The sequence below is a fragment of the Eptatretus burgeri genome, chromosome 5 (assembly GCF_056783735.1).
Source record: "Eptatretus burgeri isolate ZD-2024b chromosome 5, Ebu_testis_v1, whole genome shotgun sequence".
Lineage (NCBI taxonomy): Eukaryota > Metazoa > Chordata > Myxini > Myxiniformes > Myxinidae > Eptatretus > Eptatretus burgeri.
In genome coordinates this window covers 104,725,139-104,869,317 of record NC_140965.1, presented here as the reverse complement: position 1 = coordinate 104,869,317, position 144,179 = coordinate 104,725,139, and the positions used below count along the sequence as shown (strand labels likewise).

The window sequence follows — 144,179 nt, the reverse complement described above, 5'->3', positions numbered from 1 at the left end:
CACCACATTCACCTGACTTGACACCTTGTGATTTTTTTTTCTATGGGGCTATGTGAAAGGACTGGTCTGTATCCCCCCTCTTCCTACAAGCCTCGAGGAACTTAAGCAGAGAATCATGAGGCGCTGGAAAATGTTACGCAAGACATGCTACAGCATGTTTGGCAGGAGCTGGACCACCAACTTCACGTGTGTCATGTCACACGCGGTGCGCATATTGAACATTTGTGAAGTTTTGAGAAAACGGTTATCAAATCGACATCCCTCTGAATCTCTTGTTCGAATTTTGATAAATAAATCTTTTATTGTTCAACATGAAGCCTATTTACTCTCGTTTGCCTGGGACATGCAGTTACTTAGATATTCAAGTTTCAAATGATGTCATTTTTTTTAGGGACACCCTGTATATTGTTGTGGTTACCAGATTCGCAAACCACCATTCAGGTCCCTTAGGTGAGGTATCTCGGTAAGTGCATGTGTAGTTAGGCCCAAACCCGTTGTCTAGTGGGAATACATGTCATTTATACGTGCTGCGACTCTTCAGGATAGCCGTTTTTCTTTTACTATCTTTATTTTGGACCAACCGCCATGATCACAACCACAACATCAACCACCAACCACAACGCCGCTTCACCACAACCGCCACGACCTTCCCGTCACACCTCGCAACCGCAGCATCGCCACCGTTCTTGCCCCGCTGTGGGTACCGGTGTTGGACTCATGCAGAACGCGCGTCGAACAGCGTGTACAAAATCACGGATTTTGTGCTTCAAAAACGGATCAAAAACGACACACGCCCACTTTTTGCCGTCCAATCGGTGAGCGAGGGGCGGGTGGCCCCGCCCCAGGGCGATCGATATATGCAAATTTGTGGATCAAAAAGCCTTCACGCCCACTTTTTCTCGGGCCAATGGGGAGCGAGGTGAAAGGTCAAAGGGAGGGGGTCAAAGGCGAAGTTACGGGGGGATAAAAGGACGGTGTTCGTCAGTCAGAAAAAGGAGAACGAGAACGAGAAGGAGTCGGAACGGAGGGGACGAGTGTGGAAGTCTGGAGCCCGAAGCCTGCAGTGGCTGGAGAAGCTGAAGAGAGTCGGACGAGGGGGTGCTCGCGTCAGTGCCGGGAGCTGCACGCCCGAGGGAGGCCGGCAGCGCGACCTGGCCGAGGTGGAGACGCACACCAGGGATAATAAAGATCCTCTATACCCCGAGCATCAGCAACCCCCTCCTGTTTCCCCCGCGCTGAGATAGTGCGACCAAGGGGGCCCCGTTCCCACCCCCTACCAGACACCGTCCACGAGGCCCGCGGGTTGCGGGGCCATCGCCGCTCCGCGTCTCATCACCAGACGGGTAGGCGCGACCCGGTCTCGGCCTCAGGCCCGCCTCATTCTTGGGGATATTCTTTCCTTGGTTTTGGGTATGTGTTGTCGGCGCCGTCTGTGAAGTAGAATTGTATAAGTGTTGCCGTGTGCTCGGTAGTCGGTATTAGCTCTGCACTGTGTTTTCACTTTTATATTTGCTTTTTGTGTAAATGGAATTGTGTTTTCTTTTTTTTGTGTGCTTTTGGTGGAATTGTATTTGTGTGCTTCCCGTGTGCCGCGAATAAATGTGCTTTATTGTTGAACTGTTCTCCCGCTTCGCTTCGTCTTTTCCTCCATTGAATCCTCATCTTGCTTCACGTAAAGGGTTGGTAGTGGGCTGAATACGCCCGATAATTAATCGAACCGTCGAGGTCGACGATAACACCGCTCGGTTATTCTGATAGTACGGAACGGGTCGCTTAAGTGGCCCGTGTCCGAAGTCGACCTGCGGCGAGGTGCGATCGCCCGGTCTACCCTCCGCGTGGGTACTTAGGTAGTTCGAATTTGGCGAGCAACCCTATCCCACGCGGGGGCTGATTGGCTCGATCGCGGTGAGACCGAAAGGTCCACCCGTGACTGGTTCCCGGCGTTAGTCCGAGAGGGTCACGACTGGATTGTCCGTCCGGTGGGCGACGTGCCGCGATTCGAGTTACGTGGCCGTCGCACGCCGGCGGGCGCGAAGACCGCAACACTGGTGTCAGGTCGTGCGATACAAATTCATCGCCCTCTCGGCACTGGTATCGGAGAACAGGAAAACGGGCTCTCCTGTCTCCGGCTAAATTCACGGGAATCGGTCCAGGGGTGAGAGAAGCGACCCCCGATTCCCTCCAAATTACGAGCGAGCAAATTAACCCTTCACGAGAAGCAAGATGGCGTCTCAAGGCGAGCGGGAGCCGGGGGTATTAGAAATGTATATGTGTAATAATGTAGAATCCATGGTCCAGGATGGAATCCCCGTGCAGGAAATGTTGATTGTGCAGGAACACGGACTCGCCCAACTGAACCCAGGGCCCGAGGTGGGTGCGGCAGCGGCCGCGGTGTATGACACCTCCCCCCCCCCCTCTCCACCAAAACCCTTCCCCAACCCTTGCCGAAACGGCTCAGCTGAGTGCATCCAACATGGCCCAGCTATGCGCCATGCTGGCGGCAATGAACGAAAAGATGAATGCGAAAATGATCGAAAAAATGGATGCAAACACAAATGAAATGAAAAACGAAATGAAAGGCATGAACGAAAAAATGGATACAAATACAAATGAAGTGAAAACGACGATGGATGCGAATACACAGCAAATGAGGGAAGAGATGAAAAAGTTCCGGGGTGAGACGCAGAACATGGGCCGATGCCTGCAGGCGGGCATGAAGGCCGTGAGCAGGGAACTTAAAATGGCGACTCCACGTGTCGGAACAAACGAGCTGGAAGGGGGTGCAACGGCTGACAGGCCCGCGGTGGAGGCGGGTAAGGAAAAAGTAATTCGGGAGACAAGAGACGAGGTGAAAGTAATTGCGAGGGAGAGAAAAGAACAATTAATACGGAGAGCAAGGATGAGGTACGCGGAGATCGTGAAAGAGCAAGGAGTGAAAAACAGGGAAGGACGGGAGCGACTTAAAGAGAAAGCAAGGTTGACCTACAAAAAGATAAGGGAAAGACGCCAGAAAGAAGCGGAGACCAATAAACACGATGAAGACGGGGTAAGTGACGCGCACACACACACGGAGGTAGTGGAGGATAGTGAGGTTGAGCTCGCGGAGCGTGTGGGGACCCGGTGTGAGCAGCTGGATGACCTCCTCCAGGAACGAGGGGAGGGAGTATGCCCCCTTGAGGCGAGTCACGACCAGGTGAGTTCGGTCGTGCTTTGCGAGGTTGAGAGGAGGAGTGCTGTGGACGGGTGCACGGAGAGCTTGGGGGGTATAGAGGCCCCGGAGACCCTTGTGGGGACACGAATCCCCAGGGTGGTTGTCCCTGTGTGTGTGGTGCAAGGTGTGAGTGCGGCACCGTGTGTGGAAGCGACCCCGTGTGTGAGTGGTGTGGTGGCGATGGTGCCAGAGTGCGTGCTTCCCAGCACGCCGGGTGTGGATGGGGCACCGTGTGTGGGTGAGGCCGTGTGTGTGAGTGAAACGGCCAGTATGAGTGAGGCACCACGTGTGAGTGGTGTGGTGGCGATGGTGCCGGAGTACGTGCTTCCCAGCACGCCGTGTGTGGATGAGGCACGGAGTGTGAGTGAGGCACCGCGGGTTAGTGCCCCCGCGTGTGTGGGTGAGGCACCGTGTGTGGAAGAGACCGCGTGTGTGAGTGTCGCCGTGTGTATGAGTGAGGTACCGCGGGTGAGCGCCCCCGCGTGTGTGAGTGAGGCATGGTGTGTGGATGAGGAGCCGCGAGTGAATGGAGCACCACGTGTGAGTGGTATGGGTTATGCAAGGGAGACCGTGTGTGTGAGAGAGCGGTATGTGAGGGAGATGTCGGTTGGCATGCGGGAGCACGCAGCCGCGTCTCCCGGTGTGAGTTTAATGGTGTGGACTGTGTGCGTCGTAACACGCAGGTATGCGTGTGTGGAATGGCGACGACGGCGACATGTAAAGAAAGAAAGCCGAGTAGCGGCTGTAGCTATTTCGGGGACCGTGCCGGGTTCACCCAGCCGCGAGCACGAGGTTCGTGCTGTGCAACGCACGAGACCACCACGTGCTCGCTTGCGAGAGTGAAGTCCCGGTCCGGAAACGCACGCGGTGGATTTGCCGATCCCGCGGACGGACAAAGTTTAGGCAGGCAAACGGATTTGGACCGGACGGGTTCTCCACGCGATCGTGTGTGTTAAGCTCCAACGGGCAAAGCACATGTGTTCGCGTGGGGAACCCCTCGAGACGTGGGGCTTGTGTTTTTTTTTTATGCGCACGGTGACGCCATGGCTGCACGTGGGGTTGGAATCCGGCAGGAGGGATATCTCTGCCGGATGGTACCGTCCAAGGAGGGACGAGGAACACGTGCAGCTGCATGACGGCACAGGCAGGTGTAAAGTGCGCGAGTTGCCGCGCAGGTGCTGCGCATGAAAAAAAAAAAAAACAGCAAGCTTCACTTTCGGGTGCACAGGATTCCTGGGCAAGGGGTGAAAGACCCCCTTACCCTGGGCACAGGATGGAAAACTAGTTAGGGGGAAGGGTTAGCTTAGTTAGACCGACTTCATGGGGCAGGGGTAAGTCCTCATGGAGTCCGTGGAATGGATTAGTTAGAGGGATTATAGCGAGATTTAGGTTGGGAAATTGATTTTTGGGATATTTTGGAGACAGAGACAGACTTGTGGATGTGTAGTGGGGACGTAGCTTAGCTACGTAGTGTTAAAAGGAACGTGCTGTAGTTTAAGGGACGACGTGGGAGCACGAGTTAGTTAGGGGAGGTAGTTAGAAGGATGGCAGAGTTCAGCGGTGTGTGTGTTGAAGAGTTGTTGGTGAGTTGTGAGGTGAGTACTTGTTGAGTGAGTGAGGCCAGCGGGTCTGTGTGTGTGGAGTGAATGGGGAATGCATGGTGCGATGAGTGATTGGGGGGAGGAGTGACTCCCGCCCAAGGGACCCCGGGGTCAGAGTAAAGTGAGTTAGCGGGGTTAGTCAAATTGAAAAATTGAGGTTGTTTTGTTGTTGGTGGGAAAGTAGGCTCGAGACCCATTTGGAGGGGTGCAGGAGCCCTGTTGACGGGCTTGGGAGCGTGGCTCCGAAAGGTGAGTATCGCTGAGTGGGTACCCCGGGCACCAGGCTAGTCGGCCGCGGTAGGCCATGGGCCCATGGGGGGCCGGGATAGAGTAGTGGGCACGGGTGCGCCTGCTTGGTGCGGGGGCCCGGGGCGCCATTAGCCGCGTGGGCAGTGTTGTGGGCACGGGTGACCCTCGGAAAGGGGCCCGGGAGGCCGGCCTGCCACGTGTGCGTTTCAGGGGAGGTGCCATGGGGGGCACTCCCCGGTGTTAGGGAGCTGGTAGGCTCGGAGGCAGTGTAGTACCCGGGGGTGCCATAGCGGGAGAATCGGCAGAGGGTCGTGCCTGCCAAAGGGAGCCACGTGTCCCAGCCAGGAGACCGTGTGAGGGCACGGAGAGAAAATTGGGGGGCGAGGCCCGAAATTGTAAGGACACCAACACAGGCGACGGGAATCTGGGTTGTTAGAACCAATAGTTTAAGCGAGAGGCGCTTGTTGAAAGCCCCGGGGTAGTTTAACGGTTAAATGGATAGGGTAGATTAGGAAGTGTACCCCTCCGCACCATCCATCCCCTCGCTGTCGTTGTGGGCCGCTGGACCCACTTTGGTGTTAAGATCGCCGAACTCTGGGGAGGCCATTCTGAGGCTTCGTTGGGCCTCGGCACAGGACATTAGCTCTCCCTTATTCCCCTCCGGGAAGGGAACGTAGGGGTTGGGAGTAGGCTAGGTGACAGTATAGGTTAGCCGAACAAGGACGATAAAGGGGGTTAGGGGACGATTTATAGCGGGGAAGTAAAAAATAAAAAAAACAAAAAAATTAAGGGGGCTAAATTGGTTTTTCACAAATTAAGGGAGTGGGTATGTACAGTGACAGGCAAAGGCGATAGGTTGGGAGGGAGACAGGTAGGTAGGTCCGAGCCCACCTTCCAAGTGGCCAGCACCACCGCACTCCCTCCACCAACCTCCACTGAACGGCAAAGGCTGGCCAGCTTCATCTGCTGGCTGTGTTACTTCAAGGCCTGTGCCGGCCCACTTGATCGGCAGCTGTTGTGTTGCTGCAAGGCCTGTGCCGGCCACTTCGTCTGCAGCTGTGGTACTTCAAGGCCTGTGCCGGCCAGTTCATCTGCCCGCTATGTTTGCCTGCAGCGGCCTTCTTCTGCGGGCTGTGTTTGCCTGCTGCCTTTGCCATGCCATGCCCACTGCCCACGTTCACCAGCCCCGTTCAATTTTTGCTTTGCCCCCCCTGTTCATTTCCATGTGCGCCAGGATCCGCAAGGCAACAGTTTGCAAGCTGCAAGAACTGCCCTGTTGGCAGCTACAACACGGGCCTGCAGTGGCGGCCCGTGCACCGTGTTTGCGTTCATGCATCCATTCGTTGTGCTCATTGCGTGTGCCACTTGAGCTGGCACGGAGACTGCGTTGTGCAGCCCATGCACCGTTGTGGTTCACTGCGTTCAGTTCAAAAGGGAAGGCCTTGGACTGCGTGTGAGCAGCCAGCCACGTTCCCTGTCACCTGCATTGTTTTGAGCCAGAGACTGCATGCGGGCAGCCTGGCTCCCTGTTAACTGCTTTTCTTTTTGCAGAGCTCATTGATCCTGGGCCATGGTTTAGTGTAAAATTTGTAAGTTAAGGTAAGATGTACTGTACATATGAGTGCGCCCCCGGCATGTATGTCTTAGCGCCGGCAATTTTATTTAAGTTGTCCGTATGAGTGAGTTTGTTTAGATAGTTACGCAGCCCTCAGGTTATTTATTTTGGGGACACGAATACCATGAATGTCGCACTCAGGGATCCGTAGGTAAAATGTACTAGGGGAAAACTACACATGATGGCACACGAAAATTTGACGACTCGGGACGAGTCTGTAAAAAGGGAAGGGGGTAGTGTTGTGGTTACCAGATTCGCAAACCACCATTCAGGTCCCTTAGGTGAGGTATCTCGGTAAGTGCATGTGTAGTTAGGCCCAGACCCGTTGTCTAGTGGGAATACATGTCATTTATACGTGCTGCGACTCTTCAGGATAGCCGTTTTTCTTTTACTATCTTTATTTTGGACCAACCGCCATGATCACAACCACAACATCAACCACCAACCACAACGCCGCTTCACCACAACCGCCACGACCTTCCCGTCACACCTCGCAACCGTAGCATCGCCACCGTTCTTGCCCCGCTGTGGGTACCGGTGTTGGACTCATGCAGAACGCGCGTCGAACAGCGTGTACAAAATCACGGATTTTGTGCTTCAAAAACGGATCAAAAACGACACACGCCCACTTTTTGCCGTCCAATCGGTGAGCGAGGGCGGGTGGCCCCGCCCCCAGGGCGATCGATATATGCAAATTTGTGGATCAAAAGCCTTCACGCCCACTTTTTCTCGGGCCAATGGGGAGCGAGGTGAAAGGTCAAAGGGAGGGGTCAAAGGCGAAGTTACGGGGGGATAAAAGGACGGTGTTCGTCAGTCAGAAAAAGGAGAACGAGAACGAGAAGGAGTCGGAACGGAGGGGACGAGTGTGGAAGTCTGGAGCCCGAAGCCTGCAGTGGCTGGAGAAGCTGAAGAGAGTCGGACGAGGGGGTGCTCGCGTCGGTGCCGGGAGCTGCACGCCCGAGGGAGGCCGGCAGCGCGACCTGGCCGAGGTGGAGACGCACACCAGGGATAATAAAGATCCTCTATACCCCGAGCATCAGCAACCCCCTCCTGTTTCCCCCCGCGCTGAGATAGTGCGACCAAGGGGGCCCCGTTCCCACCCCCTACCAGACACCGTCCACGAGGCCCGCGGGTTGCGGGGCCATCGCCGCTCCGCGTCTCATCACCAGACGGGTAGGCGCGACCCGGTCTCGGCCTCAGGCCCGCCTCATTCTTGGGGATATTCTTTCCTTGGTTTTGGGTATGTGTTGTCGGCGCCGTCTGTGAAGTAGAATTGTATAAGTGTTGCCGTGTGCTCGGTAGTCGGTATTAGCTCTGCACTGTGTTTTCACTTTTATATTTGCTTTTTGTGTAAATGGAATTGTGTTTTCTTTTTTTTGTGTGCTTTTGGTGGAATTGTATTTGTGTGCTTCCCGTGTGCCACGAATAAATGTGCTTTATTGTTGAACTGTTCTCCCGCTTCGCTTCGTCTTTTCCCCCATTGAACCCTCATCTTGCTTCACGTAAAGGGTTGGTAGTGGGCTGAATACGCCCGATAATTAATCGAACCGTCGAGGTTGACGATAACACCGCTCGGTTATTCTGATAGTACGGAACGGGTCGCTTAAGTGGCCCGTGTCCGAAGTCGACCTGCGGCGAGGTGCGATCGCCCGGTCTACCCTCCGCGTGGGTACTTAGGTAGGTCGAATTTGGCGAGCAACCCTATCCCACGCGGGGGCTGATTGGCTCGATCGCGGTGAGACCGAAAGGTCCACCCGTGACTGGTTCCCGGCGTTAGTCCGAGAGGGTCACGACTGGATTGTCCGTCCGGTGGGCGACGTGCCGCGATTCGAGTTACGTGGCCGTTCGCACGCCGGCGGGCGCGAATCCGCAACAATATATACATATATATTTCTTTCTTTGATGACGCTTGAAACTTTGAAATGTGTATGATTAATGTTTAATTAATTTCACTCCGTCTGCTTACATTTGATAAAAAGATGGTCGATAGATGGTCAGATTAATTTAAGGGATTTGTGTGATCAGAAGGCAGCAAGTCAACGAGCGTAGAAAATCAAGAATTTGCAAGGGTAGACTTGCTGTGTCCACGCCGGCACGAAGTGGGCTTCGTGGTCTGGACTTGCATTGTCCCCCCCACTTTTCAAAAGCAATCGATGCCATGCCTGGAACACACACTCATCGACATAACTGATCTTCTGGGAACCTGAATGGTGTTCTGTGAATTTCCACAACCGTAACAATATATATATATATATATATATATATATATATATATATATATATATATATATATATATATATATATATATATATATATGTATGTATATATATATATATGTCATCATATGTACTGTACATATTCTTACCATATTATTTAACCATTCCACCTTCCTTCTTCGTTTTTCTCTTTCTCTTCAAAACCCCATTTGCCCATTTTGAATGGGCTTTCACATTTACTATCTTCTCTGCATATTATCTTCTGATTTTGAATCATAGGACAACACATATTTATTTACTCTGATTAATCACTAATGTATGCATTCAAAACTCTTGAAGCTTTCTAGTGAAAAAGAATGAAGACTCGAACAGCCATCAATAAAGAGCATTCCTCCACCAGGTTGAACAATTTACGTTTTGTGTCCCACTGATTGGCTGGATCTGGATCTTGACCTGCAAATTCTAATCCGCTTGTTCTTGTCACCTAACCACCTAGTTTTGTCATAACTCATCCACAACTTTTTGAAACATCATGATATATAGATCGTTTTTAGCCACATCTCTCAATGGTGAAAATAATCACTTTCAAAATTAAAAAATATATTGGATCCGGAAGCGGATCTTCACCAAAATCGAATCATTTAGTCCTTGTTACACACCCAACCTGTCCACGAAATTCCGTTCGAATCCGTCCACAAGAAAACATAACCTCCGTCCACCTTTAGTGGCAGAGGTAATAAACTCGAGTACTCATCGGGTGTCTGAAGCAACATTCTCCACACTCCCTGGCCTTTAAACATTCACAAGTATTGTCTGGTTTTTATTTGGCAATGAGTACCATTAAGGAGGCTAGCATAAGATCTAGTCAATACTTACAGATGTCAGGTGACAAGTGGTCTCCATTCTCTAGTGTTTTACCAAATGTAGCTGGCCAGCACTCTGGGGGATAAAAATCCAATGTGGCTGATAAAATGTGAATGCACCATAATCACTTATCGCTGGAGTATAACACTTTTAGAAAATATAGAAAACCTCACATTTCAATCAAATAAATGCAGTTTTTGTTCTGGCTCTGCATTATTTTTGTTGTATGATTTTAGGGATTTGAGCAACACTGCCTTTTCAAAGGTAGCATTTGAGTGGCTATCAAAATTTGCCATGAAGAAATTGGTGTCAACCACAACATGAACTAGCACCAGTCGGAGACAAGACGAGACGAGGCAAGGTGGCAGATAAACCACTTCCTGAATGTCGAGGGTAAACTGTATGTATTTTTAAAATCAACAATCTGGAATAGAAATGGAAAAAAAAAAAATCTAAAACTTGCTCAATTTAGAGATACTTAGAATCTTCAGAAGCATAGAATCAGAGGCAAAATACAGTTGCCCTCAGCCTGATTTTAATGAATCTTTCAGGAAACTATGAGATGCCAGTCCAGGGTCACCACCACGAGGTTACCCAAACACATATCCATTTACACCATGATGGATAACTTATGAGGTAAAGATATTTTGCATCAAATGCTAAGACCAGCATGCAGCGGCAACAGTTCAGAATAATTAATGGCTTCTGTGAAATCAGGGAGCGAGTGAACTCATGGACTAAATGCCATGATGTGAAAGATGATGACCTATAATAACACAATATATATTAAATATCACATTTCAATTTTTAAATTGTTTGGCGAATGATGTAATGTTTGAAGTGAGTCAGATCTGTGTTTGGTCATGATTAAAAAAAACATGAATAAGTACTTGTTTTGGGATATATATATATATATATATATATATATATATATATATATATATATATATATATATATATATATATATATATATATATATATATATATATATATATATATGCCTCCCACACTCCTATAGCTGAAGAAGCTGCATAAAGCAACCCAAGAAGGCCGACAAAAGGTAAGCGTTTTGCTGTTTCAACCCTTTCCCAAAGTTCCTCTGCAACTATAAAGATGTTCATACATAGTGCAGACATGAGAATCTCAATGTTACACATTCTCAGCTGCTAGACTGTGGATACTCATGTGTGTACTATGTGCGAACGTCTTTGATGATTCTGTTTTTGTTTTTTTTTGATGATGCTAATGATGATGATGTTTACACAATGTGCAAGCACACTCTTCTGGTCATACATAAAGCTCTTTCTAACCACTGACTGACTGACTCACTGACTCACTCACTGATATTAAAGATCGGTACCTTCAAGGTAACGTAAAAAGCTATAATTTGGTGTGCCAATGGACATCAAAGCTGGTATACCTGAAAATAAATAAATCGCAGAACGATCAGACAACATCCATAAATGAAAATATAAATGAATGAAAAAAAATGCAGGTGACCGATCCGAGACAATGGGGAACCAAAATAATTTTGTGTGTCGACAGACATCAAAGCCGATACACCGGAAAAAAAAAAGTCACATAATCATCAGACAACATCCGTAAATGAAAATATAAATGAATGAAAATAAATAAATGAAAAATCAAATGCAGTTGAGCAATCTGAGACAATGGGGAAGCACGGTTCGTGTGCTTACACAATTACAAAAAAACACACGATGTGTAAGCACACCCCATGAGTGTATATATATGTATATATACACCAATCGAAGGAAATGTGTGTATCAGTATGTCAGTGTGTGTCTTCTCCATAACTCCAAAACCATAAAACCTAGCAACCTTAAACTTTACATGCATACTAAAAAAACTCCAAGGAAGTGCAGGAGTGAAAATTGGGTGTTTGTGTGAATTAAAACACCCCTTTTGAAGATAATTCAAGGCCTTATTGAATTATATCCTTCATCAGGCGCATCCTCGGCCACCTCGTTGTCTTGGGTATTGAGGTGTTTCCTGGGTGACCTCGCTGGGGTCTGAAGCCGACATGTTTTTTAACCCCCTCAACCATACTTTGACTTGGAACATGCTGCAACCATTTCTTCACGATAAAGTTTTTATTTTCACTTTCCTCACTCATATTATCGGATGCCTATTCATCATAGCTACGAATCCCTGGGTATATTACAATGTTTATAAATGTCGGGAGATGCCATCGTTTGTGGCTTTATTTCATTTGTGCACATGAATAACCAAGATAAACTCTTCAACTGAACAGAACTACGAAATGGAAGCTCCAGATTTGATGGTATCAGCAGTTCCGACTCCGAAAAGAAAGTGTTGATTTGTCCAATTCGGTCATTGCATGCGTGTTTCCGGGTGCATAGTTGTATCGATTGCAATTGGTAATTGCTTGCCAAGGCAGGTGTTCCATTGGAGTGCTTACTTGAGTGCTTAAGCCACTTACCGAGCGGTACAGTTCGTGTCCCGATCGGGATGTACAGTCGACAGTTACGACAAGGTAGAGGTATGTATACAGCACACACGGATGTGGTACATATGGGTAGATTTGCATCTGTGTGGATTATCCATGGATGTGTGGATAGGACATGACATGCCTGTTACAGGTGCCATGGTGGAAAAGTTTCATCCCATATCTTATGGAGGTTCTATCAAGTTTTCCTTTGTCCTCGTGCCTGCTTCTAAAGCATTTAGTTATCGGATTTGCTTTCCAAAGGTGAAATGTTTCTCTTTGTGAGTTTCAAAGCAAAATATATTTGATAACGCCCGATTTTCTGAGCCGTTTGCTATATTAACGTATTTTCTGAATTACCGAGCCAATTTTTTCCACCCATCACACACAGGTCTTTATAAACATTAATGTTTGTGAACATCTCCCTGAAACATCTTTATAAATATAACATTGTTTTTCAATGAAAGCTACTCAAAGTTTCTGGGTTGAATACAGTACACACTGTAGTTGGTAATCACACCGACTGCAACCTGCCGATTCCCGAAAAATTGCTGATATCAGCCAAGCATGTATCTGTGTGTGTGTTGTTCACAAAGCATAACATATTCTCTCTAACAACTCCCCTACCCCATCCTCCCCCCTCCTCTCTGTCTGTCTGTCTGTCTCTCTCCACATATCCGGACGTTCGTTATGTCTAGACGGTGGTTATCTCCATATGTGCCTGGATGGTGGTTATGTCCAGGTGGGGTTTGTCTCCAAACATGTCGTGATGGTATTTCTCTCCAGATGTGTCCAGAGGGGAGTTTGTCTCAGGACGTGTCCAAATGGAAATACAGTATATGTCTCCGGACGTGTCCGGGCGGTGTTTATATCTAGACGGGAGTTTGTCTCTGGATGTGTCCATGCAGTGTTTGTCTCCGGACAGCTTGGCTCTGGACAAATCCAGGCAGTGTTTCTCTCCAAACGTGTCTGGGCGGTGTTTATGTTTGGACGGATTTTGTCTCTGAATGTGTCTGGGAAATTTTTATGTCTGGAGGGGAGTTTGTCTCCGAACATATCCAGGTGGTGTTTATGGCTGGACAGGAGATTGTCTCTGGACATATATCTCCATATGTGTCTGGTCAGGTCCAGACAGGATTTGTCTCCAGATGTTTCTGGATGGGAGTTTATCTCTGCACATGTCCACATGGTATTTATCTCCAAACGTGTCCGGATGGGAGTTTGTCTCCAGACGTGTCCAGGTGGTGTTTGTCTCTGGATGTGTTTGGGCGGTGTTTCTGTCCAGATGGGGGTTTATCTCCGGACACGTCCGGGTGGTGTTTTTCTCCGGACGTGTCAGGGCGGTGTTTATATCTGGACGGGAGTTTGTCTCCAGACGCGTCCAGATGGGAGTTTGTCTTAAATGCATCCGGATGTGAGTTTGTCTCCAGACGTGTCCAGATGGGAGTTTGTCTCCAGACGCATCGGGGCGGTATTTGTCTCTGGACAGCTTGGTTCCAGATGCGTCCGGGCGGTGTTTATGTTTGGACGGATTTTGTCTCTGAATGTGTCTGGGCAATTTTTATGTCTGGAGGGGAGTTTGTCTCCGAACATATCCAGGTGGTGTTTATGGCTGGACAGGAGATTGTCTCTGGACGTATATCTCCATATGTGTCTGGTCATGTCCAGACAGGATTTGTCTTCAGATGTTTCTGGATGGGAGTTTATCTCTGCACATGTCCACATGGTATTTATCTCCAAACGTGTCCGGATGGGAGTTTGTCTCCAGACGTGTCCAGGTGGTGTTTGTCTCTGGATGTGTTTGGGCGGTGTTTCTGTCCAGATGGGGGTTTATCTCCGGACACGTCCGGGTGGTGTTTTTCTCCGGACGTGTCAGGGCGGTGTTTATATCTGGACGGGAGTTTGTCTCCAGACGCGTCCAGATGGGAGTTTGTCTTAAATGCATCCGGATGTGAGTTTGTCTCCAGACGTGTCCAGATGGGAGTTTGTCTCCAGACGCATCGGGGCGGTATTTGTCTCTGGACAGCTTGGTTCCAGATGCGTCCGGGCGGTGTTTATGTTTGGACGGATTTTGTCTCTGAATGTGTCTGGGAAATTTTTATGTCTGGAGGGGAGTTTGTCTCCGAACATATCCAGGTGGTGTTTATGGCTGGACAGGAGATTGTCTCTGGACGTATATCTCCATATGTGTCTGGTCATGTCCAGACAGGATTTGTCTTCAGATGTTTCTGGATGGGAGTTTATCTCTGCACATGTCCACATGGTATTTATCTCCAAACGTGTCCGGATGTGAGTTTGTCTCCAGACGTGTCCAGATGTGAGTTTGTCTCCAGACGCATCGGGGCGGTATTTATCTCTGGACAGCTTGGTTCCAGATGCGTCCGGGCGGTGTTTATGTCCGGAAGGGAGTTTGTCTCTGGACGGTATTTTTCTCCAGACCCGTAAAGGAGGTGTTTGTCTCTGGGTGGTATTTGTAGTATGACCAGTAGAAAATGGATTTCAGACATTATTTTGTTTCCATATTCACTGTTATTCTATGCAGAATAATTTTGATTAAACAGTATGGATCGCAATTGATGCTCCACCACCCATCTGCCTTCCCTTCCTCTCACTTCACACTGTCTTTCCTCCCCCCCCCTTGCTCACTCTCCCTCCTCTCTCTTTTCCACTCCTCTCTCTTTCCTGCTCCCTCCTCTCTCTTTCCCCCTCCATCTCCTCTCACTCTCCCCCACCCCTCTCCCTCCCCCTTCCTCACTCTCCCTCCTGTCTTTTCCCCTCCTTCCTCTTTCCCCCACCCCTCTCCCTTCCCCTTCCTCACTCTCCCTCCTGTCTTTTCCCCTCCTTCCTCTCTTTCCCCCTCCCTCCCTCCTCTCTCTCTCTTTCCCCCTCCCTCCTCTCTCTATCCGGCACCCTCCTCTCTCTTTCCCTCTCTTTCCCCCACATCTCCCCCCCCATCTCATCCGGAATAATAATAATAATAAAGCAAATACCACCTGTCTCCGAAGCGACAGTTTATTATTTGCTCGTAATATATAAAGCTCTTTCTAACCACTGACTGACTGACTGACTCACTGACTGACTGATATTAAAGATAGGTACCTTCTGGATGACATAGGAAGCTGAAAATTTGCGTGCCGATGGACAACGAAGCCGATACACCGGAAAAAAAAATGGAATTGTCAGACAACATCCATAAATGAAAATAAGTAAATTTTTAAAAACAAGAAAATAAACAAATGAAAAATCAAATGCAGGTGAGCGACCCGAGACAATGGAGAAGCACGGTTGGTGTGTTTGCACAATGTGTAAGCACACCCTGCCAGTATATACAGTATATATACACTCTGGAGCAAAGAAATGAGTCAAGTCAATTTTTTAAGATTCGTTGTCAGAACTATTTTATTATACATTAAAAAAAATACACCAGAACATGCAGAAATAACTGTAGAAATCACAATGGAACAGCTTGTCCCTCAGCTTTCTTTGAATAATCCAGTCTTTCGGTCAAACTTTCAGAAAGATTCTTGCACCGAGAGATGTCAATATTGTCCCAATCATCTTTGACAGCTTCTCAAAGTTGATCAGAATTAAAAAAAATTCCTTCCAATAAGTTTGTGCTGAATTTCGGTCCAAAGAATATCTGTGGCTCTGTTCATCCTCGGGGCCCTCGAGCCACTGGCGACCCCTGGTGGCCTAAAGTGCAGCCCCTGATCGGTGGTCGATAATACACAAATGTGAAACCAGCCCATCTTAATCCACCACCAATGTCATCGAATTGACCCAATGGTTTCGAATGAGTGTTCCAACGTGAAGCATAAAAGTCACATAACTATATCGGGATATGGTTGCGGGATACAAACAGTAAAGCTTGCAGCCCAGTTCACCACAACAAAGAAGAGTATGTGGAGGCGGGGCCTAATAGCAGCCATTATGGAGTCCTGCAGGCCATTTGGTGGCTCTCGCACTCATATCTTATCAGTACCCTATCTCAACCTGAGTGCATTTCAACAACTGTGAAGCAGATATGTATACAATGTCAACATCGCCCACAAACCACAATCATCCTTACGAGCACAGCTCAAGGTCGGAAGGAATGACAAAGTAGGAATGACACCACAATACAAGACAATCCCTTACGGGTTGCTATCACGACTTGTTTTGACATTTTTACGTCTAAATCCCACAACAAATAAAGTACACAATTACACCAACCACAATGCAAATCCACAACTACCTCGACCATAGGTATCATCATACAATTGTTACAAATGCCATCTATAACGAAAATGTCAAAATATGTCATCATGACAAAGTGTAAAAAGGATTGTGGTGTTGTCTTGTCATGCCATTCCTACTTTATTATTCCGTGTCATTTCTTCCGACCTTGTTTGGTTGCTTTTTGGGGATTCCATCTCTACATGTTTTTTTCTTCTTTGTTATAACATGTTTTTTTTCTGACATGTATATATTAATATGATGCATGTATTTTCGCTTCTTCCTTTGCAAAAGGCATATTTTGTATGGCAAAAGGCATATTGATGCTTGGAGAATAGAATGAAAGAGTCTTCACAGATAGTGTGTTTGTGTATGTATGTTTTGTCCATGCCACTTCATCGATAATAGTGTGGCACTCGCAATAAGTCTTGCATTTCTGTAGCTGAGATGCGTGGATAGGTTGCCACTGTGTATTGCTGGATGCAGTATCCATCCATTTTGACCATACTCTGTGCACAGCGTTGGTGCTGCCTAAGCAGTCTCCTTGACTATTGGGCACAATCCTGGACAGGTCGCCACTCTGACACAGGATACCAGCAAGGTGGCTGTCATTTTTATGACCTCCGAAGGATGGCAGGCAGGGTCAACCCCACCTGGTATTGATTCAACAGTGAAGTGGGATTTGAACTCAGGATCCTGGGATCCCAAACCCACCACCCTAACCATCAAGCCAACACCAGGTAAATGGATGCAGTTTGGTTGTGTAGGAATTTATTAGGCCAGGATACCAGCGAACAATGGCTTATTCGTTTTAATTAGCATTGTGGGATCTTAAACATCCACCAGGAAATCAAATGCAGACTTGCCAGCACAAAAGTATGGACGTCACCTCTCAGCTTTGCTTTCAGCTCTGTAAATGTACTGGAACGACTTTTTGCATGGATACCCCCAAGTCTGAGAGAAGGAGGGAAAAAGTATCCTGCAGGTACTATTAACACTTATAACCTGATTAGACTTTGATGAGACTCCCTTGTGCTGAAAGACGAGACCACATTTCTTCTGCTCACTCCCTTAGGTGCAGACCATGTGTGTGCATTGTATGCATGGGCCGAGAGAACCAGTTAAAAGGTCTTGCCAGCACAGTTAACCTCAAGAGTGTATTATTTTTTCGACAGTTAATTTGCCATCTGAGTCCTCTAACCTGATTTATGGGAAAGTTTTCTCCCTGGGGCAGACAGGAAATTATGGTGGTGCCCTCCTGTTAAATAAGCCACCTGTTCAGAGGCCACATGGGTTGACATTGGCAAGAAACCTGTGAAAGGAACACAGGATATGTGGAAGATTTCAATTCCCAAGACGAATATATCGTAAGTGGCAGGAAGGGTGCATTTGCAAGTCTAATACTAACTACTTTCCATCCAACTGTCATGTCTGATTTGAGTCTGAAACATACTATGAAGCACAATCAGAGAGTATGCCAGTTTAGGTCTGTCTGAATTTCCTTACCTGTCTGTGCACAATGAAGAACAACATTGGCTCAGAGCAGCGAAATTAAAATCGTGAAATTCCACTGTGTTTGGCCAGGAAGCCGGTCGAGAGATCAGGGCTTTGTGGAAAATCTGGCCGAGAACCTGATTTGAAGCACCTTCAAAGGCAATGCCAGTGCACTGCCATTCAAGCACAGAAGCAACATGGTCTTTCAGATCCGAATCATCAAAAAAAATCACTTGGAGGTTAGAGAAAAGGGATCCATATTGAAATTATGTTGTGATCCCATCTGATTGCATTCACACCGATATTCAAGAAAAGTAGTTTCAAGTTCAAATATTTAATGCTGACCACAAGTCCACAACTAAGAAAACCGATTTTCCTTGCCTGTTCTGTTCTCTTCAATCTCATTATCCTGAAAGTCATTCAGTTGTGCGATAACAGTGGGTAGAAATGGCCCACTTGAGTTGGCCTGTGTGTACCGAATGCTGTGCCTGTCTGAGGCTGACAACTTTTAATCAAATTCAGACAGCTAATGCGGCACAGACTGAAACAAAAATTGAGCACCTTTAACCCAATCTAACTTCATCACACTCAATATTCTTGGAGCAACATTCTACATTTAGATATCTGCCAAACAATTCAGTGCCCGATGAGAAAATCACAAACAGAGATTGAGACATCAGATGGTTAATTCCTCATCATCCACTGTTGAATGAGATAAAATTGGACAAATTCAAGTGCTGTACATCTTGTTTTAATCGCAGTACTCCATCATAGAATGAGGTAGGTGGAAAGTGATGCACAAAAAAAAGAAGAAAATCAACATTGCTGTTGCAGAAATCAGTGCTGGAAGTACTAGTAATATATACATTATACATATATATTTATTCATTCATATCCATGATGGCCATACTCTCTTTAGAGTGTCTGTGCTGCCGAAGCAATCTCCTGAGCTATTGGGCGCAATACTGGATGGGTCACCACTCTGGCACAGCATACCAGCAAGCTGATACTCATTTTGCCAACCTCAGAAGGATGACAGGCTGAGTCAACCCATCCATCCATTGGGATCATACTCTGTGCAGAGCGTTGGTACTGCTGAAGCAGTCTCCACTTGGCTATTTGGCATAATCTTGGATGGGTCGCCATTCCGACACAGGATACCAGTAAGCTGGCACTCATTTTGCCGACCTCAGAAGGATGACAGGAAGAGTCAACCCCACCTGGTATTAATTCAACAGCCGAGTGGGATTTGAACTCAAGATCCGAGGATCCCAAGCCCACCACCCGAACCATGAAGCCAACACCAGGCATTTATTCATTCATACATATGTGCGTACGTACGTACCTTACTCACCATTCTCCTGCGGTGTGCAGTATTAAGTTTCGTTCAAATCGGGCAATGAAAAAAAATTATTAAAAAATCAATTCCCAATTCAGTCAAGTACTCTTCGGGAATATTTGATCAATGCAAACAACCTCAGCAGTATAGTTCGCTGAAGCAATCATTTATTTATTTTTTTGAAATGATTTATTTAAAAATCTCAAACATCTTAGTGTCGACAAAGAACGATTTATTTTTAAGCATAAAATAAACATCGCCATTTTGATCTCATACTTCGGTGTCCATTAATAAATAAAATTGTGTTTCGAAGATTACGCACAATAATTTCTTCGACAAAGAAAAAAATTATTTAAAAAATCAATTCCTGATTCAGTCAAATACTCTTCGGGATTATTTGATCAATCCAAACAACCTCAGCGGTATAGTTTGCTGGAACTATCTCTTTCTCTTTTTTTGAAATGATTTTTTTCATCAACCACTGCCACAACGGGAACCCAACTGGTTTACGGTTCGTCTGTATGTATGTATATATAAAAACCTTCCCTTCCTTTCCACTATAAAATGCTGTAGATTCGTGTTTAAAAACGAGTCCTGAGCTTGAACCAATTTTTACTTTGTCTCGAAAGAACATAAGAATAAGAATGACAAAACTGCAATTTTGCGTCGGTCATTTATGTATTTTAATGATGTTTTCCAAAAGTTGAATTAATGTTGTTGTATGTGAAATCCTCCACAGATGACTGATCAGTACTTTTCGGTTTTTAAAGTTTTTTTGAGGATTTTTGTTGTATTATATAAACCTATGGCGTGGCCGGGTGATCCCCATATACGAAGTTTTCCGACTTCCTGATAGGTATTCATGGCTTAAATAAACATGCTGAATAATCTGATTTAATTAAGCTTTGAACTCTAATAACTATTAAGGAATGGTTGAACATAGCACTGTTTCAGTCTACAGAAATTACTTCCTGTTTTCACAACAAGTATCATTTTAAAGGTCTTTCAGTAGTTTTTTGGCAAGTGTAAAAAGGATAATGAGAGTTGTCAAAAGGTTTTGCACATGTACTTGTGCAATATTGTGATAATCATTTGATGTTATATCCCACTCGTAAAAATGGGTACAAAATAAAAATTCCCAACGAGAACAGCCACTCAGTAGAGGGCAGACCTCTGGCAGGCTGATTCGTTTACGTTTTGTAACCCACTGATGGGTCGGATCTGGATTCGGACCTGAACTAAAATTGAATCAGCTTCTTCTCATCCACCAAGTTTCGGCGAAATCTGCCCCGAACTTTTTGAGATATTGTGCTAAATATCGTTTTTGCATTCTCACTCAATGGTGATTCGGATCTTCATCAAAATTGAACCAATTCTTCCTTATTGCATACCCAACCTGCACACCAGCTTTGGTCCAAACCCGTCCACAACTTTATGAGATATCCTGTTCACCAACAAATAACAAAAAGATGCCATGTAGAGCAGGATACTTGCAGAATCCACACCCCCACCCCTCCCCCCCGCCGCTCCAAAGGTTGTCATGGAAACATAAAATAATCCATTTTGTTAAGTTTAAAATTGACAATCTTAAACAAAGCTCAGGTCAATCAAATGAAAATTGATTATTTTTCAGATTGACATTGATTATTTTTGAAGTTTGACCTTGAGTTGACCTTTGACTTCAAAAATAGTTGGTTTCCAAATTCAGTGATGCACTCTGCAATTTCTGTTTAATTTTCACGTAAATCGGATGAAAATTGACTTTTTCAGATGAAATTTGATGATTTTAGAAGTTTGACCTTGAGTTTACCTTTGAGCTTTTGACCTCAAAAATAGTTGTTTTCCCAATGCAGTGATGGACTCCAAGATTGCTGTTTAATTTTTAACTCAATCGGATGAAAATTTATGATTTTTCAGATAAAAATTGATGACTTTCGAAGTTTGATGTTGAGTTGACCTTTGACATTTTGACCTCAAATATAGTTGGTTTCCCCATTCAGTGACACAACATGCAAATCGTGTTCAAATTTCAAGTCAATCGAATGAAAAATGACGATTTTAGAAACTTGACCTCAAGATGACCTTTGACCTTTGACCTCAAAATCTACCTGAGACTACCTTTGAGACTATCTACCTTTGAGACTACCTCTACAACATGGTAAAGTTTCATGACGATCGGTTTGGAATTGTGACCTGTCGGCAATTGACAGACAAGCAGACAATAACAAAATCGACTCCCCAACATACTTTAAAAATCCTAGATTTTGCAAATAACAAACAGACAGACAAACATAGAGACACACGTGAAAACATCTCCTCCATCCACCTTGGGTGGCAGAGGTAAATACAGTTAAATGTACCTGTGATTGGCTTAAAACACTCCATAGCAATTATGACAGGTCGACAGATTTAGCCTTTACTGCATGTTTTTCTTTGCATTAATATTTGTATTTATGAGTTTTTTTTTTCTCTGAAATTTGTCTATGTAAAGATCAAGGGTTTATCAGGATTTACAAGCAACGACGATGCACGAGGAGGCCATTAGGCCCATCAAGCCTGCATAAATCATGACAGTATGTCTTCAGTATGACACCACTTCAGATACCTGTCCAACTCAATTTTAAAATAATATACACTGACTCTACTGTCACCACCCATCCAGGGAGACCATTCCATGCATTCACCACTCCGAGTGAAAGAGCCATGCCTTACTAACTCTCCTCTTCTTCTTTACTCTGAAACTGTGGCCCCTGGTCCTGTCATTTATCCATTCTGCAAACAGATTAGTCTGCAATTATTTTAAGTGCCAAAAACGATATTACTTATAACCTCTGCCACCAGATGTGGAATGCGGTTATGTTTTCACCCATGTCTGTTTCTGTTTGTGTTACTTGTACAAATTGAAGATTTTTCAAGTATATTCGTTGGTGTTGTGCATTATTCTGTCTGTCTGTTTGTTTGTATGTCAATCACCTACAGGTCACAATTTTAAAGCGAACTTCATGAAACCACCACATGGTCGAGTTCGTCAAAGCAAAAAACCTATTGTTTTTGTGGTCAAACGGTCAACAACTTTGGAATTTCTAAAATCCTCAATTTTCATCCCATTGACTTGAAATTTGAAGAAGATTTGCATACTTAGTCATTGAATTCAACTACTAATTATTTTTAAGGTTAAATTTGTTTAGTGGATTTTGCAAGTATCGTGCTCTGCATGACGTCTTTCTTTCTTGTTTGTTTGTCTGTGAGAAACTATCTTAAAACGTTGTGGATGGATTTGGATGAAATTTGGTGGAGGGTTTGGGTATGTGACACCAACGAAATGATTAGATTTTGGTGAAGATCCGAATATGGTTCCAGATCCGACATTTTATGATGCGATAGGGCTGAAACGATATACAATACGATATTTCAAAAAAGTATGGACGGATTGGATGTGTTGGTTAGGTGACAAGAAGAAGCCGATGAAATTTTAGTTCAGGTCCGAATCCAGATCCGGCCTGTCAATGGGATACAAAACATAACCAAATCATCCTGGTGGAGATTTGCGCTCTACCGAGTGCTGTTCTAGTATTGTATCTGTACTTATTCTATGCATGTACATATGGTATTTTCATTTTTGTATCCTCGTGGAGAGATTGATCAAAATATTTGCATGACATAAAATAGCTGGCAGCACCGAGCCATTGTCAACAGTCGGATGAAAACTAAATAGTGATGATGAAAAGGATTCACGGAGGAGCATTCAAACCCCAGGAGAGCAGTAAAAGAGAGCAAAAACACAACAATAATAATACTGCTTGTAAAGATGTCTTGGCTAAATGAAAGGAAATTGAAGGTGCTTCATTCCAAACATGAATTTCCCGAGGCGCATTTACACATTCGAAAAGTGAATTATCTCCACTTGCTTTGGCATGTCTGCAGAATACTGAACACAGCATCATCATAGCTATGTATATGTACATGCGTACGCAAACAAGATTAATGCTGTTCATAAAAGAGCTCGTCGACATGTTAGCTACGCAACATGATGAAATTTTGACCCCTCAACTGCCTTCTTCACATGTCTCATACAGACCGTAGCACGATCCTCCTCTTAATGCTTCATTGTACAAATCTATGCAATTGTTATCGCAAAAACGAAATCATGATTAGTAAGGAAAAATATTTCATGTATTTGTGTTCACCCGTTAAAGATATATTATATGGCTTGGAGTTGTGCACAGGTGAAGGATCCAATGCTGCCCTGAAGATAGTGGGTGAGACATAATTCAATAACCTGGGCAGTCAAGCAACAGGTAAATCTATAACGCACGTTCCCATCCATTATCATCTGCCAGCAAACATGCCATCAACACTCGAATGGCTAGTGTATATGCCGAGAAAAACGGATTGTACTAATAGACGGCAGAGGCAAGATGAGCTCATCATTCATGGATAACCCCGGTGGTATTTTTCAGAAGGGGTTCGCACGATGGTTGCCCACAAGACACATCGGCAAATTAGCAAGTTCACGCCAGCACTTGAGGGATGGGGGTCATGGCCTGCAAGAATGCATTACGGTGTACCATCCAAAGGACTTTCCACTGCAGGCTCGGTAATGTCTGTCGAACATAAATCCCAGGACAACCACAACTAGTATGTCTGGTTTTCAAACCCTTCCCCAGATCTCCATTAATTTTAGTAATCATGGACAATGAACATTGTGTAGTGGCCATCTTTTGTCGTTTAAATCCTTTTAATCTGAAAGATTAACTACTCAGGTCGACAAATATGTTCAAAGCATTTGGCAAATGCCACGTGAACATTTGGCAAATGGCATGCATGGTTATTTGTTTGATGAAATTTGCAAAAAAAAAAACATTTTAATTTGTATAAAATAATAAAGAGCGACCTAGTCACCTGCATGTACACGCCGTTAGTTCAGTGCAGTGTCTTTTTCAAATGACTAATTAGTTACGCAGACATGAACTAGAACAGGCACTCATAGAGCGCATACCTTCGCCGCCACTACTTTTTTTGTTCTTGGTATGAGTGTGGGGAACTGGTTTCATATGAATGGTCTTATGACACAAACCACATATCTATAATGTCATGACCCCCCCGACTTTCGGGGGCTACGGACTAAACAACAATCAACTCACGTCGTTTTGGCGAGTCTTCACTCGCAAGCTCGGTGAATACAACGTTTCAACAAGAGAAGGTAATCTCGTTTGATGCTGGTTTCATGCAAATCGAATAAGAATTGACTGAGTTATGCCGAAAACCGCATATTTTTCAAGGGCGTGACCCCCCCCCGACATTTTACCCCAACCGGTGACATGTGTTATGACGTCATTGTGTCACAAGATTGGGCATTAAATTCTGAACATTTTGGTGCTGGGTTCATGTAAAGCGGACAAGAATTGACCGCGTTATGACAAAAACCGCATATTTTTCAAGGTCGTGACCCCCCTGACCTTTGACCCCTAACCGGTAACAAGAGTATGGGCGTCATTGTGTCATATTGTATATCACAAGATGAGGCGTTGAATTCTGAACATTTTGGCATTAGTTGCATGCAAATTGAATAAAAATTGACCGTGTTATTGTAAAAAGACGATTTTGACCTTTTCGTGACCTTCACCTTTGACCCGAATGACCCCAAAATCTAATCGAATGTTTCCTGGCTAATAACTAATCATCACACCAAATTTCATGCAATTCGGTTTAATACTTTTTGAGTTATACGAATCACAAGATTACAAATAAATAAATAAATAAATACATGCCGACCAAAATTGGCCCGATCTCTCAATGGTGAAGAATCACTTTAAAAAAAAAACTTAATTAATTTTCGTATCCAGGTCCGGATTTGGATCTTCACAAAAACCGAAGCAATTCTTCCTTGTCACTCACACAATGTGTCCATCAAGTTTCGTCCGAATCCGTCCACAACTTTGAGATATCGTGCTATATCTCATTTCTGGACCCATCTCTAAATGGTGAAAAATCACTTTTAAAAATACTAGTCGTCGATCCGGATCCGGATCTTCACCAAAATCTAATCAGTTCGTCCATGTCACACTCACAACCTGCCCACCAAATTTCATCGGGATACGTCCACAACTTTTTGAGATGTCCTGCACAAAAACAGACAAACAAACAAGAAGACGTCGTACAGAGCACGATACTTGCAAAATCCACAAAACAAATTTGACCTCAAAAATAATTGGAGGTTGAATTCAATGACCAAATATGGAACTCCTCTTCAAATTTCAAGTCAATCGGATGAAAATTGAGGATTTTAGAAATACCACCTTAGTTGTTGACCTTGGGCCTACGCTGAACTTTTGGTCTATGTTGACCTGAAAAACAATTCACAGGTTGAATTCAGTGTTCTGAGATATAAATCCTCTTCAAATTTCAAGTCAATGAGATGAAAATTGAGGATTTTAGAAATCTCACACAAGTTGTTGACCTTTTGACCTCAAAAACAATAGAATTCATTCTTATGATAAACATTTACAATGTAGTGACGTTTTGTGAAGATCGTTTTAAAATTGTGACCTGTAGGCAATAAAAAGACAGACAGACAGAATAACAAAATCGACTCACCAATATACTTGAAAAATCTTCGATTTTGCAAGTAACAAACGAACAGAAAGGGGTAAAAATAACCTCCCTCACCCTCGGTGGTGGATGTAAATATTATTTTTGTAATTGAAATGCATTGGTCCACAAATCCCATGAACCTCTATAAGTTCCACTGATCTTCTCTCTCATCATCTTCAGTTAAAGGTGCAATCATCTGAAGCCAACTACTCTGCTGTGTTTGGGAGGGGCTTTTTCCATAATCTGTATTATTGTCCAAATGTCCTGATCGCAGCAGTATTTTTCCCTGTTCTGTGTTTCATCGCTCGAAAGAGACTGTTACAACAGCTGTCTCATCTTCAGTCATAGATGGGAATGCTTTCCTGTCTGCAAATTATGCAGACATTAAATTACAGTATGAACTAGAAGGGCACTCGGTAGAGCACATACCTCCACCCAGTAATGATTGATCCACGAGAACATATCGGTACAAATACATTTTTGAGATATCGTGCTATATATCATTTTTAGTCCTTGCTCTCAATGGTGAAAAATCACTTTAAAAATTCTAGTAGTCGGATCCGGATCCGGATCCGTATCTTCATCAAAATGGAATCAATTTTTCCTTGTCACACACCCAACTTGGTCCCCAAGTTTCATCCGAATCCGTCCGCAGCTTTTTGAGATATTGTGCTTGATATCATTTTAGCCCCGTCTCTCAATGGTGAAAAATCACCTTTAAAAATTCTAGTAGTCGGATCCAGATCTAGATCTTCACCAAAATCTAATGATTTTCGGCCTCATCTCACACCCAACCTGTCCACAAAATTTCATCCTGATCCATGCACAACTTTTTGAGAAATCCTGTCTGCAAACAGAGAAACAAACAAAGACAGAAAGGGCTGAAAACATAACCTCCTTCACCTTCAGTGGCAGAGGTAATGAAACCTAGAAAAAGCAGAAAGAGTGAAAGAGGAATGTGAGCGAATGTTCTGTGATCACAATTGATCTGATTTTCCCTGAATTGCAATTCGGGCTGTTACTCCAGTCTGGGGTTCAAGAAGTAGTTCCAGAAGAAGTTCAGCCTCATCCTGCAGAAATTGAGATCGGAAAATCATCTGCCAGTGGAACAGGTGCTTTAAGGAGAGACAATAGCTGGGCACACAATAAAATACCAGCATGGATTTCAGAGGTGAAGGCCACAGTATTATCATCTTGCAAAAGAAAATTTGAAGCACGTTCATTATTGACAAAGGAAAGCCTTTGATCACGAGTGCCAGCCATTAGAAACTAAAACACAGGGGCTTTTATTGATTATATTATATTGAACCTTTTGAAGGTGTTCCACCTTCCAACACTTTGCAGCAATACTAACAGAAGGCTGAAATGGACTGTGAAAGATGGAGAGGAAAGTGACTCCAATAACTTATGAGATCTCCGACATAGACGACCTTTCCTTTGTAAGGGTGTTAAGAAAGAGGCAACCTCAGACTCTTCAAACAGGGTTTCACACCGATTTCAGAACTGAGCGTGAAGATGACAGACACCAGTGAGTGAAGGGCTGTGAGGGTTATATGCCCAAGGACTAGAGAGATAACACTTGTTTTAAATGACATTGGAAGGTTTGCACTTCACAGTTCACATAACATGACATAATACAAGAGGGGTGGACGAATGATGTGAATTGATTCATAAGTGCAAGTGTTCTCCAGGTTTAAGAAGGATTCTGAAATATTGTTATTGAAGGGCAGTACTTTAGTTTAAGTTACTGTATGTATATTAAAAAATGACACAAGAGGGCAAAGACTACAACATAAGTAAGTGTGTAGATTTATTTTTCCTTACATTGCAGTGTCATTTAATTGAGTTTGGATTGTTGAATTGATCGGAGAGTTTGAATTGTTCATCCATTCGGAAATGTTGAATTTTTTTGTTGTTGAGAAGTCAAAAAGCAACTTGAAATCCATGAAGTGAAAGTGATGTTGAAAAGTCTTAGTGCAACACATTCATCATTGGCATCACTGGTGCCATGCCGGAACTTTCAAGAGTTGTCCGGTGTTTGTGCTCGCTGTAGTGTTGGAGATGTTCTATGATGGAACTGTGCTATGCTGGATACGTGCTTTCTTGAGCTTGGGTTGTGCTTCGCTAGAGCAAACTAGGTCAGCAAACACATACGACCTAATACACATAGCTTTGCACACGGGTAATGGCACCCTGTTGAAAGACACTTGCATCTTGTAATATGACCAGGTGGACCATGACTAAACTGGGCGTATTTTCCCTAAGATTACCAATTGAACATTTTGGCGAAATTTTAAGGAGAAAGCATGAACAGTCATGTAACCCTCGTTTGTGCCTGGACCAACGGGTTTGTTTTTTTCTACGTTTGAGGGCAGAAACCAGATGGAAACTTCATGCACAAGCAAATAACAAAGAAAATAATTGGAATCAAATACAGGTTTTAATAAATCGCTACGTGCATAGATGACTTCAGGCAGAAAGCCCAACAAGACATAACACCGAACTATTACTTCAAAATAAACTAATCTCTGCAATGGCCATTGATGCATGAATCCAAAGGATAATGGGAAGTAGCAGAGGGGGAAGTATGGGAGGAAAAAGAAAGAACTCTGCGAAGGTGGGGTGATGGCAGCCGCCTGGTGTACCCGTCTGGCTCCCGTACTGCTGATGTGGTCTCACCATGGTTTAACTAAAGCAAGTTCTGACACACCAGGCCCAATGTGAGCTCCAATTTGGCTTGCCAGACTCCAATGCCCCATAATGATTCGGGTTTACTGTAAGATACGTGCTCCAAACCGAGTGTCCCTCTCCTCAACTGAGCCAAACTTAGGCTGAAACCTACTCCATGGCTAAACCACGGAAAACCAACTTCAACTGTTCCTCGTTCTCAGCGGCACTCAACTCCAAGGCTCAGGCGAGGCACTCTTCACCTCGCCAAACATTCCTCCATGGCTTGTAGCATTCGGCATATCCTGGGGGCAGTGGCATGGGCCCACAAGGTGATGCCAAACAGTGGGGAATGGTTATAAAATCATCGAGATAGGTGGGGGAGACCAGATCCATGGGAAGTGTGGTCCTCTAAGCTGAATACATTAAAAATTAATCCCATGTATGATAGTTACAAAATATGTATGTAGACATGCAGAATGTAAATTTGATCAGGAAGACAACAGGTGGGTTCACCGCTCCAATTCCCATGTACCTTTTACTATTGCGTACAGGTTGACAGATTAAGCTATTTCTTCTTCTGTCCTGGTGAATCAGGATTTCCTCTTACCTGTTGTTTTCAAACCTCAGCAGGCCATTTCATTTCATTTCATTTGTTGTTTGCACTTTCCATCACAAGCTGCACAGTCGTATAGTAGTCACACGGACATAGCATGGCACCTCAAGTGTTATAACTCAGGGAAACGATCATTGAGGAAATATTAAAAAAAAAATTATATTCCGTAGTGTGCTGTATGCAGTTTTTAATTTTTTAAAATACAATATTTAATTTGAAGTGTGTGCTTTGATGTTGCAAAAAGAGCAGAGATACATATTTTGTGCACCTTCATGAGCAATTGCTTCAGGATGCTGTGACAACGAGGTTCAAGTCCCTTACACCATGATATAAATTTTTTCACTCTCTACTGATGTCCTTCATAAGGACAGTACCATGGAATGCCTAAAATCATAACAGATTTTCCACTGGAGGATTACAATAAGGTTATTATATCCTGTCTGGGAAATTAGGGGATAATAAGAGAATTCCCATATTTCATTCTGTGGTTCATTGACTAAATGGCTTTCAAGAGAGATGTGTGTAACTAACATGCAAATAGGCTTTCATGGTATGGCTTGTGGGACCAAAGAACAAACAATCGGACACATGCTCACTTTCTGGTAATATGAGGCCGGCTGTGCAACCCACGGTGAAACAGCATGTTATAGAGGTACTGGACATTGACTATTGTGGTATGTGATGAGATCAATGACCGTGCCATTTGGGATTCTAATGCCATTCCACTGTTTCTTAAGAGAGCAAGATGGTAACTACTTTCAATAACAATTAAGGATCGACAGAAACATGACTACACTGCTGTTGATCTGGCAGTTTAAGTTACAAGAGAGTTGTTAAAAACAGTCAACGATTGGAAAATGGTGGACCAAAACAATCAACCAAAACGATATGACATTCCTCGTCTCCTGGAAAAGTATGTATAAGTAAGAAAAGCATTTTAATCCAGAAAGCATCTGAGAATACAAAGCCCATCTGCATCCGCTTTGTATTCAGACATTTTCTTCTTCCATATGATAACCATGATAAAAACAGCTAAAAAACGATTTTAGGTGACCTGGGCCTTTTTGACCTCAAAAGCAATAGGCTTCAGTGACCCAACATGCAAACCCTCATCAAATTTCAAGTCAATCTAATGAAAATTGACGGTTTTAAGCAACCTTGACCTTTGACATTTTGATGTATAAAAAACAATCGGCTCCAAGATTTTGATTGTTGAACTAATTCAGTGACAAACTAGAGGAGGAGCACTCGGTAGAGTGCAAAACCTCCGCCGCCAATACTGCTGGGTCACTCAAGTGAACCTGATACCTATTCATTCAATTTGACGTCAACAGTGCTCACAGAGTTTTAGTTTGCAACTTTCCCTTTTACTTTTAACTTTCACATACTCAATTCATTCGTCATAACTAGATTCCTTGAGACAGAAATTGATTTTACGTGGGTATATCCACCTGAAGTTCCAAAATCAGCCGCAATTATAATTTTGGCATGTTTTTTATAGGAAATCACTTATAACATGTAGAAATGCAAAAAAAAAAAAAAATCCAAATTTTATTGAAAAAAAAGTTGCAAAAGAATTTTTTTTTCTCTAACAATTTTTTTTTTTTGGGGGGGGGGGTGGAAATCACTTAAAACCTGTAGAAATGCAAAAAAAAAAATTCAAATATTTTTTCAAAATGGCCACCATATTGGCGATGTTGGATTTTGGACCAAGTCCAAAATCTAATGGCATGATCCTTGGACCATACCTAATCCCCCCACCAAGTTTCGTCGAAATCCGTCGAGGAGTTTTTCCGTAATACTGTTCACAAACAAACAAACAGAAAGGGGTGAAAACAGTAACCTCCGATCTTCGATGGCGGAGGTTAACTCGAGGTGGAGCACTCAGGAGAGTGCAAAACCTCCGCCGCCAATACTGCTGGGTCACTCAAGTGAACCTTATATCTTATTCATTAAATATGACGTCAACAGTGCTCACAGTTATAGTTCTTTTCTCCAACATTTTTTTTTTGGGGGGGGGGGGGTTGGAAATCACTTAAAACATGTAGAAATGCAAAAAAAAAAATTCGAATATTTTTTCAAATTGGCCGCCATAGCGGCCATATTGGATTTTGGACCAAGTCCAAAATTTAATGGCATGATCCTTGGACCATACCTAACCCTCCCACCAAGTTTCGTCGAAATCCGTCGAGGAGTTTTTCCGTAATACTGTTCACAAACAAACAAACAAACAAGCACACAAACAAACAAAGAAACAAACAGAAAGGGGTGAAAACAGTAACCTCCATCCATCTTCGAAGATGGCGGAGGTTAATTATACAAATTCTTAAAATTTCAGGTCAATTGGATGAAAATTGACGATTTTATGTGACGCTGACATTTGACCTTTTGACCAAATTATTTGTCTTCTCAATATTGTCAAAATAAAGCTTTGTTAAAATCTTTGTTGAAGCAAATTAATATTTTAATAGCGTAGTAAATGTGTGTTTCCCAATCATGCTGTTCATCTTTGAGGAGTGCTATAAATGCGCGTTTCCCAATTGGGCCATTACCGCATTTTTAAAACCAATTTTTGTAACCACAAAACAAAATTGAGGTATCAGATCTAAAGGTGAATCCCCTGTTCAGAATCTATCTAATTTTTATGGATCAAAACACGGATACACCACTGTGCAAGAAAAAAAATACACAACAGTGTTACTGACAAGTAGCAGCATGTGGGGACTAATGTCCAACAAATCACTTCATAGAATGCAGTGTTTAGACTAATGTGTCCAAACTATACTCCCACATGAAAGAGAAACAGACTGGGAGAAAGAGTTTATGGGACACGCTGCTCTGAACCAAGTACAGCCTCCTCTGACGACACAACAGCATGGAGACACCTCAACACCAGGCCTCTGAATGACCTTGTGTGACACCATAAAATAATGGACAGATAATTTAAAAAAAACAATAAAATAATTTTTTTAACTTTCCAAAATGTCGAATACCAGTGCCATGCTCTGCTTCTTACTCCATCATGAACAATCCATTCTTCCTTCTTCTTCTTCTTCTTCTTCTTCCAACAACTTTTGGTTCACAAAAAAATATTTTCACGAAAAAATAAGTGACCACTATATTCGTTATTGGTGTGTGTCTGTCTGTCTGTCTGTCTGTCTGTCCCGAGCATAGCTCCGTGGGTTTTGATCCGATCCAGATAAAATTTTGGTGGGAGGTATCATGATGTAGTTGTGTTTTCCTGAGAATGGGCATGGTGCGCCCATTATGGGTGGAGGCACGCCCAAAAACGTGTTTTTAGGGGGTAGCCGATTTCAATTTGCATCTTCTCCTAGGGGGTTTGTCGAATCTGACAGAGGTTTCGGTATTTGGTTAGCCCAATGGCACCTGCATAGCCCCACGGAGCTCAATTTTTTTCATTTTCGTCCCAAGGTCAAGGTCACAAGGTCACAAACTTAGAAAATTGCGAATTTTGACGAAAAATCCATCTTCTCTGATGGGTTTGTCGAATCTGGCAGGGGTTTTGGTGTTTAGTTAGCCCATGGCACCTGCATAGCCCCATGGAGCTCGATTTTTTTTTTGTCCCAAGGTCAAGGTCACAAGGTCACGAACTTAGAAAATTGCGAATTTTGACATAAAAATCGTACGACCGCCCAAACTTTGAGAGCTGGGATGACAATAATTTTTATGCATAATCTTGAGGTTATTCCCCACCTAAGGTCTTAAAACCATTTTACTCTATCTCGAACACCTTGCCCGTGGCTCAAGTTTGTTTTTATGCTGATTTTATCAATGTATGGACAATCCGAGGAGTGTGAAATGCCACATAGCCTATATGACGTTATATTGTTCCTGGAATGTTCCAGAGGAAGTTTTGCACCAAAGGTCATAATCCTTGACCTTTGACCTTTAAAGTTCACAAAGGTCAAATTTTCAAAGTTGTGGGAATCGAACCGGGTTTTCGACCTTCTTCGACGAACTAACTCCAATAAGCTATAGCACGTATCCTCTTTCCTTATTGTAATGTCCACAACATTGTTTTGTGACCTTTAAAGGTTATGCAAAGGTCAAATTTTGAAAGTTGTTGAACGAAACTGGGTTTTTGACATTTTGCAGCTAATAACCTGTCACTCGTACCACATCATGTTGATCATTTTTATAACTTGGTCAAACATTATCACATTGTCTCATCCTTGACTTCTGAAACAATCTACATCATCAAATACCGCTCGTGAACCATCATCGTCTTCAGACTTGTTAATAACTTAGAATTTTCTCAACTTTTAATAACTCATCCCAACTCTATGCCTGGTGTTGGCTTAATGGTTGGGGAGGTGGGCTTGGGATCCCAGGATCCTGAATTCAAATCCTACTCGGCTGTTGAATTAATACCAGGTGGGGTTGAATCTGCCTGTCATCCTTCCGAGGTCGGAAAAATTAGTGCAAGCTTGCTGTTATCCTGTGTCAGAGTGGGGACCAATCCAGGAGTGTGTCCAATAGCCAACGAGACTGCTTAGGCAGCACCAACGCTCTGCACAGAGTATGGTCCCAACTCTCTCTTCCTCATACATGATAACTTCAATTGTCACCATGCTAATTGGCTGGGTGTTGGTGTATCTCTCAACAGCCATGGCACTTCTGCAAATGACTTCTGTGACTCCATGGGACTGACTCATTCTGTGAATTTTCCCACCTGGATTTCTTCCAATGGAAAATCTTCGCTCCTGGATTTGGTAATTATCAACCTCCCCACCAATGTATCTACCTTGTCCTCTGCCTCAATTGGCTTTTCTGATCATGTGCTAGTGAAGGTCAACATCTCTCTGGCCATTCACAAAGAACAGCCTCTGAGACTACTGGTAGTTCACTCAAGCAACGTGGCAGGGACTGCAAGCAGCCATCACACTTCAAGAATGGTCTCCCATTTCTACTGCCCCTGATATTAACTCAGCCTGGGAATTCTTCCATGGAAACCTGCTGTCTCTTCCGCACAGATTCATCCCATCACGTCTTCAGTTATCTTACCCATCCTCCTGCTCTTGGTACTCTGAATCCTGTGGTGAGGCAGTTGCTCTAAAGCAACTTGCATTCTCCTCCTGGAAGGCAAATCCAACCGAAGGCAACCCCAGCTTGTTCCACAAAGCCTGCAACAAATGTGTCTTCCCTCAGGAAAGCCAGAAAATAACATCTGCCCAAACTAAAGAGTGAACTTTCAAACTTGTCTCCCTCCTCTAAAACCTGGTGGTATCTTGTCAAGTGTCTCCGGTGTATGCTCCTTTCCATTCCTTCCTTCACTTTGAATGGCAACACAGCAGACTCAGTTCGTGAGAAAGCCGAATGCCTGAATTCTGTGTTTGCTTCAAAATGTTGAGTCACTAACCCCTATCTCTCTGTACCCACCCTTCCCAGTCATACCAAACTGCTCCCGAATTATGTGTCTTTTGCATCTGAAAAGGTGGAAAAGTTTTTGGCAACCCTCGACTATGACTCTGCAACCACACTGGATGGCATCAGCTCACATGTCCTAAAAACCTACTCTGCTGCTCTTATGCTTCCTCTCTCTGTCCTTTTCACCTTGTCATTTGCCATACGTCATCTTCCATCTGCTTGGAAATTAGCCAATATCACAGCATTAGATAAAAAGGTCCAAAAACGGATCCGCTTAACGACAGACCAATTAGCTTACTTCAAATCATCAGCAAGGTCATTGTATCCATCATCACATTTGACAAAAAATCATTCCTGTTCTCCAACAACCTCATCTCAGATCATCAATTTGGATTCAGACCTGGTCATTCTACCTAGAACATGCTGCTTCTGTTCTCTCAACAATGGATCGTGGCCCTCAATATCAGACATGAGATCAGGGCCATCTTTTTCGAGATATCTCGAGCTTTTGATATAATCTGGCATCCTGCCTTGCTCTCCAAACTGTCTGCCTATGGAATCCAAGGCCAACTCCACTCTTGGATTACTGACTTAAACTACTCTTGTGGACAATGTGTGGCTCTAAACGGAACCCTTTCATCTCCTCTCCCTGTAAAGGAGTACCCCAAGGCAGTGTTCTCAGCCCCATATTTTTCCTTATCTTCATCAATGATCTCACAGACTCTCTGGAAAATCCTCCTTATCTATTTGCTGATGACTCCACTCTCTGCCATGACATCTCCAATCCTTCTCACAGACAGGCAGCAGCTTCTTCCCTCCCCTCAGACCTTGACAAAATCGCATACTGGTCAAAAACTTGGAGCATGTCTTTCAATCCTGATCTTTCAATCCTGATCTCTCTGTCTCTGTCTCTGTCTCTGTCTCTGTCTCTGTCTCTGTCTCTGTCTCTGTCTCTGTCTCTGTCTCTGTCTCTGTCTCTGTCTCTGTCTCTCTCTTCCTCTCTCAGTCTCTCTCTCTCTCTGTCTCTCTCTCTCCCCCTCTGTCCCTCTCTCCATCTCTCCATCTCTCCCTCTGTCCCTCTCTCCGTCTCTCCCTCTCGTCGCTCTCTCTCTCTCTCTGAAAGGACCATACCACAAACCCTTCCATCTACTTTCTCAATCCCCCTCTCAAAAAAGATCAGCCACACAAACTCTTGGATCTCACTCTCATCCATGATCTCTCTTGGGCAAGCAACATTTCAAAATTGGCCACCAAAGCCAGGTGCCGACTAGGCATCCTCTATCGTGCAAAATCCTTCCTTGGCACACCTGAGCTCCTATCCACCGACAAAGCTTTCATTTGCAGCTTGACAGAGTACTGCTGTCCCCTCTAGGGTGCCTCCCCTGCCTCACATCTTGCTTATCTTGATGCCATGGAAACAAAGGCCTTCAATATCATTGAAATCTCTCACGATTAAGCTGAGTCCATGGGCTTATCACTTCGCCATCACCGACAGGTTGGTGGTCTCTGTCTTCTTCCGCTTCATTTCTGGACTTTCATGCTCTGCCCTCTCCATGCTTTGTCTCTCCACCCCACCCCCCCACCCCAACCAGGTATCTGTAGGTCACACACGGTTCCCCATCAAACCCCTCATAGTGAACAGCCTAAATCCAGAATCACTGGTCACCTCCACTCATTTATTCCTCTATTTTCCCACCTGCAGAACCACCTTCCACACTCTTTTCAATCTCATTCTTCCATCCAGTTCTTCAAGACAGCTGTTCTCCACCATCTCAAGCCATCCCCCATCCTGAACCATGATCTTTTCAACACCCGTTAAACCACCCCACACACTCCCAATTTTTTGCTTATGTATCCATATTGTCCACCCCTTGTGTTCTCCCTTACCCCTCATCATTACCTCCATCCCTTGTTTATCCATCTCCATCTGCCTTGCTGTTGGTGTTTTCCCCTTTCTCCTGCTGTTTCCTTTGTTGTGTTGTGTTCTGATTTTATTGTCATAGCTCTTCTATGAGCCTAGAGCATGTACAGTATATTTTTTAAAAGCAGTTTGAAAAGATTTGACAACCTTACATCATACATTATAAGACATCTACATGCTTTTTGTCTGCCATTTTCATTAGCATAACCTTTTGTACAAAGCACGTCTGTTTGTAGTAAACAAAGCAGTATAAAGACCAAATTTGCATTCTTCATCATCATAAATATAATATGAGAAAGTAAATTAACTCAATTCTCTGTAGCGAATTATAAACCTCACCTTAACCCTTTCAGTGCTTCAACAAATTGTGCTAAGTTGGCATGGACAGACTCAGACACCCACTCCATCAAACAGATATTGAATGACAAAACAATATACTTTCACAAAAGTTTGAATGCATCACAGGTCATTTGGACAAAATGTCTGAGGACTTGTTCATTATCCCGGAAATTATTATTACGATAATTCTGGATTCATTGCAGCCTTGTTGCATCTGTTGATGACCCATTGTGCTGGAGCTGTGTGATTACAGTGATGTTAGCGTTGAAGGCAGCTTTGTCTAAGAGGCAATTGCTTGGCATTCATAAATTGAGGCCTTGCTATGCACTTGGACAAAAAAAAAAGCACCACGAGCTGAGATAACAACACTCATTTGAATACACTTTAAAATTAACTTAGATTACCCAGGATAAACCAAATGAGTAATAAAAACCATGGTCCTGCAATTGGAGCGAAAGTATGGAAAGCTTGCAGTCTATTAGAGCAGATATCCTGAAGAACATTTAAAGGTCACAGTGACATTTATAGCTGTGAAAAACTCAAAGCAACATCCATCTCCAACGAATGGTTATCATCTGTCAGTGACAATTTCCATCACCTGTGGTTAAAACACAAAAGGCTTGTTGAGATTTCCTTAACCGATAAACCACGAGGGGTAACAAATACTAGTTGGTTTTTTGGGAAGATTACCCACAAATTAGTAAAAATTCCCAGCAGTAAGGCTCATGTCCAATAGTTCCACAGCCAGACGGTCTTCATTCAAGACTGTGCAGGCATCATGCGCCTGTAGTTAAGTGCAGTCTCCATATGATGGAGGCAAAAATGGTGGATTCATTGACTGCTCCCCTCCTCACCACACATGTGTCATGTAAGCTTCCTTACCCTTACCGACTATTCTTCCATTCTTCTCTTAATTTTCTTTCCTTTTAAAAATTCAATTGTTTCTCAACTCTTCTACCTTCCCTTTCCTCCTTCCTTCCAATCCCTTTCTCATTTTTTCCTTTTGTAAATCATAGCCAATACTATCTGCTCCATAATATGTTGATACCCCCCCCCCCAAATGATGCTTCAGTTGTGCTCATACCAACTTGTGGTTGCTTGTCCGTGCTCTATCCTTTTTAAATGCTTAACATGAAACAAGGAAGCAGGATGTACTATTTTTAAAGTCTTTGGTTTGACTTGGCCGGTGTTCGAACCACCGACGTCCCAGGCGTTTTTTTGGTGCTTCGTTGTGATGTTGTACTTCTTTGACTTCCAAATTTCCTTGAGTCATGAATGCACCACTTGCCTTTTGTATCCATTGCAGTACATCTGCATCTTCCCCTCTTGTTATGGTAACCATGAACCACAGGTATTTAAACTTGTCAACCCCACAAATGATGCCTTAACTCTAAAGTAGTCTGGTAAAACTGTGCAAAAACACAACCCACAATAACAACAGATAAAGATCCTTCAATTCCCTCCTTGGTTTATTCCAATATCTTCAACTCTATACTGCCCATCAGTTTGCAGGACAGTAAGCAAATGGCCCTTGGCTTGAAGCAATTTGTCATGGAACAGCCAGCCAGCCAGCAAGCAAGCTGCCCTGTCTATGCTGCAGTAATTATTTTAAAAATTCACACCATTGCACTCGTCTTCGAGAGTCCACTGCACATGTCATTGCAGATACATTGCTTGGTGGTCCATGGCAAACTAGAACAAATGTATTCCTCCAAATTGAACTTACCACTGCCCTTGATAAATCTCATAATTAATATACAAAATTAGTGATAGAACTGTCAAAATTCCAAAATTAGCTACGAATGGGTTCTTTCCATGTTTGTTCTTTTTCACACAAAAGATTGGCATGAAGTGATTGGGATACTGCAAGATCTATTGCAATATGGATGGCAAATTCAAGAAATGATGTACATTAATCTATCTATAATTCCAGCAATGTGTGTGTGTGTGTGTGTGTGTGTGTGTGTGTGTGTGTGTGTGTGTGTGTGTGTGTGTGTGTGTGTGTGTGTCAGTCTGTCTATGACCGCTGTTTTTCGACAATCACTGGTCCGATATAATTCAAACTTGCCAGGTATATTGCTGGGGACCTGAGTATGTGCCTTTTCAAGGTTTTATATTAATCGGACAAGTGGTTCCCAAGTTATGGGCATTTAGTTACCAAACCAATGACAGGACACGTTGCTGCGTAGGTGTGGCCGATGGGGGGACGGCGCCATTTAGTTACCAATGACGGGACACGTTGCTGCGTAGGCATGGCCGTTGGGGAAGAGATCCTCAGTTACCAATGACAGGACATGGTGCTTGGCGGTTTGCACCCACAGTATCTTTTTTATCTATAATTCCATCAATCCCTGTTTGTTTGCCTTTTCAAGGTTTGAAATTAATCGGACAAGTGGTTCCCAAGTTATGGCCAAGTTAGAGCATGTTCCCCATTACGGGTTACAACATACGGACTTACGGATAGTGATGACTTACTGTATTCTAATAATTTGTCGATTTCATATGCGCATTTATAGATAAACAAAATGCCCCAATCCAGTCGTCGTTTACGGCCGTTTACGGCCGAAGGAACGGCCTGTGTGGTTGTTTGAATGTTTTTGTATTTTCTTTTTTGCATGTACGGCCATGCACAAACGGCCACGCACATACGGGCATGCAAGAGTGAAGGAACGGCCTGGTGGTTGTTGTTTCTGGCACGCGGTTTGAAAGTTTTTTGTTTGTTTGTTTTTTTGCATGTACGGCCATGCGCGTATGGCCACGCACGTACGGGCAGGCAAGAGCGAAGGAACGGCCTGTGTGGTTGTTGTTTCTGGCACGGTGTTTGAAAGTTTTGCACGTATGGCCATGCACGTACGGGCACGCGAGAGTGAAGGAACGGCCTGTGTGGTTGTTGTTTCTGGCACGCGGTTTGAAAGTTTTTTTTGTTTTTTTTTGCACGTACGGCCACGCACGTACGGGCACGCACTAGTATTTATTCAATGCAGTCATCTGCATTACAGGATTCTTTCAAATATTTAAATGCTGCTGTTATCATTTACCAAACTATCACTTAAAAGTTACTCGTGAAGACCCCTTCTGTAAGGACAGGATAATTCCCTCAGAATTAAAGACGAGATCATTCCTGGAGAATTATTGATGTGATAATTCCTCCCAGAATTGCAGATGGGATTATTATTCCTCCAGAATTCGTTAGTATGACTCTCATACTCTCTCCCACCAGGAGTGACTCTTTGCCATAATATTGTTGCGGCCACGGGTACTGAGACACCAGTTTGTCACTCAGGGGGATTAATCCCCTGTTGTCCTCGGAAGAGCCGGACCTGAGGCCTCTGCTCACAATTAACGTTGTAGTATGGTGGGTTGTTTTAGAACCACAAACGCCACCCAGTTAACCACGAATTCCAGTGTCCACCATCTAATTATGCCGTTTACCTGGAGGTCACGTTGTTACCTGAGTGGGGAGTGCGCCCTTGGCAAAGCACCAATCTTATCTTGATTAGATTTTAATTAGGGCGGCCGAGCGTTTTAACCGCTGGTGCGTGCCGACTATTTTTAGTCAAATCTGTGGTAATTACCTCCCAGTCTATCTTGGTTCGGACAATGCAAGACCAATGGAAGGAAAGGACAACCACGGACAGGTTGGAAGTCAACAAATGATTTATTAATAATAAAATAAATAAATAAAAATAACTTTTTATTTCCTGAGGTAAATAAGTGAATAAATTCCAAAGCAATCGAAATGAATAATTAATCAGGCAAAATCAATCAAAATTCCAGGAAAGAGACAAAGAGCAGATGCTTATCAGGGGTTGACTTATTTACAACTCAACACAGACAAGGGTACCCAGCAGATCATTCAGGGGGGGGAGAAGAGTCATCTCGCTCACCAGAGAGAAGTCATTCGTGAAGTGAAAACATCCTGAAATGTGTGCGTGTCTGGTCCGTCGCCAGCACCCAGCCTTGCCATGCACCCACTTGCCAACAGCCTTGAACGCCAGTCGACATCTGGGGGGGGAACCGAGATCGTCTGTCGCAGGTTTAGACCCTGGTGCTGCGACACGGGCAGCTCCTCACACTTCACGAGTGACCCACACGGTCCGTTGGTGACTGACCCGCGCCTCACTTGCTGCGACCGACCCGTGCCTCATTCATTGGTGACTGACCCGTGCCTCACTCGTCTGTGCAGCTCACACCCACACACGCACCACATGCTCACTTGCTCAAGCACTGGGAAGGACGAACTGACTGACGAATTGTCCCGTTGCTAGCGCTGGTCAGACACCCATACGCTCACTCGCTCGCTTATTCCCCCGTGTGCTTGCCCGCTTCTTGCTCGCCCGTGCTTGCTCGCTCCCTCGCTTACTTTCTCCCTTCTCTCACTTCCTTTCTGGAATGCACCTCCAATTCTTTTTATAAATGTGGCCCGTCCCGGCAGCACAGAGTACCCCCAACTCACCCCGCCCCACCTGTGCACCGTTATCATGACAACCTAGGCTCTCGGAAAAGGGCGGGTCTCGGCGTCCATTAAAAAATGTCTGTCAACGTTGCTGAAGAAAAAAAAGGCAGGCATCAGCGCTCGCGAAATAAATATGTGCATAAATGTGTGTCGTAAAGGAAAAAGCTTCCCATAAGAAATGGGATCTATTCTTTACCCTTCTCGATGCACCACATTTAAAATCCCACTAAACATGGGGATGGGTCTGTGCTGAACATGCATTTAAGGAAATAACTGCCTGAGGACCTGGATGTCTGGATGTATTCATCAGACCGGATTCTGAAATCCATAACAATATTTACATAAAGACAATGTGGGTCCTCCCATCACCACAAGTCCCCCAAGACTATGACTATATAAAACCTTGCCACGCACACCCCAAGTACAACCATCAGTTTTCAACTCATTCCGTCCCGCGGTTTAGGAATGCATAGAAGTCAAACAAACAAACAAACAGACATTTCTCAAAGTATAGTTTGATGTCAATGCAAACTTGGTGTATTTATGGTGAAAGTCTATTATTGATGGCCAGGTTTGAATAATTCCCTCAAGACAAGAATGTTTATTTGTGCATTTATTAAATCCATAGGGTTATGCACGATATGAAGGGAGACTAAATGAAATGTGTCGAGTGAAAGTTCTTTCTTTGTCCCCTCTCAGTTCAGTCCCACATATTGGTATATTAAGCTTGTTACACAAGAAGGAATCATAAAACTAGTGTAAGGATTTGTGTGTTGAATAATTTCAGAAACAGAAGGGATTTCACTTTTCATACTTTTGCGGATTGGAGATTGGCTCTGGATGACAAACCGTTGAATGGTTGAACAACGAGCAACCATTACGGATCTATAGTTTCCCAATCGCCACTCCATTCCAAAGCCTCGGAGCACAAACCATCAATAGTTCAGTATCCATGAAGCCCAATCTGAAGATGTTATTGGTATGCGTGTTGGACATCTTCACTCTTGTGGTAATGTTGCTGATCAACTATGGTCCAAAACAACCAGTAGCATCTGAGGTCTGCAACATGTGGAAGCCGTTCAGCAAGAAATTGTGGTATGTCCCTACAAATCAGTGCTTCATCTTCGACTTCATCTGTTGTATACTGAGAATACTGATGCATCACGTTCTGTTGAATAATTTACATTTCTACCCATATAAAATTCAGCTTGTACAAGAGCTGCAAAACAATAACGATGTTTGGCATATCAGTGGCTTTGTGAACAAAATTGACAAATATTGGCAATGGAGAATCATCGTGTCACCCAGTAATGTACATTGTACAGTGAATGCATCACGATGTAGGCCCTTACCTTTTCAAAAACAATGCTGTAAACTCTGCTCTGTGATATGTGAATTTCATCAGAATATGCTCAAAACTTTGTTGGAGGCAAAGCTGCAGAATCTACCTCAATAAAAGTGCATCCACCAGGATGATGCACGTATCATACAGGAAGAGAAATGACTTATGCACCTCTTCTATTGGTGACACTTCATGTTTCGGTGACATACAATGGCTTGTGAGGTCATCTGACCCCGCAACTCCGGATTTTAAAAAATTTATTTCAAGGTTACCTCAAAAAAATGGGGTGCATGTGGATAAATCATGAACAGTTCAAAAACTGAAGGAAAACATCCAAAGAGCCATCAGTTACATTCCCCTGACATCCTCTGTAAGGTAATGTATGGCATTTTCCTGAGAGCAATAGATTATACAATCTGTCGAGGTGTGTGTTGGCTTGATGTCATGTTCATCACTTATGTTACTGTATGAAACTCCAATCTATGCAAAATAGTAAGTTTGCTTGATTCCTTAACTCTCATTAGTTGTACGAGAATAAAAGTGAAAAATGTTACACCAGTTTTAGGACACTATTAAATAAACAATAAAAGGTAAGGGAATAAAATTTTTCAAATATGTGAATTGCCTGCACAGGTGTATAATTAACCTGACCATGAATATCTGTAAAATAAACCAGAAATAGTTCGATAATTAACCCATTGCTTAATTTCAAACCATAATGTCCCAGAAGAGGGAATTAACAGAGTTCCAACAATGATTTATTATCAGCTGCCATTGATTGAGTTGTACAGAACAGCTGCAGAGAAAGTGATTCGAATTCAGAAGACTAAAAATAATCGATGCATTTCCACCCAAACATGGAATCTGAGTTGAGAAAGAAACTGAAACAGAAACTAGAAAAGTGCAAAACTCAGATGTTGAAGGAATGGACTGAAATAAACATATTAATCAAGACAAAGCCGTAAAGAAATATGCATGGAAGGATAAAATAAGTTACATTGAGAACATGGTAGAAGAAGCAAAGGCAACAGCTGAGAAGGGAGACAAGACAATAGTTATAATAGACAAGACAAGACATAGTTATAATAGACAATAGACAAGACAATAGTTAAAGACATCTAACCACATACAAAAACAGGAGGGGGCAAGCCAGTAAGACAAACAAGGAAATATACCCACTTCAGAGAGGGAGCAGATGGAAAGATGTGCAGAACACGTCAAGGAGATTTAATTAATAGAGTGAACAATGACAGACAAGATGAGATAGAAGAACAGACAGGAAGGGAACTACCTTTTGACACGGAACCAATCAAACAGTCTGAAGTACGAGATGCTATCAGAAGTCTGAAAAACCATCCGGAAGCCACTAGCGACAGATAGCATAAATAAATGCTGAGCTGTACAAATGCAGCTTAGAAGTATCAACATATACCCTACATACTGGAGATTAATATTAAACAAAGATATGTAAGCAATAGAAATTGCCTGAGGAATGGAAATGTGGTCTAATTATATAATCAAACTATCAAAGGAAGGGATGGAACAGAATGTGGGAACTTGGGAGGAGTGACTCTACTGTGCATGGCAAGCAAAGTTCTGTGCAAGGTAATGCAAAACAGAATGGAAAAGGTTGTGAAAGTACCATAAGAAAGGAACAAGCTGGTTTCAGGAGAAACATGGGATACAGGGTTCAGATCCTCACACTAAGAACAAAAATAGAACGATTTCAATGAATGAAATACAAGCCTTTCCCTATCATTCATTGACTTTGAAAAGGCGTTCGACAGTGTGAATATACAGAGAATATGGAAGATACTGAGACTATATGGAGTACCAGATCAATTTGTGTGAATGATAAATAGTACCTGCAATGGATACAAATGCAGCACTTGCAATTTGCAACAAGAAGTTATTACAGGGGTCAGATAAGGTTGCATGTTGTCTCCATTACTGTTATTAGTGATGTTGAATTGGGTGTTGCAGAAAACAACTGAACAAAGAATGGGATACCTTGGAGGAACCAATTCCAAGAGGGAGAAGAATTCTGTTTTGCAGATAACATCCACCTCATGTCACAGTCCTGACAGAGCATAAAGGAGCGAAAAGGCCAAAGGAGTATGTGGTGAAAGTGCGGATGAAAATTAACAAATTCAAAACAGAAAGCATGAACATGCACTCCACACAAACTAACAACAACAACAACAACATCATGTGCAACAATTCACCAATGAGAGAGGTTGACGGTTACCAATAATAGTAGAGGAAGATGCAGGTGCACTATAATGGATATAAAAGGCGAGTGGTGCATTCATGAGACTCAAGGAAATTTGGAAGTCAAAGAAGTACAACACCAAAACTAATCTGAGAATCTTTGACCATAACATGGTGTAATGGTTAGAGCATCATCTTTGAGTCTGGGAGGGTGGTGGCTTGAACCCCAGCTGAGTCGTACCAAAGATTTTTAAAATGGTGCTTGCTGCTTCCTTGTTTGACTCTTAGGATAGAGCACAGACCAGACAAACAATCACAAGTTGGTCATAGCACAAGTTTTGATGTGTCTCGTGGCCTACTCCTGCATCAAACTTCCTTGTAAGGGAATTCATATTTATCTCCACCACCGAAGGTGAAGGAGGTTATGTTTTCACCCCTCTGTTTGTTAATTGCCGGAATCCTTCGGATTTCGGCAATTATGTTGAAACTCTGTGTGTTGAGTCTGTGTGTTGAGAGACTATGTTGAGTCTCTATGTCATTCTGTGTGTCTCTCTGTCTGTTTGTTTGTTTGTGTGTTTGTTTACCCTGTAGTAGCCACACCGTTTCAGCGATCATGACCAAACTCGGTACAGACATCGGCCATGGTCCAACTTAGACACTTGTCGTTTTTGGTGAATCTAGGTCAAAGGTCAAGGTCACGGTCACCGAAAAACCGAAATTTATTTTCGCAATAACGTCCGCTAAAATGGTCGTATCGACTTCAAACCAAATCCAAAATGTGCATCTTCCAATACTGCATCCAACCATATGTCTCATTGGGGTGTCACACCAACACCCTTCTTAGCGGTCGAGGGTCGAATGTCAGGGGGGGTCGGGTCAAAACTTTCAAATTGCGATAAAAATGCCATTTCAAGTCCGATTGACTTCCAAGTTCTGATCATGACCAAACTAAGTGCTATAACTCATTAAACAGTAGCACTATCGACTTATAAGAACCAAATTGATTTCCAGGTTTTTGTTTTTTCAGAGATCATGGAGATATGACAAAGTTATTCCGGCAATTCCTTGCTCAACGAGCAATTTCATTTGTTTGTTTGTGTGCAGGATATCTCAAAAAGTTGTGCACGGATCCGAATGAAATTTTGTGGACAGGTTCGGTGTGTGACAAGGACAAACTGATTGAATTTTGGTGAAGATTCGGTCCGACTACTAGAACTTAATAAGTGATTTTTTTTACCATGGAGAGATTGAGCCAAAAACGATATATAGCACGAGATCTCAAAAAGTTTTGGTCGGATTTGGATGAAACTTGGACGTATTGGGCGTGTTACCATGACACACTGATTCGATTTTGGTGAAGATCCGAATCCGGATCTGGATATGAGAATTATTTAATCTTTAAATTGATTCTTCACCATTGAGAGATTGGGCCAAAAACGATATAGTACTGTATAGCATGATATTTCAAAAATGTATTGGGCCCGATATGTTCTCGTGGATCAGGCATTACATGGCAGAGGTATGCGCTCTACCGAGTGTCCTTCCAGCTTTTATATGTAATGTAAAGTCAGTTCTCCTCTGGATGTGAATCTCAGATGTAGAAAATGACCAAAGAAGTTGCATGCATACTGGAGTCTTTCATCTGAAGCAGCAATTAGAAAATCTTGAGAATTCTCTGGTCTGACATGGCTAGTCAGAAAGAGTGTGAAATGCAAACAGGGAGGGAAAACATTGTGGAAGAGATTGAAATTAGGAGGTGGTGGGGACAAATCGCAGAGAGAGCAGGGGGGGCAAGGCTGGAGAGGAGTCGGTAGAAGACAGAAAGACCACCGACCAACCTGCGGTGATTGAGTGAGAGGCCCAAAGACTCAGCTTCATTGCGGGAGATGCCGATGATCTTAAATGCCCTGGTTTCGACAGCATTAAGCCGAGAAAGGTGGGAGGCAGGAGCACCAGCCCAGAGGGGAGAGCAGTACTCCATCAGGCTACGGACAAAAGCTTTGTAAGTGGTCAGGAGCTCAAGAGGGCCGAGGAAGGACTTAGCACGACGGAGGATTCCCAGTCGGCGACTGGCTTTTGAGGCGAGGTTGGAAATGTGACTTTCCCAGGAAAGGTCATGGCAGATAGTGAGACCTAGAAGCTTGAAAGAAAAGACTTCTTCCAGAGGATTGTTGAGAAAGTGGATGGGGGGTTTTGTAAACGGTCCTTTCGAAGAGACATAGTGAGAGTGTGAGATTTGTCTGGATTGAAAGACATGTTCCACGTGTTGGACCAGTTTGTGATTTTATCCAGATCTGCAGTGAGCGAAGAAGCTGCTGCTTGCCGGTCTGAGGGATGACAGATGGTACGGCAGAGGGTGGAGTCGTCGGCAAAGAGAAATAGAGGATTTTCCAGAGAGTCCGAGAGATCATTGATGAAAACCAGAAAAAGAACAGGGCCCAGAACGCTACCTTGAGGAACTCCAGCCTGCACAGGAAGAGGGGATGAAAGAACTCCATTTAGGGCCACACGTTGACTGCGACAGGAGAGGAAGTCTGCGAGCCATGAGTGGAGATGGCCTTGAATACCATGGGAAGAGAGTTTGGTGAGTAGGGCAGGGTGCCAGACTGTGTCAAAAGCACGTGATATGTCCAGGGATACGGCTCGGATGGGGTGGGGATGGATTGGTCTCAAGTTGTGCATGGAGGATCACGATATACTGAAAAGACCAAAATGTTGGGTACCTAATTGGAAGAGAAGAAGGGTTGGATGGCCAAGAGAGACCTGGAAACCTACCATTGGGAAAGAAATGAAAGGGATGAAGGTCAAATGGAATAAAATCGGAACGTGGCTCCAAGACCGAAAAAAGTGGTGAAGGGTCATAAGAACCTCCACACATCAGGTGACATGATTGGATAATAAGCAAGTAAGTTATTGAGTTGGCAATGTTGTTTGGAGGACTTCAACTGTCCGAGTCATGTCCAAATAAACCATGGGAAATGTCAACATGAAATGTAAGATTGCAGGCAATACAAACCCAGACCATCATTCTGGCAGATCATCAAGGTTCAATTAAAAAGACCATAAAATGTCAATGGAAGAAACCAATGATCACCTTACCCATCTTAAACGAGAACTTACTGATCTGACTTCAGATGTATCCTCCCTTAAAATCACTTTTTACCCTTATTACTATGGCACACTTTGCTGATCTTCGGCTATACTGGAGGGGTTTCAACCCTAACAGAGTTGCCTTCCGAGCAAATAAAGTCTCAATCAGGTTTTGTCACCATTTATTCAACACTAGCAAAGGCACTCGGTGTTGCTGGACAACGCCGGGTCCCTCCTCCCACCCTCCCTTGCCTCTTTCCACCCCACCCCTTCCTCACCTCCTCCCACCCCACCCCTCATGTGAGGGGGAAGGACGAGATGGGAGGAGGGAAGGGGTGGGAGTCTGGAGGGGGTAGGTGCGAATCTGGAGGGAGCAGGGTGGGGTGGGAGGAGGGAGGGATGGGGGTGGAGTGGGTGGAGGGAGGGATGGGGTGGAGTGGGTGGAGGGAGGGATGGGGGTGGGGTGGAAGGAGGCAGGGGAGGGAGGGTGGGATAGTGGGGGGGACGGGGACGGTGGGAGTAAGAGTCAAGAGAGAGTGGGGTGGGAGTCCAGAGAGAGGGGAGTGGGAAAGGGTGGGATGGGAGGAGGCAGGGGAGGGTGAAGGGAGGGGCTGGGGTAGAAGGAGGGAGGGAAAGGGTGGGAGTCCGGAAAGAAGGGGTGGGGTAGTGGGAGGCAGGGGAGATGTGGGATGAGGGAGGGGAAGAGGTGAGGTTGGAGTCTGGAGGGGGTGGGGTGGGAGTCCAGAGAGGGGGTGGGGGAAGGGTGGGATGGGAGGAGGCAGGGGAAGGCACGGACCTCCTCCCAAATAAATTAATACGCTTTTTTTGTGTAAATTGTCGAGGCTCGTATGAAGGCGAACACACAACGAACAGCAAGGGGGGCATGAGACAAGAGGGGTGGAAGAGATAAGGACAAAACAGTGGGGAACAGACATCAGGATATCTGTGGAAGGGAGAGGGATGGGGTGGGAAACACGAGGTGTACAAGATGGACATTACAGGGACTTTCAGGTTGGAAAGCAGGGAAATTGAAGGAGGTGGGTTTTGGGTGGATTAACGGGGGAAGAAAAGATCGAGGATTTGAATGGGAAAAGATAAGAGGTGTTGGTGAACAGCTGTTTTTAAGGTGTGGAGGGAAGAATGGGATTGAAGGGAGTGTGGGAGTTTATTCCAAAGGCGGGTAAAAAGAGGAATGAAAGAGTGAAGGTGAGCAATGATTCGTGATTATGGTAGTTTTATCAGAAGGGGATTGTTGGCGGATCTTGAGCACCCTGCGGAAATATGATGGAGACATACCGCAGACAGAGCAGGGGTGGGAGACGGAAGAAGACAGAAAGACAACCGACCTGCCTGCTGTAAGAAAGTGAGAGGCCCAAGGACTCAGCCTCATCGTGTGAGATACCAATGATCCGAAATGCCTTGGTTTCCACAGCCTGAAGCAGAGAAACGTGAGAGGCAGGAACACCAGCCCAGAGGGGAGAGCAGTACTCCATCAGGCTGTGGACGAAAGCTTTGTAAGTGGTCAGGTGCTCAAGTGTGCCAAGGAAGGACTTTGCATGACGGATGATTCCCAGTCGGCGACTGGCTTTGGAGGTCAGGTTGGAAATGTGGCTTTCCCAGGAAAGATAATGGCAGATAGTGAGACCCAGAAGATTGAATGAAAGGATTTCTTCCAGAGGATTGTTGAGAAAGTAGATTTGGGGGGGTGGGGGGTGGGGGGAGTTCTAAACGGTCCTTTCGAAGAGACATCGTGAGAGTGTAAGATTTGTCTGGATTGAAAGACATGTTCCACGTGTTGGACCAGTTTGTGATTTTACCCAGATCTGCAGACAGTGACGAAGCTGCTTGCCAATCTGAGTGATGACAGATAGTACAACAGAGGGTGGAGTCATCAGCAAAGAGATAAAGAGGATTTTCCAGAGAGTCAGAGAGATCATTGATGAGAGATCAAGCTTGAGAGTGTTGTGGTAAAATGAACATCTGTACAACATTCCAATCAGAATAAATTACTGCAAAGGCCTTTGAAGCAAATTGTGGTCTGTTATTGGTGACCAGTCGCTGAGGGGGACCATTGGTAAATTTAATGTCTGAAAAAGATAGTCTTGAAACTCTTTGTGATTACAAGTTGTACCACAAGGTCGGTAACCACACAGTGACTGTTATTCCAGCATCAAGGAGGCCAAGTGTGCTACTCGAGCACCATTGTAAACCTACTGCAGGTCAATCAGGACATTCGCTTGCAGGTAAATCCTCAGTCGTATTACTGAGAATAGTTGATGGTGGCTGCTGATGCAGGCCTACATTCGCAGCTATATAACGAGTTGCACTATTTGTCAAGCAACAAAACCTGTGTACAATCGTGTCACATGTGACAACTCAACAATACTACACCCCTCTTGGACTATTTTTTTTTTTGCTTTTCGCGAACTTTACCACCATAATTGTCACTCTTTGCTGTTTAAAGCACATTCTTTGGTACTAATCTTCATCAGTGCGGTGAATGGATGTGCAGTGTCACAAAGGCAGGGTGCAATAAACAAGTATATTGTGGCCTCAAATTGTGGAAATAAGTTTTGTTGAGCAAAGAGTGTAGGTGCTACAAGCAATGTTGAAGACTGATAAGAGAGTGTGTAGGATGTTCTGAAACATCAATTGATCCTCATCAACATCATCAACAATATACAACATGCTTTGCAGAGAAATGGAGCTACCAAAGCAGTTTTATGCTGGCTGGTTTGCAATTGCCATACCAGCAGTCAGTCGGGGTGAAAGAAATTGGAATTTCCCCAGGATGCCGGCAATAAATCAGCAAGACACTGTGGGATCTATAACATACACAACTAACGCCAGTGGACGGGACATTCAGTTTAATGTCCATCCATGGAATGCATTGATGTATCACCCATGCCTGGCAAGCACCAGGGTGAGAGTTTACAGCAGGGTCGAGATGAGAACTCAGGCTCGGCAGCTCAGAGGTGTGTCTGCATTCCTCTGGGCTATCCTACAATCCCACAACTTAACTACAAAGTTGACTACAATCAGCACAGTTCCTGAATAAATATTGGGACAGAATAGTTGGAATAGTAGAAAAACACACATCCATGACTTCTTTAAAAAAATTGCTCCTAGATGCCAGAATAATGGTCAAGCTGTGATTAGGGGCAAGAGGAGACCCTACAGGCCTACAGGATGTGAGATGGCTGCACATCAAGGCTAATTGTTCTGCCTCATCATCGCTTCATGATGAAGAGTCACTTAGGTATTAGTAGTCAGAAGTGAAAGCCCACTGGGTCGGGGAGTTTGAGCGGATGTACCAGGCTGATCTACCAGCTGTTGAGCTGGATGTCAGGGGTGTTACTATCCCAATTTCTGACCCTCCAATCAGCTTTGATACACCTTCGTTTGTGGAAACACAGGCTGCAGTGAATTGGTTGAAATTGGGTAAAGCTCCTGGGATCTGTGCTGAACTTCTCAAGGCTGGTGGTAATGCTGCACTGACGTTGTTGCATGCGGTTCTGTGCTCTGACTGGAAGACAGGCATCATCCCAACTGACTGGAAGAGGCGCCTTATTGTCCCTCTCTGGAAAGGGAAGGGTGATCGCCATAACTGCAACAACTACCGAGGGGTGGCACTGCTCTCAGTGCCAGGCAAGGTCTTTGCTCGGATAATTCTTGATATGGTTCATCACCATTTGCTTGAGCACCAGCATCCAGAGCATTCAGGCTTTACACCAAAGAGATCAACGATTGACCATATCCTTGCTCTTTGGGTCCTCACTGAACACAGCCAAGAATTTCCGCATGGGCTGCTTGCAGTCTCTGTTGAGCTCTGTAAAGTATCCGATTCAGTGAATTGGGATGCCCTCTGGAGGATTCTTGGTCTTCCTAAAATGCCACCAAAACTGAACAATCTACTATACTCTGGTACTCTGAGTGCTGTGAGATGTGGTACTACTATCTCTGACTTATTTTCAGTTGTTACTGGAGTTAGTCATGGGTGTGTCCTGCCCCCCACACTTTTCAGTGCTTATATGGACTGGATTCTGGGGAGTATGTCAGAGAGATCAAGCTGCAGTGCATCGTTTGGGAATGTCAAGGTCTCTGAACTTGATTTCGCAGATGATGCAGTCATCTTTGCAGAGACTCTAGCTATCGCTGGTCAGACTTTGTGTCCAATGAGCAGTTGCTGAGATAGATTCAAATGAGATTTATTACCTGCATAGTCCGTGAGCATCAGTTGCGGCTGTATGGACATGTGGCTTGTTTTCCTGATGCTGAGCCTGCTCACCAAATTCTCTCAGCGAGGGAGCCTCGTGAGTAGAAGAGGCAAATGGGCCGACCACGTGCCTTGTAATTGCAGCAGATTGATCAGCATCTCATGGAGATGGGGGTGAGCCAGGCATCTGCCTGGGTGATGGCCATACGGAGGCCCCTGGAGTACGGGCGGAAAGTGGATGCAGCGACGCTTCTCCTATGCAAGCTCCCATACCTGACCTGACTTCATTATCGCCATGGTAATATAGTGATTGAAATGCTATTGTCTATGTGTGCACGTGTGTGTGCAGAATGGTGTAAATGGTGTCCATTGTAGAATGATGTACAGAGTGCATGTTTCAATTTATCCATGAAAATAGAGAACAGAGGAAAGAGAGAAGAGGAGAAAAGAAATCAAAGAAACAAACTGCAATACAAAGCAGTCTAAATTCTTTCTTTTTTTTGCCAAACAAATACAGCTAGCTCAAGAGAACCTCTTGTGTTGATAAATTCAGCACTTTGTTTTTGCAAAATCGATTTACATGGATATATCTGTCAAACATTGTCCACTAGCTAGATTCCTGTATCGCATGCCATTCACTTTCTCTAGTCAGTTAATACTTATAAACAGTGTCATAAATTGCTTGTCATTAGTTGACAAACAGTTCACTCATCAAACAATGCAAAGGGCTGAAATTTCAATGATATGCACAGATATGTGATAACAGATCAGCTGCTTATATTCTGAGAGAAAAGGTTTTGTTTAAAGTCAAAATAATCTTTTCTGAATAATGAAGGCAGTTAAAACCACAATACGAAACATAATCGCATCACATAATGTCAACAGAATGGAATGGTATCGACTATTTTCTCTCTCCCAAAAATTAAACTTTCTGGTCCAAATAGCAATATTTTTTTGGGACTTCTTGTGACGAATCTGGCTGGATGCTAAACAGTCTTTTACATCCAGAAACGATCACAGCCTTTTTATGGTGCAAGGTCATGTTTTGGGTATATATGGACAGTACCAGACTCAGTGGTGTAATGATTAGAGCGACTGTCCTGAGAATGGTTGGCATTATATTACCAAAGATTTAAAAGGTTGCTATATTGCTTGACGCTCAGAATTTAAAAAGGATAGAGCATGGACAAGCAATGCTCCGAAGATAAAAGAGCAAACCACCCAGTAAAACCCTTGCCAAGAAACTGCGTTGGCAACACTAACGCTCTGTAAAGACTATGGAACGTCAAACAAGTCAAAAACATGAACAAGTGAACCTGTCACCCATGGGCACCACTCAGAGGTTGCTGGTGTCTGTTTTGGTATAGATAAGACATTTAAAAGATCCATTTTCCACAAAGAATGCTGTTATTCAATGGGAAACGGGCGAGCAAGCTGATGAGCTAACAGGTGCTTAACAAAAATACGTGCTTACATTTTCACAGTTAAATGGCTGTAACATGACCTCAGGTCTTTGTGTGCACACACCAAGGTAGCGATTAAAAGGTAGCAAAATTCGACGAGATTTTTGCCATTGCATATATCTAGTATATAAAGCTCTTTCTAACCAATGACTCACTCACTCACTGATATTAAAGATCGGTACCTTCTGGGTGACGTCGAAAGCTGAAATTCTGCATACTCATGTATATCGAAGCTGCTACACCGGGAAAATTTTTTATCACAATTGGCAACATCCACAAATGAAAATATAAATAAATGAAAAACCAAATGCAGGTGAGCAACCCAAGACAATGAGGAAGCACGGCTCATTAATAACATATATATTTATATTGGCAGGGTGATGCAGAGCAGACTGACCAATTCAGACCGCTCTCCTGTCCGAGGGGTGGGGTGGGAACTTTTATGGTTGTGGGACCATTTTTCTAAGACAATGCACTACAACTGATGGAGGCCACCTTCCTGATGTTATCTACCATAACTAATAAAATTGCAAGCTTTGAACATAAACCTTGAGTGTTTCAATTATAGCATATCCAAATGTGTCAGTCCGCTCTGCACCACTTTGTATATTATATGGATGTATATACATATATATTGTTACAGCCACGGGTACTGAGTGTATTATGGGGGGCGGAGGGGGTAATCCTCGTATCTCCTCGGAGGAACCGGATCTGGGGCCACCACTCACAATTAACTTTGTGGTGCGGTGGGTTGCTTAACAACTACAAACGCCAATCAGTGAACTACGAGTTCCAGTGTCCACTGCATAATTTGCCATTTAACGAGAGGTCATATTGCCTCTTGATCGGAGAATGCGCCATCGGCGATGCACCAATCTTATCTTGATTAGATCTGAAGTAATGCGGCTGAGCATTTGGTGCTGGTGCACGCAGACTATGACTGGTTAATTATTTTGGGAACTATCTCCCAGTACAGTCTATCTCGGTTCGGACAATGATGGATCAATGGAAGGAAATAATCATGGACAGGTTGAAACATCAACAAGGAATTTATTATGAAGAAAAATAAATAACCTGAAGGACCTTTTATTTCCTTGTCGATTAAATGGATGAATTCAAATCAATGAAATGTTCAATCAACAATATAATCTCAAACAAATGAAGAATTCAACAATAATTTATAGAAACATGGACAAAGAGCAGAAGCTTATCACTATGCCTTACTTAACAATTAAACATGAGACATGGGTACCCAGCAGACCATTAAGGGAGAAAAAGAAATCCGGCCTTGGCTTAACAAGGCAGAAGTTATCGTGTGCCGATTAAAATAACCCAAAATGTGCGAGCGTGCCTTGTTCTACCGCTTCAAATGAGCTCTCCACAGTCCGGCTCATTTCCGCTCTCAGCGCCCTGCCTCACCTTGTACCCACCTGCAAACAGGCTGGAACACCAATCAACATCATGTTGTCACCCCCAGGAAACAGGAACGCCAATATCTAGGTACACCAGAGCCAGGTATGCCAAGAGCCAGGTATGCCAAGAGCCAGGTACGCCAAGAGCCAGGTACGCCAAGAACCTGGTACACCAAGAGCCAGGTACGCCAAGGAACAGGTACCGAGCAGAACCAGCAGGAACAGTCCAACTGTCACCAACCGCTGTTGTTGCTGTCCCCAACCGTCAGAAGCTGTAACCAACCATTAGCAGGATCTCCCGCCAGACTCTGATCAGGATCTCCCGCCAAACTCCAATCAGGATCTCCAACCAAACTCCGATCAGGATCTCCAGCCAAACTCCGATCAGGATCTCCCGCCAAACTCCGATCAGGATCTCCCGCCAAACTCCGATCAGGATCTCCCGCCAAACTCCGATCATTAAACATACACCTCCGGGAGACTCCCGAAATGTCAAGCCACGAACGCTGACGTCTCCAGATGTTTATAAGCATTGCAATGTTCCCAGTGATTCGTAACTATGATGAACAGGTATTCGATAATATGAATGAGGAAAGTGAAAACAACAACTTTATTGTTAAGAAATTTCTGTGGCCTGTTTCAAGTAACGGCTGGTTGAGCAGGCCAAAAACATGGCGGCCACCGATTGGCTCTTGTTTTCCACTGCATTGTTGGCAGCTCCACTCAGCTGCACCTGATCAAGTAGGTTAACACAAATACACATCGAGGGCATGAGGCCCTGCTTGGTGTGGCTGTCCACAAGTAAGGTACCCACATGAAGTAGTGAAACACTGCCAGGATTGGAAGTACCAAACGGCGGTGCTTATGGTTGATTAGCAACCAGCCAGTGCACAGAGTTATCCATGCTCGGTGACCTCAGGATTGGGTATTTGAGAGGGACCCGGTACTCCCTCTCATGGCGAACTTCAAACCCTGCATCTGCAAATATATATATATATATATATATATATATATATATATATATATATATATATATATATATATATATATATATATATATATATATATATTGTTGTGGTTTCCACCTGTTCGGCGTGCGGGCACCCGCTTCTCGCCAATGGCAGCCGCTCTCACCCACCGAACGGACAAACCGAGTCGCAGCTTTCGGATCAATGCCGAAATCCAGCCACGGGTTTATCTTTAATCACACCACAGCCTTGTCAATACTCTACCCGCACGCTACAGGGTCCGATCGCCGAATGTTTGATTTACCTAATTAATCGTGCGGGCAGACTACCGAGAGACTGTACCTCAACGGGGCCTGCTTGGAAACGAGCCGCTAAGCAGCTCGTGCCGTTTGCGATTTGCTGAGTGGTGTATATCGCCAAGCCCCGCCAGATTCGATTCTTTTATCGGCTATTAAAAATCAAGCTATATTCCGAACTCAATTATGGCAGTTCAATTAAGGGAAGAGGACGCAACGAGCAGGTGAACGTTTACACAAGGACATTTATTACACACACTTAAGTAGTCATGCAGTCATGTATGTAACCAATGCACGTATACAAGCAATGCAATTAATGCAATGGGGGTAAGGGACAGGACACGAGTAACAAAAAGAACTACAACCATCTATTTATTATGTACACACATGCACTTAACAGTTCTACTTAAAGACATGGCGCCACAACGTTCATGCAAAGAAAAACCCCAGAAAAGGCAAGGGGGCAGAACTGGACCTCGTGGGTCTTTATTAGCGAAGGAGCTGTGAAGACCGAAAAAGCTCCGAGAGACCGCGCTGGTTACTTTCCGCCTTCGTGGTGACTCGCTGGGTGCTCCTCGGCGTCCCGTCCACACGGCAGCTGGCGTGACCGTGGCGCGGCCCAGGCCTCGACAACGCCTCAGAGGAACGAACGGGTCTTTGCTCTTTCAGAGTTGATGCTCTCTTAAGAGCCTGTCCGTTCCTCCACTTCGTTTGGACTGTCCTGGGGCCCGATCACCTTGGACCATTATGCCGCTGGTTGGCGACTCCTCTCCGGCATCTCCCCAGCGACCCACAGTTCGGCACGGCAGGCTGCGCTCCAGGCTCCCGTCTCCTCCGCTCTCTCCAGCTCCTCACCGACTGCAGACTCCAGACTCCAGGCTGGCCCAGCTCCCAACGCGACTCCACACCACTCCTTGCTTGGGGTCTCTGCACGCCCTTATATTGGGTCCGTGAGGCGAGGTTTTGATCTCCGATCTCTCACCTCTGACCCCCTGCTGGCTCCGCCCCTTTCGATCTTTTGATCCGATTTCGATGCGAAGCTCGGAGAGAGCAGAAGTGGCAGAGATCATCTGCCCCACGCGGACGTTGTGGAAATCACCAGCCCCCGTCCTAACAGGGAACCCTTGCGTCTGTCGGCGGCGATGCCGTTCGTGGGGAACTCGCTGTGGCTGGCACAAAGATGGTGGCGTTTGCGGAGATGAAGGTGAGGCAATGCTGTTCGTTGTTGAGATGTGGTTTAGAAGATGGTGAGGAGATGTCGTTGTGGTGAAGGTGGTTGTTGTGAAGGTGGTTGTGGAGAAGGTGGTTGTTGTGAAGGCAGTTGTGGAGAAGGTGGTTGTTGTGAAGGTGGTTGTGGTGGTTGAAATGCGGTTGGTCCAAAATAAAGATAGTAAAAGAAAAACGGCTGACTCAAAGATCACAGCCCGGTTACACAAATAAGCCCCCAAGACATCGGTGGGGAAATCTATCTGAACACAGACTTATAGACATAACTGATCTAAGGACCTATACGGTGTCCTGTGAATTTCCACAACCGTAACAATATATATATATATATATATATATATATATATATATATATATATATATATATATATGTATATATATATATATATATATATATATATATATATATATATATATATATATATATATATATATATATATATATATGTATGTATATATATATATATGTATATATATATATATATATATATGTATATATATATATATATATATATATATATATATATATATGTATATATATATATATGTATATATATATATATATATATATATATATATATATATATGTATATATGTATATATATATATATATATATATATATATATATGTATATATATATGTATATATATATATATATATATATATGTATATATATATATATATATATATATATATATATATATATATATATATATATATATATATATATATATATATATATATATATATATATATATATATATATATATATATATATGCCCGCTGAACCAATTTTTGGGTGCCATACTGTGCCTCTGAAATCCATCTTGTCCCCCCCCCCCTTGTTCTCCCCTTCCCCTCATAGCTACCTGCATTACTTGTTTGTCTGTCTCCTTCCATTTTATTCCTCGACCTTGCTGTTGGTGTTTCCCCCCTCACTTTCTGCTATTCCATTTATTCCGTTGTGTTCTGATCCATTCTGTGTTCTCGCTCTTCCACAAGACTTGACTTTGTATGCAAAACACACACACAGCCAGGTATGACATCTTCAGGAAGTACGGTGGAAAAGGTGTTGCTAACCTTTCATTGTTTGGGTTTTTGATGGTGTTACTGTAACCACAGGACATGATTCACAGAAAGAAGAAAGTGGTGAGAGATGAATGTTGCATGTCCGAAAGTATATTGCCGAGGTAGCACACCTACTTTGACATGTCTAGATTGGTTTGATTCCTAACCCGACTAGAAAGAAACGGATTAACGGTTCCAAATCAGTTCGTTGCATCCAAAAGTGTGCTGGCCCTCTGATGGATGGCAGCGTGTTGTCTGCGGGCATTAGTTTGTGGAAGGTAAAGATCTCACGTTGTATTTTGCAAATAGTAGGAGAGTTATCAAAGGCACCCTGCAAAATTTCCAATTTCTACCCTGACTGTTCTTAGAAAGGAAAAGTCAAACGACTCAGTGTGTAATCAATGCTGTGGACCTACTTTGACAGCAATGAATCTGCATATGGAGGAAGAAGAGAAGAGAGGAGAATGTGTATCATAATTATGAAGGCCCATCTTTTTGAGATCTTAAGGGATTTTTTGACAAGTCAAGGTATGTTTCAAGTGCAGAAGGAATCGTGGACAGGGCGTTTTTACACCGTCGCAGGAATTTGGAAATTGGCCAGAGTGGAAGCAATAATTCACCTCTTCTTTGCGAAGGACACTGTGGGATCTTTAACATATTCCAATTAATGCCAACAGACGAGACACCTTGCTTAATGTCCATCCGAAGGATGGCGCAAACATTGATGCCTCGTCCTGACTGCGAAAGATCAGGGTGGCAGTTTATAGCTGCTTTATAGACAGCTCAAAGGTGAGTGTGTGCAAATCTCGAAGCCATCCTGCAAGTCCCCCCACCCCCCCCCCCCCGTATGTATAATATTACTAAAACGATATTTATTTTCTGTTCCATCTTCTTTTAACCTTATTCATCACATCTGTATTTTCAGCACATGCATTATCACAGGAAACATGTGATTATAGGTATTAGCAGCATCAGACAAATTCCCTCAAAATATATCTTTTTCTTTCATACACTAACTTTCATAAACAAATTTAAGATCAAATTATGTGATTATCTCATCCAAAGTCAAACATGTTCTTGATTTTCGTGACAGTTGGACAGATGTATAATTCCTTATGCCATTACTTGTACCAAAGCCATTACTTACTTACCACTTTATTCTTTGAAATACTAATCATCAAAAGAATAAAGTGAGTGGCTCGCCTTGTCGTCTCACTTACCGACTTCTCTGCTCGAGTCTGTAAGAGACGTCAGAGGAGAGAGAGGAAAAAAAAAATCTCAGACAGGGACACAGACTCCTTTACAGGCAAAGCTCTGTGCTTGTGGATCCACACCATGCAGTTGGAATATGCGCTGATAAGAAAATCGACTGCACTTCCTCAAAGGGGATAAAACATCATCTCATAGTGAGGCAGAGATCTGCACAGGGGTGAGAAGCTGTGAAGGTGCTGCCTGCCCCACAACCACCAAGGGTAAAGCTCCAGATAGGAGACTCAAAGAAGGAAAGCTGGAGCTTGGAGGAAAAAAAGAAATCATCCTTAATTGCAAAATGCATCCCATGCATGAAGATTGCGAAATGAGAGGAAAGGGGAAAAGATGATTGGACTCACTGAAGTCAATGAAATTGGCCAGAAGAATAGAGATAATCCCACTCCCCAGATTTGAAAGAATGGCATCAATGATCCATAATTATCGAACTCAAGATAGAATAGAAGAAATTAAAAATAAGTGCGAGACAGCAAGTGGCAATTGAGAGAGAAGGATGATGGGATCTGGGTGCTCATCATGGGATGAATATAAGGATGAAGGAAGAGGACTTCACTGCAGTGGCACAGGGAGAAGCCATTCAACTCGGCCAAAGCTTGGACAGCAGCTTGGCACCAGAGGCCAGAGGCAGAGACCAAGTAAAACAGAAATAAACTAGAAGGGCACTCGGTAGAGCGCATACCTCCACCACGCAATGCCCAATCCACAAGAACATCCCAGGCACAATACATTTTTGAGATATCGTGCTATATATCGTTTTTGGCCCTATCTCTCAATGGTGAAGAATCACTTTAAAATTTATAGTAGTCGGATCCAGATCCGGATCTTCACCAAAATTGAATACGCTTGTCCTTGTCACACACTGAACATGTCCATAAATTTTCATCCGAATCCGTTCACAACTTTTTGAGATATCCTGCACACAAACAAATAAACAGACAAACAAACAGACAGAAAGGAGTGAAAACATAACCTCCTTCACCTTCAGTGGCAGAGGTAACTATAAAGAGCAATCAGAGATTGCAGACCCTTGCCGGGACTTGTTTTGTGTGGTAAATAAATGAAAGGATGTCTTAAATGAAAGGTCATTTGTTGCGAATGAAAGGTCTAAATTATCTAGTAGTAAAGGTGCAGAGTTCAAATGTCTGAAAAGTTGTGAAGGACTAAATGGCCTGAAGGTCTAAAGGTCTGAGAAGGTCTAAAAGGGTCAAAATGGTCTAAAGTGTCGAAAGGGTCTTAAAAGGTCGAAGGCATCTAAAAGGTCTAACGTAAAGTTACTCAGGGGAATCTTTTCATCTCCTGTCCTTGTCAGGTTTGTAGTGTCCCAAGGCAGTGTTCTGGGCCTAGTCCTCTTCCTGATCCTGATAGTCATAAATTATCTCTCTGACTCTCTGGAAAATCCCCTTTATCTATTTGCTGATGACTCCACCCTATGCCATGACATCCCTCATCATTCAGACAGGCAGGCTGCAGCCTCTTTCCTGTCTTTGGACCTGAATATAATCACAAGATGGTCAAACACTTGGAATTTGTCCTTCGATCCTGACAAATCTCACAGTCTCACTATATCTCTCTGAAAGGACCATCTGGCAAACCATCCTATCCACTTTCTTAACAATCCTCTTGAAGTTCAGTTATTCAAACTCGTGGGTCTCACTATTAGCCAGGATCTTTCTTGGGCAAACCACATTTCAAAGTTGGCCTCCAAAGCCAGCTGCTGACTGGGCATCCCCCGCCAGCCAAGGTCCTTCCTTGGCACACCTGCGTTCCTTTCCACTGACAAGGTTTTCATCCACAGCTTGATGAAATACTGCTCTCCCTTCTGGGCTGGTTCCCCTGCCTCACATCTTGCTCAGCTTGATGCCACGTACACCAAGACCTTCAACATTATTGGAATCTCCAGCGATGAAGCTGAGTCTATGGGCCTTTCACTTTTCCATCACAGATGGGTCAGTAGTTGCTCTGTCTTCTCCCACCTTCTTTCTGATCTTTCACCCACTGCTCTTTCCATGCTTTGTTCCCACCCCACTTTTATGCAGGGCACACAATAGCCACCATCAACCTCCTTCTGGGGAAATGATCTACATCCAGGATCACTGCTAACCTCCACTCAGTATTTTTTTCCTCTTTTTTCCCCACCTGTGGAACGAACTTCCTCATTCTCTTTAATCTTATTCTTCCCTCCAGTTCTTCAAGACAGCTCTTCACCACCATCTCAGCTAATCCCCAATCCAGACCAATGATCTTTTCTTCCCTCATTACACTTTTATCCAACCCCAATTTGTCTTCCTTCCAAGTTTCTAGGTCTCCCTTCCTTCTGTATCCATCTTGTCCTTCAAAGGGCAGCTCAACAGATGATGGGATTGGGGCAAAGCCTTCGGGACCCCTATTCCTTGATGATAGGATGAAAAGAATGGGGTAACCTTCCTTGGTTGCATTTTGGTTCTGAGGTGTCATCCACCAGAGGGGGATGTCCTCGGGTTAACCTTGAGGTCCCTTTGGGTGGGTGTCTGGAATGTCCTCGCCCTAAAAGATGATCACCTGTCTCTGCTATCATCTGAGCTCCAGCGTTTGAACATCAGTATTGCAGCATTGTCTGAGATTCAGAGACCGAATAATGGTGAGATCATGGTGGCTGGTTATACCTACTGCTGGTCTTGTTGCTCTGATGGTTACCATGCCCAAGGAGTTGAGGAAGCTGTGTCCAATAAGCCGACCCCATAATAATTGGGGTAACACCAGTCGATGGGCATATAATAAGACTGAGGATTCGTCACTCTTTCGGTGTCATTTCCTTGATCTCTGTATATGCTCTGACTGAGGCGAGTGATCTCACCGTGAAGGAAGCATTCTATGCCACGCTTGAGTCTGTGGTTGATCAGTGCTCCAGGCAAGATGTTTTTCTTGTAATGGGGGATTTCAATGCATCAACTGGCACTGATAGGGATGGTTATGAGACATGTGTGATCCCTATGGGTCTGGAACTTTGACTGGAATAGCACTAAGTTCCTTGACTTTGCAAGAAGTTATGGACTTAAGGGGACTGGTTCGTGGTTTCAGCACTGACAGCCTCATCACTGAACTTGACATTCCAACACTGGTGGTGTGGCAAAGGAGATTGACCCTGTGCTTGTTGATGGTCGCTGGAGGATGCTCCAGATCTGCAGTGTCGACAAGAGTGCTCAGTTCCTCAATGCAGACTTGTTGGCAACTCTGAATTTGCAGCTCAAATCTGGGAGAATGGTACCACCCCAGCCTAGGAGGGATGTTGACAAGCTCAAGGACAAGAGAATAGCTGAGGAGTTTATGAAGAGACTGAGTGGGGATTTGAGGGGTCTCCATGTTTTGGGGTATCCTGAAAAGTTATGGAGTGCCTACATTGCTACCATCCTTGATGCTGCCGGTGGTGGTCTTGGAACCCACTGTCACGTGAAGAAGAAAGTCTCCCAAGAGAACATGGATGCCATTGACCACAGTTGGCACAGCTGAGCTGTTCAGGGAGCTGAGGTGTAAAACTAGATGCTCACTGAGGGCAGACAAGGAGGCCTATGTGCGAGGAATCTGTGAAGGGGTAGAGCATCACATGTGGTCAAGTGATTCTCGTCCTGCTTACAGAGGAATTTGTGCATTGCATACCTCCAAGTCCATCCCTCGATGAACTGCAGTTAGAGCAGATGGTGGTGAGCTCTTGACAGAGTAGTCGGAAGTGAAGGCCGGTTGGGCCTGTTACTTTGAGGGGTTGTACCAGGCTGACCCACCAGCTGTTTAGTTGGATGTCTGGGGTGTTACTATTCCTATTGTTGACCCTCCACTCAACTGTGAACTACCTTAATTTGTGGAAACACAGGCCATGATAAACCAGTTGAAAGGGGGGTAAAGGTCCTGGGATATATGGCATCCATGCTGAACTTCTCAAGGCTGGTGGATTTGCTGAACTCGTGTTGTTGCATGCAGTTCTGTACTCTGTTTGGAGCACAGGCATCATCCCATCTGATTGGAGGATGGACTTTGTTACCCCTCTCTGGAAAGGGAAAGGTGATCGCTAGGACAGGAACAAGTACAGAGGGGTGACACTGCTCTCAGTCCCAGGCAAGGTTTTTGCAAAGATAATTCTTGAAAGAGTTCACCATCATCTGCTTGAGCACCAGTGCTCAGAGCAGTTGGCCTTTGCACAAAAGAGGTCAATGATTGAACGTATCCTTGTTCTTTGTGTCCAAATCAAACATAGACAAGCATTCCAATAGGGGCTGCGAGCAGACTATCTTGATCTCTGCAAAGTGTTCGATTCAGTGAATCAAGATGCCCTCTGAAGGATTCTCAGTGTTTGTGGGGTGCCACCAAAACTGATCAATTTGATTTCTGAACTATACTCTGGTGCTGAGAGTGCTGTGAGGTGTGGTAGTTCCATCTCTGACATTTCCAATTGTTCCTGGAGTTTGTCTGGGGTATTTAAGCCTAAGTCACATTTGCTCTACGGCTAGGATACCGCGGCCGTACCCCCCCCCGCCCCCCTGAATTGACAGAAACATGCGGCAGCCGCAGAGTTTCTGAGGTGGCCTCAGGGTGGCCCTACGCCATGTGGCTATCTTTTACAGGCCGTAGGGGTCGCCGTGGAATTATAGCGTGGAGTTATACTTTTTTCATTTCTACGTTGGCCGCAGCAATTCGACAAGCCGCAAAAAAAAGAACTGGTATATATACCCACTCGTTACCGCCTGTTTGCTTTAGGGCCCCCACTGCGGTCGCCTTGCGGGCACCTTGAGGCTACCTTGCGTCTGCCTTGAAAATTCTATGGCCGCCGCAGGGACGCCCTACGGTCACCGTGCAACATCAAATCAAAGACCGTACGGCACCCCCACGTTTTTGGTCTCCACAATGTCTAAATACCCCGTGCGGCTACCCGAAAAATAAAAACATATGTGACTGCTACATTGTGTGACCGTGAAAATACTATGGCCGCCCTATAATTGCTCGTCGCCGTAGATTTTGTAGACCCTACGGCCGCCGTGCCAAATATGACTTAGGCCTTACTGCCACCCACACTTTCCATTGCTTGTTTGGACTGGATTCTAGAGAGGATGTTGGAGAGATTAAACTGAGGTGCATTATTTGGGAGTATCGAGATCTCTGATCTTGATTTCTTTGCTGATGCAGTCATCTTTGCGGAGATGCTGGATATCCTTATGGGGGCCCTCCGGCCACTGAATGAGGAGTTGGAGCTGCTGGGTTTATGGGTTTTCTGGGTCAAAACTAAGAGCCAGGCTCTGAATGACATCTTGGATGCTGCTATTTTGTCTGTGCCTGTTTGTGGTGACGTTATTGATGTTGCGGAGAGATTCACTTTCCTTGGCATTGATATTCATGTCTCCGCATGTTGTGAGCCAGAGATCGACAGACGTCTGAGTCAGGTCTGGGGAGTCATGGATTCAACGGATCATGGGGCGAGGTGCTGCCACTACCTATGCAGGAGAATGAAATTCCGAGTCTTGTGTCCTTGGTCCTTCCATTCTTGCTCTATGGATGTGAGACTTGGACTCTGACCAGGGATCTGAGATGTAGAATTAACTCCTTCGCTACTAGGACTTGGCTCTCGCTGGTCAGACTTTGTATCTTTCGAAGAGCACTCAATTCCTCTTGTACATTTGAATCATTTAATGCATATGCATATGGGGAACCAAAAGAGATTCAATAATACAAGCAAGCAACACGTCTTCCTTTGATTCTGAAGTACATGGATTTTTGGGTTCTTATATAATATGCAAGGGGAAGGGTGTGGGTAAGATCATGAGGCAATGTCTGGTGCTCCTCGAGAGAGAATGGTGCCAGGAATGAAGTTTTGGGATTCAGGGAAAAGATCACTCAGAGCCTTATTGCAGCGGCCATTCGGAGGTCAGCTTGAATTCAAAGGGCTGGGGAACATTTACGATCTGAAGTTTGATGGGAGTTCAAAGAAACATTTGGACATTACCCTCACACACATTGAATTTAAGCTAGACTCCTGCTTCCAGCCAGACCTTCAGATGCCAATATGTAATTATATATATATATATATATATATATATATATATATATATATATATATATATATACATATATATATATATACATATATATATATATATATATATATATATATATATATATATATATATATATATATATATATATATATATATACATATATATATTTTGTTGAGGGCCGGGTTCCGGTGGTGAGAACGACCACCAGGTGGGGGAGGTTACGTCGTCTCCCACCAGACTCCCCGGAATTGTAGGCCGTCGCTCTCAGATAATTCCGTGAGCTGGTGGGTCGCTGAACTGACCGTGGAATGCCAATATCTCGACTGCGTGGCGAAGGGTCTTTTTGTCGGGAACCAATTTACCTAAGTAATCATGCGGTCTCGGCTACCGGGGATCCACGCCCTCGGCACGTCTTGCTCGAACCGGGTCACTCTACCGACTGCGGTAGAGTTCCAACTTCTGACTACCAACTCCGGTTCGGGTGCAGTCGAGCGGAGCTGCCAATGCCATGCCGGCTAGGGTAAGCAGATTAACGGGAACAAAGACCCGGCTGAAACTCAGATCCGAACCACGTTTGACCAATGAAAGAAAGGACGGAAACAAACTGGGAACATTTATAATAATAGTTTATTTACAATAAGAAGGACACAGAGGAAGACTTATCGCAGAATATAGAAGAAAGAATTCACAATGATCAGAAATAATCACTTAAGCAGTTCTACTTAAGAGACGCATAACACACGCAGACACACACATAGACGAAAATAAAAACCCAGGTGTTTTATTAGGACCCCCGCAGCCAGGGAGAGAGACAAGCTGGGGTCACGGTTCGGTGGGGTACCTGCACGTTGGAGGGATGGGGGTGCTCCGTGGTGCGGCAGCTGTCAATGTCCGTGCAGCCCGGCCCACAGTCACACGCGTGGGGCTCGTGTCCACGGAGGTACTTGAGAGGAGTAGTCGGAGTCCCAGGGCGGGGGTCAGGGTCACGGACTGGACCCAGCAAAACTTCCACAAACGCCCCAGACTCCAGCAACGAATGCCCTGTCACCAATAAACCTCCGACGAACGCCCTCGAATTCCCCACACAGAACTGAACTCCTTCTGAAGTGAACTGAACTCAGACTCCAGCTCAGAACACACGACGCACACCAACCAACTCACTCCTCCAAAGAAATCCCCTCAAGACTGAGGATGGTGTCGTCTTTTTATGGACCTCCCCGAATGGGGCGGGGGCTCGGTGGAACAGACTTCACCATCCGCCCTGATTGGACAGGGCCTCCACAGATCCGCCCCTTCTGGGTGGGGTCTCGGCCTTGTTGGGGGAAAAACCCGCCCCCCCTTCCACGCGTGTTTGCACTCCTCATGCAAGAGTTACAATGATGAAAAGGAACGTTTGTGGAAGCAGCAAGGAACGGCTGCAAGATCTTGCCTTGGCAAGTCAGGGTGCGAGTTGACAGCGGGTGGGTAGTGGATCGTGATGGGGGATGGGATGGTTGTTGCATGTAAAGATTTAATAACCTACCTAAAAAAAAACATCGCAACGCACACCCTTGATTCTCCCACGAGACAAAAGGAAGGGACCTGTCTTCACATGTACTTAATAAATAACTGACTTTTGGGACATCTCTATGTTTGAATGCATTTGGTTTCCAGATCCGTAACAAAATATATATATATATATATATATATATATATATATATATATATATACACACACAGATACATATATATATATATATATATATATATATATATATATATATATATATATATATATATATATATATATATATATATATATATATATACACACACACACACACACACACACACACACACACACACACACACACACACACACACACACACACATATATATATATATATATATATATATATATATATATATATATATATATATATATATATATATATATATATATATATATATATATGAATCCCTTAATAAGCAAAATAGAATAATAGATGATTCTATTCTGCTGAATTAAGATTAAAGATTATTTGGAAGGCCAATTTGTTTTTGGGAAGAGTGGGGTTTTACTTGGCAGACTGTTTATATATATATATATATATATATATATATATATATATATATATATATATATATATATATATATATATATATATATATATATATATATATATTTCAAAATAGATACATGTTCAAGCACAAAGATGTAATAATCATGTTGTTTTCGAATATATTTCCCATGAAAGGTTTATAATAACACATTGTGCTATATGATAAAACATTTACTTTTTCAAGTTAATTATTATCAATGAAGTTTAATTGGCAACATTTTTTAATCTATTTTTATCATCCTTAAACCCATTATGCTAATTTTGGAGAAGTCACAAAGTTACAGCTACATGTCCAACGAGGAGAGAGATAGAGATAGAGATAGAGATAGAGATAGAGATAGAGATAGAGATAGAGATAGAGATAGAGATAGAGATAGAGATAGAGATAGAGATAGAGATAGAGATAGAGATAGAGATAGAGATAGAGATAGAGATAGAGAGAGAGAGACAAATGAGACTTGTACCTGTATAGTCCGTGAGAGTCAGCTGTGGCTGTATGGACATGTCGCTCGATTTCCTGATGCTGATCCTGCTCACCAGATTCTCTCGGTGAGGGATCCTCGTATGGAGGAGGCCAACGGGCCGACAACGTGCCTCCTGCTTGCAGCAGATTGATCAGCATCTGAAGGAGATGGGGATGGGCCAGGGATATACCTGCGGGATGGCCAGATGGAGGCCCCAATGCACTGCTTTGGGCGCATGCTTCCTCCCATACCTGACGTAACCCCATGCATCATCTTGTCCACCCAATGTTTCATGTATCCTCCCCTGCCCCCCCCCACCAATTGATTCTCCAACTCGACCTCTATTTTGGTCTACAGCACTGCTGATGGCATTCCCCCCCTCTCTCCACTGTTCTTTTTGTCCTGTCGTGTCCTGATCCGTTGAGTGTACCAGGACTAGCTCTTCCACGAGCCTCGACTATGTCTACAAAAAAGGTTCGGAATTGTCTACAAGGGTTCGGAAATTACATAAGCATCTTAAAATGTCTAAAAAGTGTGATGGTCAAAAGACCTAAAGGTCTAAATGGCAGAAAGGGGTCTCAAGGGTCTTATGTGTTCTCAAGGGTTCAATGGAGTAAATGGGGTCTTATGGTTCTAAAGGGTCAAACAGGATCTAAGGGTTATAAAGTCTAATGAGATGTATTGGCAATATGTGTCAAAGGGGTCTTCAGGTTATTAAGGGTATTGGAGGTCTTAAAGGGTCTTATGGTTATAAAGAGTATTTGTGGTATTAGGGGGGACTTAAGTGGTCTGAAGGAGTCAAAAGGGGTCTATAAGGGGTAATAAGGCTCAAGGTTTATCGGGTTCTAATGTAATGAATACACCTACTCATGTTCTTTGTGGACAAACAGACAAACAAACAAACAGACTCAAATGCAATACTCTCTCCTTTGGCGAGGGTAACTGGAGTGGCACTCTGTAGAGTGCATGCAGTACTTCTGCCAGATTGAACAGTTTATGTTTTGTATCCCACCGACAGGCCGGATCTGCATTGGGACACTTGTCTTTGTCACACCAAAATCTAATCAGCTTGTTCCTATCACCGTCCTATTGTCAGTTAAAAGCTAGATGCTGTGGTATGTGTGAATAAGCATTAATAAATGCCCATACATGAACAAGTAAAATTGGCGGTTCCATGTTAGAAATTTGCTGTTGCACACATCGGTAAATTGCAATATAAACTGCTTGATGTGATGAGCTAATTTTGATTGTAGAGGGCAGTATTGTACAGTAAACTGTCTCGTGAGATTCATGAAGGTGCTGGAATGTTCTTAGACGAAACTTCCAGGATGGTCTTGAATCAAATTTGCTAGAATTCACGGGATTGTTCTGTGTTACAATATAAACCTGTGAGAGGGAGGTGTAGATAGAGGCGGGTGAGATGTGACGAGCCATGTGTTTGATTGTCCCCGTGCTCAATTTAACTCTGATGAGTGAATGTGGTGTTAATGTCGAGAGCGGTTGTTAATGCATGAAGCCGATTATAATCAGGTTGATTAAAACTCATAAAGATTGTGTTTCGGGAAATAATTCCTTTGAGCTCTTCAATCATCTTTGATGGGCCAGCGTACGAGAGAGAACACCGCGACAAGACTCAATCGTTCAACAGCCCTGGTGGATGAGGTGAACACGTGCGAGTTGAGCCAGCAGGACAGAGGTACTGGGCAGAAATAACTCAACAAGGGAATCGGTGTTGGAATTTGCATTGTATGTCATGGTGAAGATCCTCATTTGGCTTTGTATATGTTTATTTGGAATAGACATTTCAAAAATGTTACGCTGTTGATGTGATCACCGCAACGCCACACAGAAGTCACAGACCCCAACTGACAAAGATCCAATTGATTGGAAGCCAACCAGTATGATTGTTCATGACCTTGGATTGCAGTCGTTAAAGAACGAGCTGGGTTTGGCACCACGAACAACATGCGTCCACTAAAGGGAAGGAAACCCCAAAGGTGTGTTTACCACCGAAACCTATCCAGTTCCAGTATGTCACCTATCCAATAACTATCCAGTATCCAACTCATCCACCACGTTTTCTCATAATCCGTCCACAGCCTTTTGAAATCTCATGCTATATCGTTTTTGGCTCTATCCCTCAAAGTGAAGAATCACTTAAAAAAATGCAAAATTTCTCTTATCTGGATCCAAATTCAGATCTTCGTCAAAATCGAAACAATTCGATGTTTTCACACACCGAACCTGTCCTCCAAGTTTAATCCGGATCTGTCCATAATTTTTTGTGATATCCTGCTCACGGACAGATAAACAGACAAGCAAACAGACAGACGGGTGAAAACATAACCTCCATCCACCTTCAGTGGTGGTGGTGATTATGCAGACCTACCCCTGGAGAGAGGTGAAGTCCAACTTGCGAACCCAAACCAGATGACACCGACATAGACAGAAGGGATGAGAGCAAAAATGGAAGATGAGAATGAGGAGTTAGACAAGGGAGAACAACTGAGCAGAGAAGAGGAAGAAAATGAGGATGATGCACAGTGTTGACTGAAGGAAGAGTTGGGCAACAAAATAGAGGAGATGAGATTGAAACCAGTCAGGGAAAGATGAAAACTTGACAGTGAAGAAAACAACAAAAGGACAAAAATACTAGTAAGAGAGAATACAAGGATATCAGACACAGGTGGAGGCCATTCAGCCCATCATGCCTGCGCCACATGAACACCACACGAGATCTAAAGAAGAAAATACAAAATGTTAAAAAAAAAAAAATTCAAGTGTTTTGTGTTTTTTTTTAAGTTTTTGATTTTATACGTTTTTTTTTTTTCCTCAGGGGAGGGGGCATGGGCTTGGTTAAAAAAAAAAAAACACACATCAAGCACAGAACACCTCTTGACGAGACCCCCACCAACAACTCTCCATACACATTCACACAATCACCCATCAATGCTCAAGCTACCTAAAAATCCTGCCAACATCCCTAAACCCCTCTATCTCCTCAAATTCCAGGTACCTATCTAATTTAAACTTATCTCCTTTTTCTGCTGCCACTACCCTACCCAAGGAGGCCATTCCATGCATTAACTACTCTCTGAGTGAAAGTCCCCTGCCTTTCTACGGTCTTCACTCTCAGGCTATGGCCCCTGGTCCAATCACTGTCTACTCTGTCGAATAATTCATCTATACCTTTCATCGTCTTAAACATCTCTATCATATCTCGTCGTAGCCACCTCCTTTCTAGTATAGAAAGCCCTGTGTCCTTCTGCCGCTCCTCATGGCTTAGTCTAGCTAGGCCCGGAATCAATCGAGTAGCCCTGTGCTGAACCGTCTCTATGGCATCAATGTCCTTCCTGGATTGTGCTGACTAAAACTGCACACAATATTCTAGACACACAGTGGGTCCTCCCTAAATTCCTGTACAATGTTAACACCACCTATTTTGATTTATAAATGATCCCCCTCTGAATACAGCCTAAAACCCTATTTGCTTTACCCATAACTGCCTGGCATTGTGCTGCCTGCTTACCTCCCATATCTATTACCACCCCCAGATTCTTCTCCAGTGTGACACGTTCCAAAATTACCCCTTGCATCCTGTAATCTATATTTTCATTGTTATTTCCCATCCCCAACACCTTACACTTGCTCAGGTTAAATTCCATCTGCCAATCTTTTGTTCAATCCATACAAGTATCAATACTTTCTTGAATCTAATCACCACCACCTCTGCTATCCACCTCACCTCCAGGCTTTGTGCCATCTGCAAATTTGGAAAGCCTGCTCTTCACCTTACGATCCAAATCATTGATGCAAATAATGAATAGTACTGGTCCATGATGTACTCCACTACTTACATCCTCCCAGCCAGATATCCTCCCACTCACAGCCATCTTTGCTTCAACCATATACTCAGAAGAATGATACAAAAATAATCCCCATTGAAGGAAATCAATAATGTGTGCTTTGCAGTGGCATTGAAGAAAAAAGTAACAAGAAAAACTAACAATGCCAAAAGAAGAACAAACCAGACCCTATAGACAAAGACGAAGACAACGACTAAGCCCAAAGCTAATGAAGAGAATCCAACCCCCCCCCCAAAAACAAACAAATATAAATTTGAGGATAAAGACCAAGAGGTAACGGTTGCTGAAAACAAACTACAAAAATTACCCCCGTGTGGGGGTGACGGTCATCTCTATAATGTTTTTTACAATCATTAATCGATGAACCGTTGCCAGATATCTCCTAAAATGACAGACTCGATAGGTTTTGAAAATGGCGACTTTCACAACTTTCGTGATCTCGTGACCTTGACCCTGACCTCGAATCCGGGAAAAATACGTCGTTGGGTATCACTCATCGACCTCTACCCACATACCAAATTTCATCAAGATCGGAAGTAAAAAGTTTTCTTTGTACCGCAAGGTGTTTTTGACCATCTTCCAGGTTACGTGGCGGCCAAACGGGACCGAAATTCAAAAATCTGTCCGGTTAGATACAAGATAATATTTTTTACTATCATAATCAAAAAAACAGTTGACGAATATATTGAAGAATGGCAGACGAGATAGGTTTTGAAAATGGGGATTTTTATAACTTACGTGACCTCGTGACCTTGACCCCGGACAAAAGTTATATCGTTGTGAAACACTCATCGACCTCTACCTACATACCAAGTTTCATTAAGATCGGAAAGAAAAATTGTTGACGGACGGATGGACGGACATTTGGTCCGGCTTTATTAGGTCATCTCGGTAGAGATGACCTAAAAAGGAAAATAATATCAAAAAAAACTTTGACAAAGTCAACAATGTGAGAAAGAAAAGTCAAATGTTTGGAAATAACCCAAAAATATTCCACTGTGAGCTGGGGAAACAAAAGCAAATTGGAACACATCCCCTTAAAAAAGATAAACTTGAAGACTTCTGGAAAGGAATTTATGAAGACCCAACATAACAAGAATGAGGCAGAATGGATATAACACTTGGGAAAATAAAAAAGAGACATCTAAGCAAAATGCCCCTTGTGATAAATGATGAAGAAACGAGAAACGAACGAAACCCATTAGAATTACCCTTTAGAACCATTTCGAAGTGGCCTCTAGAACCCTTTAGAATTAAACACGGTGGGTTAGAATGGTACTTCTTTTTCATTTATGACAGACAGTCGTAAAGCCGCTGTCACACCTTGACGTTTTAGCCAGCTTATGGCAACGTATCAAAATGTATGTAAAACACTGGCGTACACTGAACTATTGATGTTTTTTTTAATTTTTGGGCGTATAATAACGTGTTGGACGTATGCATAATGTATTAGTAACGTACACAGAACGTTTTAATCACATATAAATAACTTATACCAACGAATGCTGAGCGTGTTGTCGGCATTCACAACCTATGCCCAACGATAGTCTAACTTATGCATAGCACGCGGCAGCGTATCGCCGAAGATCACGTGGCGTAGGCTATTAATAGTGTTACAGCTGTGGAAATTCGCAATACACCATAAAGGGTCCTTAGATCAGTTATGACGCTACGTTTATGTGCAGATAGTTCCTCACTGTTGTTTAAAGGGAATTTGTGCGATTCATCGGATTGCGACTCTGAGATAGCCGTTTTTCTGTTCTATTGTTATTTTGGACCGTCCGAAGACTTCAAACGAAGGCCCCGTGAAAGGCCTACAACGGCGCGCGAGTTTTCCCGCCTTTTTTGCGGCGCCGGGGCTGACGGGAGAGGCTGCGAGAGCTCGCTGGTGATTGGTGGATACGGGGTGTGAGGCGGCCGTGAGGAGGGAACGCCCCTTTTCGAGGAGCTTCTCGAAAGGGCTGGAGGAGAGGCAGAGCCAAAAAGGGGGTGGAGCGAAGGGGCGGAGCCCCACGCTATATAGGGCGGACTGCGCATGGGCTCGCTCTCTTGGTGGACGTCGTGTTTGAGCTCTCTCTCCCTCTCTCCTGCCTGGATCATCGTGTTGGATTCTTCCTCTCTCTCCTGCCTGGATCATTGTGTTGGATTCTTCCTCTCTTCTGTCTGGACGTTGTGTTTGGACTCTTCAGGCTCTGGATCGTCAAAGTGGGCTCTGGATCGTCGAAGGCTCGTCTCTCCCTCTGGGCGCCAAGCCGTGAGGGTTGCGAGCAGTGGTCCCGGGTCGAGGCGCGCACGAGAGGAGAGTGCCGGAGAGGGCTCGCCGACCGTCGCCCCTCGAGGGGGCAGGTAACCAGCATGGTCTCGCGGGCCTATTCGGTCATCCACGGCCCATGACCATAAAGGTTTACGAACCCCGTCTACCCCCATTGCCTGTGAGGAGGGTTTTTCCTTTGGTTTTTTGTGTGCAACTGGTGGCGCCGTCTGTTAAGTAAACCTGTGTAAGTGCCTGTAAATTACTAATAATTATAGTCCGTGGTATTGCTTCCTGTTTGCTTGTCGCCTGTATATATGTGCTTGCTATAATAAATGTCCTTGTGTGAAATGTATCCCGTTTGTCATCTCTTTCCCCATTGAAAGTGCCATCTTGAATCGCGGAATAAATTAGTAGTGGGTTTTGAACACCCGGGTAAAGAAGAGAATCTGATCCGTCGAGGTCGGCGATAACACCGCTCGGTTATCACTGTAGCACGGAATGGACTGCTTAAGCTGTTCGTGTCCTCGGCCGACCTGCGGCGAGGTACAATCGCCCGGTCGCCCACTCACGCAGGAACTTAGGTAGGTCGAATTTGGCGAACAACCCTATCCTGCGCGGGTGGTCAATTGGCACGATTGTGGTGAGGTCGAAAGACCCACCCGTGACTAGCTCCCGGCGTTGTTCCGGGAGGGTCACGACAGAATTGTCCATTTGGTGGGCGACGCGGTTGTGATTGGAGTTACGCAATCGCTCGCACGCCAGGCGGGCCAGAATTCGTAACAATAGGCTGCGGCTCGACGATTCAAATCATAACCGCACTAGACATCGAAGTGTGAAGCCGCTGTCACACCTTGACATTTTAGCCAGCGGATGCCGATGTATGAAAAATTTGCCGAACCAAGCTGACACACGTCGAATACGTTGTGGGTAAGTTTTGTATACGTTAAGAGCACGCTGGCAGATGTCGTAGTACGCTGGCATACGTCATTGTACGCCAAGTACGTCGAGAAATTTTCAGCATGTTGAAAATTTCGACGTATTACACACATTCCGCATACGCTGGCATAAGTTGTAGGCACGCTACGCGATCGTTGACACACGTCAACATACGTTACTTGTACGTTACTCAAGAGTCGAAACACGTCAAGGTAATGGTTAGCGTCAGTGTTCCAGACTCCCTGGGTTTTTTTTTTTTTTTTTTCTTCGGTATGATGGTTATGATTTAAATCGTTGAGCGGAAGCCTTTTTATTATATTATATTATATTATAACCACACTAGAAATCGAAGTGTTAACATCACCGTCATACCGAAGAAAAAAATAAAAAAATAAAAAAAACAGGCAGTCTGAAACACTGAGGCAAACTATTACATTGACGTGTTTCGACTTATGAGTAACTTACAAGTAACGTGTGTCGACGTGTGTCAACGATCGCGTAACGTGCCTCCAACACGTTACTCATAGGTTAGAAATAAGTTTCGGGTACGCTAAACATTACCTCGACGTGTTTCGACTTATGATTAACTTACAAATAACGTGTGTCAACGATCGTGTAATGTGCCTACAACTTATGGCAAGCATTATGCGGAACGTGTGAATCATACGCTGGCATACGTCGGGAAATTTAAAGCATGGGAAATTTGTCTAACAGCTCTGCGAACTACGACGTTTGCCAGCGTACTACGACGTATGCCAACGTGCTCTTAACGTATACAAACTTACCCATAACGTATTCGACGTGTGCCGGCGTTTTAGTCCAATTTTGCATACGTCAGGCATATGTTGACAAATCGGCAAGGTGTGACAGGGACTTCAGGAAGGACATACCAAAATATTGAAGCGGCTTCACCGCTGAAAAATAAATAAGTAAAAAAAACTCGAAAAAAAATCGCCAAACTCTAAAAGCCTTGGCCTGGATGGAATTGCAAACTTCTGGCTAAAGTAACAGTAATATCACTAAGTCACCCTACTACACACACACAAAATGTCTAAGGCCCTTTTTCAGAAATCATCTCACCATCTCTCTCCCTCAAACAACTTTTGTTCCTTTATAAAGTAATACTCTCAATCGCGAAAGTTGTTTTTTGATTGCTCTGCAGTTTATAAATGAAAGCATTTTTGAACGAACAACAATGGATCATATTTTACTTTTCTTCGAAACAAAATGTTATGATACACAGAACTGCAAATGCTAACAGCAATCCAATCATTATCAAACGTTACTGAACTCGATAATATCCTCTAGAGAACACTCTTGGAAGGATGTTAAAGAGATTTCCCTGCATATTTTATTCAATCGCAAAGTATGTTAACATGGACATTGGAGTAAATGCAAATATAATCTGTGAGCTCACTTCGGTTAATAGTTTACATATTGGCTCATTTCAAATTGCTTGCATATTCTCCAGAAATAACTTAACATTTCAACTGAATTATACTTTTGTTATTTCATGCAATTGTTTGCACAGTTGAATCAGTTTAGGATAATAGATGTTGATGCTTTACCCCCGTGTTACGACATTGACGAATATAAAATATTTTAATGCTGGATGCAGATAATGTTTGTTTTGAAATGATGCAAACAAAAGTTCCTTTGAATTCCTCAGCATAATCTCTCTTAACCAAAGTCCAACCAGCTCAAACAACATCGATCACCTGATTTACTGGTTATAAGATATATATATATATATATATATATATATATATATATATATATATATATATATATATATATATATATATATATATATATATATATATATATATATATATATGCACTGATGAGCCAAAACATTATGACCACCTGACTAATATGCTCTTGGTCCTCCGCATGCCGCCTCAACAGCACCCACCCGCCAAGGCATGGACTCTACAAAACCCCAGAAGGTGTCCTGTGGTATCTGGCACCAAAACATGAGCAGCAGTTCCTTCAAGTCCAGTAAGTTGCGAGGTGGAGCCGCTGTGGATCAGACTTGTTGGCCCAGCACATCCCACAGATGTTCAATAAGATTGAGATCTGGAGAATTTGGAGGCCAGGGCAACACCGTGAACACTTCATCATGTTCCTCACACCATTCCCGAACAATGTGTGCAGTGTGGCATGGCGCATTATCCCGCAGAAAGAGGCCACTGCCATCAGGGAATACCATTGCCATGAAGTGGTGTATTTGGTCTGCAACGATGTTTAGGGAGGTGACACGTGTCAAATTCACGCCACATGAATGGCTGGCCCCAGAGTTTCCCAGCAGAACACTGCCCAGAGCATCACACTCCCTCCACCGGCTTGTCATCTTCCCACAGTGCATCCTGGTGCCACCACTTCCCTGGTGTAGCCTGGTGTTGGCGCAGTGGTTAGGGCAGCAGCTTGGGATCCAAAAGGTCCTGAGTTCAAGCCCCGTTGGGCCACTGAATTAATACACCAGGGGGTTGACTCAGCCTGTCATCCTTCCGAGGTCGGCGAAATGAGAACCATTATACTGGGCCGGTGTATACCCCGGTTAAAATAGGTGTACCATATCCCTGTGTCGTAAGAGGCGACCAGGGTTGCGTCAGGAAGGGCATCCGGCGTAAAACATGTGCCAAATCACTATGCGGAACATACGGATGATCCGCTGTAGCGACCCCTAACGGGAGCAGCCGAAAGAAGAAGAAGAGTTAAAAAAAAAAAACTTCACCACACGGTCGATTTCATCATAATCAAGACGCCTATAGTTTTTGAGTTCAAAAGGTCAACATCAGCCAAAGGTCAAAAACTTTGTCATATTTCGAAAATCCTCAATTTTCTTCCGATTGACAAGACATTTTTACAGGATTTACATGTCAGGTCAATGAATTGAACCTCCAATTATTTTTGAGGTTAACTGAGGCCAAAGGTCAAAAACTTCGGTGGAATTTCTAAAATCCTCAATTTTCATCCGATTGACTTGAAATTTGAAGAGGATTTGCATATCAAGTTCCTGAATTCAACGAACAACTACTTTTGAGGTCAACATAGGCCAAATTTCTATAATTGTCAATTTTCATCTGATTGACTTGAAATTTGATGTGTATTTGCATATTTGGTAATTAAATTTAACCACCAATTCTTTTTAAGGTCAAATTTGTTTTATGGATTTCACAAGTATCATATTATGTGCGACATCTTTCACGTGTTTGTTTGTGCGCAGGATATCTCAAAACGTTGTGGACGGATTCAGATTAAATTTTGTGGGCAGGTTGGGTGTGTGAAAGGATGAACTGATTCGATTTTGGAGAAGATCTGTTTCCGGATCTGGCCACGAGAATTTTTCTGTGATTCTTCGCCATTGGGAGATCGGGCTAAACTCATATATATACCACGATATGTCAAAAAGTTAAGGACGGATTCGGACTAAACATGGTGGGCAGGTTGGGTGTGTGAAAAGGACAAATTGATTCGATGTTGGTGAACATCTGAGTCCAGATCCGGATACGAGAATATTTTTTTAATTTCGAGCGTGATTTTTCACCAATGAGAAACGGGGCCAAAAGCGATATATATATATATATATATATATATATATATATCATGATATGTCAAAAATGTAATGGGCCTGATATGTTCTATTGGATCAGGCATTGTGTGGTTGAGGTTTGTGCTCTTCTGAGTGCCCTTCTAGTAGTATATATAAATATATATATATATATATATATATATATATATATATATATATATATATATATATATATATATATATATATATATATATATCAAGTACAGTACTGTATATGTATTATATCATGAGAGAAGCACACTGACCCTGTGACATGGCAATGATGTCATGTACTTAAATTATGTGGACATATCACCTCCAAACTTGGATGGCGTCCATGTGGTATTCAGGTCTTTGCTGACTGAGATTTATGTTTCTATGGAGGTGACTGTATTCAGCTAGATTTGACAAACCTACAGCTAGATTTTTCTGCCAACCTTCAGGAGTCAGGCTCGTCAAATTCAAAACGATTGTACGAGGGTGTAACATTATTTTACATTTGTGATGGTAATTATCCTCGAACAATTTTATTGGAGAACCTCCTCTCAATTAAACTGGAAAAATAATAAAATGGGACTTCCTCATGGAAATTTCCCTTATCAACATATAATTTGAATTCGCGTGTAAGAGGCAAACCCTCTGTGCTGAATTTATCAATCTGCAGTTGATGGTCTTGGCCATTGGTGTGCGTATGACTTTCAGGCTTTCAGGCTTTGGTGCAGAATTTGGTTTCCAATTGATGTCAAACCCATGTGGTTAATAAGCAAGAATTGTTCGTCAAAGTGTAGAAGCACTTCCTGAACTAAATATTTGAATGGTTAAAAAACATAATTGTTGTCATATTCTTACATGTCATTCTCTACGAGTTAATTTTGTATTCCAAAAAAACTTTATATTTGGACTTGGCAATGCCACACTGACTTTAAAAATCTTTGTAGATATCATTGTTTTCACAACATTGCAGTGTATGAATGTGCTTTGTGAAATAACAGTCCATCAATAAATAATAAAAATACATTGACAGGAAAAGCAAGCTTGGGGATGTAATGAGGTAATGTAAAACACAGCAAGTCGCCACGATATGGAAGGAAAAATTGAGAATGGCATGCTGGGAAGAGGAAAATCATTCTGCATGGACGTTTCCACCAAACATCCCAGAAATAGCAGCGCATCAGCAAATTCAGTGCACTTAATGGCTTTACAGCGGATAACTCAAATCCACCTGCTGATGAATTCTGGTTAGAGAGTTCAGTGTGCTCAACTTGACTTTGAAGGACACTTTTTGAATGAGCTACTGTGATAATTCCATGCCATGGAGGAGAAAATATGAAATAAGGCATGGGAATAACTGTGAGCATTACCACTTGGTTTGACACTTGCAGTGAGGGTAAGTGCATTTCTAATGACAGAGGAGCTTATGGGTGTATTCCAAGGAAAAATACAAGGGGGGGGCGGTATGCGTGGTGGCTCGTAAGTGCAGATGGAGATGCTACAGGGTTAATATACCTTAGTCTACACAATTAGAGCCCCAATAGAACCACTTTTCCCATAGCAACGAACACAATCAAATTTTCTGAAATGAACCATACTCCCTCAGGCTGAAATGCCAAACAGCTAGCAAACTGATCAACATTGTCGTATAGAAAGGCAGTACCAGGTCATATGAGATGATGCTTCTTCCACATTGCAGGACCAAGTTTAATAACACATCACACAGCAACTATTGGGGACACCTCTTCACAGTGTTTGAACTGCCCAATGCAAGTTGGGTGCCAAATCTTCCCCATTCTTCCCTGCTGCCTGGATTCGTTAGGGCAGCGTGGTCAGGGTCAGAGTGCCGATCGGTCCTTATGGACCTGCCCTTTCCCTCTTTTCTCTCCTTCTCTCTCCAAATCTGTTGTAGTCCTGACTTTGTGAAGGGGGGTGGGGGGGGTTCCACCGTCCTGGATGTGGGGGATCTCTGGGTCGCTCCAGGGAGATGGATGAGCTGTCTTGTTCGAGAGAACTGTCCGGGGATATACAACCATCCAGAATATCAACCCACACCACAAACCTGTGTGATGTGAGCACTACACCCCATTACAGAATGCACCAAATACTCCATAATTTACAAGCAACACATGACTCAAGAGCACCAAATAGTCCAAATTTACAAGCAACACATGACTCAAGAGCACAGGTCTAATCGCACTACACAACACTATTGAATCGCCAGCCCTATAAGCAAAACGACAGCCAAACTTCCGCGATAAAAGCACAACAACACAACATTTCTTGACCGACTAACACAAATACGATTCAACTCTTCCATGTCGACTTCATCCTCTACAATCCCTCAAATGATAGAATTTCCAGCACTGTTCCTCAGTCTGCCATTGTATTAATAAAACTTTCTACTGGGGTAGCCTGCCAGCTGCATCTCCAAATACAACACTCCCATGTCAGAAATGACTTTCCTCTGCACCTTAATATGCTAAAATTTATATCTGAATTAATAACAGTAATCAAATTTTATGAGCCAACTTTATGGTTAATGATTTCCCACACCTCTTCTTACACAAAAACTCATTATACGGTAATGTTTCATATTAATTTCACTCTGGCTCTGTCCCGAAAAGTAAAGTGCATGTTTCAAGAGATTTCATTTAAATTCAACACGTACCTCTTGCTGAAATTTTTTGTTATGCCATGAACCTTATCAAATTCAATAAAGGTTAAGGAAATAGGAAATAGGATCATACATTACACATCTTTGTTTCTCTGTCTCCACCACACGCTGGGCTGATGCTCCGACTTCCCACCTTGCTGTTCTTGAGGGGGTTGAAAACACATTCTTCCACACCGTTGGAATCTGAAAATAGGAGACATATTCCCAAGGACTTATCACTCTCCCACAGGTGGCAAATTGATGGGCTCTTTATTTTCTACATTGCATTACATCTGGCCTTGCTCCTCTTGCTCTCTTCTACCTCTGCCCTCTCCTGCAATCCACCCCAAGTCACGCAGGTGACTCAAGAAACCCATACCTGCTCACCCTCCCAAAGTCAAAGCCTGTTGCCCACCTGCAATCATTCTCTCCCAATTGTGGAATCGCCCCCCTGTGTCCATTGGCTTGTTCTACTCACATTATCTTACAAATCACGAGCCTCATACACTCACAAATGCACATCCAGGATCTCTTTCTACAAACGGCGATTCTTTCCCATTCTGTTACCGTTTAGACTATTGTTACTCCTTCTTTCCTCCTTGAGGATGTCACCAACCCTCCCCCTCCCCATACCCAACACCCTTTGGTAGTTTTTGAACTTACTGCCCTTAGTCGTTTGGCTCCTCCACAGAGCCGAGATTCTAGAATAAAAAAGGCTTTTTCCTGTCATTCAGAGCTAATGCATTCTGGAAAGTATTAATTTTTTTTGAGTGGGTCAGGGCCAACTTATTAAACACACTTGGAGAGATAGAACTGGCTGATCATGCAGCAGGCAGTTCATAGAACAATTTGATGCAAATCCAAAAGGGAAATATAAAATGAGAAGTTTCTGGTCATTTGCTGATTCCTCCACGTGACATGATGACAACAAACTTTTGCTCGAAAATACACTCAGTAAGAGGGCATGCTCAGCATGCACAAGCTGTTGTCTCAACATTGAAGTTTGGTAGAAATTACGTCATAACACGAAGACCAGACCGTCTATTAAACGCCGATTAACATTGTTTCAAACAATGTCAGGATGACCTCGAGTTATGCACTGGCCTCGATAAGCTGTCCAGCCTGGGTTCGAATCCCGATCCAGCTCGAAACTGTCATACCGGTGTTTCATCGATGTGTGTGCTGTCCCTCGGATGGACGTTAAAGATCCAGTGGTGTCCTTCGCGAAGGGTAGGCGAGCTATCGCCAGCACCACGAACAGATTCCAAATTCCCGCCCAAACCAGGGCACCGCATCGGTGGCAGAGCCGCACCCTCAGCCATTGATGCCACCCAACAGCCTGTGCTGCATACAGAAGAAGACAGCAACATGAGAAATCTTTGACAAATTCGCTCTTCAATAACAAATTACAGCCCAAAGGATTGTGCGCTTACTGCGTAGAAAATCTTGGGCGAAGCTCTGACATAAAATCTGTTTGCCCACTTATGTCACAAGGCTGTAGGGACAAGATGTAAGCAGTTTAAAGCTGTCAGTTCTCCAAGTGCACATGGTATTTGTATTCTCTCAGGGCTGAGCATACACAGATCCTTTGTAGCTTGTAAAAAGCCATTAAATCTGAAGAAGTGAAATAAAAAGAAGTGAATACAAACTAAGCAAAATATGACAATGTTTTTTAAAGGCCCACAGTTCATGATGTAAATGATATATTTGACTATAATGTGCACAATAATTGTCATTATTTAACAACTTAGCTTCTGAGTTCTACAAAATTAAGATATAACCAGAAAAGTAAAGAAAACAACGAATGCATTTCCATGATTTTTCATTAACCCTGTTGTTGGCTTTATGGTTAAGGTGGCTGGCATAAGATCTTTGGGTCTTGACATCCAAGCTTGTCATCCTTCTGACTTCTGAGGTTGGTAAAATGAGTACCTGCTTACTGGTAATGGGGGGCATTGGATCAGCCACACAGCTGTGACCCCAGAAATGATGCAGCCACAGGCTCCATACAAATAAATAAATATTTTTTATACTTTTGGGCCAATAATTCATTATATACTCGGTTTATTATTGCGGTGGAGGGGGAATCCGGGTGGAGAAGTCAAATTTTTATATTTAAACCATAAGAAAAGGTTCAAATGGATCATGAAAGCAGGAAATTGGAGAATGAATGACCAGGTAAATATTTCACATTTTCACATCGATTTAATCATCATGGTTTTCCTTGAACTAGTTATTAATCACATCCCATAAAATGTCTGGCTGAAACTCATTAACTTAATCCCACTTGATTTTCTTTTTCCTCCCCTCATCTCAGGTCTATTGATAGAAGCTTTGCCTTTCACTGAGTGTGTGTGTGTGTATGTGTGTGTGTGTGTGTGTGTGTGTGTGTGTGTGTGTGTGTGTGTGTGTGTGTGTGTGTGTGTGTGTGTGTGTGTGTGTGTGTGTGTGTGTGTGTGTGTGTGTGTACTGAAATTAATTAGACGGTTAGGTATCTGTCCCTTTGTCAGTCAACGGCATGCATCACAAGCACAGGCAGCCTGAGGACCCATCTCCCAGCACGTACCTTTCACGAAGAGTAGGCCAATTATCGCCACCACCTTGGCCAAATTCCGAATTCCTGCTCCGATTGACTGTTGGGAAGGCAATGGCAAACCACCCAGTGTAAACCTGTCCAAGAGACTCCATCGGCAGCACCAAGGCTATGTAAAGAGTAAGTATGGTACATTGATGATGATGGTAATTATTAATTTAAAAACGTTTACTTCATTTCCAAGAATGTGTTGGCAACAAACACAGCTTGGACCCTATCATTAATTTTATCACAATGATGTGCAAAACTTTGGTAGACATTGGATCAGGTACTATTTCTGACATCAATTCACATTTCAAGGTTCTTCTAGCCTACTCGATTATTTATAAAAGTACACAAACTCACTGGCTGTCCTATTATGATCGGCATAGGCACGACCTGTTTTTGTCTTCTCTTTGCAAAAGACATTCCTCACATTTGTTTACATTTTTTTTTTTAAATGCACTTTATTTTTATTATGGTTTGAATTAAACAGGAACAGCATTAAATGAATATACTGTATATCATATACAAAACCAGACTGGGTGATGTAATGGTTAGAGCATCTGCCATGAGTCTGGAGGTTCAAACCCCAGCCGAGTCTAACCAAATATTTTTCTAATGGTCCGTGCTGCTTCCTCGCTTGATGATCAGCATTAAAAAGGATAGAGAATGGACGAGCAACGCTGTGAAGGACAATGACAAACTACACATAACAGTCTTACCCTTGCCAAGAACCTGATTTGGCAGCACCAATGACCCGACCCGAAAAGAGTACGGTACATCAAAAAAACAAAAATCCAAAATTCACATGTGATGTCAAAAAGAAAACAACTGCAGTCTGTTTCAGGTAAAATTGTTGTGTTGGCATGATTTAAAATTAAACTCACATGGTCGAATTTTTGTTGGCAGCGAGAAGGTCTTTCTGAAATTTTCAGCTTAATTTTGTGAGTACCTGTGTTGTGAAAATGGACAAAACGACAGATGCACGAACATGGAGAGGCTTGAGATAAAAACAGCTCCTTTCCTTCCACTCCACATGTGATGGGGAATAATGAGAGGGAACCGAATCTTTAGAGTACTCTTACAATACTTGAGTCAGTGTAAATTGGTGTAAAATAATCATCTATGTAGTAATATAAAAGGAGCTCGATCCCTGCATCCGTCCGTCCCTGCCTGTGTCTGTCTGTCTGTCTGTCTGTCTGTCTGTCCTTCCCTGCCTGCGTGCGTGCATCCCTGACTGCTGATGTGCATGCCTCCTTGACTGCGTGCGTGCCTCCCTGACTGCGTGCGTGCGTCCCTGACTGCCTGCATGCATGCATGCCTCCCTGACTGCGTGCATGCGTCCCTGACTGCCTGCATGCATGCATGCCTCCCTGACTGCCTGCATGCATGCATGCCTCCCTGACTGCCTGCATGCATGCATGTCTCCCTGACTGCCTGCATGCATGCCTGCCTCCCTGACTGCCTGCATGCATGCCTCCCTAACTGCCTGCATGCATGCATGCATGCCTCCCTGACTGCCTGCATGCATGCATGCATGCATGCCTCCCTGACTGCCTGCATGCATGCATGCATGCATGCCTCCCTGACTGCCTGCATGCATGCATGCATGCATGCCTCCCTGACTGCCTGCATGCATGCATGCATGCCTCCCTGACTGCCTGCATGCATGCATGCATGCCTCCCTGACTGCCTGCATGCATGCATGCATGCCTCCCTGACTGCCTGCATGCATTCATGCATGCATGCCTCCCTGACTGCCTGCATGCATGCATGCATGCATGCCTCCCTGACTGCCTGCATGCATGCCTGCCTGACTGCCTGCAGGCATGCCTCCCTGACTGCCTGCAGGCATGCCTCCCTGACTGCCTGCAGGCATGCCTCCCTGACTGCCTGCATGCGTGCGTCGCTGGCTGCCTGGGTGTGTGTGTCCCTGACTGCCTGCGTGCATGTGTCCCTGACTGCCTGCGTGCATGCATGCATGCCTCCCTGACTGCCTGCATGCATGCATGCATGCCTCCCTGACTGCCTGCATGCATGCCTCCCTAACTGCCTGCATGCATGCATGCATGCATGCATGCCTCCCTGACTGCCTGCATGCATGCATGCATGCCTCCCTGACTGCCTGCATGCATGCATGCATGCCTCCCTGACTGCCTGCATGCATGCATGCATGCCTCCCTGACTGCCTGCATGCATTCATGCATGCATGCCTCCCTGACTGCCTGCATGCATGCATGCATGCATGCCTCCCTGACTGCCTGCATGCATGCCTGCCTGACTGCCTGCAGGCATGCCTCCCTGACTGCCTGCATGCATGCCTCCCTAACTGCCTGCATGCATGCATGCATGCATGCATGCCTCCCTGACTGCCTGCATGCATGCATGCATGCCTCCCTGACTGCCTGCATGCATGCATGCATGCATGCCTCCCTGACTGCCTGCATGCATGCATGCATGCCTCCCTGACTGCCTGCATGCATGCATGCATGCCTCCCTGACTGCCTGCATGCATTCATGCATGCATGCCTCCCTGACTGCCTGCATGCATGCATGCATGCATGCCTCCCTGACTGCCTGCATGCATGCCTGCCTGACTGCCTGCAGGCATGCCTCCCTGACTGCCTGCAGGCATGCCTCCCTGACTGCCTGCAGGCATGCCTCCCTGACTGCCTGCATGCGTGCGTCGCTGGCTGCCTGGGTGTGTGTGTCCCTGACTGCCTGCGTGCATGTGTCCCTGACTGCCTGCGTGCATGCATGCATGCCTCCCTGACTGCCTGCATGCATGCATGCATGCCTCCCTGACTGCCTGCATGCATGCATGCATGCATGCCTCCCTGACTGCCTGCATGCATGCCTGCCTGACTGCCTGCAGGCATGCCTCCCTGACTGCCTGCATGCGTGCGTCGCTGACTGCCTGGGTGTGTGTGTCCCTGACTGCCTGCGTGCGTGTGTCCCTGACTGCCTGCGTGCATGCATCCCTGCCTGCCTGCGTGTGCCGCTGACTGCCTGCGTCCCTGACTGCGTGCGTGCATCCCTGACTGCCTGTGTGGGTGCGTCCCTGACTGCCTGTGTGCATCCCTGCGTCCCTGACTGCCTGTGTGCGTCCCTGACTGCCTGTGTGCATCCCTGCGTCCCTGGCTGCCTGCGTGCGTCCCTGACTGCCTGTGTGCGTCCCTGACTGCCTGTGTGCGTCCCTGACTGCATGCGTGCGTCCCTGGCTGCGTACGTCAGTGCGTGCGTGCGTCCCTGGCTGCCTGCGTGCGTGCGTCCCTGGCTGCCTCCGTGCGTGCGTCCCTGGTTGCCTGCGTGCGTGCGTCCCTGGCTGCCTGCGTGCGTGCGTCCCTGGCTGCCTGCGTGCGTGCGTCCCTGGCTGCCTGCGTGCATGCGTCCCTGGCTGCCTGCGTGCGTGCGTCCCTGGCTGCCTGCGTGCGTGCGTCCCTAGCTGCCTGCATCCGTCCATCCCTGCCTGCATCCGTCCATCGTCATATATGGGTTACCACTAATCAAGCCCAATCGGTAAACAGTATTATATCGTTGAGTAACGTGAAGATATAAAGTAATGCCAGTTTCAATTTACATTAAAACAAAAATTCTTCCTCCTTAGTCTTCTTCTTCTTCATCACCGAAAATAATGGTGTGTCATTCATCCCGTTTCACATATCGACGAAACGCTGGCTTTATTTAATAGGTTTTTTTTTTTCAACATTTCCATTTATTCATGTCGTCCCATCAAACAGCATTTCCGATTATACCCCGCCTTTTGCAACATCACAAAGCAGGTCGCTCCACTTGCAACACACAGGTAAGAAAACGGATACGAACAACAAAAAAACAAGCAGTCATAGACTGGTACTTACGAAATCGTCAACTTGACCTCTGACCTTGTCTAATAAAATCTGTCTCTTGAGAAGGTAGTGACGCAAACCAGAAGTTTCTACGATGATTCTGTACCAAACCATCAAAAATCGAATGTTTTGGATGTTTGACCTCACTGTGACCTTGACCTTTGACCGATTTTGACCAAAATCTAATCAGCGCTAGCCATCACCCTCCTGAATCACGTGGTGTAATTTGACATTGGTAGCTTCTTCCGTTCTTGAGTTATCTGTACCAAACCATCAAAAATCGGATATTTGACCTCACTGTGACCTTGACCTTTGACCGATTTCGACCAAAATCTAATCAGCACTTGCCATCACCCTCCTGAATCACGTGGTGTAATTTGACATTGGTAGCTTCTTCCGTTCGCGAGTTATCGTGCCTACAAACAAACATACAAACAAGCAGTCATAGACTGGTACTGACGAAATCGTCAACTTGACCTCTGACCTTGTCTAATAAAAGCTGTCTCGAGAGAAGGTAGCGACGCAAACCAGAAGTTTCTACGATGGTTCTGTACCAAACCATCAAAAATCGAATGTTTTGGATGTTTGACCTCACTGTGACCTTGACCTTTGACAGATTTTGACCAAAATCTAATCAGCGCTAGCCATCACCCTCCTGAATCACGTGGTGTAATTTGACATTGGTAGCTTCTTCCCTTCTCGAGTTATCTGTACCAAACCATCAAAAAAATTGAATATTTGACCTCACCGTGACCTTGACCTTTGACCGATTTGACCAAAATCTAATCAGCACTAGCCACCACCCTCCTGAATCACGTGGTGTAATTTGACATTGGTAGCTTCTTCCGTTCTCGAGTTATCGTGCCTACATACAAACATACAAACAAACAAACAAACAAACAGAAACGGAAGGCATCAATATAATTACGAAATCTTTAGTTTTCTAAGTAACAAACAAACATACAAACAAACAAACATACAAACAGAAACGGAAGGCATCAATATAATTACGAAATCTTTAGTTTTCGTAAGTAACAAACAAACATACAAACAAACAAACAAACAAACAGAAACGGAAGGCATCAATATAATTACGAAATCTTTAGTTTTCTAAGTAACAAACAAACATACAAACAAACAAACAAACAAACAGAAACGGAAGGCATCAATATAATTACGAAATCTTTAGTTTTCTAAGTAACAAACAAACATACAAACAAACAAACATACAAACAAACAAACAAAAACGGAAGGCATCAATATACTTACGAAATCTTTAGATTTCGTAAGTAACAAACAAACATACAAACAAACAAACAAACAGAAACGGAAGTCATCAATATACTTACGAAATCTTTTGATTTCGTAAGTAAAAATCATTTGACACTCATTCATTTATTCGCACGTTTTCTAAAGGGTGAAAGTTAATTTTTATTTACTTTCTCTGGAAGCGACGGGGTCTCATACATCCGAGTGAAGTATGAATGGTCCATGGGATGACAAAAAATGAATCACATATTGTAATTTGAGCTTTGAGTCACTCATACTGTATTTTTTTTGTTGTTTTTCTGCAGCAGGAAAACAAATATAAACTTGTTTTTCTCAATTGTCAATTGCATATGGGAAGCCCGACAGGAATGTGAAGATGTAGCACACACCCTTTGCGCTCAGTTTGATCTCCTACCCGACTATGAACTGTCGGATCAGTGCTTCACAGGTGGGGCATTACATCACAAGTGCCTTGTCACTAACTTGAACATCAAGCTGGGTGTCTCACATGTTAGCATTAGTCGGTGGACTTCAATATCTCATGAATGTCTTTCTAAGAGGTGAAGGCAAAATATTCCAAGAGCCATGGAAAAAAAATTCCACATTTCTGACCAAAACGACTGGGGACACTTTTTGTGTACAAAGTCAAGGCTCATGGAGGAGCGAGAACACAGAGTGGATCAAAACACACCATCACAAAAGGAACAGCAGAAAGAGAGGGAAGGGGAGGGTGGACACCAACAGCAAGGCTGAGGGACAAAACAGACGGAGACGGACAAACAAGTAATGTTGGTAATGATGAGGGGTAAGGCAGAACGCAGTGGGTGGACAAGATGGATAATCAGAGGCACAGTCTGGCACCCAAAAATTTGTGTACACTTGTAGCAAGCTTGAACTCATGACCGACTCCATGCCCATTAAGCTGCACATACAAACAAATGATATGCATGTGGGTGAATTGACTGAGGTTACAAATCTGACTTTCTTTTAGTTTTGAATGTTAGATTTTTCATTCAAACTTTATAATGATCACAAGGAATCACAAGAAACTTCAATGTAGGAGGAGGTCATAAGGCCCATCAAGCCTCCGTGCTCCTGGCAAAACTCATATACCCCTCTATTCCGACTGCATCTAGGTACCTATCGAATTCCAGTTTAAACCCATCCACTATCTCTGCTGCCACCACCTTTGAAGGAATACTATTCCAAGCACGAACCACTCTCTGAGTGAAACATCACTGCCCCGACATCATCCGAACTCTCCTCTTATTTACCCTCAAGCTATGGCCCCTGGCCCAATCACTGTCAAAACCAGAGAGTTCATAAGAACACCTTATCCCGCACTTAGTTCAAATGTCCAATCAAATTAAATGAAAGAATGATTTCCAAGGTTGTATAAAAAAAAAAACATTCCGGAAGTTTATCGCCATCGAAGCAGTCTTGTACACCACTTTATTTAACGTATCCAAGTCCTGCAAAACTGAAGTTTTTTGGAAGCGGTCGCAAGGTGATTTGTGTTCTTCACTGTCCAAGTATATAAGTGAATTTGAAAAAAAAAATATTCACCTTTACAAAAAATACTCTAAAGGTGGTATAAATAAATTAACTGCAGAAGTTTACTGCCATTGACGCACTGGCTATTACACCACCTTATCGAACACATTGCATTAGTTATTTGTGCCTGTTGTTTGTGTCCTTTATAACATCCTTAAAAACAGTAAGTTTCCTGTTTGGAATGATTTTCAAGTGTGTTTGGAATGTTTTATTCAAATAAATTGTTCAAAATATGAAATTATCCCACTCCTCTTGTGGAAGTCTGGCATTGGCTTAGCGGTTTCGGGTGGCTGGCTTGGGATCCTCGGGTCCTGAGTTTGAGCCCCGTCGGATGCTGAATTAACACCAGGTGGGGTTGACTCAGCCTGTCACCCTTCTGAGGTCGACTAAACGAGCACCAGTGTACTGGTAATAGGGGCATTGCATCAGCAGCATTGCACATTGCGTCCCTTACCAATGATGCAACCAGCAGCCTCAAGGATGCATACGAGAGGATGTGTGTCCTCTCTGTGAATGTGTGATCAGGCCAAATTCAAAGCCAAAATACGGTAAATTGGTAAACCTGTCTTCCTATTCGTGTTCAAAATACAACATTCGATTTAAACAAGTTGCTCCTCGATCATAAACTGACAAGCAGAAGTGAACCTCCTGCTTAAGCCCATCTTTTGCTTATACTGCATTGATTTGACTTACAAAGACAGCAGATGAGCCATTTATAAATATATCTGAAAATCTAACCTGCAGTGAAGTCATGTTCAGTATAGCCTAATAAGTTGACCATCCATTCATGGACAGTGGCTAAAAAGCCAATTATTTTTGAACACATCTGCATATGCATTCATTAATTCAAATCACTGTTGATGTCTCAATTCTGAATATAACTGGTTGTGACACCAGGCATATCACACTGATTGCATGAGAAAATAACACAATCAATGATTAAGCCATTAGATATCAAGTCTACAGGTCAAGACATCTGTAGATCAGCTACAAATGGGCTGTGGAAGGTGGCTAAGCATATCCTCATTTGCATGACTCTCAGGAATCTGTTTTAAAGTTCAGAGTTGATTACGCTTCCCTCATATCTGTGTTATACAGTCGTTTACAGGTATTAAGGAAAAATAATTCTTTGCGTTCATCTCAAACACTTGATTTTTGTTTTTTGTCTTTTTTAAAGTATTTTTGTTACTTGCAAAATCATTGATTTAGATTTGCAAGATCAAAAAAGATCAAAAATCTTTGATTTTGCAAGTATGTTGCAAAATATGTTGGTTGGTCAGTCAATTTTCTTATTCTGTCTGTTTGTCACCTGCAGGTCATAATTTTAAACCGATCTTCACGAAACTTCACCACATGGTACAGTTTGTCATAAGGAAGAAGCTGATTGTTTTTGAGATGAAAAGGTCAACATTGGCAAAAGGTCAACAACTTAGGTGAGATTTTTAAAATCCTAAATTTTCATCCGATTGACTTGAAATTTGAAGAGGATTTATATTTTAGGTCATTGGATTGAACCAGCCAATTATTTTTGAGGTCAACATCGACCAAAAGGTCAACATAGGCCCAAGGTCAACAACTAAGGTGGTATTTCTAAAATCCTCAATTTTCATCCGATTCACTTGAAATTTGAAGATAATTTGCATATCAGGTCAATTAATTCAACCACCGATTATTTTGGAGGTTCACATCAGCCAAAATATCAACATAGGCAGAATTTCTAAAATTGTCAATTTTCATCCGGTTCACTTGAAATTTGAAGAGGAGTTGCGAATTTGGTCATTGAATTTAACCACCAATTATTTTTGAGGTCAAATTTGTTTTATGGATTTTGCAAGTATTGTGCTCGGCATGACGTCTTCTTCTTGTTTGAGTATTGGCAATAATTTTCAATACATTGAGTGTGAGATGTAAAATATAAAATTGCAAAGATTTGTTTAATATCACCAAGTTGGCATGTTATACTGGTTGGGCTCTAAGATCAAATGCGGGTGAGTAACTTATAAGATATTGTAATGTGAAAGTGAACAAATTTCACAAACCTTAAGAAATGGCGGAAATGCTGAAAAAGTGACATTTTGACATGAGTCCCAATAGGGCGTGAGAAAACATACACCAAGAGTTTTTTCAATGCTTACATCTTTTTTCCATCCAAGAGGACATCAACGAACATATTTATTTTCATTCACTTGGATATTAAGGGTGGGGGTGCACGGTACGTCACCGTGACCCATGGACTACAAAATCTTGCACATCTTTTCTCCATTAACGGAAGTGCCATAAAGGACCCTGTAAGGACAATCGCATAGATCCTGACACATCAGAAGAATTAATTTAGAAAATGGGATACTTTTGCACTTGCCCTTTAGTGTATGGTAAGTGTTCAGAAATCAAGTATGTCCAAGTTGCCCAATTGGCTGAGGTTTGCCCAATGGACAAGGCCACAAGTCAATGCAATCAGTGAGGGGTTTGATCAATAGGATATCTTGAAGGTATAATCTTTTTCACTCCTTTAGATGAGATAAAAGTGAACAATCTCACTTTCTGTGCAATCCAGTTGTCGGTATTAATATTGAAAATGATTTTACAAGAGACTAACAAGGGCAAATAATTTTGTACAAGTGTCTCCGCAACAAATGGTCCAAACATTATCAAGGTTGTATTTTTAGACCCAGAACCTTGTTCATTCTTTCTTTTTCTTTTGTTGTAGTAGTAATTTACATAACCCCCTACCTTTTTGCACCTCTCTTTCTGTCAAGGATAGGTGGGAAATGAACCCACAGGCCTCATTACAGAAAGCCCTGTGGCAGCAGCCTGCACCGAAGCTGTTAACACGGACTCCCTGCCTGCATTACTCAATGGTGACGGCTTGACACAGTGCTCATTACAGCATGCACAGGCAACCAAGCAGACCAAGTCGGTCCGCCGACCATTCACTCCCCAAACCCAAAACCCCCCCACATTCTCAAACGGCACGTGACAAACTAGAAAAATGCATTATGTTAGTTTGTGTGTCAAGGAACTGACAACCAAAATGTTAAATTCCCTTTTGTATCACCACCATATACGTGTGTGTATTTCCATTGACAGTGACTTGAGGAAGGAAAAATCACTGATTAACATTGGCTTTAAACTATTTATAAATCGTATCAGTTATCTGACAACATTTGGGATAGTATACAAAGGCTGTCAAGGAGGATAGATGAAGGAGATTTCAGTGGTCGAAAGAGAAATCGACCATGCAGATAACTGGCCTTATCCCTTACCTGTGAGGCCACTGTGGGCCCTTTGAACAACGCATCACATCGACCCTGGAATTACAGAGAGCAGATAAAACACAGGCTCGACATTTTGCAAATCACTTCTACTGAAAGCCTCACAACACCAGGCTGCAATTAGTGCATTTTCTAAAACACTTGGAACTTGCCCACAAAATGGTGGAACAAGAATTCACACACAAAAGAGATCATGATTCCTGATTATCTTTCTGAACAATAATGAAAGACTTCATCATAAAGGCCCTTGCCAAGATTTTCTTTCAGAAAGGCCCTTGCCATTATTTATCATTCTCGAGACTCTTCCAACAATCCAAATATATCAGACAACCAAGTTGGGTCACCCGATCGAGATCGGGTGATATAGACTTTGGTGAACTGCAACAAGGACTGATGTTTAAAACCATTTGAACCCTGAGCTCCTTCGACTTTCGACTCCCCCACCCTTAGCTCCTGGAGAAAAAATCCAGCCGATCGGGTCTATGGAGATTTGAATAGCTGCCAATAAACCGAGCGCTTGGGGATATGAAAGTTTGAATAGCGGCTGATGAACCGGCCGCCAGGTTCAAAGGGTTCAAGCTGTAGCAAGAATTAACCTGGGATTTCACCACAATGATGTTGGACCAAATGGCCTCATTTCCTTCTTTGAGGTCAGTTTCTTGTCAGTCTCATGTTGTCGTTTTTTTTCTCTGATTTTTCAGATGTACAAATACACACAACATAAATTCCTTGTTGGGGGGCAGGGGGGAGGTGGGGTGGGGGTGTTATTCCCATCAACTGCATCTGAGTACCCCCAGCACATATGCAAAATTTGGTGGAGATTGGTCCAGGAATTGTGCACACGGATGCACGCACACCAGTTGGAGGCTGTCCGGGGCTCAGTGATGATCCTGAAAAAAGCCCTCGGAGCAAAACTCTGAGAACAACACGACTTCATAATTTAGCCAATGAATCACAATTCTTCACCAAAATGAAGGTGGACACTTTGAGTCCTGGGAGGACACCGTTCCACATTCTGAAACACGAATTGCGGAGATAATAATCAACAATACAAAGACACAGCTCATGTCAGACCATCTGTGCACACAAAGGCACAACAAAGTCTGTACTGTAATCCACTGGCACATCTGTGGAAATTTCAATATCCCAGTTCCGCAAAACTCATGGAAACAAGAACCAAAAGCAACCATTGAAAACGAGGACATAATGCAAACGTATGACCTGATGATTCCAGCCAGCGTGAACGTCCAAAACAAAGCACTGCAACCAGACATACAATGCCTGTAGAAACTCGGCACCCCCTTTCAAAATTTTCATATATATATATATATATATATATATATATATATATATATATATATATATATATATATATATATATATATATATATATATATATATATATACACACACACACACATACAGATCCTGGTGTGGCTCAGTGGTTAAGGCGGTGGCTTGGGATCCTCAGGGTCCTGAGTTAACATCAGTGAGGTTGACTCAGCCTGTCATTCTTCCGAAGGTCGGCGAAATGAGCACCAGTATACTGGTAATTAACCCTGCAGGATCGAAGGTGACTAAAGGGTTGGCGTCAGGAACGGCATCTGACTGTAAAAACATTGCCACAAGAAAGGGTACCAGCAAAAAGCTGACCCCTGCTCAGGGATAAAGGCTTTCAAATGATGTGATGATGATATATGTATATGTCTGTGTATATGTATATACATACTGTATTGTATATCTGAATCAAACACCCTAACTTGATGAGACATCAGGGCAAAATTCGAGTCCCATCACAGCGCTTGCTGCATGACCTGTCAGTAACAAGCATTGCCTGCCACGTGAGCACATTGTCTCTGCCCTGTTGATCACCAGTCAAGATGTTTACAACCAGGAATATTAAATTCAACCAACGAAGCGCACTGACTGCGACACGACACTGACGTCATGTACATGAATTATACCAACACATCACCTCCAAACTCGGAGGCATCCGTATAGTACTCAAGCCTTTGCAGACTCAGATTAAAGCTTATGGTCATGAATAGACAAAAAGCAGAGATGTTGTATACTCGAGTATACGTATACTGAAAAACAGGACGGAGAGGGGTATGTAGGAGAGAGAGAGAAAAAATGTAGGTGAGGCTAACAGCAGAGACCGCCTGGGGATGTCATTGGGGTGGAGAGGGAGTGGGTTTGGGAGGAGGTAAGCGTGAGGGAAGGGGAGGGAAAGTGGTGTGAGGGGAGGGGGAAAGAAGGGCGATAAAACGCACCCAAACAGCAAAATTTTCTTTTTAACCACCGGGTTCGACATAAAACCAAGTGGGAGCATTTAAAATCCATGCTATCCACCTGGCAAAGGCCTACCTGTCTGCATGTATCCATGCTCAAACATGAAGCGACCTTTACACCCCTCCGGTTGGTTCACTCTGAATTGGATTCGTACATGTTACACTCTTGGGAAACTTTTAAATTCAACACTAAACGGTCAGTCCTTAACAGAGGGAGAGGGGTGGGAGAGGGAGGGTTTGGGTGGGAGAGAGAAGGAGAGGGAATGGGTCGGAGTCAGAGACTGGTCAGTGTGAGAAGGAGAGGGGATGGGTCAGAGTCAGAGACGGGTCAGTGTGAGAAGGAGAGGGTTCGGGAGAGTGAGAGGGGACAGGGGAGGAGGGGGAGAGGGGACAGGGGAGGAGGGGGAGAGGGGACAGGGGAGGAGGGGGAGAAGGGACAGGGGAGGAGGGGGAGAGGGGACAGGGGAGGAGGGGGAGAGGGGACAGGGGAGGAGGGGGAGAGGGGACAGGGGAGGAGGGGTAGATGGGGATTCTGTCAAATGTGATGCCCATCTGAGAGACGGCACATATACTGATCAATCACCCTGCCTGTGAAATACCAGGATGACACTCTATAGCTGGGTCAGGATAGCCAGCTTTGAGTGAGTGTGCGTACCGCTCGGCTATCCTGCCGTGATGTGGTGATTCATTGCTTTTTAACCACTGAAAATATTTTTTAACTCATTGTAATCAACAAATTAATTTTGCCTTCCCAATTCTGGAGATGTCCCCACAAAGAAGAGACCCACGGTATTGCCATGGAAGCTTGTCGATCAGGTCAGGTCAGGTATGGGAGCATGTGCCAGAACAGCACGTCGCTGCGTCCACTTTCCGCCGGTACTCCAGGGGCCTCCGTCTGGCCATCCCCCAGGCAGATGCCAGGCCCATCCCCATCTCCTTGAGATGATGGTCAACCTGTTGCAACCATGAGGCACGTGGTCGACCCACTGGCCTCCTCCACTCATGAGACTCCCTCGCTGAGAGAATCTGGTGAGCAGGATCAGAGTCAGGAAAACGAGCCACATGTCCATACAGCCGCAACTGACGCTCACGGACTATGCAGGTAACAAATCTCATCCGAGTCTCTCTCAGCAACCGCTCGTTGGACACAAAATCCGACCAGCGATAGCCAAGGATTCTCCGAAGAGACCTGGTACCAAAGGAATTAAGTCTCCGTCTCAGATCCTTGGTCAGAGTCCAAGTCTCGCACCCATAGAGCAAGACTGCAAGTACCAAGGACCTGAAGACTCGGACTTTCGTCCTCCGCACAGGTACCGGCAGCGCCACACCCCATGATCCAGTGAATCCATGACTCCCCAGGTCCGACCCAGACGTCTATTGACCTCTGACTCGCAGCCAGCAGAGACATGAATATCACTGCCAAGGTAAGTGAATCTCTCCACGACCTCAACATCCTCACCACAAACAGACACAGACAGGACAGCAGCATCCAAGATGTCACCGAAAGCCTGGATCTTAGTTTTGACCCAAGAAACCCGTAATCCCAACGGCTCCGACTCCTCATTCAGCACCTCGAGGGCCCCCAAGAGGATGTCTAAAGTCTCCGCAAAGATGACTGCATCATCTGCAAAATCAAGGTCCGAGATCTTGACATTGCCAAACGATGCACGGCAACTTGATCTCTCCGACATCCTCCCTAGAATCCAGTCCATACAAGTGCTGAAAAGTGTGGGGGCAAGTACACATCCCTGACGAACTCCAGTAACAACTGGAAATAAGTCAGAGATGGTACCACCACACTTCACAGCACTCTCAGTACCAGAGTAGAGTTCAGACATCAGATCGATCAGTTTTGTGGCACCCAACGAAGACCAAGAATCCTCCAGAGGACATCCCGATTCACTGAATCGAACGCTTTACAGAGATCAACATAGGCTGCAAGCAGCCCCTGCCGAAACTCTCGTCTGCGTTCGGTGAGGACACGAAGTGCAAGGATACGGTCAATCGTTGACCTCTTTGGTGTAAAGCCTGACTGCTCTGGATGCTGGTGCTCAAGCAGATGGTGGCGAACCCTATCGAGAATTATCCAAGCAAAGACCTTGCCCGGCACTGAGAGCAGCGTCACCCCTCGGTAGTTGTTGCAGTCTTGGCGATCACCCTTCCCTTTCCAGAGAGGGACAACAAGGCCCCTCTTCCAGTCAGTTAGGATGATGCCTGTGTTCCAGGCAGAGCACAAAACTGCATGCAACGACACGAGTGCAGCATTTCCACCAGCCTTGAGAAGTTCGGCATGGATGCCACAGATCCCTGGAGCTTTGCCCCGTTTCAACTGGTTCACCGCAGCCCGTGTTTCCACAAGCGTAGGTGGACCACAGTTGATTCGAGGGTCAGCAACAGGGATTGTAACACCCTTGACGTCCAACTCGACAGTTGGGGGATCAGCCTGGTACAACCGCTCAAAGTAACCGGCCCAGCGGGCCTTCACTTCAGACTCCTCTGTCAAGAGCCTACCACTCTCTGCTCGAACAGCCGTGCTCCGAGGGATGGGCTTGGATGAACGTAATGCACAAATTCCCCTGTAAGCGGGACGAGAATCACCTGTCCACAGGTGATGCTCTACCCCCTCACAGATTCCTCGCACATAGGCTTCCTTGTTCCACTCAGTGCACGTACAGTTTTACGCCTCAGCTCCCTGAACAGCTCAGCTCTGCCATTCAGCCTGGCCCTGCGACTCTGGTCAATGGTATCCAGTGTCCCTTGAGAGACAAAATTCTTCTTTGCTTTGCGGTGAGCTCCAAGGCATCCACCGGCAACATCAAGGACGGTGGTCTTGAAGGTGCTCCACAACTCTTCAGGACCCCCCAAAGCACCCAGACCCCCCAAGTGTCCACTCAGCCTGTTCGCAAACTCCTCAGCTACTCTCTCATCCCTGAGCTTGGCAACATCCAGCCTCGGCTGGGATGGTACCATTCTCCAGGATTTAAAGTGCAGCTTTAGAGTTGCTACAACAAGCCTGTGGTCAGTATTGAGGAACTGAGCACTCCGGTAGACCCTGCAGTTCTGGATCATCCTCCAACGACCGTCAATGAGGACATGGTCAATCTCCTTTGCCACACCGCCAGCGTTGGAATACCAAGTCCAGCGATGAGCTTGCGGGCGCTAAAACCATGAACCAGCCACCCTAAGTCCATGACTTCTTGCAAAGTCAAGGAACTTAGTGCCATTCTGGTTCATAGTTCCTGACCCATGGGGACCAACACACACCTCATAACCGTCCCTATCAGTTCCAGTCGATGCATTGAAATCCCCCAAGACTAGAAATGTATCTCGTCTGGGGCACTGATCAACCACAGACTCGAGTGTGGCGTAGAATGCATCCTTCACAGTGAGATCACTCGCCTCAGTCGATATTTTTTTTTAAAAATATCTACTTTATAAAATAAAGATACTTTAAAAAAAACGGAACGTTTAACTTTTAGCCCGTGCTCACAAAGCGAAAAGTGGGGTTAGCGATCGGGCCTGTACGTGTGTCTGAATATTGTTATTCCCTTTTCTCTGGAACCGCTTGTCAGAATGCACTAAATTTTCTCCATTGGTGCAAGTCCTAATGTGGAATGTATTAAAGATAATTATGATGTCATAGGTCATGTGGTGTGGCAGTCATGTTGGAAAATACGAGGAACGTTTGATCTCTATCACTGAAACCGCTCCATGGAAAAAAATTATGACCACCAATCCATGATGAACAAAAAGTTCCCCACCTATGATGTCATAAGTCACATGGTTTGGCAGCCAAATTGGATTGAAGGAAAAGTCTTATTAAAATTCTCTTGAACTGCTGCATCAATTGACTTGAAACTTCAAAATTATGATCTAGTAGACATGGGGAATATATGTTTAAAATTTCATCCTGATCGGCAGTCAGAATTGTTTAAATTTTTTTTTAATTTGAATTCTTTATGATTTTTTTTTTTTGAATAAGGCTCACTTGGCTGTGTCTGGATGGGTTTGATGGTAGAAGAGTAGCAGCTGAAACCCAGGTCCAATCAAGGTTCCTCCTGATGACTTTTAATCTTTCCTTTTTGCTTGTTTGGGTTCTTTCTGATGACTCCAATGCAGTACCTTTTTTATTTGGTCTTCCAATTGATTTGAATTAAAAAAAATTCAATTCCAAATTTGTCACCAGAAGAGTTGCCTCGCACCATGTCCTTCTCAAGACTGTGTGGGGTAAGTATTCTATGAATACCATCTAGTTTTTTAATTTTTTAAAAATTTTTCCAGTTTTCATATATGCTTATAAACATTAATCCAACTTTAGATCTTGCTGCAGCTAAGGAATATGCTAATGTTCATTCCCTTGTTAACATAGCAATTTTAAGACACACAAGCACCGCTTCAGCACAGAATAAGGGTCCAGATGCTGGATTAAAGGTCCAAGCTGTGATCATGGCACTGGGTTGTTCCCCAAGATGTTAGGTGGCCGTACACCAAGGCTCGTCATGGAACGTCAAATAATTGTTTCCCATAAGTCAACTTGGTCATTGAGGAGTGTGTAATGACAAATTGGGATGAAGCACTCAACATCACCCATTCCATCCCCAACTAAATCTACAAATTAGGAGCATGGAGTTTACGATTCATTTTGGCGTTCATAAAATCCCAAGCAAGTGTTCATCAGCGCCTTTGCAAAAATGGGAAATAGCACGAATAAGTAGTGCAACCCCCACACCCACACGACCGACACCCCACACTATGTGGTTCACAATATTCGAGAAGGGGTCCCTTGAGAGTTGGGTCTCACTTTGCAGACAAAACATATCAACTTGTGAGTGGTGATAAACACAGCACAAAGGGAATGGTCCATCTCAAGGGAAGAAAGCACTGGGATGTAATGAATCGATTAAAAAAATGTTTTCCACCGATCTTTAACTACAGTTACAAAATTAGCAGGTGATGCTAGGTTAGTAGAGAAAGTTAGTGGAATAAAAAAAACTGTTATCAATACACCTTAACAAGGTGGAAAAAGATAATAATAAACCATGGCAGTCCTCTTACTCATGATACAATGGAGGATTCTGAAGTGTCACTCATGATGCATTGTCCCACCACCATCAGCAGCGGCGCTATACGGCACACAAACCACAAAGATAATTTGATTTAAAAAAAAAAAGATAATTTGCATTGCCCATCTTAAGAACTAATGCAGTGTGTTCCAATAACAAGCAGCTTAAGCACTCAAGCAAGCACTGTCTTAACAACCGATATCAACCTGATTGGTGATGGAGCAGGAGGGTGCACGCGCACACACACACACACACACACACACACACACACACACACACACACACACACACACACACACACACACACACACACACACACACACACACACACATGGGAGGACTCTGTTCCACATTCTGGAACCGCATATGGAGACAACCAGCAACACATACAATATATATATATATATATATATATATATATATATATATATATATATATATATATATATATATATATATATATATATATATATATATATATATGTTAAGGATTCAGCGGTGTCGAGATTCACACCTGACTTGACAGCCAAATATTGAAGATTCGGCGTCATGTAACAGCACCGCCGTCTCTGGGATAAAACGCTAGCTGGCTCGGCACAGGTCTCGGGTTATGCGCCTCAGATCACGATACCAAAATACACCTGTGCCTTGCCAGCTGGGGGAATAGACCCCGGCTACAGACTGGATTTGTCAGAGACCGAGCGGAGTCTGCCAGTCCGTAGCCCATTTGGGTTTTATATCCAAATTGAGCGGATCGTTCCTCGGCACGGCACGAATAAATTCAAGGCGGCAAGTCTCGTATAATTCAGCCAGATTTATTGGGGATACAGCGGGGAACACAACACAAGCAAAGCATTCACGAAAATGTTATAATTAATCTATGTCAGGTCAGGTATGGGAGCATGTGCCAGAACAGCGCGTCGCTGCGTCCACTTTCCGCCGGTACTCCAGGGGCCTCCGTCTGGCCATCCCCCAGGCAGATGCCAGGCCCATCCCCATCTCCTTGAGATGATGTTCAACCTGTTGCAACCATGAGGCACGTGGTCGGCCCACTGGCCTCCTCCACTCATGAGACTCCCTCGCTGAGAGAATCTGGTGAGCAGGATCAGCGTCAGGAAAGCGAGCCACATGTCCATACAGCCGCAGCTGACGCTCACGGACTATGCAGGTAACAAATCTCATCCGAGTCTCTCTCAGCAACCGCTCGTTGGACACAAAATCCGACCAGCAATAGCCAAGGATTCTCCGAAGAGACCTGGTACCAAAGGAATTAAGTCTCCGTCTCAGATCCTTGGTCAAAGTCCAAGTCTCGCACCCATAGAGCAAGACTGGAAGTACCAAGGACCTGAAGACTCGGACTTTCGTCCTCCCGCACAGGTACCGGCAGCGCCACACCCCATGATCCAGTGAATCCATGACTCCCCAGGCCCGACCCAGACGTCTATTGACCTCCGGCTCACAACCTGCGGAGACATGAATATCACTGCCAAGGTAAGTGAATCTATCCACGACCTCAACATCCTCACCACAAACAGACACAGACAGGACAGCAGCATCCAAGATGTCACCGAAAGCCTGGATCTTTGTTTTGACCCAAGAAATCCGTAATCCCAACGGCTCCGACTCCTCATTCAGCACCTCGAGGGCCCCCAAGAGGATGTCTAAAGTCTCCGCAAAGATGACTGCATCATCTGCAAAATCAAGGTCCGAGATCTTGACATTGCCAAACGATGCACCGCAACTTGATCTCTCCGACATCCTCCCAAAAATCCAGTCCATACAAGTGCTGAAAAGTGTGGGGGCAAGTACACATCCCTGACGAACTCCAGTAACAACTGGAAATAAGTCAGAGGCGGTACCACCACACTTCACAGCACTCTCAGTACCAGAGTAGAGTTCAGACATCAGATCGATCAGTTTCGGTGGCACCCCACGAAGAACAAGAATCCTCCAGAGGACATCCCTATTCACTGAATCGAACGCTTTACAGAGATCAACATAGGCTGCAAGCAGCCCCTGCCGAAACTCTCGTCTGCGTTCAGTGAGGACACGAAGAGCAAGGATACGGTCAATCGTTGACCTCTTTGGTGTAAAGCCTGACTGCTCTGGACGCTGGTGCTCAAGCAGATGGTGGCGAACCCTATCAAGAATTATCCGAGCAAAGACCTTGCCCGGCACTGAGAGCAGCGTCACCCCTCGGTAGTTGTTGCAGTCTTGGCGATCACCCTTCCTTTTCCAGAGAGGGACAACAAGGCCCCTCTTCCAGTCAGTTGGGATGATGCCTGTGTTCCAGGCAGAGCACAAAACTGCATGCAACGACGCGAGTGCAGCATTTCCACCAGCCTTGAGAAGTTCAGCATGGATGCCACAGATCCCTGGAGCTTTGCCCCGTTTCAACTGGTTCACCGCAGCCCGTGTTTCCACAAGCGATGGTGGACCACAGTTGATTCGAGGGTCAGCAACAGGGATTGTAACACCCTTGACGTCCAACTCGACAGCTGGGGGATCAGCCTGGTACAACCGCTCAAAGTAACCGGCCCAGCGAGCCTTCACTTCAGACTCCTCTGTCAAGAGCCTACCACTCTCTGCTCGAACTGCAGTGCTCCGAGGGATGGGCTTGGATGAACGTAGTGCGCGAATTCCCCTGTAAGCGGGACGAGAATCACCTGTCCACAGGTGATGCTCTACCTCCTCACAGATTCCTCGCACATAGGCCTCCTTGTCCACCCTCAGTGCACGTACAGTTTTACGCCTCAGCTCCCTGAACAGCTCAGCTCTGCCATTCAGCCTGGCCCTGCGACTCTGGTCAATGGTATCCAGTGTCCCTTGAGAGACAAAATTCTTCTTTGCCCTGCGGTGAACTCCAAGGCATCCACCGGCAACATCAAGGACGGTGGTCTTGAAGGTGCTCCACAACTCTTCAGGACCCCCCAAAGCACCCAGACCCCCCAAGTGTCCACTCAGCCTGTTCGCAAACTCCTCAGCTACTCTCTCATCCCTGAGCTTGGCAACATCCAGCCTAGGCTGGGATGGTACCATTCTCCAGGATTTAAGGTGCAGCTTTAGAGTTGCTACAACAAGCCTGTGGTCAGTATTGAGGAACTGAGCACTCCGGTAGACCCTGCAGTTCTGGATCATCCTCCAACGACCGTCAATGAGGACATGGTCAATCTCCTTTGCCACACCGCCAGCGTTGGAATACCAAGTCCAGCGATGAGCTTGCGGGCGCTGAAACCATGAACCAGCCACCCTAAGTCCATGACTTCTTGCAAAGTCAAGGAACTTAGTGCTATTCTGGTTCATAGTTCCTGACCCATGGGGACCAACACACACCTCATAACCATCCCTATCAGTTCCAGTCGATGCATTGAAATCCCCCAAGACTAGAAGTGTATCTCGTCTGGGGCACTGATCAACCACAGACTCGAGTGTGGCGTAGAATGCATCCTTCACGGTAAGATCACTCGCCTCAGTCGGAGCATAAATAGAGACCAGGGAAATGACACCTAAGGAGTGACGAATCCTTAATCTCATAATACGCTCGTTGACCGGTGTTACCTCAATTATCATTGGGGTCAGCTTATTGGACACAGCTACAGCAACTCCTTGGGTATGGTAACCATCATAGCGACCAGACCAATAGTAGGTGTAACCACCCACCATTATCTCGCCGCAATCCGGTCTCCGAACCTCAGAGAGAGCTGCAATCCCGATGTCCAAACGCTTGAGCTCAGATGATAACAGAGACAGGTGATCATCCTCTCTTAGGGATAGGACATTCCAGGCACCCACCCGAAGGGACCGCCTCAGGTTAACCCAAGGAGACCGCCGTCTGGTGGACGACACCTCAGCACCACTCCGACACACTCTCCCGCAATCTGACCCAGGGATGTTTCCCCGTGGTTTCCCTCCTATCAAAGACTGGGGGTCCCGAAGGCTTTGCCCCAATCCCATCATCCGGTGAGCTGCCCTGCGAAGGGAAGCTGCACAGGAGGTACTCCCACGGAGTGGGTTTTCAGATTTTTTTGCGTTTTTGCGTTTTGCGGAATGAAGCGTTTTACGGTGGCTGGAGTGCAAATCCTGCCACCAACCTCCAAATAAGAAGTAACCCAACTGCAGGAGGACGTCCGCAGACACAGTTGGGCACTAGATATGGATGGCCGTTGGCTCACAAGGAGCTCCTCCGCCCTTTGACAGGTTTTGTTTTTAATCCTGCTGGGTGTCCATATCCAAACACCCTCCTCACCAGAAAACCTGGTGGGGGAGACGGTTTAGTCGCCGACAACCCGACCATGGAACAGGTTAGTACAGGTTTACATGGTACCTGTAGCAGGTCACAGATCGAACCTGACCTGACAAAATTAATTAATCTATGACCTGTTCTTAACTAGGGAGCTGCGGATTACGGGTTTCGAAGGGAACCCTAGCGAGATAAACCTGAGATAACATGCAGACAAGACACGGACAGAATGCAGACAAGACACAGAGTACTTGGTGATGCTTCATGGAAGAGAGGAAAAGTGTCGAAGGCACGAATGTGGCTCATGACAAGCCGATGTCAACGGATTTGAGCACCCAGCTTGAGCATGCAGCGTGGCAAAATGGCGGTGTCATCCTCCTTTAGTTGCACCGCCCACACACACAGCCTCAGCGGGTTCAGCCCCCGTACGGTCGAAGGCACAAGAGCGGAAGGTTCACAGTTTGCTCCAACTGGCTTTTTACAAGGTCCAGCATACGAATCCAGGCCTGGCTGGCTCACCAGATCAGGCCAAATCGGGGTGTTGGGCTCCGCAGGCGGATCGACAGGATTACAAGACGTCGTCGAGCTGTGAGGTGAGTAAGGACAGAGGCTCCGTGGTTTGACGCAGGTTGAACCTGTCGATGACCTCCTCATAAAGTCGATTGCCGACTCACACAGCAGCCAGTTCCTCTCGAAGCAGATTGCAGCCTCCCACTAGTCATTTCTATACAGCAGAATCCTCACTCGACACTCAGGCTCAGTTACTCCCTCGGCAGATCGCCGACTCGACGCTCAGGTTCAGGCCGTTCCTCTCTTACAGATTGCTGACCACACGCACCGCGAGTTACTCCCTCAGCAGATCGCCGACCGACGTTAGCAGTTTCTCCTCCAGCCGATGGCAGACAGACCTCTTGCAGTCCCTTCCTTGCCTTTCTTTCGGCTCGCTCTTTACGAAACGCGATCGCAAACAGGCACAGCCGTCCCTTGTACAGCCGATCGACCCACCTCTGCGCTCTCAGTTCCACCTTCCCTTCCCGGCGCTCGCTTCTCTCGGCCACTCCTTCTCAGAGTGCTGGGCGGGGACTGGTTCGGAGAGGGGAAGGAAGGAGAAGAACCTCTCGGTACACCACCACCGTACAAACAATGAACAGCCTCCTACACCTCCCGACACACATGTAACATCCAATTACCGAACAACCTGGCTAAACATGCAATTAATGGGGGATCTGGGCTAATCCTATATTTAATAACGCACTAAGGGCCGTTTCCGCAACAATATCTATATATATATATATATATATATATATATATATATATATATATATATATATATATATATATATATATATATATATATATATATACATACATATATATATATATACATACATATATATATATACATACATATATATACATACATATATATACATATATATATATATATATATATATATATATATATATATGTATGTATATATATGTATGTATATATATATGTTGTTGCGGTTCTTGTTACTGCATGCATCCAAAAGATAGTGGTCCCAAGACAGTTATTCCATTAATATACGTGTAGATAGTCCCTTCCCTTTTGTCTAGCGGGGCAAAAGGGGCGTGCGTTGTAATGATCTCATAGCTCGGTTTGCTTACATCATTCCTTCTTCATTTCATCCTCACCAATCTCAAGCCACCACCAGGCTAGGGGCCTCTGGTGAACCGTATAAATTACATCACACCTTGCATCAATCATTCCAGCCTGTCAAACCCTAACTTTCCGAAAGTTTATTACCCCGGCGCGCTTGCGAAGTGAAAAGTGGGGTGAAGCTATCGGTCGCATTTGTGCATGTATGCATTTTGATAACAGCACACATCAAAAACTTTTCCACACGTTACATGACCATTTGATACAGCACATATTGAGCGTACATCAAAAATGTATTACATCCGTCGCTTAGGTGACGGGAACATTAATGAGGGGGGTGAGTGAAGAGGTGGAGGTTAAAGAGGGAGGAGAGAGAGGAGGCAGAAGGGGTGAAGAGGGGTGGGGAAGTGAGGAAGGGGGAGAGAAAGAAAGAGAGGGGAGCGAGAAAGAGGAGGGAGAGAAGAGAGTGGCAAAGGAGGGAAAAGCGGGAAAGGGGGGGGGAAGGGAGAGTGATGAAATGGGGGGCTGGGGGAGGAGAATGGGTTTGATCCATCCCTTCATCCATCCATTCTCTCCATCCCATCCATCCCTTCTCTCCATCCCTTCCCTCAATCCGTTATACCATCCCATCCATCTATCCCTTCCCTCCATCCATCGTTTCCTTCCACCCATCGCATTCATCATTTCCATCCATCCATTCATCCATCTCTTCATCCCATTCCATCCATTCATCCATCTCTTCATCCCATTCCATCCATCCCTTCCCTCCCTTCCCCCGATATTTCCCTTACCTCCATTCCTTCTTTCCATCTGACCATTAATAAGGGATGACAGACTTGGCACCACACGACACTGCAGAGTGCAACACAGGCAGGTGATCGTACAGATGGACAGCATCTGATCTGTCATATTGAACACCTCCCAGAGACATCTAAAATATCAAACGATGTCCAAATGAGACAAATGAACACTTTTTTTTAGCAGTTATAACTGATGCTAAATTAATTTCTGGAGTTTAAATTTTGTAATTCAGCTCAGTTTAACAGTTTCTGGGGGTTATGGCATGTGCAGAAATGAAATAAAGCCACGAACGCTGTCATCTCTGGGCGTTTATAAGCATGGCAATGTATCCACTGATTTGTAGGTATGATGATCAGGCATTCGATGATGCAAGTGAGGAAAGTGCAAAAAATAACTATCGTTATGAAACCATTGCGGCCTATTCAAACAAAAGGCATTGTCGAGCAGGCCAAACAAAATTATTATATTAATACGCTAAGCCATATTTTGTGGACGTATCTCCTCCGAAACTGCCGGACGGATTGTCACCACTTTCGGCATGCGGGTGCTCTGTGGTCTAATGTACAGCATAAGCTGTGTGAGATCGTGCCAGACAGACAGGTTTGTGAATTTTTGGTGATTTTCTAATTTTTACATTCGTTTGCATGCGACGTGTGACGTCACCGCTGAGAGGCGGAATGACGTCATGACATCATGAGTCATTCACTGACGTCATCACATCTGTCGTCGCCAGACCGTCACCGCTGAGAGGCGTAATGCCACTCCTAGCAAACAGCATCTGCAATGTAAAACCCTCTTCTGCACATGTTGACTTCCTCAGAAGGTGCATTTGACACAAAAAATGTTACAAACATTGTATATAAAGAAATTATATAAATCACATTGTGAACACTGGATATATTGATTTCCTAACGAACCCTCACTTTAGAAACTTCACGCGAAGCGCGGGTTTGGCTAGTGGCGAATTAAGACTCCAGTGAGGTCATCCAGGATGCGCCTATAGACCCCATCAAGAGCAGGGTATTTGAGGATGCGCCTGATAAAGGATATAATTAAATAAGGCTGATAATTATCTTCAAAGGGGGTGTTTTAATTAACCCAAACACCCAATTTTCATTCTTGCACTCCATTGGTGTTCCCTTAGTATGCATGCAAAGTTTCAGGCTGCTAAGTTTCGTGGTTTTGGAATTCTGCAAGACACACACACACACACACACACACACACACACACACATACACACACACACACACACACACACACACACACACACACACACACACACATACACACACACACACACACACACACACACACACACACACATATTGTTAGAGATAGAAGACACGCTGTTCAATCTTCAAATGTACACCAAAGGCCTGGGCAATTTTAATTAGGCCGAAACAAAATGGCTGATTTAGACCCCTGCGAGGTGTGCATGTGTGTTTTTACATGCTTACATCGTTGTTGCACAAACACAGATAATCGTTATGTTCCTGCTCCCAAGAGTTTGCGTAGACATATTATCCAATGTTTTAAGTACAATAAGCTTCATCTGCTACTTTCACATGCAAAGCACAGACGAAATGTCTAAGTTAAACTGTTGGAGCCACTCAACTGCAGAACTGTACACCCAGTGACCAGTAAGGAGTCGGTTCACTCAAACCAATGAATCATGTGGAAGATTAAATCCGAGGGTGGTGGAGACCGGCTGTAGTGCAGTATATTTTATGCCTATTGTGACTGTCTTGCCATTCCATGCTCCATCTACTTTAGATAAAATGTTCTCCAGCAGATTTATTTTGCTCTTTTGTGATAGGCAAAGTCAGGTCAGTGTCCAGGAAAGCTTGAGCACAGTGGGAGATTGAGTAGTGTGTGATTTCAAATGCTGCAGGGGACATTTCTTTGCCACAATATTATGTAGAAGATTTCTTGTTTGTGACAGATTTCCAAACAGTCTTTGGAGTGACAAATGACCAGTGAACGTGTATTGAAGTAATATTTGCCAGGACTTGGAGGCAGCAGGCGATAGGAGTGTATATAATTATAATATGCTCATAACAATGTGCCATTGAACTCATAGTTGACCAGATTGGTGTGTCAACTGGCTTTCCTATACCAAGGCGCACTGTTCAGCCATGAATGCACAATCATCAGTGTAGATCTCCATGTGTGAAGTATGAATGCTCGAGCTCCATATCTTGCGTGAGGAACCTTTCTCATCGTGTCTAATCATGCGGTGGTCTTCAGTTGAAGTTGCTGAAGATGGATTTTGGATGTCGGACAATGGTCAAAGGTTACACCAGGTATGTCATTTGACAGACATGATTGAGGATCTTTTATCAGACTCTATATCTTCAAGCTTCTTGTGAGCCTGCTGGGGAGAGGTGAAATGCTCATATGACAGTCCTTGTCCAACCGAGTTATGTGTGGGCTCTCTACTTAAAGAGAAACAGACAATGATGAAATTAGATGGACTGCATTGATGACACTTACAGCTGCTTGTTCTCGCACACAATCCATGCTATTCCGGTTAAGGTCACAAACCAATGCAACGGCTTAATCAGCACAACCTGGTGTCTAACCACAAGTTTACCGAGCTGACACAGTGCAAAACAGCTGTCATTTATATAGGATAGTGGTGTCACGCAGATGGCACATCAGGCTGTAAACCATCTTGTAAAAGAAAACAAAAACAACCATTAAATGATATGCACAGAACAGCCAGTGTTGCAATGAGACGGTTTCATATATTGTGATTGTCAATGTAACGACACCTGCTTCATGAGACGACACCTGCACCTGCCTTCTCCAATGATGTCTGGAACACTTTATCGGTAAGTGCACCTATAAAGTAATCAACAACTTATATCACCCATACTCAGAAACCCCTATTTCCATGTGTGATACAATACATGCATGTTGTGACATGGTCACACACACACACACACACACACACACACACACACACACACACACACACACACACACACACACACACACACACACACACACACACACACACACACACACACACACACACACACACACACACACACGAGGAATGAGCACAACCGCAGCAAATGGACCCCTGATACGTACAAGTACCACCAGTCTTGAAAATAATCATCCACTGATGGAACCAGAGTATAGTAATATTGCACGTGATTGTCGATCATTAGCTTATCTGGAATTGAAATTCCAGATAATGTATTGTCATCGTGCCTGGTGTTGGCGTAGTGGTTAGGGTAGCGGCTTGGGATCCAAAAGATCCTGAGTTCAACTCCGTTGGCCGCTTGAATTAATGCACACCAGGAGGTTGACTCAGCCTGTCATCCTTCCGAGGTCGGCGAAGTGAGTACCAGTGTACTGGGCCCAGTGTATGCCCTGGTTAGAATATGTGTACCATATCCCTGTGTCGTAAGAGGCAACCAGGGTTGCGTCAGGAAGGGCATCCGGCGTAAAACATGTGCCAAATCATGACGCGGATCATACGGATAATCCGCTGTGGCGACCCCTAACGGGAGCAGCCGAAAGAAGAAGAAGAAGCAGAAGAGTATTGTCATCCTGCACGGTCCGTCCATCCGTCTCCTATTTTGACTTTTCCGGCCAAACCGCTGGGCCGATCCGGCTGAAATTTCGCAGCAACATTTGCTCCTGACCGGTAACAGGGATTGCAAGGCTCCTTCTGATCAGGTCAGATCAGGTATGGGAGCATGTGTCCCCATGCCCCCACCTGGTTGTGGTCACGTGACTTTAAGCAGGTCAAAATGGTGGACTTAGTAAATTTCTTCAAAAATCTTCTTCTCCAGACCCACCACTCAGAATACTACCAAATTCAGGGACAACATTAGGCTAGGGGAGGGATGTTAAATTCTGGAGGTTACACCGACTACCCTGACTGAAATATTCAGGTGGGGGGGGGAGAAAGAGGAAAGGTGAATATATTGTTGCGGATCCGGGGTGGCGGGAATCTGACCCGCTCCCTGGTGCCACCCTCGCCACCACCGTCTCCGGGAGTCCACAACACCGGCCGGCTCGGCACAGGCCTCGGGTCACGCGGCTAGGGGAGGGATGTTAAATTCTGGAGGTTACACCGACTACCCTGACTGAAATATTCAGGTGGGGGGGGGGGGAGAAAGAGGAAAGGTGAATATATTGTTGCGGATCCGGGGTGGCGGGAATCTGACCCGCTCCCTGGTGCCACCCTCGCCACCACCGTCTCCGGGAGTCCACAACACCGGCCGGCTCGGCACAGGCCTCGGGTCACGCGTCTTTAATCGCGATACCAACGTACTCCTGTACCTTACCAGTTGGAGAGATAGAACCCCAAGTTACAGACTGGCTTTGTCAGTGACCGAGCGGAGTCTACCAGTCTGTAACCATTTTGGTCTTGTATGCCAATCTAACCGATCGTTCCTCGACGTGACATGCATTAATCCATAGCGGCAACTTCATCAGAATTAACCAGATTTATTGGGGACATCAGGGATCACAACACAAGCAATAACACAACAGTGGTTTTATTAACAATCAACCTGTTCTTAACTAGGGAACCACGGCTAAAAGGTTTCGAGGGGGTAGCTACGAAATATGCCTTATACAACACGTGCAAACAAACATGCATGCAGGACAAGACAGAGTACTTGGTGATGGCTCATGGACGAGAGGACCATGTCCCAAAAGCACGAAGGTCGCTCGTAAAAACCAGCGGGTATCCACGGGTTCGAACTCCCGCTCGAACGTGCCACGCAGCAAGAAATGGCGGCGCAGCACTCCAGCTCCCGCCCAAGTCACCGCGTGCGCAGTTCTCCTCAGCGCGCTCCGGCTCCGCGTCACGTCGACGATGCGAGATCGCCGATCTCTCTCCAGGGTTCAGCACACGAATCCCGGCCTGGCCTGTTCTCCATAAAAGGTCCCAGGTCGAGGTCCGAGTTCCGCAGGCGGATCACAACGTGTCGAGCCGTGAGGTGAGCAAGGACCGTCAGACGCTCCGGCGTATCCTCTCCGGCCTTCCCGCCTCGAAGCCCGACTCCCGCTTCGTCCCCTCAGTTCCTCTCTCGGTCGAGTCACCGACGTACAGGTCGGTTCAGCGTCTCTCCCGGCAGACCCAACGTGGTGCCTCCTTCGTTCGCTCGCTCGCGTTGAAGCGACTCCGAGGACGCCTCGCGAACCCAGCCGTTCCTCACACACAGCACTCCTTTCGTCCCCTTCTCTTTTCTCCTTCGAGTCGTGAGGTGAATCGATGTGCAGGTTCCGCTTTCTCTGCCGGCCGATTCACCACTTCCTTTTTTTTTCTCTCTCTCTCGCCTCGACACGCGAGCTCCTTCGACACACGTCTGTCTCGGCGACTCCCTGACCAAAGGCTCCTCCCCTACACGTCACTTCCTGTCCAGGCCACACCCCTCGCTCTAGGCCACTCCTCTCAGCCAACTGGGAGGGGCCTATTCCGGAATGAGGAAGGAATAATAGCGATCTCTCGTTTCACCACCATAGCACGAACACAAAAACAGTCTGTTACACCTCCCGACACACACATATCGTCGCTTATACCACACAACCTATCTATACATTAATTTAATGGGTGTGATGAAATAAATGATGAAGTGACGCGCGATCACGTGACGCGCGGCTCGCACACGAGACAGATAAAACCGAGATGCCGCGCTGTCGGTGGGTTTGTCCCCGGGGCATTGTCATTTACGGCGGTGGGGCACTTGGTGCTCCTTGAATGGTGAGAATTGAGAGTGTACCGGACTCCGTGCTTATGCTGGCTAATTGCTGTTATACCTTGCGGTGATTGACTGCACATGTATTCCTTTTGTGTTTGTAGAGACGGCTTCAATCAAGTGAAATAAAGCCTTATACTCCGAAGGTCTTTCTCTCACATTCATTTCAATGGGGGAACTGAGCTAATTCTATATTTAGTATTCCGTAAGGGCCATTTCCGTTACAATATATATATATATACACACACACACACACACACACGCACACACACACACACACACACACACACACACACACACACACACACACACACACACACACACACACACACACACACACACACACACACACACACACACACACACACACACACACACATATACTGTCGGGCCCTGCATACGAATAAATAAAAACAGGCAGGGTAATTCATCAACGTGTGTGCCGTCTCTGGGATAAACGTTAAACCGGACGTCTCATCCACCGGAATCCCCTTCTTCTCTCCCTCTTTGCTTTTCCCCCTCCACACTCTCTCATCCCCTCTCTCCCCCATGCATTCTCTCTTACCCCTCGACCAGCTTTTTCTCTTCAATATCTATCTATCTATCTATCTATCTATCACTCACCTCCCTCCCTCCTCTCCACCCCCCCCCCCCACCTTAATATTCCTGTCAGCAAAGCAATGGTTGGTTGATTGAGGATCCTCTTTCCTATACAACACAATATCTTCAATCCCAAACATCCAATTTTCCAGTTATTTTGTATTTGCTCTTTTATATTTATATATATATATTCAAAAGAACGTTTGTTTTTGTGTTTGTTACTTGCGAAAATCAAAGATTTTTCAATTATATTGGTTGGTTGCGTGCATTTGTCTCTCTGTCTGTCTGTCTCAGTTTGTTACTTGCAAAATCGAAGAATTTTCAAGTATATTGGTCAGTCGATTTTGTTATTGTCTGTCTGTCTGTTTGTCAATTGCCTACAGGTCACAATTGTAAACCGATTGCCATGAAGTTGTTGGGGTAGTCTCAACTGAAAAGTCAAATGATTTTGAAGTCAAAGGTGAAAGGTCATCTTGATGTCAAATTTCTAAAATCAGCATTTTTCATCCGATTGACTTGAGAGTTGAACAGGATTTGCATATTGCATCACTGAATTGGAAAAGCAACTATTTTGAGGTCAAAAGTTCAAGGGCAAACTTCTAAAATCATCAAATTTAATTTGAAAAACCGTCAATTTTCCTCCGATTAACCTGTTAATTAAGCAGCAATTGCACAGTACATCACTGAATTTGGAAACAAACTCTTGTTGAGCCCAAAAGGTCAACTCAATTGTTCGTTCACGAGTCACTAAGTGACCATTATATTCGTTATTGGTTCACAAGTCAGTAAGTGACCACTATATTCGTAATGGGTGTGTGTCTGTCTGTCCCGAGCATAGCTCCGTGGGTTTTGATCCGATCTTGATAAAATTAGGGTGCGAGGTTTGTATCATGATTTAGTTGTGTTTTCCGGAGAATAGGCATGCTACGCCCATTATGGGTGGGGCGACGCCCAAAAAACATGTGTTTTTAGGGGGTAGCCAGTTTCAAGTTACATCTTCTCCGAGGGGGTTTGTCAAATCTGGCAGGGGTTTCGGTATTTGGATAGCCCAATGGCACCTGCATAGCCCCACGGAGCTCGACTTTTCATTTTCTTCCCAAGGTCAAGGTCACGAGGTCATGAACTCAGAAAATGTCAAAAAAAATCAATAAATTGGGCATCAAGCTCCTTGGGTTTTCAACTGTTTCGAATGAAAGTTGGTATGCCAGTTTGCCCGTGGCATCCCCTCGAAGGTCAAAAAATAACTAGGTGAACCGTGTGCATTGCTCGTGAACCATCGCCATCTCCAGACTTGTCAAACTTCTAAAATCATGAATTTCAATCTGAAAAATAATCAATTGTCATCCAATTGACCGAGCTTTGATTAAGATTGTCAAGATTGTCAAAATGGACAGTTTTATGTGTCCATGGCAAGCTTTGGAAAAGAGGGTGGATTTTGCAAGTATTGCGCTCTGCACGACGTCTTTTTCTTGTTTATATGTTTATCACCTACAGTGCACAATTTTAAACTGATCTTCACGAAACTTCATGCATGGTGGAGTTCGTCATAAGCATAAATCCTCTTGTTTTTGAGGTCAAACGGTCCACATAGGCAAAAGATCAACACTCAACAACTTTGTATTTCTAAAATCCTCAATTTTCATCCCATTGACTTGAAATTTAAAGAGGAGTTCCATATTTGGTCATTGAATTCAACCTCTAATTATTTTTGAGGTCAACTTGGGCCATAAGGTCAACATAGGTCGGATTTCTAAAATTGTCAATTTTCATCTGATTGACTTGAAATTTGAAGAGATGTTGCAAATTTGGTCATTGAATTCAACCACCAAATATTTTTGATGTCAGCATGGGCCAAGAGGTCAACATAGGCCAAAGGTTAACAACTTAGTTGGAATTTCTAAAATCCTCAATTTTCATCCGATTCACTTTAAATTGGAATCAGATTTATATTTTAGGTCACTGAATTCAACAAACAAGTATTTTGGAGGTCAACATCAGCCAAAGGGTCAACATAGGCCAAAATTGACAGTCATTTCTAAAATTGGCAATCTTCATCCATTTCACTTGAAATTTGAAGAGGATTTGTGTATTTTGTCATTGAATTTAACCACCAATTATTTTTCAGGTCAAATTTGTTTTATGGATTTCGCAAGTGTCGTGCGATGCATGACATCTTTCTCGTTTGTTTGTTTGTTATTTTATGCTTTCGGATACTGCAGGAACCAGTGTAACCAAACTTTGCATGGCCTCCTCTCTCATCCAGAAGGAGTTTGAGGGCTATGTTTGGATCAAGAAAAAAAAATTATTAGAAGATAAATGGCCTTCAGGCCGATCGATCGGGTCTTCCCAGGTCAAAAAACCAGTAAAGACCAGTAGCTTACTGGTCAACTGGTACCAGTTGAAAACCAGTAGCCAACTGGTACCAGTAAAGCCAGTTGGTTTCTTACTGGTTTTAATATGGAAATTGGAATAGAGTGATATATTACCAGTTGAAATACAATTGTATTTAACCAACTGGTATCAACTGGGACCAGTACATTGTAACTGGTATCAACTGGGAGACCAGTACATTGCAACTGGTATCAACTGGGACCAGTACATTGCAACTGGTATCAACTGGAACCAGTAAGACTTTAACTGGTACAAATATGAGCTACTGGTTTTTTCAACTGGGAAATTGGAATTCTGACTGAATTTAACTGGTACCAGTTGAAACCAATAGAGACCAGTTAAAGACCAATTAGAATCAATAGAGACCAGTTGAAAATGTGTACTGGTTTTAACTGGTTTTTCGACCTGGGTTGTCTTGTGCTTATACACTGCCTGCATTATTTTTTTTCTCGGGAGCAATCGAGTAATGTGTTTTGTGATGATCGTATGTTGAAGTTGTACTGTATATAGTGATTTGTTGTCAACAACACAGATTTAATGATGATAGTGTTTACACTTGCACCTGCTATTAAAAAGATTGCTTTTCACAGGTTTATTATAACACATCTGTGTTCAAGCCTCGAGTAAATATGTTCTTGTACACTGTCTGGGTTTTTCTCAGAAGTGATCAGGTAATATGTTTTGTGAAGATGGTATGTTGAGGTTGGAGTGATTTGTCTTATTTAAAAAATAAAATCAATAAATATAAGTTAAAAGGGAAAGTGGTTCAAGTGCATTTTGCAATGCCAAAGATTGGTAATTCATAAACCATAAGGCCAACATTCCCCAATTTATTATGCAGGAAATATTTAAGTATGTATTTCATCTATTTAGTTTGATTATTCAGTCATATTTGCAACACCCTCACAAGTACAGGGTGTTTCAAAAAAAGTGGACTCTGAACGTTTTCTTGCAAAAAATAACAAAAGGTAGCAAGTTGAGTGATACACTGATGGAAAGTATACACTATGCCATTTTCAAATCACTCATTATACTGCTTGTAATTGACATATTTGATGTGTGATCCACCTCTGTTCAAGCAAGCTTTGATCCTAACTCTGAAATTCTCCACAACTTGTCTGCAAGTGGCTGGAGTGGTAGCCTGATGGTAGTTCTCCACCTCCGGCTTCTGCACAGCCAGGGTTCAAGGTTTGTTGGCGTAAACTTGACCTTTGGCAGCACCCAAAAAGAAAAAAAATCCAATGGATTCAAATCTGGGCTGTAGGGCGCCCACTCATGTGCTGTGCCCAGGCTGATGACACGATTTCCAAACAGCTTGTGGAGCAAGTCGATGGTTTCACCTGCAGTGTGTGGTGGGGTACCGTCCTGCATGAACCATGCAAGTCTGAGTTGGTTTGGAGTTGGTAGTTGAGCGAGATCAATGTGGAATCAGTGTAAGACCTCGAGGTACCACTCACGGATCACTTTCAACATCTTACCATTGGCATCCTTGAGCCAATACGGTCCCAGCATACATCATCTGGCATTCAATGTACAGACGTAAGTTGACTTGGGGCCCTTGAGAGACATCTCAGACACCTCCTCGGGAGTCTCAGCACCCCAGAAGATGTTGTTGGGAATGTTGATTGCCCCATTCAAATGGAAGTGTGCTTCATCACTGAACCACAAGGAGTTGATCCAATTGGGATACCTTTCCATTCGGTAAATGAACCAATCACACATTATTACTCAGCTTTTCATGTCATTCAGAGATAGTTTTTCCTTACAGATATGATGAAGGGGGTATAGCTGAGTTCAGAAGTGAGTATGCACGACACAAATGATGAGATCACCAGTTCTACCGACGATGGGATTTCTTAGGACTTTCAATATCAGAATCTCTCATGAGATCAATGTTCCCCTGGTCCTTGGCAACACTTGGCCGTTGGCCACTGTTACCTTTATTTTGATTTTTCATGCTCCCATGTGCTTGGAAGTGCTCCACAACTGCTGAATGCTCCCATTGGAACATCCATTACAGGTGTGGACATTGTAATACTGACAGTATCGACGGCGCACCTGCACGTAGGATTTTGTCTCAAACCACAAAGTCATGATTTTCACTGTTTGTTCCACTGTGAACACCATAGTTGATGTCCTCCTGACTACTTGTTGGAAATGGCAAACCACCACCACTACCATAACCTGCAAGAGCGAAGGGTATCGCATTAGAAACAACAGAATATCAGGCTGCTCAAATGGTCAACTTTTTTTGAAACACCCTGTATATGCAGGGAAACGCACAAGGAACTTTAATGCAGGAGGAGGGCATTCGGCCCATCCAGCTTAATTCATACTCATAGTTCATCAACTTGAAAGCATTGGCAGAGAGGCTATGGTGGTGGACGAGTGGGGGTGAGAACAATGGGGGCAAGCACAGACATCATAGGGTGTTTGTACACATTGATAATATGACAAAGATGTATGTATTATTATTGAGAATGATTTTTTTTTTGGGTGGGGATGGAGGGGACGGCCCTGGGGGGGGAGGGGGGAGTGCGAATAAAATTATCAGGTGAGGAATGATAAAACATAGAACACACATTCACATTTTGTTAAGAACCTCTCACAGACATCACAATCATGAAACATGTACTGTATACAATCACCAATCCATACCCAGACTTTCACCATTCTGCCAATGTCAATGTACCACTCCATCCCCAATGCGTCTCAGTGACTATTGGTTCACGAGGAGTGACAACTATATTCGTTATGGGTGTGTGTCTGTCTGTCTGCCTGTCCCGAGCATATCTCCGTGGGTTTTGATCCGATCTTGACAAAATTAGGGTGCGAGGTTTGTATCATGATCTAGTTGTGTTTTCCGGAGAATGGGCTTGCTGCGCTCATTATGGGTGGAGCCATGCCCAAAAAATGTGTTTTTAGGGGTTAGCCGGGTTCAAGTTACATCTTCTCTGAGGGGGGTTTGTCGAATCTGGCAGTGGTTTCCGTATTTGGTTAGCCTAATGGCACCTGCATAGCCCCACGGAGCTCGATTTTTCATTTTCGTCCCAAGGTCAAGGTCAAGGTCACAAGGTCACGGACTTAGAAAATGTCAAAAAAAATCAATAAATTTGGCATCGAGCTCCTAGGGTTTTCAACTGTTTCGAATGAAAGTTGGTATGCAAGTAGTGCTCTTCGAGTACTACAACCTTCATCATTTACGTTTTTCCCGATTCCCGCCAGTTTGCCCATGGCGTCCGCTCGAAGATCAAAAAAAAAAGGTGAACCGTGTACATTGCTCGTGAACCATCGCCGTGGCCAGACTTGTTCAACTCAAAATTAATATGTAGTTGCTAATCCAAGCACAGAACCAGCAGTCTGCATAGGTGGCACAATAGGATAAAAACGAGAACAAAATGGCTGATTTATCTGCCGTGAAGGATAAAATGGTTGATTTATCCATAAGTAAAATTCAAATTTATCTCCTCCTACTACTACCCTTCCAGGGAAAAATTACATGCATTAACTACATTCTGAGTGAAAGATCCCGACCGGACTACCATCCTAACTTTTCTTTTCTTTACTCTATGACTGTGGCCCATGTTCCTGTCACTGTCCATTCTGCTGAAAATCCCTTCTGCACTTTTTTCGTCTTTATCCTTCATTATCTTAAACATCTTCATAAGATCCCCTCGCAATCACCTCCTTTCTAATGTATAAAGTCTCGTCTACTTCACCAAAACTGAACACTATTCTAAATTAAGCCTCATTAAATTCCTGTGGAGTGTTAACAACATCTCTCTTGAGTTGTAACTTATCCCCTTATGAATAAACATAAAACCCTTCTGGCTTTACCCTCGTAACCCTCACACATAAAGTTGTCTGTTTTTCAAACCTCTTCGAGATAAAACATTTATTTTATATGAATTTTATAATATAAATTGTAAGATAGCAATTCTGTGCATAAATTACGTTTTCTGGAGGAAATTTTAAATATATGAGATGGGGAAAATTAATTTAACCTCCAATATTATTCCGATATGACAATGCATACCAACGTGTGCATTGTAAGGTTTCAAGCAATCTCTCCACAACAGCTTCTAAAACAATATAGTACATTATAAGAAAGAGTAACCAAGCTGACACAACACCATCAGTCCCTGTCATATTCTCATAGCATTACGCTCAATCGCAAAGAAAAACAGACAAAAATAAATTATGCTGAAAAAAACCATCGCAATGTTGCAATGGTCCCAAAAATATCAGAGAAATGAAAAATAGATATCAAAACTAACCATGCAGAGAAAACACATTTACAATGTTTTCTTTCATCACCTTCTATATTATTCTTCACATGATTTTACCCACATTCATGCCTCGGCTTTCTGAAAACTTGTCTGGGATTGGGAGTTATAGGTTTGAAAAGAAGCAAAGTGTTGAAAATCTCACGATTGTGCTGCAGCTGAGGAATGAGCAAGAAATGAGCTCAACTTTGAAACATTTGAATAAATCTAAGGTTTCTTATTCCACTCGCATCTCCATCCAAATATTCAAAACAATTTGCCTGACTCACTCAGTATGGAACACAATACCGGAGTATAAGGCATTTAAACAAATGGACTACAAACATCCCTGTTTGTTTAACAAGTGGCAGACAGCACAACCTTTCACACTAAATGAATGTTATATTATGTTTTCTTTTGATCAAACACAAAAACAAGAAAGACGTCATGTAGAGCATGAGACTTGTGAAATCCCTCAAACAAATTTGACCATAAAAATAATTGGTGGTTGAATTCAGTGACCTGATAGGTGAATGCTCTTTAAATTTCAAGTAAATCGGATGAAAATTGAAGATTTTAGAAATTACACTGAAGTTATTGACCTTTGACCTATGAAGACCTTTTGGCCTACATTGACCTCAAAAATAATGGGTGGTTCAATTCAGTAACATGATATGCCAACCCTGTTCAAATTTCAAATAAATCGGATAAAAATCGACGATTTTAGAAATCTGGCCTATGTTGACCATTTGACCTTTTGACCTCAAAAAATTGGTGGTTGAATTCAGTAACATGATATGCAAACCCTGTTCAAATTTCCTTCCATTAATAAATAAAACAAGTCCTGGTTGGACATCGCACCCGCTCCCTGCATCTCATTTTCCGCTATTGTGGAGGAGGAGAGACTGACTATTGTCTCGGGGGAAGCTCCTACTCTATCTTCATCAACCAACTCTAACCCTGGCTCGCTCCCTTTGTCCTCACTGCATCCTTTCACCGCATGTCTCTGCACATCCACCATTTTGTGCCGCAGCTTTCTTCCCATTTGCCCCAAGGAAATTCAAACAAATTTATTTTAAAATTTTCAGTGTGATCCCCTGCGCTCTCCTAAAACCAATTAACTATTAATTCATACCTCAGTCACTACAACCCCCTCTCCCTCAATGGTAGAGAGGTGAGAGTAATTTGTGCAGATGGTCTTCAATGCCAGGAGCCCACAAAACGCCGCACAGTTTCTTCTCACAATTGAGATTGCCACACTGCTCCCTCTAAGTTCCAGGTCTGCACACACCAAATGGTGCTGCCTTTCTCCTTGATCATACAACAAGGTGACTGCCAAGGCCGACATATAAGGGATGAGCTGAAATGACTGACAGCCCAGTTTTGGCTTTCCTCTCGGCCCAGCCGAACTGACAATGGCTAGCGCCTCATTTCCGTGTGTGAACAAATTTGCACATGCACGACAACGAGAATCAGGCAGCTCTCTCGTTGTGCCCAGAAGAGACAAGAGGGCTGATTATTCTCTTCCAACTGCCCTTCTCTCGAGAACCTTCTCCTCTCTGCCATCACCCTGACCAATCATCAACCTCCCAGGGCATGGCATGCTGGTTACCTTTCCTGTGATGTGGGATTTAGCCTGCCGGTTAATGTTGTAAAAATTGAAGAAAAGGTCACAGGGGACAATCACATACTGGGAGAAACTAGCCTGAGATCCTACCTCGTTAACACAACACCACCCCCAACCTGGGGACATGTAACAAACTGAAGCTCACAGTTTTCCATACTTAAGTTACATCGAGATGTCTCTGACTCATCCACGGACCATGCTATGCCATACAATCCTACCTTTACCAAGGAATTCCTCCATCTACCCCCACAAACATGAGTGAGATTGAATAAGAAGTATACATGTTAAGGTAAAATCTTCTCAAATGTGCCTTTTTTGCTTTCTTGTTTATAAATACTTGCTTTTACATGATTTATTGCTCACGTGCCTCGTGGTTGAAGCAGGATGATCAGCATCTCAAGGAGATGTGGATGGGCAGGCATCTGTCTGGGGAATGGCCAGACAGAGGTCCCTGGAGTACCTGCGGAAAGTGGAGCAGTGACGCGTTGCTCTGACGCATGTTCCCATCTCTGACCTGACCTTATGCTCACTGCAGGTGATTGACCCAAGACAATGTGTACAGCATAGAGGTAAGTGATATATATATATATATATATATATATATATATATATATATATATATATATATATATATATATATATATATATATATATATATATATATATATATATATATATATATGAACTGTTGGTACAATGTTTAAACTGTCAGAGCCTGCTTTTTGTGGATTCGTCATTCGCGAATTCAGCCTACTCACAGTTGGTAAAATGTGGCCTGCTCTAACATTCGTGGTCCTGTGCTTCGCATATTCGTGGTTTTTCACAGGTGTATTTTTTTGCTGGCACATTCGTGTCTTTTTCGCGTTTTTTGTCATTTTTATTTTTGCAGGCATATTCGTATTTTTTTTCAGGATTTTGGATTTCCCCTTATGAATCACATCCATCCATCCATTAGGACCATACTCTGTGCAGAGCGTTGGTGCTACCTAAGCAGTCTCCTTGGCTTTTGGGTACAATCCTGGACGGGTCGCCACTCCGCCACAGGATACAAGCATGCTGGCACTCATTTTGCCAACTTCGGAAGGATGACAGGCCGAGTTAACCCCACCTGGTATTTATTCAACAGCTGAGCAGGATTTGAACTCAGGACGCTAGGATCCCAAGCCGCCGCCCGAACCATTAAGTCAACACCAGGCAGAAGAACTAAGAATCACAAACCGCAGAGAACCAATCTCCTTTTGCCATTGAAACAATGCCTCGACATTCGCGGTATTTTCCAGGAACCTATACCCCATGAATTTGTGGTTCCAACAGTGCTTTTATAAAAATGTTGGTGTATACATTTCAATAACCATAAACTGTGAAATAAAAACCTCAATTTATATCAAGCATGAGGTCGGTGATACATGCTGACAATCATAAAGCTTCTCAATAATTACGTGAGATTTAGGTGCTGATGAATATAAATCATTGATTTGGAGAGAGCTTATTTCCTCTTCCCTCCATTCACAAGTGAGAGATGTGGGTGGATCTTATTTATCATTTATACATTGACTGCTTTATACATGTGTGTGTATATATATATATATATATATATATATATATATATAATATATATATATATATATATATATATATATATATATATGTCTATATAGACATATTGTTGTGGTTCTGCAAAACCGCATGCGTCTGGGCAATGAACACCACGTCCTTCACAGGGGTGGTGGGCAGCGCACCTCTCACCTGCTAATTGCTCCAAATGCTTGCACTGGCTTCCGGGCGATCTCCCATGAGAAACGCCAACATGTCTGGCATACCCACTATTCATGCTGCGGGATACCCACCGACGTCACTCGCCTACGGGCTGCCCTGTGATCTTCGCCACAGCAACTTTTACTCCGACCACGTACACAAGCTGTCCGGTGGTCACGCAGCCGTTTCCACTCATGTCGGTCGTCCCGCTAGCACCACTCACGTCACACATCACGTTGGTCCTTGGACATGGCCTCCCATGGGAATTTTTTTTTTTTTCAAATTCACTTAATCCCCTTGTTTGCTCCCCTTTTAGCCGTCAGCACTAAGATAACTTATCCGGCGCAGAAGGTTTCGACGTAGGCTCCTCCGAAGGCATTAGCACTTCATGCAATGGTCCACGCTTGGGTGGTTTGCCAAGCATGCACCGCACACACTCTCGTACCTCACATGCAGAGTCCCATGGAGCCGACACAGTTTCCAAAATAACTTTATCATGCTTGTTAGGGTCGTCCCTCCCATCCATCACACTAACTGCTACCCCTGTCTGGGTCGATTCATGCCCGCACTCTCTCACACACTCATCCATGCCATGTTACTCACGCCCTGCATACATTCTGACACAATCATACTGGGGGCTTGTATTAGCCCAAGAGATCCCAGGGCTTCTACCCCCCTCCCCCCAAAAAAAAAATACTCAGCAGGTACCCTTTCGCATCATGCGCCCACTCCACCTCGCACATACTTACTGGACTCACCTGATCGTGGTCTGCTTCGAGGGAGCGTATTCTCTCCATTTGTTCCTGAAGAAGGTTATCCCGACCCTTACATCGGGTTTCAAGACATTCAACAAGCTCAATCTTAAACTCTTTCACCTTCCCTTCTATTTGTGTTTGCTCCTCTTTTACTTTTTGTAATTCATCCTTCACCCATTCCATGTCTCTTTGTGACTCTGTCTATCCTCCTTTACGGACCAAAATTACCCCTTTGTTTCCTGCTGGCCTTGTTTTATATTTTTTCACGTTTGTTTTCCCCAATCTTGACTTCCATTTGTCCTTGTCCTTTCATTATTTCCGTCATCCACTCTCCAAGTTCATCCACTTCTTTCTGAACCACCATTATTTTATGTCACTTCTTCCTTACCCGTCTTCAGCGTGGTCCAAACACCTTCTACATTCTCCTTCAACCCGGTCATTTCCTCACATACTGTCATAATCTCATCCGCTATCTTACGGCCCATGCTTTGTATTTCGCCCTTTACCTTTGCCAGCCCGACGTCCAAGCTTTGCTGCCCAACCTTCAGCTCCTCCTGATCCACCTTCTATTCCTCCCGATTCGCTGTTCGCTGTGTTTTTATATTTCCTTCCATTTTATCCATTTTTCCTTGCATATCACTCCGCATACCATTTCACTGTTGTTCCATTATTTGTTTCATCATTTCCAACATCTGTTTCATCTCAAATGGCTTTGGCGAAGCCGATCTGCTATGATCGGGTGTGGATCACATGGGGAACGCTCAGTCCTCAGTGAGGGAAATTTGATGGTGGGAGTCCCATTGTTACTGTCCCGGTTGCCCCCATCGTTAACTCTGGGTATAGCTGCAGGGAATGGTCTCCCTCAAAGATGTCATTCTGAGCCATGGATTCCTGTCACATTGTTGTTTCAAAACCCACATGAAACAGCTCGTATTTGTCCTCCATGGTCCGTAAAAATAATTGAATAAAATTTATATCTGAACCTCTTAATTTCAGGGGTGCGTTAAGCACACGTTTGGTTCGAATCCCGCTCCAGACACTGAAGTGTCCAGGGTTCGTACCACTCCTGACACCAATGTTTCTCCCTCCTACCTCCCCCAAAGCGTACTGGATTGCGTTGGTTGGCCGACTGCGCCAGGTATTGCGGGGCGGTTAGTCCTCATCTGCTCTCTTTCTTTCTGGCGATCTAATCTTCCTCGGGAGTGTGTGTGTGTGTGTGTGTGTGTGTGTGTGTGTGTGTGTGTGTGTGTGTGTGTGTGTGTGTGTGTGTGTGTGTGTGTGTGTGTGTGTGTGTGTGTGTGTGAGATGGCGCCTGTTATAGCATAAGTCTGCGCTGTGTCTGCTTTTGTAAATTGCTTGCCTTTGGTTGCGCCCAACAAATTCCTTGCTATCCCTGCTGTACATAGTAATAAACCCCATTCACTATGCCACATACCTTTCCTCACTTAATTGTAAATAAATGTTTGTGGAGAAATACTCCAGGCTCGTTTTCATCATTTCCTTCATTGATCCAGCATGGTCCATATCCCAGCTTAGCCGGGACGTTGTCCCTCAACGTTTTCGAGCCAGTACGTCCTTGGGCAGTTACACTCGGCTAATTCTGATCCGGTAAGGTGATCCGGTTTGAACAAGGCACACCGATGGTGTGTCCCCCAGTAATTAGATCACATGACCATTAGGTAACCGGTATCTATTAGACGGAGGACCCGAAGTCACGTGGTTGAGTTATTGGCGTTCACGCTCGATTAGCGACCCACCTCGTCACGGAGTTATTTGTGTGCGATGACCTGAAATTCTACAGAGTCAGGTGGGAACCCAAGGTAGCTTCCCCCCTCGTGGTCTTCTCACCCCCGACCCCGGGTCGACAACAATATATATATATATATATATATATATATATATATATATATATATATATATATATATATATATATATATATATATATATATATATATATATATGCATATTGTTGCAGCCACGGGTACTGAGACACCAGCTTGTCACTCAGGGGGGATTAATCCCCGGTTGTCCTCGGAAGAGCCGGATCTGGGGCCACCGCTCACAATTAACGTTGTGGTATGGTTGTTGTTTTAAAACCACGAACGCCACCCAGTTAACCACGAGTTCCAGTGTCCATCTTCTAATTATTCCGTTTAACTAGAGGTCACGTGGTTACCTGAGTGGGGAGCGCGCCCTCGGCAAAGCACCAATGTTATCTCGATTAGATATAAATGAGGGTGGATGAGCGTTTTAACCGCTGGTGCGTGCCAACTATTTTTGGTCAAATCTGTGGTAATTACCTCGCAGTGTATTGAGGTTCGGACAATCCGAGACCAATGGAAGGAAAGGACAAACACTGACGGGTGTCGTCTCATACAAACAATACGCCCTTCTTTATAAAATTTTATTTTAATTGGAGCAACTTTATAAAATCAATATGTGTTATTTCAACTAACTACGCAGTGATGTGTCCTTTCATTGATTAGTAAATAAATGGCCATAACTTGGGAAGCACTTGTCCGATTAATATCAAACCTTGAAAAGGCACATCCACAGGGCCCCAGTAATATACCTGGCAAGCTTCAATTAGATCGGAACAGTGGTTGTCGAGAAACAGCGGTCACACGCACACACAAACACTCACACACACACCCACACACACACATTGCTGGAATTATAGATAGATGAGAGATGAATTAACAAACGTGTCTAAACATACGAAGAATATCATTATGAACTTAGAAGATAATAATGGGAACGGTTCTCATTTTGTTTGTATTTTTAATAGTCAAGACAAATATTTATTTGATAGTTTTGGTCTTCCACCACCTGTTGAAGTAATAAAATTCTTACAGAATGGTGTTTATCAAACATTTTAAGTCCAAGAATTAAATTCCAAGTGTTGTGGTCAATAAGGTCAATATGTGTTATTTCAACTCAACAAAAATAAATTTTTTAATGACTATTTTAAATCTGATATAAATGACATGTTGGAAAAGATGGTTCTATCTTTGGTGTATCCCAATAATTGGATATTGATTTATCAAATTATTACACAAAGGCACAGGCTGAACAACAGAAATATAGGAGCAAAAAATTATATATGAAAAATGCTTATGAATTAATAAATTATCCAAGCCCAACTGATGTGAATGACTTGGTGAGATTAAGTGATTTATCACAATATATATCCTTAAATAAAACCGCTGTGTATTCCAAAGATACAGAATTGTTGATTTTATCTCCAGGTCATACAGAATAAACAGTTCCAATTAAAATAAATTTTTACAAAGAAGGGTGTATCGTTTTTATGAGAATAGAACAATGGGGGTATAATATGATTGATTTCGGGTTTAATTGGTCATTTAAAATTGACCTAGAAGACCTGGAACAATTAAATCAGTCTCCGAAGGAAGAATATTATCCACTTGTTGCCGAGAATGAGTTTTGTGGAAGCACGATTAGCAAACAACAAATAAAATAATTTAATAAGCGTAAAATCAATAATGGTTTTGCCATAGTTTATATCATGAAAACACAAAGAACTTGATGATGTATAATAAGTAAGGGAATACAAACTGATTTAACTATGGGAAGATGGGGAGGTATTTCCTGTCATTATATTAATCTGTCATATATTTCTGATACATAAATGACAGCAAGAAGGCTTCAAGAAAATTATCATTTCTGTGTCCAAGCATACCTTCAAGAAAAGGGTATTCGGTATTTTAAAAAATATGTTCTACAACATAAGAATGAGGTACTTTCAATAAAAGATTGGTTTTATACTGATGTTAATAAACCAACAACTTTGGATTTAGCTAAAATGTTAAATAATGAAAGAATTTTAAAGTTAAGAATACACAAGGCTCTTTTAGAAAATCATAAGAAATTTTATTGGTTTCCTGTTGTAAAAAAATTTATTTTGGATGCAGGAATATCAAGTAATCCAGATGAATATATGTATGATACTCTATGGGGTTAAAGTGGTTCAGGAATAGTAAGGGATAAAGAAGGAATTGAATAAACTGAGAAGAGAGAGAGAAGGAGGAGAGGGAGAAGAGAGAGAAGGAGAGGGAGAGGGATAGGGAGGAATGAGAAAATAAATAAATATAAAAAATATGGAAACCAGTGAGATTATAAAAAGTTCAAATGTATTACAGAAAATAAATAAATCTCAAGGCACCGAAGAGGAAAACAAAGAATAGGTAAGTCTCTGAGAAATATATGCATCAAGACTATTAACATCGGTTTCAGGGAGAAGACTTAAATGAGAAAGTGGAGATAAAGGAGAGAAAGAAGGAAACTATTATATTATTGATGATGTTGGTGTAATTGACTTTGATTAAAGTTTTACATTTTTTTTTCAGTAAATGGAGGAGAGAGTGAAGACATTTCTAAGGATTATTTTTATTTTAAAAGTCAAGATTTAAAAGTGCATGTTGGAAACTAAAAAGGTTTTCGCACTCTGTAGGAATTTTTCACATAAATAAATGAGTTATTGTCGAAAATGTAAAAAGAAAACCAAGTAAAAATAATAGGGTTGTACAAAAGGAACATGTTCAGTGTGTGGCTCAAAAAAAGAGTGAATCAATCACCAAACACAAACGAGGGGGAGATATACAAAAGTTATCAGGAAGTAAATTTACAATAACTGGAATACAGGGGAATTACATCTACCAGGGTATTCTTTGTATGGTCCAGGAACAAACTTGAATAAAAGATTAGATGAGGCTGGCAATCCTCAACCGTGGAGCAAACCTTTCGATAGGGTTGAGGAAGTGTGCATGAGGCACGATATTGATTATGGAAATAGCACAACATTGGAAGAAAAACATGAAGCCAATTAAGAAATGTTGTATAATTTGTCTCTGATACAAAATCCAACCTTGAGAGAAAAAGTTGATAGGTTCATCGTGAAGAAGATAATCAGTGCAAAATTGAAACTTGGGCTTGGAAATTCAAAAAACCTTATCAGCTCTAATGATGTCATAAAGATTGAAGAGCATTTAGCTGATGAATTACAAAAACCAATAATCACAAAGTTTCATAGAAGGAAGGTTTATGCCAAGTAAGTTGATTATATCTGGTCCGCTGATTTAATTGAACTCAATTATGATAAAGGGTACAAGTATGCTTAAACCATTATTGATTTGAGGAGTAGATATGCATGGGTTGTCCCTTTGAAAAACAAAACAGGTAATACTCTTATGTTAGCTTTCCAACAGATATTCAATAAAAGCAAGAGAAAACCTTAAAAATTGTGGACTGATGAGGGTCCAGGGTTCTACAACAAAACATTTATGAATTTTCTTTAAAATAACAACATTACATGATACAGCACCTTAAATGAATGAAAAGCTGTTATTATTGAGCATTTTAATCGCACTTTAAAAGAGAGACTATATAAAAAATTCACTCAACTCGGTTCTCAACAATGGTTATCTTTAATTCAGGACATTGTAGATCAGTACAATGAGATGATTCATACCTCAATGAAAATTAAACCATCAGATACATTAACAAAATTAAAATATGAAAAAGAGATTAATGCCAGAAAGCCTCAGTTCAAAGTTGGTGATATAGTTAGAATATACAGGTGGAAATCTCATTTTGAAAAAGGTTATACATACCAAGCGATGGACAAATGAACATTTTTAAAATTGTTGATCTCGTCGGTACAGTTCCTTGGACTTACAAATTATGTGATTTAAAGGAGGAAGAGATTTTAGGCTCATTTTATTCACATGAATTACAAAAGACAAAGATAAATTCAAATTTTTTTTGACTCCACCCATTTTTTCACTCCACCCACACAAGCTCCACCCACACAAGCCCCACCCACACAAGCCCCACCCACCCAAGCCCCACCCACACAAGCTCCACCCACACAAGCCGCACCCACACAAGCTCCACCCACACAAGCCCCACCCACACAAGCCCCACCCACCCACACAAGCTCCACCCATCCAAGCTCCACCCACACAAGCAACACCCACCCACACAAGCCCCACCCCCCTGTGCACCCCACCCACTCACACAAGCCCCACCCACCCAAGCACCACCCACACAAGCACCACCCACACAAGCCCCACCCACACAAGCCCCACCCACACATGCCGCACCCACACAAGCCCCACCCCCTGTGCACCCCCACCTTTGACCCACCACCCCCTCATCCCACCCCCCCACCCTTCCCCACACACACACAGGGAGGGGAGGGGAGAGGGATGAGGGGTGTGGTGGGTCGTTGGGGGAGCGCACCTATCCCCCAACCCTAACCCTCCCCCAACCAAACCCCCCCTCCTTTCCCCTTTACATCTCCTTTATTGCTTTTTTTGTAATTCAAAATCAGATAATTAGAAGGGAAGCATATATAATAATTAAGCAAATGTAAAAACATTAAACAAAATCTTCTTTTGCAGCAGTCTGATGGTTTGTGATTTTGAAACTCGGTCAACATATTCTGTTCAAAACAAAGAGGGAAAAACAATTAGGGTACATAAAGATGATTATATTATGATATATTAATAAAATAATAAATATAACATTTATATCCGAAAAATTGAGTGTCGTGTCAGAATCCTCCAGAAGATTAAGTTGTGTGTTTGGTTCATCCAGACAGGTGTTTAAACTGAAAAAAAAAAAAAAAAAAATAATCATGAGAACACTCAAGAGAGATATAGACAGAGACATAGAGACAGAGATAGAGATAGAGACAGAGGAAGAGAGAGACAGAGAGAGACAAAGACAGAGACAGACACACATACGCACACGCGCACACACACACACACACACACACACACACACACACACACACACACACACACACACACACACACACACACACACACACACATACACATACACATACACATACACATACACATACACACACACATACACATACACATACACATACACATACACATACACATACACATACACATACACATACACATACACATATAAACACACATATAAACACACACACACACACACACACATACACATACACATATAAACACACACATACACACACACATACACACAAACATACACACACATACACATACACATATAAACACACACACACACACACACACATATATACACACGCATACACACACACAAACACACACACACATATAAACACACATATACACACGCATACACACACACACACACACACACACACATACACATACACATACACATACACATACACATACACATACACATATAAACACACACATACACATATAAACACACACACACACACACATACACATACACATATAAACACACACATACACATATAAACACACACACACACACACACACACACATACACATACACATATAAACACACACATACACATATAAACACACACACACACACACACACACACACACACACACACACACACACACATATATACACACGCATACACACACACACACACATATAAACACACATATACACACGCATACACACACACACACACATACACACACACACACACACACATATAAACACACATATACACACACATATACACACGCATACACACATACACATATACACACACCTCCACACACACATACACATATAAACACACATATACACACAGAGAGAGACAGGGAAAATTTCTCACCTTTGATTTGACTCATTCAAGGTCAGAGGACGTGAGAGAACTTCTTTCCAGCCAAAAAAAATATCATTCAATTCTCTTCTGAACGATCAAATGTCTTCAAGGAATCATTCATTTTTGGCCACTCGTCGTGATATGCAAACACCTCCTGTTCCAGATCAGTTATCAACGATGTTCTTATTGGGGACAACCTGTTAGAAAAAGACATACAATAATTATTGGTTGTATAGTGATACAATTCTGTATAAAACAACAAATAATGAATGTATAAAATTCAATATAAAACAAGGATCTAACCTTTCATCTTGTTAAAATGATTGATCTGCAAGGTTGTAGTAATAATCTGAATGCTCCATATTCTAAATAAAACACACTCGGAAAGTTGGTTTAAATAGTCAACTTGATGACGTCAATGAAATGTGAAAACAATGGGTTTTTTCAGGATGTGTCTCACATAGGAAATAAGTCGCATTTTTGCTTCAGGCGAGGCAGCTTGGCTGACTCCAGACTGACTCATTTTAACACGAAAATGAAACGGCTTGCTTTGAATGATTTTGAGAAAAACTTACATAAAATAACATATAATGTTGAATTTGGAAAGACCATGAAAAATAAGAGCATTAAGAGAAGTTTATCACTTCATTTCTGCTCAACAAAGATACTTAAACCAAAAACCAAGTTCCAAGTTTTTCTTTGTGAATATACTCGATGGAAATGAATGTTCTAAAAAAATGAAGTTATTCCCTGAAGTTGAACATGGACAAATATTCGTTGGTTCGCTCTTAGAGTGGAATGAAAATACGAAAGGGAAGAAGTGCTTTAATCAGTAAGTCTCAATCTTTCAGTCTCAATTTTACATTTGCTTGTATAGGAGGGGGAGGAAATGAGTCTCCTATTTTGGGCTTTCGAGGCTTGGGTCAGAAAGTTTTTCCCTTTTCCCCCATTCATTTGAAAGGGCGTCCCAGAAACCACATTTATCATCCACTCATCGGGCCAAAGGACAGATTTCCGCTGGTCTAAAGGCCCTGTCACACCTTGACGATTTAGCCAGCGTATGCCTGACGTATGAAAAATTTGGCTAAAACGCTGGCACACATCGAATACGTTATGGGTAAGTTTGTATATGAAGACCACAAGGGGAAAACCAGAGATATCACTTTTTATAAATTTCAGGGTTATTACACCTGCCAATAGTTGGCAACATAAGGTTTCCTCTCACAATATTACTTTAACAACTAACCAGTGGTGTCACATAATTTATATGGTATAAAGTTTAGCCATGCAATGAAAAAACAACTGTTGTCAAAGCTGAACAACTAGAAACCGAGAGTTGTCAGTACTTTACTCCTGGTTATCTCCCTTTCATTCACGTTAACTATTCCACCATAATATTCAGAGTTGAGAAACTAAAAAATGAAAGGTTGTAAAACTTTCACAGCATAAACTCTGAGCACTACAATGGCCTATTTGGTTATATCATGGGCTCCGTAGTTGGTGCATATCGTGGTTCAAGCCTGGTCAAACCTTTATTGTGACTTTTGTGGGACCCACGCCGTGGCTTAATGGTTAGCGTGTCTGAGTACCCATCCTCATTCGATGTACCGACCGCCCAATCAACCTGCTTAGGTATATGAGGGAGTCACATGAAGTGACTTCGGCTATCGCGGGGGTGGTTTATCCTTGGTTTCCTCCCGGTTTTCCATCATATTAAGTAATACGGAGTAAGAAATGGAGAATCCGTCATCATATAAGCGAAATACCCTTGAGTATGGCGTTGAACACCAATCAAACAAAAAAACAATGACCGTTTAATGTTGAAAAAAATAATCTGTGATCACCAAAGTCATGTAAGGTGTGCTAATAACCAACAAGCATGAATTTGCTACACATCCTGGGTTAAAATTGCATGGCAATTATGAAAGAAGGGAATAACCAGTGATGTCAGTTTGCAACATTGATTCGTTCTTTGCTCTTAAATTAAATAACACAGAAGCTTGGCAAATGCTACATGCTTAATTTGATTGACCAATGATCACTCTTCCTTTTACTGGAAAAGAAATCTATATGACAGTTATTAAACAGTCCACCAAAGTCTTGAAACTTTGTTTTTCAGTTTCTTCAAAATTGACTTATCCTGACATCTCTGGTTTTCCCCTTGTGGTCTTCATATGCTAAGAGCACGCTGGCATACGTCGTATACGCTGGCAGATATCGTATACGCTGGCATACGTCGTATAACGCTGGCATACGTCGTAGTACGCTGGCATACGTCGTAGTACGCTCGCATACGTCGTAGTACGCTCGTATACGTCGTAGTACGCTCGCATACGTCGTAGTATGCCAAGCCGTTAGACAAATTTTTCTTGCTTGAAATTTTTCGACGTATGCCAGCGTATGACTCACACGTTCCGCATAACGCTGGCCATAAGTTGTAGGCACGTTACGCGATCATTGACACACGTCGACACACGTTACTTGTAAGTTACTCATAAGTTGAAACACGTCGAGGTAATGGTTTGCATCAGTGTTCCAGACTCCCTGGTTTTTTTTGGGGGGGTTTTTTTAAAATTCAGTATGACGGTGATGTTGACAATTTGATTTCTAGTGCGGTTATGATATAATATAATTAATAGGCTGCTGCTCAACGATTTAAATCATAACCGCACTAGAAATTGAAGTGTCAGCATCACCGTCATACCGAAGAAAAAAAAAACCAGGGAGTCTGGAACACTGACGCTAACCATTACCTCGACGTGTTTCGACTTATGAGTAACTTACAAGTAACGTGTGTCGACGTGTGTCAACGATCGCGTAACGTGCCTCCAACTTATGGCCAGTGTATGCGGAACATGTGTCATACGCCGAGTACGTCAAGAACTTTTCAACATGCTGAAAATTTCTCGACGTACTCGGTGTACTACAACGTATGCCAGCGTACTACGACGTATGCCAGCGTGCTCTTAACGTATACAAAACTTACCCATAACATATTCGACATGTACCAGCTTGGTTCGGCAAATTTTTCATACGTCGGCATACGCTGGCTAAAACGTCAAGGTGTGACAGCGGCTTCACACTTCGATGTCTCGTGCGGTTATGATTTGAATCGTCGAGCGCAGCCTATTAATAGCCTATGCCACGTGATCGTCAGTGATATGCTGCCACGCGCTATGCATAAGATAGACTATCGTTGGGCATAGGTTGTGAACGCTGACAACACGCTCAGCATTCGTTGGTATAAGTTATCTATATGCGATTGCAACGTTCTGTGTATGTTACTAATCCGTTATGCATACGTCCAACACGTTATTATATGCCAAAAACTTTTTTTTAAAAACATCAATATTTCAGCGTACGCCAGCGTTTTACATACATTTTGATACCTTGCCATACGCTGGCTAAAACGTCAAGGTGTGACAGCCCCTTAATGTCCATTGCAAGTGTTTCTTGGCCCAAGCAAGTCTCTTATTATTATTGGTCTCCTTCAGTCATGGTTTCTTTGCAGCAATTCGACCATGAAGGCCTGATTCACGCAGTCTCCTCTGAACAGTTGATGTTGAGATATGTCAGTTACTTGAATTCTGTGAAGAATTTACTGGGGCTGCATTTTGAGGTGCAGTTAATTGGAAATTTCTGGGGCTGGTAACTCTCATGAACTTAACCATTCCATTTGAGGTAACTCTGGGTCTTTCTTTCCTGTGGCGGTACTCATGAGAGCCAGTTTCGTCATAGTGCTTGATGTTTTTTGTGACTGCACCTGAAGAAACTTTAAAAGTTCTTGAAATTTTCTGGATTGACTGACCTTAATTTCTTGATGTAATGATGGAGTGTCGTTTATTTTTGCTTAGTTGAGTTGTTCTTGCCATAATATGGATTACGACAGTACAGACAAAATAATGGTCTTTTACCAAATTTGGCTAATTACTGTATCCCAAGCCTACCTTGTCACAACACAACTGATTGGCTCAAATGCATTAAGAAGGAAAGAATGTCCACAAATTAACTTTTAGCAAGACATACCTGTTAATGGAAAAGCATTCCAGGTGACTTCCTCATGAAGCTGGTTGAGAGAATGCCAGAGTGTGTGCAAAGCTGGCATCAAGGCAAAGGGTAGCCACTTTGAGGAATCTAAAATATAAAATATACTTTGATTTGTTGAACACGTTTTTCGTGACTACAAAATTTCACATGTGTTGTTTCATAGTTTTTATGTCTTCACTATTATTCTACAATGTAGAAAATAGTAATAATAAAGGAAACCCCTTGAATGAGTAGGTGTGTCCAAACTTTTGACTGGTACTGCATATGAATATATATATATATATATATATATATATATATATATATATATATATATATATATATATATATATATATATATATATATATTGTGTGTGTGTTGTGGTGACTCAAATTTGTACCGCATCATGGCCATTGCCACCCAAATTTGAACAAATATATGTTTCCTGTGATGCAAACTGAATGCTCATGTCGATACAAACAAATGGTTAATTTGCAGCCAGCAATGTTATGAATAATTTGGAACACCGTCTCGGTGTGTGCCATGGAATGGATGGAAAACATTAAACCACGCACGGCATCGACCCATCTAGTTCCAATGAAGTCCCGTTCTCCATCAGCACCACATCCAGAGGAGAGGAGTGAACAAAATGTGGATGTAGGTGCGTTTCTCCCTTCCGTAGATGCATATAATCTTTACTACCATGCTCACGTGGTTAATGAACTGATGACATAAACCAAGTAAGATTGGTTGGGGTATTTAATGGACATGCTCAGCAGATCTGATGTTTTATTGGAGCTACGTATTGAGTTTGTGCACGAATTCGTTTAAAGTGTAAGCAATCACTCAACCTACTCTGCACCGAAAAAACACTGCATTGCACTCTTCAACACGTCCACCACCTACAATACTATGTCATGCTTTCCCAGCTTAACATCCGCTCAAGGATGTCCCACCTTTGGGATGCACCACCCTGCTTGCAAAGCAGGAGGCCTGCAGTTTGTACATGGTTCGAGATTCGTACACAGATTAGATAGCTGAAAGTCAAGTGCGATGCTTATTCACATTCCGTCAGATAAAGTAGTACCACAATCAATTTTGCAACAAAAAGGAAAGAGCAAACACAGCCTCAAGCAAGATTCTATCCATAACTCAGATACATAAAGTCCTGATTAAGTAAGTGAGGTTTCACTACATCTAAGCAGTAAAGGCAAAATAACATTACTGTTTAATAACCTATACCACTGTGCTTGCACAAATTTAAATGTGCAATTTGTCAAACATCCAACTTCAAAGGCAGGAAATGTCAAAAGTGATTCCTAAATCAATGTGTTCAACCTTTGTGCTGTAATACAACTGTCTCAAAACTCCTGTACTTCAGAGCTGTTCTGGCATTCCACTTTCAACAAACAGGCCGTATCCTCTGGCCCCAAAATTTCCATGTATTGTGAAATCTGTGCCTTCGGTATTCTTTTCGTTTTTGGTTCTCCTTTGAAGCTTAACAACATTTGATGTGGCAGGTAGCGAATGGAATGTTGGCTGGAGTACTGTCTCAGCTATTACAGCCTGTGCTGCTGATGAATTCTTGAGGGGAAAGTTTTCTCAAGCTGCGTGTGAAATTTTTACCTTGACAAAAGTGAAATCACCTTGAACCTTACGAGACAAAATTTATCAATCTAAATGTGTGTTCCTTCCAGAAGTGGGCACATTTATGAGATGTGGTTCAGCATGTGTGTGTCTATATATATATATATATATATATATATATATATATATATATATATATATATATATATATATATATATATATATATATATATATATATATATATATACTGGGTGGCCTGAAAGTAAAAGGGCAGGGCAGTGACAATAGTCATGACAATTTCATGATTATTTTTGAATATATTATTATTATTGTTTGATATTATTTATTGACAACTATACTCGGCGTAGTGGCGTGTGCCTGTAATCCGGCTGCACAGAGGCTTGGGTTGGAGGATCGCTTGAGGACGGGTGCTCTGTGCTGGGCCGTGCTATGAGAGGGTGTAGGGCAGCCTGGAATCATGGCGAAACCCAATCCTTATTCCCTGTGTCGTAAGAGGTGACCAGGGTTGCGTCAGGAAGGGCATCCAACGTAAAACCTATGTCAAATCAGTATGTGGATCATATCGGATGATCTGCTGTGGCGACCCCTAATGGGAGCAACAAAGAAGAACAACAACAACATTATTAATTGACAACTATTTTGATTGCAGAATCCCCAAAAAGTGGAAGATTGGAACCATGGAGGATCCTTTCTGCTTCAATGTGGATTCTCTGACTGCCCTATTACTTCTGGGCCACCTGGTATGTATGTATGTATGTATGTATGTATGTATGTATGTATGTGTATATATATATATATATATATATATATATATATATATATATGTGTATATATATATATATATATATATATATATATATATATATATATATATATATATATATATATATATATATATATATATATATATATATATATATATATATATATATATATGTGTGTGTTTGGGAAGCTACGATTACTAGATCCTGAGTGACATGTCGGGTCAGGAGACTCTTCCATGCTCCTGCCTTGGGCGAAAGTTGGTTCCACCTTCCTTGTGCAGAAGGTTATCTCTGGTGGGGATCAAAAGTGCCATTACACTGCAAGTAAAAATTTAATCAATGCCAAGACAACATCGATAGCATGGTGCCTCAACAGATTAGAAGTGTGAGAGAGCAGTACTAAAATAGAAAGTACAGAAGGTGAGTTTTTATGCTGTTTGAGGTGGTGATACCAATCCCAGCTTGGCAGCATGTCTGCAATTGCACGGAATTAAATCAAATAAATCACTGCTCTGAGACAATGGTGATAATGACAACTTATGACACTGTTCTGAAACTGTGGATGACAGTGCCTCACAAGTCATGAACCCTGCATGTCAAAAAAAAATCATTGCAACCAGTCCCATAAGTGATCTTACAACATCTGTGGCATGTCTCAGGATGATTGAGCAAACTGATATCGGGTCGCCTGAGGCCGTATAACATTGGAAATAAAATTAATTATATGCCAACATATCAAGACGAAACTACATAAATTTTGACACTTTCCTCATGGAGCTGTCATAGGAGGTGCTTTCAACATTATTTCAAGCTTTTTACTGTCTCACAGCAACAAACTAGAAGGGCACTCGGTCGAGTGTAGACTTCTGCTGTGCAATGCCTGATCCAATAGAACATATCAGGCCCAATAAATATTTCGTTTTTAGCCCCATCTCTCAATGGAGAATAATCAGTTTAAAAATTAGATAAATCTCGTATCCAGATCCAGATTCGGATCTTCACCAAAATCAAATTATTTCGTTCTTTTCACATACCCCACCTGTCCACCAATTTTCATGCGAATCCGTCCACAACTATTAGATATATCGTGCTATATATTAGTTCAGCCCTATCTCTCAATGGTGAAGAATCACTTAAAAAATTATCAGATCCGGATGCGGATTTGGATTTTCACCAAAATTGAAATGTTTCGTCCTTGTCACACACCAAACATGTCCACCAGTTTCATCCGAATCCGTCCACAACTTTTTTGAGATATCCTGCTATATATCGTTTTTGGCCCGATCTCTCAATGGTGAAGAATCACTTTAATAATTCTCGTCGTTGGATCCAGATCCAGATCCGGATTGTCACCAAAATCTAAAATCAGTTTGTCCTCGTCACACACTGAACCTGTCCACAAGTTTTTGAGATATCCTGCACACAAAAAAACAAACAAACAAACAGACAAACAACAAGATGTCGTGCAGAGCACGATAATAGCATAATCCTTAAAACAAATTTGACCTAAAAATAATTTTTGGTTGAATTCAGTGACAAAATATGCAACTTCTCTTCAAATTTCAAGTTAATCGGATGAAACTTGACAATTTTTGAAATTTGGCCGATGTTGACATTTTGGCCAATGTGGACCTCAAATATAATTGGTCGTTGAATTCAGTGACCTGACATGAAAATCCTCGAAAATTTCAAGTCAATGGGATGAAAATTGAGGATTTTAGAAATACCATCTTAATTTTTTTGTCCTTGGACCTATGTTAACCTTTTGGTAAATGCTAACCTCAAAAATAATTGGCTCGTTGAAATCGGTGACATGAGTTATAAATCCTCTTCAAATATCAAGTCCTTTGGATGAAAATTGAGGATTTTAGAAATACCACCTTAGTTGTTGACCTTGTGCCTATGTTGACCATTTTGTCAATGTTGACCTCAAAAATAATTCGCTGGTTGAATTCAGTGACCTGGAATATAAATCCCCTTCAAATTTCAAGTCAATTGGATTAAAATTGAGGATTTTAGAAATACCATGTTTGTTGTTGACCTTGGACCTATACCTTTTTTCTTGGTCCATGTTGATCTTTTGGTCCATGTTGATCTCAAAAATAATTGGCTCGTTGAATTCAGTGACCTGAAATATAAATCCTCTTCAAATTTCAAGTGAATCAGATGAAATTCACAATTTTAGAAATTCTGCCTATGTTGACCTTTTGACCTATATGGACCTCCAAAATAATTGGTGGATGAATTCAGTGACCTGATATGCAAAGAGCACGGTACTTGCAAAATCCACCCCTCTCTCCAAAGTTGCCATGTATACATGAAATTGTCAATTTCATTACGATTAATATTGACAATCTTGATCAAAGTTCAGGTCAATTGGATGAAAATTGATTATTTTCAGATTGAAATTTAACATTTTTGAAGTTTGACCTTGAGTTGACCTTTGACCTTTTGACCTCGAATATAGTTCATTTCCAAAGTCAGTGATGTACTGTGCAATTGCTGCTAAATTTTCAGGTTAATCATATGAAAATTGATGATTTTTCAGATTAAATTTGATGATTTTAGAAGTCTTACCTTGAGTTGACCTTTGACTTTTGACCTTATGATCTCAAAAATAGTCGGTTTCCCAATTCAGTAATGTACTATGCAATTGCTGATTAATCTCCAAGTCAATTGGATGAAAATTGATGAGGTTTCAGATAAAAATTGATGATTTTAGAAGTTTGACCTTGAGTTGACCTTTGACATATTGACCTCAACATAGTTGGTTTCCCAATGCAGTGACGCAATATCCAAATCTTGTTCTAATTTCAAGTCAATCAGATGAAAAATGGCGATTTTTAGAATTTTGACCTCAAGATGACCTTTGACCTCAAAATCAATCGGCTTCTCGGATGAGACTACCTCTACAACTTGGTAAAGTTTCATGATGATCGGTTTAGAATTGTGACCTATAGGTGACAAACAGACAGACATACAGACAGAATAACAAAATCGACTGACCAATAATACTTGAAAAATAATCGATTTTTCAAGTAACAACAAGAAGACTTCGAACAGAGCACAATTCTTGCAAAATCCTTGAAACAAATTTGACCTCAAAAATGATTGATGTGTGGATTCAATGACCAACTATGCAACTCCTCTTCAAATTTCAAGTCAATCAGATGAAAATTGACAATTTCAGAAATTCGGCCTATGTTGTCCTTTTGGCCTATGTTGACCCCGAAAATAATTTCTGGTTGAATTAAGTGCCCTGAAATATTTATCCTCTTCGAATTTCAAGTCAATCAGATGAAAATTGAGGATTTCAGAAATACCACTTTCGTTGTTGACCTTGGGCCCATGTTGACCTTTTGGTCTCTGATGACCTCAAAAATACTTGTTCTTTGAATTCAAGTAACCTGATATGCAAATCCTCTTCAAATTTCAAGTCAATGGGATGAAAATTGAGGATTTTAGAAATTCCATCTCAGTTGTCTGTTGGCCTATTTTGACCTTTCGGTCAATGTTGATCTCAAAAGGAATTTACTTGTTGAATGAATTGACCTGAAATACAAATCCTCTTCAAATTTCAAGTCAATGGGATGAAAATTGAGGATTTTAGAAATTCCATCTCAGTTGTCTGTTGGCCTATTTTGACCTTTCGGTCAATGTTGATCTCAAAAGGAATTTACTTGTTGAATGAATTGACCTGAAATACAAATCCTCTTCAAATTTCAAGTCAATGGGATGAAAATTGAGGATTTTAGAAATTCCATCTCAGTTGTCTGTTGGCCTATTTTGACCTTTCGGTCAATGTTGATCTCAAAAGGAATTTACTTGTTGAATGAATTGACCTGAAATACAAATCCTCTTCAAATTTCAAGTCAATGGGATGAAAATTGAAGATTTTAGAAATCTCACCTTAGCTATTGACCTTTCGCCTATGTTGACCATTTGACCTTTTGACCTCAAAAGACAATTGGCTTCTTCCTTATGACAAACTCTATCATGTGGTGAAGTTTCGTGGAGATTGGTATAAAATTGTGACCTGTAGGTGACAAACAGACAAACTGAGAAACAGACAGACAGACAGACAGAATAACAAAATCGACGAACCAATATACTTCAAAAATCTTTGATTTTGTAAGTAACAAAGAAACAGACAGACACGGGTGAAAACATAACCTCCTTCACCTTCGGAGGAGCACGCGCACGCTCGTGCGGGAAGTTGTACAACTTCCCCGTGGCGGAGGTAATAATGCAATTTAAAAGTGACACATGACCTGTTCTCCCATTACTGGAACCGAATGGGACCTCCATATTGATTATTATGAACCTAAAATGGGTTGGGGATGAGACAAGGTGACACTTCACCTCCAAAGTTTATTTTTATATTTTCAAAGTGCCCAGGGTACCAGCGAAAAGGTTTACCATCGAGGAAAGATCGTGGGGGTATTTAATGTCAAAAAGGAAGTGCTCGAAAACCCAAAATCAATGTCTGGGGGTGGGGACATATGATATTCCCAAAGAGTTTGGGTGAGTTGAGAAGGGTGTTAAATTAGTGCCAGAAAAATAGATAAGGAGGAGGGGAAGGGTGCAAAATTCCATCATTATTACAAACTAGCAAAAGTACTAGTTGCTTTGTGACAGATTCAAAGACAAGACAGCATGTTGTACATCACAAACATTCTGCTCTATTCACTCAATTGTTTGCTCGAGATCATCTTCCATCTGCTTGGAAGTCAGGTAACACCACCTTCAGCAACCATCCTTGATGCTTATATATG

The 144,179-nt window shown here is 43.4% G+C and overlaps 1 protein-coding gene and 1 long non-coding RNA gene across 7 annotated transcripts; both read right to left on the bottom strand.

Annotated features, from left to right (window-relative positions):
- Positions 1 to 68,370: 68,370 nt before the first annotated feature.
- On the bottom strand, positions 68,371 to 113,764 carry LOC147027108 (uncharacterized). Of its 6 annotated transcripts, XR_015058680.1 has the most exons (7): positions 112,879 to 113,764; positions 108,225 to 108,364; positions 101,544 to 101,611; positions 84,246 to 84,312; positions 83,113 to 83,174; positions 82,840 to 83,023; positions 81,045 to 81,883 (listed from the first exon to the last, which is right to left on the bottom strand). XR_015058680.1 is itself a non-coding variant. In XM_085883274.1 (6 exons), exons 2-6 carry the CDS (start codon positions 108,340 to 108,342, stop codon positions 68,554 to 68,556), a joined length of 486 nt encoding a protein of 161 aa, XP_085739400.1. In that variant the 5' UTR covers positions 108,343 to 108,364; positions 112,879 to 113,764; the 3' UTR covers positions 68,371 to 68,553. The 6 variants fall into 6 exon arrangements, 2 of the variants coding, with proteins under 2 accessions (XP_085739400.1, XP_085739398.1); XM_085883274.1 differs by lacking the exons at positions 83,113 to 83,174; positions 101,544 to 101,611 and adding an exon at positions 68,371 to 68,560 and having other exon boundaries at positions 81,774 to 81,883; XM_085883272.1 differs by lacking the exons at positions 83,113 to 83,174; positions 101,544 to 101,611 and adding an exon at positions 79,498 to 81,037 and having other exon boundaries at positions 81,774 to 81,883.
- A 17,918-nt stretch (positions 113,765 to 131,682) lies between these two features.
- LOC147027107 (uncharacterized) lies at positions 131,683 to 133,359 on the bottom strand. The gene is made up of 3 exons (XR_015057954.1): positions 133,308 to 133,359; positions 133,014 to 133,201; positions 131,683 to 131,821 (listed from the first exon to the last, which is right to left on the bottom strand). It is a non-coding gene; the product is annotated as an uncharacterized LOC147027107 (long non-coding RNA).
- Between the last annotated feature and the right edge of the window lie 10,820 nt (positions 133,360 to 144,179).

Bases quoted from the DNA above. Each gene is read 5' to 3' on its own strand.
- LOC147027108 (XM_085883272.1), bottom strand. From the start codon at position 108,342: ATGACAGATCAGATGCTGTCCATCTGTACGATCACCTGCCTGTGTTGC. The intron at 83,024-84,245 runs GTACGTGCTGGG...TTCTGTATGCAG, and splicing joins TGGCCTACTCTTCGTGAAAG to CACAGGCTGTTGGGTGGCAT. The intron at 81,038-81,773 runs GTATGATCCTAT...ATCCCCGGACAG, and splicing joins GAGAAACAAAGATGTGTAAT to TTCTCTCGAACAAGACAGCT.